A 144,179-nucleotide genomic window follows, 5' to 3' on the forward strand; every position below is an offset into this window, starting at 1 on the left:
CAGTGAATTATCTACTAAAATATGATAGTGAGCACAAAATGCAATGAATAGTTGGGTAAACATTTGTACTGAAGTCACAAAAGGTCTTTATAACAGTCTTATTTACCCTCTATTAGCCCTAGAAATTGTTTTTGAACTCAGCATTGACCCCAAGAGTATTCTAAATCAATAAATGTTATTTTATGAAGGTATACTTTTGTCATTAAATCTTTATTCATCATTGAGTGTGGAGTCAATCGTTTTTTTTTTTTTTTTACTTAATATGTAGTAAGTCACTGACTCTACATTTAATCCATCAGCACACACTTCAACCACAGGGACAGAAAAAAAACTGTTTGCCAGTGGCTGGCTTTGATAAGAGGACTCCATCCAATCCTTTACAGTGGGCATTCTCTCTCTCTCTCTGGCCCCTCTCCTCGGGATCTGCAGGAAACAGAGCCCAAAAAATGTGTTAGTTAAAAGAGTTGAGTTCCTAACAATACTGCTACCTCATCTCCTCTTATTGACATCAACTGCTGGTCTGTACTCTGTATCTGATGGAATTGGTGTGGTACATAAAAACACTTGCTTTACAACACAAATATACGTTGAACTGATAAAGTGGGTGGATTCATTCAATCGGTCAGTAATTTCAGATTTCAAAGAGGATAACTGCATGCTACAGGCTGCAGCTACTTGGTTACTGAGTAACCCTTTTTTAAAACCTAAAGATCATAGTGACCTTCCCCATCATCACCCAACACTAGCTGGGGATTACTTCAACTGAAATAAGAGATGGTGAGAGTAGTATGGTTAGAAAAGGGTGAGAAAAATGAGTGCCACGATCTGTCTAAGCATGAGCACATAAGATAGAGATATTTCAAATCCTTTGGGTCACTCAACACTTCGAAAGTGTAGACGTAACAGTAGGCCTACTTAGAAACAATGACCTGTGGAAAAAACTTATCAAACATATCTAATGCCAGAAAATGCCTATCAGCACTACCGAATCGATGTTATCCATGATGCTGTGGGCCGCTATGAGACCAGGCTGGATGAAAGAAAGGTGAAACCTAGTCAGTTGCACAACTCAATGCATTCAACTGAAATGTCTTCCGTAATTGAATCAAACCCCTCTGAATCAGAGAGGTGCGGGAGGCTACCTTAATCAACATCCATGTCATCGGTCGCCCGGAAACCAGTTGTTGTTGGGGTTAATTCCCTTGCTCAATGGCAGGACTGGATATTTGTCCACCTTCCTGGCTTGCAGATTCAAACCCGCAACCTTTAGGTTACTGGCCCAATAAACGTAACCGCTGGGCTACCTGTCGCGGAGGAGTATAGTTGATTTAGTGAGAAAAGTACATAAGTGCATCAGTGGCGACCCATCATTCTGCCCCACCTGTTTTGAGCCGCACTTGTTTAGCTACAAAAACAAATTTAAAAAAATATTTGCCAGTAGATTGTCGACTTGATTCATGATGACTGCTAGCTTGCTAAGATTTTGAAAGTATGGTGTCAGTCCAATCAAAGCTACTGTATATATAACGGGATTTGACTCAATTTTATCTGTGGCCAATGCCCTTGACCCTTCTTGAATGGGCACTTCTAATGTAACTCCATGGCAGCAGCCAAGGGGCTTGAATTTTCGAGCTCTCCTCGTCGATTTTAGCCTGTTTTGCATGTTATTTTGGCATCAAAACAATGTAAAAAAAAGTTTTATCATTGAGTTAATAAAGCTGCATATAAACATGGTCTCGTTTGGCTTTCTTCAGTAAGGCAGCTCCAAAATGCAAGTGTTTCAGCCTAGCTCAGTGCTTTCTGTGGTGGTGGGGCAGCCAGCGGAAAATACGCAGCATTGGGGTTGGTAATGTTCTCTAGTTGCGCTGTGATTGGCTCAGTGTTCTGTCACTCATGGGGACACTACGTCACAGCAAAATCTACGGGGAGAGCTCGAAAATTCAAGCCCCTTTTTGAACGGTCATGCAACTCAGAATTCCAAGTCAGGAATTCTGTCTAGAGCTCCGACCTGAAGATCACTAACGCCATGATTCAACCTTGTTTTTTTCTGAATTTCTGAGAAATTTGCCCATGAAGGACTGCCGTGCCACTGTTCAAGTGAGCATAGCACAAGAAGATGAGTCCAAAAATGTATTGTATGCTGCTGCAGAAATGATGTCATATGCCAGGGAGATATGTTTACTGTAGCTAAGAAAGTAATACTAAGTGTATGTTGCCTAGTAAGCTGTTAGTAGCCCATGTGCCTCACCCAAATAATTTGGTCCCTTTTCCCCTCATAATTTAGCATACTGTTCTGATTTGGTGGTGCACATGTAGCCTATAGGCTGTTTTAGAGAAATGTCATCATCAAATATTGTAAGTGCTTTCATTGTCTGCTTAAAGCCCCCTTTTATTTGTGCTATGGTTCTGACTTGGTGTACAGGGAGAATACTGTAAGAAAGGCCCATGTTCTGAATTATGTAGCTGTACATTTCAAAAGTGCTGAACAAATAGTTATTTATATTGACTATGTCCGTCCTAGCTCGGTCATTAATGCCTTAATCGAAATTATGGATTGCCTCTTATCCGCTCGTCGTCCCCTTATGCCATAGTTTGTACATCTCAATTGTCAAGAGAAACCACATTCGTTTAAGCAAGTCAGCCATATCAGCTATGTTTTTTTTTATGGCAGTAAATGAGGTTGAATGAACTGTTTGCTGGTAGCAAGGTGTAGCAGTGGTAAGGTGTTGGGGCAGCTTTATGTACAGTTTGTGGCTACCGTTTGTCACCGTTATAGTCCAATTAATGTATTGTTTAGTGTTGTGTTGTGGCTTTGCTGGCATTCATCTAAAACATGTTTGGGAGTTTGCCCCACCAAGATGTACATGCTAAAAATCGCCACTGAAGTGCACGGAGATTCCAATACCAATTAACGGCTCATTCAACACTCCATGTGTACAATCTGTCCAATGTTTAAATATTGCAAAAGGGCTACTGCGTCGATTTCTCATAGCCTAGTCTATAGGTGCATTTCAATCCTCAGGTTACTAATCTATGCATTCAAGTGACGTCGGCCACTTCTGTGAGAACCCTAAAAACGACATTGTGTCACACGCGGCCAAGGCTCCTCCTTTGGGAGGAGCGCAAAGAGGGTAAGCTATTTAGGTGCATTTCAATTCTCAGGTTACTAAAGTTTTCAGACCCGCGGAGATAACCTGCATCACTGCGTTACCACGATGTCTACTTTTTACGAGGTCGAAGTGAGTTTACCATTTCAGTCATTATTTAAAATTATAGTAATTGTATCTATAGCTTTAATACAGACATTGTTCTATATAACAAACGAGGCTATGTTTCTCAAATTACTATTCTGTATACTTTCGCCGCAATTTTGGTATGCATTTTATTTTCTCGAAGTAATTTATCAATGTTTCTCAAATAACACAAATATAACCTTATAATAGGCCTAAACTATTCCGTCATAACTAACTTAGTTTTAAGTATGTTCACAAATAGCCAATTATTATTTTTAATAGACTTATTGTAAACGATTATAATCTTATAATTATTATAATTATTTTTTGCAGCACATATTTTTTGACAACACCAGCTATGAAGAATCAGGGGATTTTGACTTGGAGTTTGGTTTCGAAGAGCCGTGCAACAGAGTCGGAGGTGATGATTTTCAAAGGATCTTCTTACCGACAGTTTATGGAATAATCTTTCTGCTTGGAATCGTCGGAAATGGACTGGTAGTGACAGTGATGGGCTACCAGAAAAAGGTCAAAACGATGACTGATAAATACAGGCTCCATCTTTCTGTGGCTGACCTCCTACTCGTCTTCACGCTACCTTTCTGGGCAGTGGATGCAGCCAGCAGTTGGTACTTTGGTGGCTTCCTCTGTACCACTGTGCATGTGATCTACACCATCAACCTGTATAGCAGTGTTCTGATTCTGGCTTTCATCAGCGTGGACAGGTACCTGGCAGTGGTGCATGCCACCAACAGCCAAACCACCAGGAAGAGGAAGCTGCTTGCAGAGAGATGGATCTATGTGGCAGTATGGCTACCTGCTGCTGTTCTCACTGTGCCTGACATAGTGTTTGCCACAGCTCTGGATGGAGGCTCCAGAACCATCTGCCAGCGCATCTACCCCCAGAAGACTAGCTTCTACTGGATGGCTGGGTTCCGTTTCCAGCACATTCTGGTGGGCTTTGTCCTGCCTGGTTTGGTCATCCTCACCTGCTACTGCATCATCATTGCCAAGCTGTCCCAGGGAGCCAAGGGTCAAGTGTTGAAGAGGAAGGCTCTCAAGACCACCGTAATCCTCATCCTGTGCTTCTTCAGCTGCTGGCTGCCGTACTGTGTGGGGATCTTTCTGGACACCCTAATGTTGCTCAATGTGATCTCCCATAGCTGTGCCCTGGAGCAGAGTCTGCAGACCTGGCTCTTAATCACAGAGGCTCTGGCATACTTTCATTGCTGTCTCAACCCCATCCTTTATGCTTTCCTGGGCGTTAAGTTCAAGAAATCTGCCCGAGATGCACTGACTGTCAGCAGTAGGTCAAGTCATAAAGTACTGACTAAAAAAAGAGGAGCCATTTCATCTGTATCCACTGAATCTGAGTCTTCAAGTGTCTTGTGCAGTTAAAAGTCACCATCCTTTGACTTTTAAATCTCAGGTTGAAACTAAGCTTTCTTTTTCAGGGACAAACTACATTTTGTACAGTTTTGACACCAAAACAAAAAAGACGCTCTTTCTATTTGTAGTTGCCACTTACATTTATTTTTTTTGTTCTTGTCAAGAAAATCATTTTATGTACAAAGGAGATTTAATCTACAGGCAGAGCCTGATGTCCATTGACTGGTCAACTGTATATATCAATCCTGCTACAGATGCAATTCCTTGCGGACTGTCATAGAAGATACATTGTTCTAATACGGGACATGTCATATTTCATCATGTCTGCTTAGGGATACTATTTGTTCGTTTAAAATATTTGTAGATAGTTGTTTGCCTTTTTTCCGTTCGCACTTAACTTGTGTGATTAGAAGTTATATTATTTATTGCTGTCGCTCACACTGAATGTTTTGTATCATTATTTCACTATTTTGTTATAAGTGTTTGTATCATTTCAATGTCAATGCTATTTTGTTCAAGTGTTCTAAAATAAAATGTGGATAAATTACATGTAACGGCCATGGTGTTCATTGCTTTCTCAACCTTTTCTCTCTAAATGAGTGACTAATGTCCCCCCGGGGGCCTTATCTGACTGAAGAGGAGGACTGACCAGAGAGTCTTGTAATTGCAAGAACATCTGTGCACTTTTATATCTTAAGCAGCCGCGGCACTACAAAAGCTCTTGAGGTCGAGTCAGAAGGACGAGCACCCATATGGCTGGTTCTGGAGTAAGAAAATAATGTATGTTTAGTTTAGGTAGACAAACTGCACCCCTCCCCCAATAATGTAGTGGCTTTGTAATGATCCAGTGTGTTTCAACTTAATTACAACATTTTAAAGCAATCTATCTGCACGAATACACAAATAGAGATGCTGACTGACCGATGTCTTCGTTCCAATCCAACATTGGTGGTGATAATACAATAGGGAACACATGATTTCCATTTCATGGACTTAAAAAAAAAAGATGTACAGCAGGGGTGATCAACTGTTATTTAAGAAGGCCCGGTCACACATTCCCTAGGTGGCAAAAGGTCCGGATGAATATTGTCATTTATCGGCGTAGTAACAAACACCCACCTCACAATGCATTTATCCCGAAACTGTTAACCCCCCTCTTGTAGGCGGAGATAGCATTTTGCAGTTTTAAAGCTAATTTCCTGCAATTCTACACATTTGTCTTGGGGCAGAGAAAATTGTGCCATTTTATAAGCTAATTTACTGCAATTTCACACATTTAGCAAATTCTTGTGTGTGTTCATATGATACCTGAGTGACTCCACAAAAATCAATGGGTTCCCCCTATGGGGTCAAGGCCCCAGGGCATGTCATCTGGTCTGATAACTACAAGATTTAGATAGCTGGCTAGACTAATTTACCTAGCTAGCTAACATGGGCTAGTTTATCAACAGGACATTTCTGACAGGTTATAAATATCTCTCTAAGGTCTGTCAGTGAATGAGATGACAAATGGAAAACTACTCATGCACTACCAAATGTTGACATTGCATCTCTACTATTACAAATCAAATAGTGTATAACATTTATTTTTTTTGAGACCCGGGGCTGTATTGACACCGTTCTGGGTCCGGATCCAGTCCGTGGTCCACTTGTTGAGTATGGCTCATGTACAGTATGTAGGCCTATGGATAGTGAAACAGAACAAATAAGCAGACACTCATTAATTGATAGTAAGCCATTGGTAAATGTGAACAGTGAATGTATCCATTTGAAATGATGAAAGGCTGATGATCAAGTTGGAGACTGGAGGAAGCCAACAACAATGGATGCCGTAGTAAATTAAGATGTAGAATGGGCTTCACTGCATTGTTGTGGTTACAGTCATTGCACCAGAGTCCAACTAGGAGGCATTACCATGACTTTACCTTTAAAAAAGGTGTAAATCACCCCCATAAGTTTATGGTTATTTTTTAGTCTAGGTTCTCACAGTTGACTCACAATAAAACAGGATGAAATAAGAAGTGCTTTTCCTGCTGGACTTGTATTGGAATGGTCCACCTATTAGCATAAGAGCTAATTGTCCTATTAGCATAAGAGCTAATTGTCCCACTCAGCTGAGGGAGAACTGGGCCATTCACACTCCATTGAGTTCAGCTGGGCTCACTACTTCTGCTTCTTAACTGCCACTTGGAAACCTCTATGAGATTATATACAACTGATCAAATACTAATGTTTATACTCCATCTGAAAGTCAATGTCTTTGATATTGCATCAGAGATGTATTATATTGAAATAATGCGGAAAATATTTGTTTAGTGTGACCGAAGCACAATTCAGTTGAATGCAATCATCATAATCATCATTATCCTCTAATTTAGACTGAATCATTTAGGTCTGTCTTGATTATCACACAAACCAATGGTTTCAAACTCAAAACTCATGTGTTTTCAGGAAGAAAATGGTCAACACATTTTGAGTCAAAAATGTTCCGTGGTGATTCACTGGTTTGGATAGGATGTTTTTTTCATTTCGAGAGGTTAAAGGCTAAAGCTGTTGACATGCACAGGAAATTGTTTCTAACCTGGGTTCATTAGCAATGTGCATTCAACTGTTTGGAGGTTCCGATCGAGGGAGATATAAAGATTACTTCTACTACAAGATTTGACTCAGCTAACTGAGCTAAGATTAGATTTATGGGAGATGAACGTATAGGGTAATAGGGATCTCCTTCATATTAACCTGATGGAAGTGTTATTAGTTGGAGGCTCAAGTAAAATAAACAGACAAGGTTCCTCTGGTACAGTAACCTATTATTAACGGTTACATTGTTTTGGTTGGGAAGTGACCAGCAGGAAGACTGTTTCCTGCATCAGGAGCTTCTGTGGCCAACAGCCTGTGAAAATACTTAGGCCCCCCCGACTCTATTCAACTCTCCCAATGGACCACTAGATGCATTTAAGAGCAGGGTGCCAAAGCCATTTCGTCGCAAAGGCCATTCATGTAAAATAAAATGTCAGCGGGGCAACACACTGGGGATTTAGTTTGACTGATACAAGGCAACAAATGGAATAGTCCCAAAAGTGCAAACGCCTCCAAAAATCGACCGCACTTCAAAAGCTTACATGGTTTTGAAAACATTTTGACATTACCTGTAAATTCAGGTATTTTCTGTGTATTATTATTTCCTCAATTTACTGTTTGGAAGTTGAACCACCTAAAAGTAGTTATAAAGTAGTTAGGCCCTCAATGAAGTCCTTGATATTATATAGCTTTATACAGTTGAAGTCTGAAGTTTACATACACCTTAGCCAAATACATTTAAACTCAGTTTTTCACAATTCCTGACATTTATTCACAGTAAAAATTCCCTGTCTTAAATCCGTTAGGATCACCACTTTATTTTAAGAATGTGAAATGTCAGATCAATAGCAGAGAGAATGATTTATTTAAGCTTTTATTTCTTTCATCACATTCCCAGTGGGGCAGAAGCTTACATACACTCAATTAGTATTTGGTAGCATTGCCTTTAAATTGTTTCACTTGGGTCAAACGTTTCCGGTAGCCTTCCACAAGCTTCCCATAATAATTTGGGTGAATTTTGGCCCATTCCTCCTGACAGAGCTGGTGTAACTGGGTCAGATTTGTAGGCCTCCTTGCTCACACACGATTTTTCAGTTTTGCCCACACATTTTCCATATAATTGAGATCAGGGCTTTGTGATGGCCACTCCAATACCTTGACTTTGTTGTCCTTAAGCCATTTTGCCACAACTTTGGAAGTATGCTTGGGGTCATTGTCCATTTGGAAGACCCATTTGCGACCAAGCTTTAACTTCCTGACTGATGTCTTCAGATGCTGCTTCAATATATCCACATAATTTCCCACCTCATGATGCCATCTATGTTGTGAAGTGCACCAGTCCCTCCTGCAGCAAAGCACCCCCACAACATGATGTTGATTTTCCAACAGACTTGAAGGAGTTCCCTCATATGTTGAGCACATGTTGGCTGCTTTTCCTTCACTCTGAGGTCCAACTCATCCCAAACCATTTCAATTGGGTTGAGGTCGGATAATTGTGGAGGCCAGGTCATCTGATGCAGCACTCCATCACTCTCCTTCTTGGTCAAATAGCCCTTACACAGCCTTGAGGTGTGTTGGGCCATTGTCCTGTTGAAAAACAAATGACAGTCCCACTAAGCGCAAACCAAATGAGATGGTGTATCGCTGCAGAATGCTGTGGTAGCCATGCTGGTTAAGTGTGCCTTGAATCATAAAAAAACCTCAGACAGTGTAAACAGCAAATCACCCCGACACCATCACATCTCCTCCTCCATGCTTCACGGTGGGAACCTCACATGTGGAGATCATCCGTTTACCTACTCTGTGTCTCACAAAGACACAGCGGTTGGAACCAAAAATCTCAAATTTGGACTCATCAGACCAAAGGACAGATTTCCACCGGTCTAATGTCCATTGCTGGTGTTTCTTGGGCCAAGCAAGTCTCTTCTTATTTGTGTCCTTTAGTAGTGGTTTCTTTGCAGCAATTCGACCATGACGGCCTGATTCACGCTGTCTCTGTTACTTGAACTCTGTGAAGCATTTATTTGGGCTGCAATTTCTGAGGCTGGTAACTCTAATTAACTTATCCTCTGCAGCAGAGGTAACTCTGGGTCTTCCTTTCCTGTGGCGGACCTCATGAGAGCCAGTTTCATCATAGCGCTTGATGGTTTTTGCAACTGCACTTTAAGAAACTTTCAATGTTCTTGCCATTTTCAAGATTGACTGACCTTCATGTCTTAAAGTAATGATGGACTGTCATTTCTCTTTGCTTATTTGAGCTGTTCTTGCCATAATATGGACTTGGTATTTTACCAACTAGGGCTATCTTCTGTATACCACCCCTACCTCGTCACAACACAACTGATTGGCTCAAATGCATGAAGAAGGAAATCAATTCTACACATTTACTTGTAACAAGGCACACCTGTTAATTGAAAAGCATTCTAGGTGACCATGAAGCTGGTTGAGAGAATGCCAATAGTCGTCATAGTCGTCATCAAGGCAAATGGTGGCTACTTTGAATAATCTACTCTTTTAAACACTTTTTTGGGTACTACATGATTCCATATGTGTTATTTCATAGTTTGGATGTTTTCACTATTATTCTGCAATGTAGAAAATAATAATAAAGAAAAACCCTTGAATGAGTAGGTGTGTCCAAACTTTTGACTGGTACTGTATATTTTTTACCTTTATTTAACCACACAGGTTAGTTAAGAGCAAATTCTTATTTACAATGACAGCCTAGGAACAGTGGGTTAACTGCCTTATTCAGGGGCAGAACGACAGATTTTTACCTTGTCAGCTCTAGGATTCGATCTAGCAACCTTTCGGTTACTGGCCCAACCACTAGGCTACCTGCTGCCCCAAATATATTATATATACAGTATATATAATTATAAACTGGGTGGTTTGCTCCGTAAATGCTGATTGGCTGACAGCCGTGGTATATCAGACCGTATATCACGGGTATGGCAAAACATTTATTTTTACTGCTCTAATTACGTTGGTAACAAGTTTATAATAGCAATAAGGCAACTCAGAGGTTTGTAGTATATGGCCAATATACCATGGCTAAGGGCTGTATCCAGGCACTCCAGTTTGCGTCGTGCCTTAGAACAGCCCCTAGCCATGGTATGTTGGCCATATACCACACTCCCGCATGCCTTATTGCTAAGAGTGTAAGCAAAACGTCCATATCTTGCATGATCTTACACACACAGAGACGCGTACAAAGCTCTCCCTCGCCCTCCATTTGGCAAATCTGACCATAATTCTATTCTCCTGATTCCTGCTTACAAGCTAAACAAAAGCAGGAAGTACCCGTGACTCGCTCAATGCGGAAGTGGTCAGATGACGCAGATGCTAAGCTACAGGACTATTTTGCTAGCACAGAATGGAATATGTTCCGGGATTCATCCGATGGCATTGAGGAGTATACCACATCAATCACCGGCTTCATCAATAAGTGCATTGATGACATCATCCACACAGTGACTGTACATACATATCCCAACCAGAAGCCATGAATTACAGGCAACATCTGCACTGAGCTAAAGGCTAGAGCTGCCGCTTTCAAGGAGCTGGACACACGTATAAGAAATCACGCTATGGCCTCCGACGAACCATCAAACAGGCAGAGTGCCAATACAGGACTAAGATTTAATCCTACTACACCGGCTTTGACGCTCTTTGGATGTGGCAGGGCTTACAAACTATTACGGATTACAAAGGGAAGCCCAGCTGCGAGCTGCCCAGTGACACAAGCCTACCAGATGAGCTTTGAGGCAAGCAACACTGAAGCATGCATGAGAGCACCAGCAGTTTCAGACGACTGTGTGATCCCACTCTCCATAGTCGATGTAAGTAAGAACTTTAAACAGGTCAACATTCAGAAAACCGCAGGACCAGACGGATTACCAGGGCGTGTACTCAGAGCATGCGCTGACCAACTGGCAAGAGTCTACATTGACAATTTCAACTTCTCCTTGACTGAGTCTGTAATACCTACATGTTTCAAGCAGACCACCATAGTCTCTGTGTCCAAGAACGCCATGGAAACCTGCCTAAATGACTACCGACCCGTAGCACACCTCATCTGTAGCCATGAAGTGCTTTAAAAGGCTGGTCATGGATCACATCAACACCATCATCCCATTAACACTAGACCCACTCCAATTTGCATACCGCTCCAATCGATCCACCGATGACGCAATCTCTATTGCACTCCACACTGTTCTTTCCCACCTGGATAAAAGGAACACCTACGTGAGAACACTTCCCTCTGCAACTGGATCCTGGAATTCCTGACGGCCCACCCGCAGGTGGTAAGGGTAGTCAACAACACATCTACCACGCTGATCTTCAACACAGGAGCCCCTCCTATAATCCCTGTTCACCCACAACCGCATGACCAAGCACGGCCTCAACACCATTATTAAGTTTGCCGACTACATAATGTTGGTAGGCCTGCTACCGACAACAATGAGACAGCCTATAGGGAGGTCAGAGACTGGCAGTGTGGTGCCAGGAAAAACAACCTCTCCCTCAATGTGAACAAGACAAAGGAGCTGTTCGTGGACTACAGGAAAAGGAGGAACGAGCACACACTCATTCACATTGACCGGGCTGTAGTGGAGCGGGTCGAGAGCTTCAAGTTACTTGGTGTTCACATTACCAACAAATTATCATGGTCTAAACACACCAAGACAGTTGTGAAGAGGGCACGACAACACTTATTTCCCCTCAAGAGACTGAAAAGATTTGGCATGGGTCCTCAGATTCTCAAAAAGTTCTACAGCTGCACCATTGAGAGCATCCTGACTGGTTGCATCACCGCCTGGTATTGCAACTGGTCGGCATCCGATCGCAAAGCGCTACAGAGGGTAGTGCGTATGGCCCAGTACATCACTGGGGCCAAGCTTCCTGCCATCTAGAACCTCTATACCAGGCAGTGTCAGAGGAAGGCCCTAAAAATGGTCAAAGACTCCAGCCACCCAAGTTACAGACTGTACTCTCTGCTACTGCATGGCAAGCGGTACCAGAGCACCAAGTCTAGGTCCAAAAGGCTCCTTAACAGCTTCTACCCCCAAGCCATAAAGAACAGTTAATCAAATGGCTACCTGGACTATTTGCATTGACCCCCTTTTTTACGCTGCTGCTACTCAATGTTTATTATCTATGCATAGTCACTTTACCCCTACCTACATGTACATAGTACCTCAATTACCTCGACTAACCCCTACCCCCACATTGACTCAGTACCTCCTGTATATAGCCTCCTTACTGTTATTTTATAGTGTTACTTTTTTTTACTTGGATTTAGCCTCGTTAATGTTATTTTATTTTTAGCTCATATTTTCTTACTCTGCATTGTTGGTTAAGGGCTTGTAAGTAAGCTCTTGATTTGAAATATGACAGGATGAGATTTCCACAGCTCTTGCGGAACTATTGTTCTTTGACCTAGTTTCAGCCCGGATTGAGAAACTATTTTTCTGTGCATCAGGGAAATAGGCCCGTCTTCTACCACCTATGAATGCTCTCTGTACAGCTGATTGTCTCAGAAGTAACTGTCAAGAAACTACCATCTCAAAAGAATAACTGTCATGACTAAAGATGGAGTCCAAGGGTAAGAGAAATGCTTTCTCGTGTCTCAGAATGTTTTAAACGCTAACGTTAGATACTGTAACGTTAGCTGGCTAGCTAAAGCCGGTTGTATTTTCAGATGATTGCATCAGCAATTTAATGTATCAGTTTTCCATCAAGATAGCAAACTAGTTTGCTAGCTAGCTAGTTTAAAACAGAAAATGTCACGAATAGCAGCTACAGCCGTGAAGTTCACGTTTCTTTCTGCTGGCTTCTACAGCTAAAGTTTGACAGCTAGCTAACTTGCTAGTATCTTAACAGTAGCAAGCTAAGCACCATTACATGCCAATGCTCTCTGACCGTGCCATCATGCTCAATAATACATGCCACTTAATTTAGCTGGCTAACAGCTGCTTTTCATGCGTGCTGAACCTAGTAGTTAGTTTGGTAGCTAGCTTGCTAGTTAAAACAAAGCCTTGATTTAGTGGTTGAACTTTCATTTTGCAATTTGCATGTCTCCGTACTCAAAATAAATGATGTACATAGCTAACTACCGGTATATCGTATAAAACCTATTTGTGAGAAAGGTAGCATGAAATGTGCCATTCATTATTGAGTGTGGTTGTAAAGGCTCTGCAAAAGGGAACTTGTCATAACCTGTCCATCCATACACATTCCCCCAGTTGTTGGACCAGTGGCCGTTTTCTGCTCGGGTCAGAGTGCACAACCATGTCATAAAGTGCAGTGTTTTCCTTAAAACAGCTAGGCAAATGTAGGGGAAGCATTTACAATTGATTTTGGGACAGAAATAAACGGACAAGTCTAGATCACTGTTTGACAGCCAGTGTTGGACATTGTATAGCATACATTAACGCTTGTCCCCTTGCCGAGGCAAGTTAAACAAATTGTCAGTCGAGAAGATTATAGATTTAAGTTGCCCGACTGGACAAGTAAAAAAAAAAAATCTGATTGAAGTTACCTCTGGATGCGGTGTGTTGTGCACTGGCCCCCCAATCTCTGCAGAGCGCGTCACAGTATAATTATTTTAGGCCTGCGAAGACAGACACGAGTGGTCTTTCAATCATGCAGTCGCAAGATGCGTTTTTGAGATCTGAGCCACCGTAGCCGCGTGCGCATATTTGTTGATATTCATTGCTAGAGAGTTATTTCCTCAGTTATAGCTGTAAAAGGTCATGGTGTTTGCATCACCTGCATGCATGCCAGTGCGAGTGGGCTTTTGCCAGAGGCGAGAGAGACGTTGTAGCAGCAGATAGTCTATTGTATATCATTATTTTAACTAGATAACCAGCCAAACTACACAATGTGTTTTGAATTGGCTATCTCGCTAGTTAACTATTTACGTATTAGCATGTATTAATGTCATGTCCAATGTCCTAAATAACTTTCCCACCCGGCACTCGTGTACAACCGCAAATATGGATGCACAGTTTGAAACCAATGCTGAGTACTCCGGCACACTGAATTATGTTGAAATAATTCTGACACCGTTGGAAAGCTGGGATTCTCCTCTATTCAATACTGGCCATATAATTCTAAAAACATTGAAAAAAATGATTAAAATAGCCTAATTGACAAGAAACAGAGAGAAACGTGTCTTAGTTAGCTACCTTGCTTTGAAGTCGCCCACCTTAGCCATTTGATCCCTGGTAATTGAATGAGGGAATTATTTTATAAAGACAAAAAAAACAGCTGCTCAGCAGTCCCTTGATAAGCTGACTGTGTTTGAGCAGGGTTGGATCAAAAGCCTACACGCCCAGTAGCTCTCCAGATAGAGAGTTGACCACATGTTTTATACAGTAGCCTATCAGTGCAGTATTTTACTTTGGGAGAGGGGGGTTAGTGCCTTTCTCAAGGCAACAAAGGCAGGAGATATAATGCATGGGATCAGAGACCAGCAGCCTTCCATTGTCAATACTAGTGATAATAATGCTTTTTATCTTTTGAAGTGGTTCCTTGCATGATGCAACACAATTTTCAAGCACTGTTTTGGCCCATGGTGTTACAGATGTTTCTTCACTTGTAAGTGACTTGAAGTTTTGGACAAGTAAAAATAATCTGTCCTATTTGTCCTATGGACAAGTGACAATTATTATTATTTTTTTTAACTGTCAAGCCCTGCTGTGTTCACAGCAGGTGAAGCCCAAGACTGATTTTACATGAGGGCAGGGGGATGTTCAGCAAGACGCAACGTTTTGGAATGTTCAGATAGAAATATGCTACAGTATAACAAACATGCCTGTAGAATAAGGAATCATGTCTGCTCTATTTAGGGGCTCCCGAGTGGCGCAGCAGTCTAAGGCACTGCATCTCAGTGCTAGAGGCGTCACGACAGACCCTGGTTCGATTCCACGCTGTATCACAACCAGCCGGGATTGTGAGTCCCATAGGGCGGTGCATAATTGTCCCAGTGTCGTCCGGTTTAGGTTTTGGCCAGGGTAGGCAGTCATTGTAAATATGAATTTGACTTGCCTAGTTAAATAAAAGGTTAAAAAAAAAGAGAGAGAGAAATTACATGAATATATCTGCAAGGTTTTTGTAACTGAACATGGCCGAGGTGTCCCAAAAAGTGTAGACAAAAATGTTAAAATAGGCCTATATATGATGAAAATCTGAAATGAGTAGGGTGCATAATCAGTCATCAAATTTCTTCCTTTGTTTTCTGTAAAATAACCCATAGTCTATGCATGATGGCACATGTTGAAGTAGTCACACTGACTCTGAGTCTTTCATTTGGAGGAATATGGGCTTATTCTCACTGAATCGAGTTGTCGGGAAGACATTTTTATTTACTTAATATACACTTAGAAAGTTCGGTTGACTTTCTTGCTTAGCAACTCAAGTACCGTAAATGTCACAATAGCCAGCCACTAGCCAGGAGGCTATGCATGGGAATAGGGTTGCACATTTTGGGGAATATTCAGAGGTGGAAACTTTCCGTGGGAATATATGGGAATTAATGGAAATATATGCAAATTAATATGAATACCATTTAAATGTAGATGTTTTTTGCATTGGATATATTTACCATATCATATGGAGACAGAAACATAAACATTTTACCTTATCATAAGGAGACGTATTTGCAAATGATTAAATCCTTCCAATAGAAAGAAATAATAAAAAAAACTTTTGTTACGAAATTAACTTTAATTAAATGAGTTGACTCTTCACATGGGATGATTTCACTGAACAACAAAAGAAAGGGAATATTGAATGATCCATTGCATCTCCCAAAAATGGTTTCAACATACATCTGTAAAATGATAGTCTATAAACCAAAGCTTTGGTTGTCTTCCTCTTAGCCGTCCATGTCTTCTCCCTGGACCTCTTCAATGTCCACCTCTTGAACGTCAGACTCTGAGGCCTCATCTTCACTGTCACTTTCCAACCTGGTTGAGGATGGTTCGTTGTCAGGCTCAAAAAGCCTCACATTTTCCTTGTATTGGTCAGCCTGTTGCGTGCTTTGGTGTGTGTGTGTGTGTGTTCCCAAACAAGGACCAGTTGCTCTCTGAGGCGGCTGATGTTGGGGTGATTTGGAGGATGATGGAGGCAACAGGGGAAAGAGCCTCAGATCCACAAAGTCCCTTCCACCAGGTGGCTAATGAGATATGTTGGCATGTCTGCCATATTGCATCTCCATCCCAAAGCCCTTGCTTGGACGTGTACTTCGCCGGACTGCCAAGAACCTTGCCCTCATCCAGGCCAAGATGGCGAGGCACAGTAGTGATGACACCATAGGCCTTGTTGATCTCTGCACCAGACAGGATGCTCTTGCCAGCATACTTGGAGTCCAACATGTACGCTGGGGCGGATATGGGCTTCAGGCAGATGTCTTCACGTTTTTAGATGTATTTCAGAACTGCAGTTTCCTCTGCTTGGAGCAACAGTGAAGTGGTTAGGGCAGTATGGATTTCTTCTATTACATCTGCAAGCAGAGTCTGAACATCAGACAGGATAGCATTGTCTCCCTCAATCCATGCAATGGCTACTGTTATAGGTTTCAGGCTGCTTACCACTCCCTCCCAAAATACATCATCCAGGAGTATCCTTTTGATGGGTCTGTCCATATCGGCAGACTGTGATATGGCCATTTCTTGGAGAGACTCCTTCCCCTCCAGGAGACTGTCAAATATGATGACAACACCACCACCCCAACTGGTGTTGCTGGTCAGCTTCAATGTGGTGCTCTTATTCTTCTCACTCTGCTTGGTGAGGTAGATTGCTGCTAGATGACCCCAACTTAGTAAACATTTAAAAAATGGTTAGGTATGTGAAATACCTAACCATTTAAAAAAAAATATACTAGGCAAGTCGGTTAAGAACAAATTATTTTCAATGACTGCCTAGGAACAGTGGGTTAACTGCGTTGTTCAGGGGCAGAGAACAACCTTCTTTTTTTTACCTTGTCAGCTCGGGGGTTTGATCTTGCACACAAATATTTGACCACCCATCAGAAATCATTGCAATACAGTCTGCTTTCTCTATGATTTGCTTGACCTTCACTTGAACTCTGAACTCTGCATCCAGCAAATGAGTAGATAAAGCATGTCTGGTTGGAGGGGTGAATGCTGGACGAAGAACATTCAGAAATCTCTTTCAATACACATTGCCTGTGAGCATCAGAGGGGAACCAGTTGCATACACAGCTCGAGCAAGACATTAATCAGCATTTCTCTGACTATGTTCCTCGATCAAATCAGTCGAATGAAGCACAGCAACTGGACGCAAACCATAGTTTGCAGTGCATCAGTACCACTGTCATGGAGGACGTAAACTCAAGCACCGAAGTAACAACTGTGGTGGAACCAACAACAGTAGTGGAACTCACCGAGCCTCCCAGAACTGCAGACGAGAGGAGACTACCAGGGCACAGACCATATGTGAAGTGGCCCGGCGCCAGTGACAAGAAGTTGTGGGAAACAGTGAATACTGACCTTACCTTGACCCTCGAGACACTTCGAGGCACAGTGGAGAAGAAGTTGGAGAGGATGGGGGACATTATCTATGAGTACGGGACAGAAAGATTTGGAGTGGAAGAGGCAAAAGGCGGGAGAAAGGTTCCAACCCCACCAGTTTCCAGGAGGCAACAAGAAATCAAGCGCCTCGTTCAAGAAAGGCGACAGCTTAAGAAACAGTGGAAGAAGGCCTCGGAAGTGGAGAAGGAGGGCATAGAGGCACTTCAGGCTGATATCAAAACCCGGTTGGCATCCCTCCGTAGAGCAGAGAACCTACGGAAACGCAGAAGGAAGAAAGAACAAACTAGAACTCGATTCTATAAAGATCCCTTCAAGTTCCTTAAAAGTCTCTTCACGAAGGAAAAAAGTGGAGCTCTAAAAACAACAAAGAAAGACCTAGAGGAGCACCTGAGAACAACAAACTTTGACTCAAAGCGACATGAACATCTGGCCATCCCATCAGATATCCCACCCATTGAACCCCCGGAACATCATATTGAGACCAGCCCTCCGACATGGAAAGAGGTGGAAAACACAGTTCGACGGGCAAGAACAGCATCAGCCCCGGGGCCAAATGGAGTCCCGTACAAAGTGTATAAGAACGCACCAGACGTCCTGAGGTTCCTCTGGAGGCTTATGAGAACAGCTTGGAAAAATAAGATAATACCCAAAGTGTGGCGTAGGGCAGGCGGGGTCCTGATCCCTAAGGAGAAGGATGCAGTGAACATCAGCCAATTCCGCCCAATCTCCTTACTGAATGTCGAGGGTAAAATCTTCTTTAGGGTCATTGCCCAGAGGATGGCCGAGTACCTGCAAAGGAATGCGTACGTCGATACATCTGTACAGAAGGCAGGAATATCAGGGTTCTCTGGCTGCTTGGAACATTCCAGCATGATCTGGCACCAGATCCAAATGGCCAAGGTGGAGAAAAGGGACCTCCATGTAGTCTTTCTCGACCTCGCCAATGCATTTGGCTCTGTGCCCCATGAACTCCTGTGGTCTGCCTTCAGATTTTTCCACATACCGGACACCATCACAACCCTGGTGAAGTCGTACTTCCAGGATCTGCAGTTCTGCTTCACCACCTCATGGCAGTGCCTGAATGTAGGTATAATGGCAGGATGTACCATTTCTCCGTTGGCATTCATAATGGCAATGGAGGTTATCATCAGATCCTCAAAATGGGTTGCTGGTGGACAGCGAGTCGACTCTGGTTTCCGCCTCCCTCCACTCAGAGCCTACATGGACGACATTACAACATTGACTACCACTGTCCCATGCACCAGGAGACTGCTCAGAAAACTCGAGGAGAACATCAGCTGGGCCCGTATGAAGATTAAACCATCCAAGTCACGCAGCATCTCGATTGTGAAGGGAGTACTCTCTGACCTGAAATTCTTCATCGGAGATGACCAAATCCCAACAGTGTCTGAGCAGCCGGTAAAAAGCCTTGGAAGGTGGTATGATGCAAGCCTGAAGGACAAAGACCAGGTGCAACAGCTGCGTAAAGACATCAGTAGTAGCCTACAGTCCATCGACAACACCCAGCTACCTGGAAAGTTAAAGGCCTGGTGTCTGCAGTTTGGTCTCCTACCCCGGGTGTTGTGGCCCTTAGCAGTGTATGAGGTTCCAATCTCAACAGTGGAGAAGATGGAAAGAGGAGTCACAGGCTACTTAAAGAAGTGGCTCGGAGTTCCACGATGCCTTACCACCATCGGCCTCTATGGAGATGGTGTCCTCAAGCTGCCCCTCACCAGTCTAACAGAGGAATTCAAGTGTTCAAAAACCAGGCTCCAGATGACACTGAATGAATCTCGAGACCCAGTGGTGAGCAACAACGCGCCGACCTTGGCAACTGGGCGCAAATGGAGGCCAGGAAAAGCAGTCCAGGAGGCAACAGCAGCCCTCAGACATGCTGACATTGTGGGTCATGTTCAGCAAGGGAGAGGAGGCCTTGGGCTAACTAGCCGTGCTGCTTGGAGTAAGGCCACTGCACCAGAGCGGCGGAAGATGGTAGTGCAGGAAGTACGCCATCAGGAGGAGGCTGCAAGGTGGGCCAAGGCAGTCTCTCTTTCCAAACAGGGACAGTGGACTCGATGGGACAGTGTGGAGAAGAGGAAGATCAGCTGGAAGGATCTGTGGGCCATGGAAGCGAGGCGGTTGAGCTTTTCCATCAGAGCAACATATGACGTCCTTCCAACTCCAGTTAATCTTCACCAATGGTATGGTGAAGATCCGGACTGTGCCCTCTGTTCCATGCCAGCCAACCTCAGGCACATTCTCACGGGGTGTAAAACAAGCCCCACCCAAGGACGCTACACTTGGCGTCACAACCAAGTCCTTAAAAACCTTGCGTCCGCCCTGGAGGACAAGCGAGCTGCCACCAACTCCCTACCACCCCCAGCAGCATCACACCCCTTACGGACAAACTTTGTCCGCGAAGGGGCTAAACCACCGAAGCGCGGCTCGACACCATTAGAGCGAGACCAGCTGCGCTTGGCCCGCGACTGGAAAATGCTAGCTGACATTGGCCGGCAACTTGTGTTTCCTCCGGAGATTGCAACCACCACCCTAAGACCTGACATGGTGCTCTGGTCCCGTTCGCTCAAGAAGGTCTTCATCATTGAGCTCACAGTACCCTGGGAGGACTCAGTAGATGAGGCTTATGAGCGAAAACATCTGCGCTATGCCGATCTAGCTGCCGAAGCACGGCATCATGGCTGGAACACAGAAGTCCGACCAGTGGAGGTGGGCTGCAGAGGTTTTGTGGCAACATCTACAACCAGACTGCTTAGAGACCTTGGAATTAAGGGCCAGAGCCAACGTTCGGCAATCAAAGCTGTATCGGAGGCGGCAGAAGGCAGCAGTCAGTGGCTCTGGATGAAGAGGAAAGACCCCAGCTGGGCCCCGAAGTGAGAGGGCCAGGAGGTATGCGGTCAACAATGCTTGACTCAGGGAGGAGGACGCCCCTGCCATGCATAGTCCCATGGGATGTTGGCTATCATCAACAAGGCAACTCCTATGACTAATTGGGAATGGGACGCAAGCGTAGGATTGATCACCCTGTCGCTGGCCGCCGTTGGGGAGGGTGTATAGTGTGAAAGGCCGAAACACCCTAGGAACCGAAGGTACACTACTGATGATGCGCTCCCCAAATTTCACCAGGCTCACTGTTCATTAACTCTTGTAAGTGCTTGCACAAAGGATAGTAACATCTCATCCTGTGTTCTTGGAATCCTCCATTGAGTCAAAACAACTTCGGATTTCAGGAGGACCATGAGCTGTTGCTATCGATAAGGTGTCTGATTCATCATTTTCACCTGGAATAGAAGTAGAGGGACTTTTGTCAGAGGTTGCTTGTTGTGAGCCCTGAGGGAAGTTTATGCACTTGGCCAGATGATTTTACATCTTTGTTGCATTCGTCACATATGATTTGGCACAGTATTTGCAAATGTACACAGCTTTTCCTTCTACATTAGCTGCAGTGAATTGTCTCCACACATCAGATAGTGCCCTTTCCTGTAAAGATTAGAAGAAAAAGAGTAAAAAAATAAACAATTCCATGTACAGATAAATAGTTAAGCAGTTAAATTAAACAACTCCTTTGTAAGATCAATGTTTTAAAATGAAACGTATGGAAACAGTTAAATTAACACTCAGTTAGCAGGCTCAAGCAAGCTAAAACCCACATGGCAGAAATGAACAAGTTGGAAATGTTTTAAATACACTTTGCTGTAGGCTACTATTTACTAGTTAGCAAAACATGTCATATAAATTATATTCACCTTACAACTATCCCCAAGTTAATGGAATTGCAAGCCTCTGCATGCATAGTGCATTCTTCCATCACATGTATAGCTGATTCTCAAGATCTTGAGCCCACACTACTACACTGACTGAGCCAAGGACTACGTGCTTTCTGATAACAATACAACAATACATTACAATATTGTTATCAGAAAACATTTTAGAAAAAGGCTGTAACATATCAAAATGTGGAAAAAGTCAACGGGTCTGAATACTTTTTGAATGCACTGTACACGGAAACCCATTCTCGCCACCCAAAAAGAAAATGCATATAGGTCGTACAGGTTGTTTCTTAATTGGCATGATTGTGTGGCGATTTCCATCTATCCACGTTGCAGGGATCAGCACAGCAGGGCCGCCGGCAAACGTGTGGCAAGCTGCCATTTGCTCCGGCAATTTTGATTTGGTTTAATAAAAAATATTTCCAGAAAACCATTGAAAAGAAGGACAAATTGCTGTTTTTTTTAGACTGATTCGCCTCATGATTTGTTTGACAGGATTTTAATGTTTTCATCCTCCCTAGGGCCAGGAGTTTTTCCATATGTTAGAATTTTTTTCTCTCCATAATACCTAATTATTAAAAAAAATCGAGGCCCATCATAGTTTATATAAAACAATTTTTGGGTTGTTGCATCTGCTGAATTATTACTATGTTATAGCTGGAGTTTTACCTGGTTAGGTTAGACTACCAGATCAGGGGAAACTCTGGTCCTCAGGAAAACAATGTCCCCCCCAGCACTCTGGTTGGTACCTGTGGTGCCAACTCTGAAATCACAAATGACTTGCTTATGTCAACATTTTAAGATCGTATCAACATGTTTTTAAAGAAATGGTGGCGGAAATGGTTTTCTAGAGTTTTCCGTGGCTCAGTGCAGCTGGCAGGCGGCAGCTATTGTGCCAATTTCATAATGTAACAGACTGTTAGTGTAATTTCAGGTAAAACCTCAATTAAACAAGTCTCAAATATAAGGAAAATGGCTATACATTTCAGCTGTTTCAAAAACATGGCCCAATGTGACATCTGTTCTAGCACTTGCAATGTGATCAAGTTTACACAAACAGTATTGTCTCTCCAGCATCAATGCCTTTCGAGAACCTCTCAAATGTCCCTTTTTCTATCTTCATTGTGAAAAACGGCCTATGTTATCAGTAATGCTAGATGCCATTAAATCAGTTGCAGCCTGGTCAGGGGTCCTACCACCATTTCCTCCTCTCCTCATTGTGTGTTAATGCCACTGGATATGTATATAGGTGTGAATGTGCTTAATTGCCCTCACTCATCCTGACTCTGTTGACATACTCATATGGTTCCCAGGGGTTGCTTTTATAGTATTACAGGAGATAAGGATGGTATTTTTTGAAAATGTTCAAGATTCAACATTCAACATCATCAGTTTTGGTGAAGAATTGCCTTTGCCTAATGCCTATTATGATTTCCTTTGTGACAGGAAACAAGTGGAAGGGAAAACATTGTAAAAACACTGGCAGGTCCTTCTTTTGAAGTCATTGCTTAACGCCATCTGTTGCTGTTGTGATTGTTGTTTATATTGCTATTTATGTCACCGTTCTCCTTTTGATCAGTGTTATTTCCTGTAGACGCTTACTGTCAGGGAGTACAATGACACAACCCGGCACGATCACAGGTTGTGGATGAGAAAAATACCTCCTGGTGTGGATGTGCAACATGCGCAGTAATATTATTGAGGAGGTGCAAAGTTCTTATTTTTCATGGAATCTTTGATCTCAGTCTGGAGACAAATCGCCTATGCCTACCGCTCCTTGGTGCTTCCTGTAGTCATAACAAAGTCTAGACACCCTTGTAGTCCGTATGAATCATATTGACCTAGAATTTTAAGTGATCCATTTTCCCCCAGTAGCTGTGTTTATTGTTAGCCTGGACAGAAACATGGCTCATCAACCTGTGCCATTAGCCACATTCAGAAATGGTGGTGATGGCTGGAATACATTTTCCCAGCGGTCAAAAACTTCCTACAGGAAGCCCCCCAAAATGTAGGTAGCTAGTTGACTAATGTTTTGCATTGGTCTGGACTTCCTGTTGCAGGGTCGTGGAGGAGGCGGACCAGGCCCCGTCGAAGAAAGGCCTGAAGAAACAGCAGAAGGAAGCGGAGAAAGCTGCTAAGAAGGCTGAGAAGCAGGCCAAACTGGTCAGTGGGTTTTGTATGCCTCTCTGCCCCTCAGTGCTATTGACTTGACACAATCGGGGGGGGTCCATTGTTTTGCAATTCCTGTCGTTAGTTTGTTTTTGTCCACTCAAACAAAGAGCCATTTTCTTAAGTCTGGTATCAGTGTTGCATCGTAAGCAAGTGAGAGAAAGTTAAACTGTTTTTATGTTGTTTTTATTTACCCCTTTTTCTACCCAAGTTAGTGGTAGGTATCCAATTGGTAGTTACAATCTTGTCCCATCGCTGCAACTCCCATACGGATTCGGGAGAGGCGAAGGTTGAGAGCCGTGCGTCCTCCGAAACACGACCCAGCCAAGCCGCACTGCTTCCTTGACACAATGCCCGCTTACCCAGGAAGCCAGCCACGCCAATGTGTCGGAGGAAATACCGTACCTCTGGCGACCGTGTCAGCGTGCATGTGCCTGGGCCTGCCACAGGAGTCGCTAGAGCATGATGGGATAAGGACATCCCTGCCCTAACCCAGTTGACAGGGTCATTCTCTCATTAGGGACAATCTCAGTTCAGATGCTTTCATGAAGTAGCAGTGTTTCCCCTAAATTAATTTAGCAGCTGTGCCCCGCCGCTGCTAAATCTTTGCCGCCAGTTTGGACACACCTACTCATTCAAGGGTTTTCTTTGTTACTATTTTCTGCATTGTAGAATAAAAGTGAAGACATCAAAACAATGAAATAACACATGGAGTCATCTAGTAACCAAAAAGGTGTTACACATAGCAAAATATATTTTAGATCCTTCAAAGTAGCCACCCTTTGCCTTGATGAGTTTTACACACTCTTGGCATTCTCTCAAACAGCTTCACCTGGAATGCTTTTCCAATAGTCCTGAAGGAATTTCCACATATGCCGAGCACTTGTAGGCTGCTTTTCCTTCACTCTGCAGTTCAACACATCCCAAACCATCTCACTTGGGTTGAGATGATTGTGGATGCCAGTTCATCTGATGCAGCACTCCATTACTCTCCTTGGTTAAATAGCTCTTACACAACCTGGAGGTGTGTTGTGTCATTGTCCTGTTGAAAAACAAATTATAGTCCCACTAAGCGCAAACCAGATGGGAGGGTGTATTTCTGCAGAATGCTGTTGTAGCCATGCCGGTTAAGTGTTTCATGAATTCTAAATAAACCACTGACCGTGTCACCATAACACCCCCACACCATCCCATCTCCTCCATGCTTAACAGTGGGAACCACACATTGCTAAGATCATCCGTTCACCGACTCTGCGTCTCACAAAGACCGGGCGGTTGGAACCAAAAATCTCAAATTTGGACTCATCAGACCAGTGGAAATCATACCTTTGGTCTAACGCCCATTGCTTGTGTTTTTTGGCCCGAGCAAGTCTCTTCTTATTATTGGTGTCCTTTTAGTAAGGGTGTCTTCGCAGCAAGTCGACCATGAAGGCCTGATTCACCCAGTCTCCTCTGAACAGTTGATGTTGAGATGTCTTACTTGTACTCTGTGAAGCATTTACTTGGACTGCAATCTGAGGTGCAGTTAACTCTAATGAATTCATCCTCTGCAGATGAGAACTCTGCGTCTTCCTTTCCTGTGGCGGTCCTCATGAGAGCGAGTTTCATCATAGCGCTTGATGGTTTTTGCAACCGCTCTTTAAGAAACTTTCAAAGTTCTTGCCATTTTCCGGATTGACTGACCTTCATGTCTTAACGTAATGATGGACTGTCGTTTCTCTTCGCTTTTTGAGCTGTTCTTGCCATGATATGGACTTGGTCTTTTACCAAATAGGGCTATCTTCTGTATACCACCACTACCTTGTCACAACACAACTGACTGGCTCAAATGCATTCAGAAGGAAATAAATTCCACAAATTAACTTGTTAATTGCAATGCATTCCAGGTGACTACCTTATGAAGATGGTTGAGCGAAGGCCAAGAGTGTGCAAAGCTGTCAAGGCAAATGGTGGCTACTTTGAAGAATCTAAAATTATATTTAGATTTTTTTTGTTGGTAGCTACATGATTCCATGTGTGTTATTTCATAGTTTTCATTTCTTCACTATTATTCTACAATGTAGAAAATAGTACAAATAAAGATAACCCCTGGAATAAGTTGGTGTCCGAACTTTTGACTGGTTGTGTGTGCCAAATGAGAACTTTATTTGCCACATGCGCTGAATACAAGTGTAGTCTTTACCGTGAAATGCTTTACATACAAGCCCTTTACCAACAGTGCAGTCAATGTAAATTGTCCGGTGTGTGTGTATGCATGTATGTATGTGTATATATCTATACATCTCAGGGAAAAAAAGACACGTCCTCTCACTGTCAACAGCGTTTATTTTCAGCAAACTTAATTTGCATAAACATAACAAGATTCAACAACTGAGACATAAACTGAACAAGTTCCACAGACATGTGACTAACAGAAATGGAATAATGTGTCCCTGAACAAAGGGGGGTCAAAATCAAAAGTAACAGTCAGCAACTGGTGTGGCCACCAGCTGCATTAATTTAGCAGTGCATCGCCTCCTCATGGACTGCACCAGATTTGCCAGTTCTTGCTGTGAGATGTTACCCCACTGTTCCACCAAGGCACCTGCAAGTTCCCGGACATTTCTGGGGGGATTGGCCCTAGCCCTCACCCTCCAATCCAACAGGTCCCAGACGTGCTCAATGGGATTGAGATCTGGGCTCTTCGCTGGCCATGGCAGAACACTGGCATTCCTGTCTTGCTGGAAATCACGCACAGAACGAGCAGTATGGCTGGTGCCATTGTCATGTTGGAGGGTCATTTCAGGCTAATCCTGCAGGAAGGGTACCACATGAGGGAGGAGGATGTCTTCCCTGTAACGCACAGCGTTGAGATTGCCTGCAATGACAACAAGCTCAGTCCGATGATGCTGTGACACACCGTCCTAGACCATGAGGAACCCTCCACCTCCAAATTGATTTGAGGTACAGGCCTCAGTGTAACACTCATTCCTTCTACGATAAACGCAGATCCGACCATCACCCCTGGTGAGACAAAACCATGACTCGTCAGTGAAGAGCACTTTTTGCCAGTCCTCTCTGGTCCAGCGACGGTGGGTTTGTGCCCGTTGTTGCCGGTGATGTCTGGCGAGGACCTGCCTTAAAACAGGCCAACAAGTCCTCAGTCCAGCCTCTCTCAGCCTATTGCAGACAGTCTGAGCACTGATGGAGGGATTGTACGTTTTCGGCATGTCCTCTGTGAAGTAGGCTATTTTCCCACCTTGGCTTAGTGCTAGCGTGCCATCTGACGGACATCTGGAATCTATTTGTGATTTCCCTGACTCTCCATCAGGCCTGTGAACCGCCTGCCTGGCTTTGGTAGTTAACTCAGCCTGTGTAACCGATGTGAAATGGCTAGCAAGTTAGCGGTGGTGCGCGCTAATAGCGTTTCAATCGGTGACGTCACTCGCTTTGTGACCTTGAAGTAGTGGTTCCCCTTGCTCTGCAAGGGCCGTGGCTTTTGTGGCGTGATGGGTAACGATACTTCGTGAGTGACTGTGGTTGATGTGTGCAGAGGGTCCCTGGTTCGAGCCCAGGTTGGGGCGAGGAGAGGTACGGAAGCTATACTGTTACACCTGCACACTTAAACATTTTTTGTTGTGTTAGCGGTGTCCAGTAATTGGGCTCTAGCATTCCGACTAATCGTGAGGCTTGGCTGGCTAGGCTAATAGCTAGTTGGCAAAATAGATAATGTTAGTAGGCTGGCTAGCTTGCTGGCTAAGACAACTACATATAGCTAATATTCTTTGATAACTGGTTAGATGATTTAATGTATTTGGTTTGTAAGTGTCTGTAAGATATCATTTGATAGCACTACATGAGTCAGCAAGTTGCTAACGTAATGTAAGCAGCCTGGTAGTGCCAACATTAGCAGGCTAGTAGGGCTGACGTTAGCAGGCTAGTTGGCTAGCAACCTTGCAAGTTGATTTGTAACAACAAATTTAATAAGGTATTTGCTTGTAAGTTGTCTGAAAATAAAATTTAATAGACTAGTCGTGAGTGCAAATTATTTCTGTTGGAGTTTACATTATAGGGAATAGGTTGGCTTACCGGGGCCATATTACATCACCTCCCCCGGAACTGCATTTTTTTTGGCATTTCTTCTGAATTTGGATCGTTTTTATGTGTATTAACTAAAAAATGTTTTTTTTTTATGTAAAAGTGAGGTGTAACTTTGCATTGTGACTTTTGATGCGTATACGAATGCAAATCCGTATGTTATGTGATTACGTTTATGCTACCTACCCTTTTAAGATCATAGTAACAAGTTACAACTTATATTAGTTGCAAACAGGGTGAGCAGTTGCGCAGAAGACCCATGAGTGCACAGCCACCGCTTGCTCCTCATCTCCCTACAGTGCAGTGGCACGCATCAGTTATTTCAGATGGTGTCAGCCGCCGCTGCTGAAAAATATCTTAGGGGAAACACTTAAAGTAACCTATATTTCAGATGGAATACGTTCTCCCTTGAATCTTAGAAACTGCGAAAGCATCCATCCACTTACATGGCCATTCCACTCATTCTCCCTCTATTCCACCAGTCAATACCGTAGACATATCAACTTGCATGGGAAATGAAACCGTTAATGCTAACTTTCATAGTATGGAGATTTTGCATGAAGGTCGCCAAGAAGTTGTTGCACAGATAATCAGTCCACTTGCTGTTCCTAATGAAGGCAGTTTACTATTATTGAAATGCAATGTTAGGCCTATGTCCCACTATATTGATTTGCCTTTTCTTTTCAGTCTGCTGACCAACAAAGCACAGATGACGATGTAAGTATCCTTGAGGATCAATTCTTCCATGTTTCAGATATGAAGTATTTATTTACACCTTTTTCTATATGGCGCAATACCAAATTAAAATCAAAACGTATGCACCTCTAGTGATGTTTCCTATAAAGCTACTTAGCAGATGAACTCTTCTCTTATTCATCAGGATTTTGCCAAGGATCGGTACGGTGTCCCTCCGATGGTACAGTCCCAGCAGAAACTGGGTCAGTAGTACAGTCAACAACTAACTCCTCTCTTCTTTGTTCCAACATATTATTTACAGAGGATATCCCCATTTTCAACAGCCCCTACTGTTAGGTAATACAGATAACGTGATTATATCGGAGTGACTCAGTGACATGGCGCCAGTAGTGGCAGTAGTAAAGACGGCGTAGATATCAAAGATGATTGTGGCGTGCCATAACTCCCAGATAAATGTGACAGATGGGTTGTCTGCCTGCTCTTTCAGCTCCAATGGCATACAACAAAGTTGCTTTCCCACCTGCATGCTTGTCCACGGGGATGAGGAAAGATGGCGCGAGACAGCCTGCCTTACATGTGGGTGGAATCAGGTTCAACCAAATGGGTGGCTCACTGCCATCGGGGTGCATGTAACGTTAAGCATGCATCAGTGAAACAGGGCAAAGTGGAGTTCATTTGTCATAAGACAGAGAATGGGGCGACTTCTACGCAGGGCCGCAGAGTGTTTCATATTTGTGACTTCTGCTCTCCTTGTAATATGAGTGTCTTTCCATGAATAGGGTGCCTTTGATATTTTAAGGAGAAATTGCACACCGATATTGCATTTTAAAAGCCTGTTATATTAAATTAGGTGCCCTTTTAATATAGACCACATGGATAGTTTAATCGACCAATTTTTTTCTATGAATAAAGGCTTGCTAAAGTAATCCCTTAATCCCAAAATGTCTTCAAGTTTCACCATCATTGTAAAGCCCTTGTTAGTTTGTTGCTTTGACACTCATTTTAAAGATGATTATTTTATTTACTGTGATTCGTTTACATCTGTCCCTCATTTTAAGGTCACCCTGTTACGTGAACTGAACTCTCGTTTTAATATGGTGAAACTATTCCTTTTTCAAATGTTTTTCAAAAGGAACATTGAACATCTAATAGTCAAATCATAGTGTAAAACCAGGTGCGCTGGTTCTACTCTTTTTTTTCCTTTTTTTTCTCCTTTCTTTCAGTTTTGTGGTGGAAAACTACATTCAATTACTGCTCCTTGTAGCACACAAGTTTCCATTCCCCCTGTCAAGAGGGGATTTATGGCCGTTACTTTATTTGGCACTTAGGCCTACTATAGTAATTTTTTTATTTAACCACTTGAGATGGAAAAACTCGTTTTTTGGGAAGTTGAATATGTGCTTTTTATGACTGACTTTAAAAAACAACAACTAAGTTACACTTCTCAAAAGGCACTGAATTGGTGGAACAACCCATGAGCTTCTTTGTGTGAATGTGTGTGTGGGCAGAAGGGGGAAGGAGGTATATGGTCTTTGAAGTTTTCTTGAAAGGCACACTTTTCTTCCCCTGTGAGCCAGACAGAGGGTTGGTGCGTGTCCATGAGCTGACACCTGAGAAGGCAGGCCAGCTGATCTGGGTGCGTGCCCGGATTCACACCAGCAGAGCTAAAGGTGAGATTCTCCATCTTTGTCCAGCTCCCAATCACTCATATTTTCCCTTTAGTCCTCAGGACACAGACAGCCTTCTAATCTAAATGGCGCCGTAACTGAACCTTGGGGTTTACCAAAAAGATTACCAACTGTCCTTGGGCCAAATAGTCACTATTCAGAGAAGAGCTTTGTTTTTTTCAGTCAACTCTCCTCAGGTTGGCAAATATGGAAGGTCAAAAAGCTAAAAGAATTGTGCACAATCTTGGAAAATCACAGTATGGCACCAGACTTGAAGTTTTTACCTTATTTGCTGGTGATGTGGGACATAGGGGATGGGGGTTGTGGAGTGCAATGTTTTTGCTATTATAGATTCATTATACAAGCACATGCAAGTCTCTTTTTTTGAAAAGTTTGAAAACTCTAACCAAACCTCAGTTATTTAAATGGAACCTCAAATGTGGGTTAATTTGTTATTTTCCAAACTTGTCAGAGCTTGAGGCTATAATACAATGAACTCATTGAGCCTTGGCTAACTGTCGGATTCCATCCAAAATTATTTGAAACTTCCAGCACGTACACAACTGTGCTAACAATATGCTAATAAATAAACCATCGTGTTATGATGATATCGTTACGGCTTCCTTCCAGGACAACTTCCGTGTCAAAATCCATTTTCCTCAACCTTCATTCAGCTCCACAGTGAAGGATGTCCTTAAGAGCAGAATAACATCCTGATTTACACTGGGATGAAGTGACTGCTTTTTGGGGATTACAGCCCCCCCCCCCCCCCCCCCCCCCCCCAGTCAATGAACAGAGGACACCACATCAAAGCACTTGGGTGGTGTCTGATGGTTGACAAACCTGGTTTACACAGTCTCAAGGTGTTTGGTTGGGAATAAGCTCTCAGCCTCCTTCCATACACCTTTCTTCAAAGGGTCGCCCATTCACGGTTCTGACAGTTACCTGGAAATGCTGTGAAAAGCGTTTTAATGGGTGAGAGGTGGAATCTGGAACAGGTATGACGTGTTGGCCTGAGAGAGTGACATGGCCTTGTATAAACCCACCGTGGCACCTGTTTTGACAAGTGAGTTAGGAGTTGCTAGCCCAAATGAGAGGGCCCCTGCTGATGCCTATTGTATTGTTGTCATCGTTTTAGGGAAGCAGTGCTTCTTGGTCCTGCGTCAGCAGCAGTTTAACGTGCAGGCCCTGGTCGCCGTGGGGGAGCGTGCCAGCAAGCAGATGGTCAAGTTTGCCGCCAAGTGAGTACAAGACTGAATATCCTGTAGGCCCCCGACAAACAATGGTGGGAAAAGCTGGCTCCTAATGGGCCCAATCCATTTTCACACATTCTGAAGGAATCAATCATTTTTCACCTCATGACAAAAGCGGCCACTTTCAGATGGGATACAGCAGTGTTTAATGGAGCCATTCCTGCCCAGATAAGAGTAATTACAGTAGATCAGATGGGAAGAGCCTGAGCATCATTAATCACTCTTGGGTCCTCCAATTTGGAGTTTTTGGGGGAGCAGAAACACAGAATTACATGTAGAATCCCCATTAATATAATAGGATATCTATGGGTCTGAAAGTTTGTTTACCATTTTTAAAAGTATTAACTTTTAATGTGCCATTAACGTAACCACTCATGCTGTTTTCATCTGAATGCCATACCATCACTGCAAACTAACAAAACACCCAAAAGTTTATTGAATGACAATTGCCTATCACTTGAAACCTGAATTAAAGCGTCCACTGTCGGCGCGTCTCAGCCTCAGCCACTCATCTCTGCCTTTGAAAAATGTCACCGTTATCGTCGAACCACACCGCATTCTGAGAGTATTCCACATGATTTCAAGTCCCTTCGCACATGTTTCATGCGGGTGACTTGCGGTAATGATAACTGTAGGCTCTAAGTCTATTTTTCTTGACATCTTTATTTTAATTATTGTGACATATTCAACCTGGTACAGTGTAGCCTTACTATTTTATTATTTACCCTTCTGGCTTACATGCTGACCAAACCGGACACGATCAGGACAAGCAGGTTGAAATTTCAAAACAAACTTTGAACCAATTATATTAATTGGGGGACAGGTCGAAAAGCATTAAACATGTATGGCAATTTAGCTAGCTAGCTTGCTGTTGCTTGTTATTTTGTCCTGGGATATAAACATTTGGTTGTTATTATGCCTGAAATACACAAGGTCTTCTACTCAGACAATTAATCCACAGATAAAATGGTAAACCATATTCCTTTCTCGTCATCTCTCCTCCTTCCTCAGGCTTCTTTTTTATTTCTTTGGACTTTATATGGCGGTTGGAAACCAACTTTACGATGCATTACTACAGTTGTGGCCAAAAGTTTTGACACAAATATTAATTTTCACGAAGTCTGCTGCAAATTGATGGCAATTTGCATATACTCCAGAATATTATGAAGAGTGATCAGTAGAATTGCAATTAATTGCAAAATGCCTATTTGCCATGCAAACGAACTGAATCCCCCCAAAAACATTTCCACTGCATTTCAGCCCTGCCACAAAAGGACCAGCTGACATATCAGTGATTCTCTCGTTAACACAGGTGCGAGTGTTTACAAGGACAAGGCTGGAGATCACTCTGTCATGCTGATTGAGTTCGAATAACAGACTGGAAGCTTCAAAAGGAGGGTGGTTCTCGGAATCATTGTTCTTCCTCTGTCAACCATTGTTACCTGCAAGGAAACACGTGCCATCATCATTGCTTTGCACAAAAAGGGCTTCACAGGCAAGGATATTGCTGCCAGTAAGATTACCTATATCAACCATTTATCGGATCATCAAGAACTTCAAGGAGAGGGGTTCAATTGTTGTGAAGAAGGCTTCAGGGCAGCCAAGAAAGTCCAGCAAGCGCCAGGACCATCTCCTAAAGTTGATTCAGCTGTGGGACCCAGGGATTGGACTGCTGAGGACTGGGGTAAAGTCATTTTCTCTGAATTACCTTTCTGATTGTTTGGGGCATCCGGAAAAAAGCTTGTCCAGTGAAGACCGGGTGAGCGCTATCAGTCGTGTGTCATGCCAACAGTAAAGCATCCTGAGAGAGCAACTTCTCCCAACCATCCAGGAACAGTTTGGTGACGAACAATGCCTTTTCCAGCATGATGGAGCACCTTGCCATAAGGCAAAAGTGGTAACGAATTGGCTCGGGGAACAAAACATCGATATTTTGGGTCCATGGCCAGGAAACTCCCCAGACCTTAATCCCACTGAGAACTTGTGGACAAACCCACAAATTATGACAAACTCCAATCATTGATTATGCAAGAATGGCCTGCCATCAGTCAGGATGTGGCCCAGAAGTTAATTGACAGCATGCCAGGGCGGATTGCAGAGGTCTTGAACAAGAAGGGTCAACACTGCAAATATTGACTCTTTGCATCAACTTCATGTAATTGTCAATAAAAGCCTTTTAAACTTATGAAATGCTTGTAATTATACTTCAGTGTTCCATAGTAACATCTGACAAAAATATCTAAAGACACTGAAGCAGCAAACTTTGTGGAAATTAATATTTGTGTCATTCTCAACTTGTGGCCAAGACTGTACAACTGACTGGAGTGTGGACACCAGTTCATCTTTCAATCACCCAAGTGGGTATATGCTCTTAAAAACCAATGAGGAGATGGGAGAGGTCGGACTTGCGCGTCACAAATTGAGCGTCACAAATAGGACCTATTTCTATTTTAGAGCCTGGCCACGCATAATGATTGAATAACATGTATGCATCAATTTCTTTTGCAACGCTCTGCGCACGTGACACAAGCGGTGGGGTCAGCGTGTTGCTTTCACCGATGGGTCAGACTCAACTTAGTCTGCTACTGGAGGCCTTTATGAAAAGCATAACAGCATGAGGATACTGCACTTTTCCAAGCCAGGTTTGTCAAACACGTTCTAATCTCTAAGTTGACATGATTACACTTACTGAATGCCTCTTAAACCCTTCAATGAAAAACGCTGAATGAAGTATAAACGGAAGGACTATATAGGCCCAACGCCACTTCTTGTATGATCAGTAGGTCAGTCCAATATGCTTGGAAGGTGGAAATGTCACAAACGTCAAAAAGTTAACATTACTGGAGACGTTTTGGAGACTAATTAACAGTAAATTAGTGAATTGTTCCGCCCCACAGTTAAAATTGATTACAGTTAGTTAGCAATTGCTCCTACACTTTATTGCTAGCTACAGTAGTGCTTCCGTGCCAATAACATGTCTCTAAAAATGACAGTGTCTCCAGTAGTAAAGGCCACACATGTTATCTAGGCCAAGGTCACATGGTCAAAACATTCACCTCATTGACAGGACCCTCTGACCTTGTAAGTTGTGTCAGTGGTTTGACCGCTCACTGTTTCCTCTCAATCCCCGTGTCTGTGATACAATCAGGAGGTTGCTTCAGAGCTGGTGTGCGCTGTAGCAAAACGTTTTGCAACTGTTTTTGTTTTCAATCATTTGTTATTAGACAAATTCAGGTAGGCCCCTCATAGTTTCTGCCCGTTTAGTTCCTATTACATTTTTTTCTTTCTAGTTTAAGGACAATAATGGTCCCTTTTTGTGCTCTACATCGCTACCACTCATTCACCTGTACCTTCAAACACCCTTCCTCACACTTTGGCTAGATTGAGACTATCAGATCATGTATTTTTTTTTTAATCCTGTGGCTCGATTGCTCCAAAATATTTTTTGTTTTTACTTTGCTTGTGTAAATAGGTGTTTTGATTCAGCACTTTATTGTATTGCAGTTATTGCACACAACCGCCAAATCCATGATGAAACGTCTGTCATGAACCAGCTTACATCAAAACACACTCAAGACAAATGTATAGTCGGGTTGTGTCCCAAATGTCACCCTATTCCCTATAAAGTGCACTACTTTTGACCAGAGCCCAAAGGGAATAGGGTGCCATTTGAGATACAGATCGGGTTGAGGCCTGCAGCTTCCGCAGAGATCTACACACCCTGCTCCCCAATCTTTTCAATCCACACAATGCATATTGTACTTTTCCCAACTATTAATTTTTTTTTAATAATCACAACTATTGGCCTTAAACGGTTAATGAACTCTAGCTGTTGGACATGTTCTATGTTGATTGAATTCTGGGGAAGCTGAGTAAGCTTCTGGGTCACATGGGTCCTTTCGTAATCATCAAGAGGTTAAGCCAGGCCAGTGGTGACCTATAGGGAAGAGCGTGTAATGCTTGTGTCACGTATAGTATTTCCACTTCCTCGTGCCGAGTTAAATTAGGGTTAGGGTATCCTCTGCACCAAAGTATCTTGTTTAACTTTCTCTTACTAGAACATAATATTACACAATCGATTTCGCATATTTCTTTACAAGACACAGCCTAGTCAGTTGCCTTGTCTGAGCCAGAACAGACCATAGGATCTCCTGTGGTGTGAGTCATCTTGATGTACAAGTACACCCCATGGACATGACACTAGTCTAGTTAATCAAAATACTTACTTGTATGACTTAGTCATATTAGTTGATGGGCAGTGTTCATTGTCCCTGGGCAGGCTGGCCAGGTGTTAGAGGGAGGAGCTTATTAATGTGGGCTTTTTATTTTTCTAGCTGATTTCCCCCCCCCCCCCCCCATAGTGTGAAATGTCTGACAGAGGCAGCTGCAGTGGACTGACTGGGTTCACCATTCACAACGCTCCTGTCTCTCATTACTGCTTTTTAATGAGAAGAGGTGAAGGATCACACCGGGCTTGCTCCATCTGGCCCCGTGCTATGTGACAGTTGGTATTGACAGTTCTTCATATTTCTATGAGGCTCTCCTGGGGGTTCCTGGGGACAGTGGGATAGGATAGCAGTGGCCTGCTCTGGTAGTCACTCAGCATGTCTTTCAGAGGGTTGTTTAACCTCGGTCTTATTGTTGTGTGGCCACTGGTGTTTTACTGTAGTTCATAGCTCTGATGTTTGGTGTTTGCACGTTGTCGCAATCGGATGATTAAATGAAAAGAGAATAAGAATGTCTGACACCATGGTAACCGTGGATCAAAACAACATTATCCTGTGACATTTTGCCTCCAGGAAGAGTAGCATCAGGTTAATTTATGTAGCCATCATTTTTGTATTTCGTTTCTTTATATCGTGTTTACCAACTGCTCTGACTCCCACTCGTTTGACTTCAATTGATCTGTGTAGACTGATAAGGGCTGTGCCTCTTTACCCCCCGTCCCCCGTCCCGTCCCCCCCCCGTCTGCAGCATCAACAAGGAGAGCATTGTGGACGTGGAGGCGGTGGTGAAGAAGGTGGAGCAGACGATCGAGAGCTGCTCTCAGCAGGATGTGGAGTTGCACATTGAGAGGGTAGGTCTGTCTTCTGCTCTGTCTGACCACACCACAGACAAACAGACCGACAGACATGCACACGGAGGGAGGACAGCCGTGAATCAGAGAAGCTACTGGTTCAAAGATATCAGTCTATGACTTCTCTTGACTGCTTTCTCTTTTTGGATTTGTGGTACTTTCTGTTTCGCCTAGCAGTTGAACCTGGAAAGTACTGTGAGTTTAGAGCAACTTTCTAACTGTGAACCTGGAAAGTACTGTGAGTTTAGAGCAACTTTCTAACTGTGAATCTAGTTGAACCAATGTCTCCCTTCTAAAGAAAAATCTCACCTTCTTTTCCTGTTTTCAGATTTTTGTCGTCAGCCAGGCCGAGCCTCGTCTGCCCCTGCAACTGGAGGATTGCGTGAGGCCGGAAGGAGAGGGGGATGAGGTGAGGATGAGGGCCAGGGCTCTTGGGCCTCGTGCAGGCAGCTCTTCTTAGCTGATCAAAGGTCAAACTAATTTCATCCAGAGAACTTCCTCCGTCCTGATGCTTGGTGAAAAATACGTACACACCCTCAAGGCCTTCCGCTGTTGTTTTTGAATAGTATTGGTTCTATACTGGCATTTATTTGATTGAACCTTTATTTAATTAGGCAAGTCAGTTAAGAACAAATTTTTATTTTGATAATGACGGCCTACCCCGTTCAAACCCTTACCCGGATGACGCTGGGCCAATTGTGCGCTACTCTATGGGACTCCCAATCACGTGCGGTTGTGATACAGCGTGGAATCGAACCAAGGTCTGTAGTGACGCCTCTAGCACTGAGAGTCAGTGCTATAGACCGCTGCGCCACTCGGGAGCCATGTTGTCAGTCCGTATCTGTATTAAGGGTCTACTCTCCAGTGTAATTCAGAGACAGCTGAAGTGTGTCAGTGTTTATGCAGTAAGCCAACCCCAACAGCGGTTGTCTCTTAAGGTTTTGTCTTTGGGGAAGTCTCTCTGTCTGTCAGTTACAGGAACTACCGTTGGGGAGGAGGCTCTGGACTGGGCTCGGTCTGTGTCTCCGAGCTTCGGTGCTCTTTTACTGCTTTATTGGATTGTAAATTGGTTGTATTAGTTTATAAAAAATAAAAAATTAACTGGTTAATAAGGTTTAAAAATACAACAGGATAGTAATTCATTTCCAGGGGGGGAAATAAACAAACATTAGAACACATAGATCATGTCGCACATTATATTTCAATGTCCTACTGTGTTTTCACACATGTCCAATAGTTTGTTCCCATATACTTCAGATGTGTTTAATACTTTTAAATGTTTTGTAATGTGGTCAAATGATGTTGGCGTTGTGCGTTTACTCAGGATGGAAGAGCGACGGTCAACCAGGACACCAGACTGGACAACCGAGTCATTGATCTCAGGGTAAGTTCTACTACACTATCACACTTCAACCAGTGTTACATTCTTTCCAAAGACATATAATGAGTTATTCTAGATTCAAATTGGGTTTGAAGATGCTACATTTGTATCAACAAAATATTGTGATGATGAGATGTAAAATGACCGCATCGTGATATGTATCCCACTTTGCAGGCCCGTGAGTTAGCCTGCTGGTAGAGTGGAGTATAGAACTGTGCAATGGGTTCAGAGGTTTTCGGAGAGGGGTGCTAAACCAGACTCTGCTAGAGGCCTCATTGTTCTGTTCTGAGGCGTACCCACACTAGTGATGTGGCAGCAGGAAAACAGCCCTACCGCTTGACTCACCCTGGCTTTGTCACAACACCTGTTTCTACAAAATGTCTCTTTGAGCTTGAGGACTTGGGCCTGTTATCACAACCACACTTAAATGAAGGGTAAACCCATAAACAGGGTTTCACACAGACCGACTCCTATCCCTAACCCCAGTCAACAATAAAGGACAACCATAATGAAAAGGCACCTACCAACCAAGAACCGTTTCAGTGAAAATAAAAGGTTTATTTCACAAATAACTTCCCTTTTTTTCCACAGTGTACAGGCCAGCCATTTTGTTGAAAATAAGTGGTTGATGCTCTAGGGAAATACGGTACTATCTGTTAGGCACCATATGAGTGGCGGTGGTGGCGTGTGACCAAAACCACAAGCCATGGGCTGTTAGGCACGATTGTTTTGAGAGCTTGCATGTCAACGAGAGTGACGCACTGAGTTATTTCGCTCTCACTCTCTTTTATACCTCCCGCCCTGGTGTGAGGACATAGAAAGAGAACGGACCCCTCCTCCCAACTCACAATAGAGAGAAATGTTTATTTTGTACAGGAATTATGTAACTTATTTGTATAAGTCCTTATCTAACCAGGCTTTCATGTCAGTTTGGTTTGCTCACTAGGTATCTGCTTAGCAGTTTTATCTAGTGTTATCCAGAAGTGGCAGTTATTCATCAGAGCAGGAGTTATTTTCCAACCACAGTCAACTATAGGCTACATATCAATTTACCATTTCAACCGGGGCCAGACTGGACCAGAGTCATTGTCTGCAGATTCATTCTCTGACAATGAGAGAGTCCGAAAACTCCCGTTCAAGCATTTGGGAATGTTTAGAAGATAGAAATGTGAGCCTTCAGCTTTCAGTGTTCAATCAGGACGCTCAGAGCTTTTTGTATTAAACTCTTTGTGTAGATGACTAAAACCAGAGATGAAACCAGATAGAACTGTTTGAATAAATCCTCAGTAATAACACCAGTCATATTAGGAAATTAGTAATCTGATCAACTGAGAACTAAGTGAGAAGAACACTCCTATTGGCTCTTAGTAGCCTTACAGTCAAAGGGTTTGGGGATTTTGGCTGTTCCTCTGCTCGTTCCCAGACGTTATGTGTAATACCCAGCTTATTGACGTGCCTCATCACGAGTCATTTTGATGACTGGGTTATTTTCTACGCCACTAAGTTGACCTCTGTATACAACTAGAATGAATTGCCAATGTTAGGTTTTGAAAATATGACAAAGAGCTCTATCTCATCTATCTCATCTATTTCTAAAGGCTTAGATTCATGTGAATTGCACCCTGTCTCCACTCCCTCTTATGAAATGAAAGGTGTCGAGACAGTACAAGGCAAGATGTGACGCAAGCAGTGTTGTCTGTTCACTTTTTTTTTTTTGGCATCGTGTAATATCTCTGTGTGTGGGTCATTATCTACTCCACACGTTTTTTTCAGAGGAACCTTTTCTATATGCTGTACGTCAGTCTTCATATCATAGAAGCTGCAACGACTGCATCCCACTTTGAAACTTCAAAGTTTAAAACCAGTGTTCCATTGATTTGCAACCTTTTGAAAAATGGTGTGTGTGTGTGTGTGGAGAATCTTCTAGTTTTGTGCCAAGATCAAATTGCTCAGTTTTTCTTTATTGTATTTATGTACATTACCGTTTAAACATTTGGGGTCACTTAGAAATGTCCTTGTTTTTGAAAGAGAAGCTTTTTTTTTTTTAAGAACATAAAATTGATCAGAAATACAGTGTAGACATTGTTAATGTTGGAAATGACTATTGTAGCTGGAAACTTATTTAAAAAAAATGTAATCTCTACATAGTTGTACAGAGGCCAATTATCAGCATCCATCACTCCTGTGTTCCAATGGCACGTTGTGTTAGCTAATCCAAGTTGATCATTTTAGAAGGCTAATTGATCATTAGAAAACCCTTTCGCAATTATGTTAGCACAGATAAACTGTTGTTCTAATTAAAGCAGCAATAAAACTGGCCTTCTTTAGACTAGTTGAGTATCTGGAGCATCAGCATTTTGGGGTTTGATTACAGGCTCAAAATGGCTAGAAACAAGTAACTTTCTCCTGAAACTCATCAGATTCTTGTTCTGAGAAATGAAGGCTATTCCAAATCTCGTACAACGCTGTGTACTACTCCCTTCACAGAACAGCGCAAACTGGCTCAAACCAGAATATAAAGAGTGGGTGGCCCCGGTGCACAACTGAGGCAAGAGGACAAGTACATTCAAGTGTCTAGTTTGAGAAACAGACTCCTCACAAGTCCTCAACTGGCAGCTTCATTAAATAGTACCTGCAAAACACCAGTCTCAACGTCAACAGTGAAGAGGCGACTCCGGGATGCTGGCCTTCTAGGCAGATTTGCAAAGAAAAAGCCATATCAGACTGGCCAATAAAAATAAAAGATTAAGTTGGGCAAAAGAACACAGACACTGGACAGAGGAACTTTGCCTAGAAGGCCAGCATCCTGGAGTCGCCTCTTCACTGTTAATGTTGAGACTGGTGTTGGTTAGGACATATACTTTTCTAGACACAAGTAATTTGTCCAACAATTGTTTACAGACAGATTTATTTAACTTATTCACTGTATCACAATTCCAGTGGGTCAGACGTTTACTAACACTAACACGGAACCCAAACTGGCTGTGCGCAATTGTGCATAACGGTATATTGTCCCCCTACACCAAACGCGATCACGACACGCAGGTTAAAATATCAAGTCAAACTCTGAACCAATGACATTAATTTGGGGACAGGTCGAAAAACATTAAACATGTATGTTAGTTTGCACTTGCTATCTAATTTGTCCAATTTAGCTAGCTTGCGGTTGCTAGCTAATTTGTCCTGGGATATAAACATTGAGTTGTTATTTTACCTGAAATGCACAAGGTCCTCTACTCCGACAATTAATCCACACATAAAATGGTCAACCGAATCATTTCTAGTCATCTCTCCTCCTTCCAGGCTTTTTCATCTTTGAACTTATATGGTGATTGGCATCTACACTTTCATAGTATTACCACGACAACTGGCAAAACAGTTTGTCTTTCAATCACCCACATGGGTATAACCAATGAGGAGATGGCATGTGGGTACCTGCTTCTATAAACCAATGAGGAGATGAAAGAGGCAGGACTTGCGGAGTGATATGCATCAGAAATAGGAATGACTACTGTTTTAGCAATTGGCAACGCAGTGCCTCTTTGCTTGACATCATGGGAAAATCAAAAGAATTCAGCCAAGACCTCAGAAAATAAATTGTAGACCTCCACAAGTCTGGGTCATCCTTGGAAGCAATTTCCAAATGCCTGAAGGTACCACATTCATCTGTACAAACAATAGTACGCAAGTATAAACACCATGAGACCACGCAGCCGCCATACCACTCAGGAAGGAGATGCGTTCTATCTCCTAGAGATGAACGTACTTTGGTGCGAAAAGTGCAAATCAAATCAAAGTCAAGGTATTGGAGTGGGCATCACAAAGCCCTGACCTCAATCCTATAGAAAATGTGTGAACGAGCAAGGAGGCCTACAAACCTGACTCAGTTACACCAGCTCTGTCAGGAGGGATTGGCCAAATTCACCCAACTTATTGTGGGATGCTTGTGGAAGGCTACCCGAAACGTTTGACCCAAGTTAAACAATTTAAAGGCAATACCACCAAATTCTAAGTGTATGTAAACTTCTGACCCACTGGGAATGTGATTAAAGAAATAAAAGCTGAAATCAATCATTCTCTCTGATATTGATCTGACATTTCACATTCTTAAGATAAAGTGTTGATCCTAACTGACCTAAGACGGGGAGTTTTTACTAGGATTAAATGTCAGGAATTGTGAAAAACTGAGTTTAAATTGTATTTGGCTAAGCTGTATGTAATCATCCGACTTCAACTGTATATACAGGTTTGAACACACCTACTCATTCCAGGGGTTTTCTTTATTTTTACTGTTTTCTACATTGTAGAATAATAGTGTAGACATAACTATGAAATAACACGTATGAAATAATGTGGTAACCAAAAAAGTGTTAAACAAATCAAATATTTTTTTGATTCTTTAAAGTAGCCACCCTTTGTTTCCACACTCTTGACATTTTCTCAACCAGCTTCATGAGGTAGTCACCTGGAATGCATTTCAATTAACAGGTGTGCCTTAAGTTAATTTTTGAAATTTCTTTCAATTTGAACCAACCATGCATTTGAACCAACCATTTGGGTTTGTGACAAGGTAGGGGTGGTATACAGAAGATAGCCCTATTTGGTAAAAGACCAAGGCCATATTATGGCAAGAACAGCTCAAATAAGCAAAGAGAAACGACAGGTCATCATTACTTTAAGACATGTCAGTCAATCTGGAAAAAAAGTGCAGTCGCAAAAACCATCAAGCACTATGATGAAACTGTCTCTCATGAGTACCGCCACAGGAAAGGAAGACCCAGAGTTACCTCTGCTGCAGAGGTTAAGGTCATTAGTCACCAGCCTCAGAAATTGCAGCCCAAATAAATGCTTCAGAGTTCAAGTAACAGACACATCTCAACATCAACTGTTCAGAGGAGACTGCGTGAATCAGGCCTTCATGGTCGAATTGCACATGGAAAACACTACTAAAGGACAACAATAAGAAGAAGAGACTTGTTTGGGCCAAGACACACGAGCAATGGACATTAGACCAGTGAAAATCTTTCCTTTAGTCTGATGAGACCAAATTTGAGATTTTTGGTTCCAACCGCTGTATCTTTGTGAGACGCAGAGTAGGTGAACGGATTATCTCTCCATGTGTGGTTCCAACCGTGAAGCATGGAGGAAGAGGTGTGATTGTGTGGGCGTGCTTTGCTGGTGACACGGTCTGTGATTTATTTAGAAATCAAGGCCCACTTAACCAGCATGGCTACCACAGCATTCTGCAGCGATACGCCATTCCATCTGTTTTGCGCTTAGTGGGACGATCATTTGTTTTAAACAGGACAATGACCCAAAACACAACTCCAGGCTGTGTAAGGGCTATTTGACCAAGAAGGAGAGGAATGGAGTGCTGCATCAGATAACTTGGCCTCCACAATCACCCAACCTCAACCCAATTGAGATGGTTTGGGATGAGTTAGACCGCAGAGTGAAGGAAAAGCAGCCAAGTGCTCAGCATATGTGGGCTTTACTTGAAAAAGCATTCCAGGTGAAGCTGGTTGAGAGAATGCCAAGAGTGTGCAAAGCTGTCATCAATGCAAATGGTGGCTACTTTGAAGAATCTCAAATATATTTAGATTTGTTTAACACCCTTTTGGTTACATTCCATATGTGTTATTTCATAGTTTTGATGTCTTCACTTTTATTCTACAATGTAAAAAAATAAGAAAAACCCTTGAATGAGTAGGTGTGTCCAAACAACGTTTGACTGGTACTGTATATTTATATCTCCTGCGATTGCATAGAATGCTTCCAGTCCTTTATACTGTACATGTTTTATGTTATGTGTCTTGTGTAGCAATCCGTCACCACACATGAAGTTCCCTCTCAGGAAATACAAATTGATTTTAATTGACTGTACTTTTGTTTTTGTGTGTGTGTGTGTGTGTGTTTCTGCTTGTTTCTCCTCTGGTAGACAACGACCAGCCAGGCCATCTTCCGCCTGCAATCCAGAGTGTGCCAGCTCTTTAGAGACACCCTGACCAACAAGGGCTTTGTGGAGATCCAGACCCCCAAAATCATATCAGGTACCAGCACTGAGCTCATAAAGCAGTGCAGGCTCAACTCTTGACTATCTGGTCATTTGTGCTCTTTGATGAGCTGACTCTCAATTGCACTTCACAAGCGTGAGCACGTAGACAATGTGTGACCATGTGTCACGTTTTGTAGCCATAGAAATGTGTAACACAACAGTGTTGTTTACTACAGTACTTGCTACCACAACCCCAAATGTGCTAGTTTTTTTTATTTTTTAACTGAGCTGTGGTGAAACAAGTGTTGCTTTCACTTCCTCATCTTCGGTAGGAGCCAATGGCATTCAACACAGCCTGGCATTGACGCATTTAAAATTGCCGCCTTTTCGGTGAGAGCAGCTGCGGATCAACAATGTGCGCTAATCTAAAAACCGCATTCACCTCTGCCAACACCCATCACACGTACCCTGTACAAAATGTTCTATGTGACCACCCTTCTGTTAATGAAAACACATCAGACAATCTACTATATGACAGGAACGTCTAACAAGTGCGTAAATAAGCGAATGGCGCTGTTAGGAAATGGTGTCATCACATAGACGACTTGAAAAAAGGCCCTTCACTACAGACAGATGATTTTTGTGCCATGTGTTGCTTCTCTCCTGGGACAGTTGACTAAAAGGTGTCTTTCTCCTCTCTAGCTGCCAGTGAGGGCGGGGCGAACGTCTTCACTGTGTCCTACTTCAAAACCAGCGCCTACCTGGCCCAGTCTCCCCAGCTCTACAAGCAGATGTGTATCTGTGCTGACTTTGACAAGGTGTTCTGTGTGGGACCAGGTAAGGCAGCACCTTGTGAAGAACCAATGGTCTAGCGGGAATGCTACAAGTCAGGCACGTGTACGCTACTCACCACCGGAGACCGGGGTTCAATCCCTGTGTCCACCCTTACTTATGTGTTCCCTCTGGTCTGTCTCACCCTTTGTTTTCCAACTGTCTGGATAAAGTTTAAAAAAATAATAATAATATTAATCTATATATAATACCACATCTCTTAGCCGTTCACCTATCTCCCCTGTATCCAATAATGGGAATTAATTTGGACTATTGGGTTGAATACATCAGTCACTCTAGTTATGTAGTCAACAAACAAACAGTGGCTTACACAATATTAAACCTGGGCAGATAACTGCAAACACAACGCATTTCTACACATAGACGGTGTTGTGATAGGGCTCACGTTGAGCAATAGGAAACATAATGTATCTGACTGACTTGTGCTTGGTCACACAATGTCTCTTTGTGAGGTAGGTCAACACGGCTAGCACCTGGCCGGATCCACATGTAACCAGAGGAGTATCGACCCCCCCCCCTGCAGTCTCACATGTCTATTCTGTGTCCCAAATGGTGCCCTATTCCCTGGTCAAATGTAGTGCACTATAAAGGGAATAGGGTGCCTCTAGTTTATCTCTGGGTTGATGGATCTAATCTTCACACTGAAATACGATGTCGCTGATACTAACTGAAGATGTTCTCCGTTCCAGTGTTCAGAGCAGAAGACTCCAACACCCACCGTCATCTGACAGAGTTTGTGGGCCTGGATATTGAGTTGGCGTTCAACTACCACTACCACGAAGTGATCGAGTCCATCACTGACACCATGGTTCAGATCTTTAAAGGACTCCGAGACAAGTAAGCTGGGATTCACTTTGAACCCATGTTTGCGAATAAAGTTAGTTATTCTGGTTTAAACTTTCGAGGGCCTATTTCAGGGCTGTAACTGAGCAAGTGGATGAGCCCCATATTGAGTAAATGTGTGCCTCCACCGCCATCTCCTGGTATGAAAGGGCATTGCATCTGTGATGAGGGAGCAGATGGTATTTGGGTAATATCTCATGGACATACTACTTAAACATAAATGGTGCCGTAGATCTGTCATGATACAACGGGATGCGTGAGATAACGAGCAGCTTTCATTCTGGCGCTTTAGGCAAATCTCGATTTCGCAGGTGTTAGCATCTTTTGAATTTCGGAAGGGGAGGGGACATTTGGCTCATAGACTTGCCAGTAATTTACAAAGAGAGAGGGTGGAGTGCTTCGTTCCAGTTCCAATCCTCATTCGATCTCGTCTCTTAACACGTATGGACCCAGAACTTAATCCAGTATCCGACCAATTATGCAAGACTTTAGTTCTTGGTTAACCAAGATTAGTATTTGAGTGACACAGTTGTGTGTGCCTGTGTGTTTTAAGGGAAGGATTTCCTTTTAACAATCGAGGCACTTATCAACTTCTACTGTCCTCCAAGAGTTGCTGAATGACCTTTTTTGTATGTGGTGTGTGTGTGTGTTGGCCAGGTTCCAGACAGAGATCCAGACGGTGGGGAAGCAGTACCCCAGCGAGCCATTCAAGTTCCTGGAGCCCACTCTTAGGCTGGAGTACTCGGAAGGCGTGGCCATGCTCCGGGAAGCCGGGGTGGAGATGGGAGACGAGGAGGACCTCAGGTCAGTAGCAGGTCCAACATAAGACATTAAAATGGGTCGGCAAGTAGCACAGCGGCTAAGAGCATTGGGCCAGTAACTGAATGGTTGCTGGTTTGAATCCCAGAGCCGACCAGGTGAAAAATCTGACAATGTGCCTGCCCTTAAACAAGGCACTTAACCGTAATTGCTCCTGTAAGTCGCTCTGGATAAGAGCATCTGCTTCATGACTAAAATGTAAAGAGCAAATAAAGACTGTTTTTCTACTGAAAATAACAATTTTTTCAAACCATTTTTTTTCATAGCACTCCCAATGAGAAGTTGCTTGGTCGTCTGGTGAAAGAAAAAGTATGTTACATTCAGTTTCTTTGGGATGTCAACAGATTTTATGTTACTCTAGATGGTACGTGCTGAGCATTTTAGGCTTCCAAAGCAGACTAACGCACCTCTTTATCGCCTTTCTGTTAGTATGACACTGACTTCTACGTGCTGGACAAGTACCCCCTGGCAGTGAGGCCCTTCTACACCATGCCTGACCCCAACGACAAAGTATGCAAGTCACTAAACACAGACATACACACACCACACTTCAACAGGTTGATCATGACACCATTGTGACAGGACATTGGCAGTGTTATACCAGAGGTGTAACTGACTTGACTGATGTTTCTTCCCAGAAATACTCCAACTCCTACGACATGTTCATGAGAGGAGAGGAGATCCTCTCTGGAGCCCAGAGGATCCACGATGCCCAGCTGCTCACTGAGAGGGCCATGCACCACAACATTGGTAATGAAACAACTCTTCCTTGTTATTCAGGGCAGCCATATTGGTCAATCAGTAACTCAAGCTTCTTTTCTTCTCTTAAGCGATTGCTAGAGAATCTGCATATTATTACTATGTTACGAATACACTGGTGCTAATATGTAAAGTGGTGATGCTAGTATCAAATATTACAATGATTTGTGTTGCTGCAGACCTGGAGAAGATCAAGTCCTATATTGACTCCTTCCGATACGGAGCTCCCCCACATGGAGGTGGTGGCATTGGTAAGAAATAAAATACTGACTCTAAACCTAGGCCCATACCCTCTCCATAAGAAATCCATTGTACATATATTCTAAATATACTCATTGTAAGTATACTCTGCATGAAAGCTGTTGTCAAGGTACTCAAAATATACCCATTGTAAGTATACTCAGCATGAAAGATATGGTCATGGTACTCTAAATCTATTCATTGTAAGTGCACTGTAATGCTGATATGTGAGTTGTTTCCCTCAGGACTTGAGAGAGTCTGCATGCTCTACCTGGGTCTTCATAATGTCCGCCAGACCTCCATGTTCCCCCGTGATCCCAAACGCCTGACCCCCTGAGCGGCCATCGATCACAGATGCAGGACATGGGGAACTACAATTTAATCTCCATCACACCAGACAGAGGAGACATGAGTGGCGCAACACTGAAGTGCCACTGTGATTAACAAGAGAATAATAGATAACCAAGCCAGGCTACTACGGTTACCAGTATTCAGAAATAGAACCATAATATAAGGGATAAATAATTTGAAGACATTATAGAAGTGGAATATGATTTAGAGATGTAATAACTTCGGCTTAGCTCGAGTGCCTGTCTGTTTCTGCCGTCTTGCCATGTTTGGCTTGACAATGATAATTGAGTAGGCAAACGTACAAACAGTTTCCAGGCTTCCCTAGGCTCACCAATGGGGATAATAAACCTGTGTTTTATGTCTAATACTTTATCAACTTTGATACCAGTCTTTGTCAGAGTACAGAGGTATGACTAATAAATAGTCTGGTGACATAATTTTTAATTATTGCAGCTGTTTTTAAAGTAATTGGAGGAAAACATAATTAAAAGTTCTTCCAAAAGCTGGTTTCACTTTCCATCTTTGCTCTCTTATTTCAAAAAGACAATCCTTAGTTTCGGGGTGCATACAATCTGTATTGGGTTACTGGAGCCCCTCGGATATATGATATCTCGATTGCTCAAGGAGGAGCCACTAACCAAGTCATTGAAAACAATGGGGGGGAAACAACCCCTATCATATTCTACACGTTCTTTGCTATGTGCTAAGGAGCTTGCCTTGTTCATCACTATAAGCCCTGTCACTTGAGAAACATTCACGTAGATGTCTTTTGATTACCTTTCAGGAGGAATGCTGTCATGTTTGTTACATTTTGAAATTGGTGGACATGAAGTGCTTTTTGTAAGGAAAAGAACCATAGTGAACTGGCACCTGAAAGGAATAGTGTATGAAATCAACTCTTAATTGGAAAAGTTCACACACTAATAATCTGTATAAGAGAAGATGCCTTTTTCATGACTTCCCATCTCTATGCCATCCAGATTCAATTGGGTTGAAAAAGTCCCCATGCAATAATTGCTTTCTCACAGAAAAACTGCATGACAAACAGAACCTTCTGAGATATTGTCTTTAATTATTGGTTCTGATAATCAGAAATGTATATCAAGAAAAGTAAACTTTTCTATAGTTATCACATATACAATTGAGGAAAATGGAAGCGATGTTATAATAAACTGGGTGGTTCGAGTGCTGATTGGCTAACAGACATATGCTATGGGTGTGCCAAAACACATTTTTACTGCTCTAATTACATCGGTAACAAGTTTATAATAGAAGTAAGGCCCCTTGGTGGTTTATGATATGGCCAACATACCACGGCTAAGGGCTCTGTCCAGGCACTCTGCGTTGGGTCACGCTAAGAACTGCCCTTAGCCGTGGTATATTGGCCATATACCACACCCCCTCTGGCCTTGTTGCTAACTGTAACACGAACCAATGGATGCATACAGAGACAGTTTGAGCCATTTTAACAATGAATTAATTATGTTTACATTTTTACGGTTTAAGGAAAAAGGCAACATGAGGACAAGAAATGTATTTAAAAAAAATATGTAGGTCAAATCAAATGTGATTCAGACAATCATGTATGCATATTGCGTTCATAACTTACCAAATCATCACATAACCAACATCCATTCTGGGAATAAGTAAATATACCACGATCTTAATTGAAAGTTTGCAGCACTCTCATTGGGTTATGTTAATGGAATTACAAGAAGAAAAAATAATTTACAGTCCTGTATGAGCAGCAACAGTTTGAGGTGAAAAAATACAATACAAGTAGGATCCAACCACACTAGGTCGTATGTCATCCTCCTGCCTTTAATCTGTGGAAGCCCCAACTAGTTGCAGGAGGAAAATGAAGATCTGGACAATGTCAACATAAAGTGAAAGTGCTCCAAAAACATACTCCTCTGGGCTGATGGAAAGCTTGCGGTTTCCGATGAGAAGCTGGGTGTTGTATGCCAAAAACTACAAAATAAAAATGGTTAATTTCATTCATACAGGTTGGTTCAAGAGAAATTAATAAAGTCACCATTCTATTCCCTTTGATATACTGAGCCTTTTCAAGAAAGAAAAAGAAAACTCACCAGGGTGTAAATGACAGCTCCAATTGCAGCATAGAGCATATGAAGCCATGGGACCTGTGAGTGGAAGAAAACACAGGACATTTTGTATGTATAGGCCTTAATTTCTCAGATTTGTGCAAATAGAGACAAAGTGCATTAAAATGTGAAAAAAATGCATTAAAGCAGTTCAACTTTTGACCAAAACTGAGGCACTTACATATTTAAAGGATAGTACGATGGCTGTAATGATCCCAGTAACCAAGACTACGATGGCAAGAATACTGAAAAGTCCCCCACAAGATGTAAAATCCACCTGTCATAAGCATAGACATACAATTGAAGTCGGAAGTTTACATACACCTTAGCCAAATACATTTAAACTCAGTTTCACAATTCCTGACATTCAATCCACCACTTCATTTTAAGAATGGGAAATGTCAGAATAATAGTAGAGTGATTTATTTCAGCTTTTATTTCTTTCATCACATTCCCAGTGGGTCAGAAATTGACATGCACTCAATTAGTATTTGGTAGCATTGCCTTTGTTTAACTTGGGTCAAATGTTTCGGGTAGCCTTCCACAAGCTTCTCACAATAAGTTGGGTGAATTTTGGTCCATTCCTCCTGACAGAGCTGGTGTAACTGAATCAGGTTTGTAGGCCTCCTTGCTCACACACACTTTTTCATTTCTGCCCACACGTTTTCTATAGGATTGAGGTCAGGGTTTTGTGATGGCCACTCCAATACCTTGACTTTGTTGTCCTTAAGCCATTTTGCCACAACTTTGGAAGTATGCTTGGGTCATTGTACATTTGGAAGACCCATTTGCAAGCAAGCTTTAACTTCCTGATGTCTTGAGATGTTGCTTCAATATATCCACATGATTTTCCTCATGATGCCATCTATTTTGTGAAGTGCACCAGTCCCTCTTGCAGCAAAGCACCCCCTCGACATGATGCTGCTACCCCCCGTGCTTCACGGTTGAGATGGTGTTCTTTGGCTTGCAAGCCTCCCCCTTTTTCCTCCAAACATAACAATGGTCATTATGGAAAACATTCTATTTTTGTTTCATCAGACCAGAGGATATTTCTCCAAAAAGTACAATATTTGATCCCCATGTGCAGTTGCAAACCGTAGTCTGGATTTTTAATGGCGGTTTTGGAGCAGTGGCTTCTTCCTTTCGGAGCAGCCTTTCAAATGATGTCTATATAGGACTCATTTTACTGTGGATATCGATTCTTTTGCACCCGTTTCCTCCAGCATTTTCACAAGGTCTTTTGCTGTTGTTCTGGGATTGATTTGCACTTTTTGCACCAAAGTACGTTCATCTCTAGGAGACAGAACGCGTCTCCTTCCTGAGCGGTATGACGGCTGTGTTGTCCCATGGTGTTTATACTTGCATACTATTGTATATACAGATAAACGTGGTACCTTCAGGCATTTGCAAATTGCTCCCAAGGATGAAACAGACTTGTGGAGGTCTACAATTCTTTTTTCTGAGGTCTTGGCTGATTTCTTTTGAATTTCCCATGATGTCAAGCAAAGAGGCACTGAGTTGGAAGGTAGGCCTTGAAATATATCCACATGTACACCTCCAATTGACTCAAATTATGTCAATTAGCCTATCAGAAGCTTCTAAAGCCATGACATCATTTTCTGGAATCCAAGCTGCTTAAAGGCACAGTCAACTTCGTGTTTGTAAACTTCTGACCCACTGGAATTGTGATACAGTGACTTATAAGTTAATTAATCTGTCTGTAAACAATCGTGGGAAAAATTACTTGTGTCATGCACAAAGAAGATGTCCTAACCGACTTGCCAAAACTAGTTTGTGGAGTGGTTGAAAAACAATTTTTAATGACTCCAACTTAAGTGTATGTAAACTTCTGACTTCAACTGTACATGTTCTTCACAACATTGGTCAAACGACAATCATTAAGGTACACAAATGACTCAATAGTTGGAATGTTTCATAGGATGTCACATGAATGGGCATTTAAAAAAAATTGTATTTAATCTTTATTTAACTAGGCAAGTCAGTTAAGAACAAATTCTTATTTACAATGATGGCCTACCAGGGAACAGTGGGTTAACTGACAGATTTTTACCTTGTCATCTTGGGGATTTTTACCTTGTCAGCTTGGGGCCAGTAACCTTTCGCTCTAACCAACGCTCTAACCTCTAACCACTAGGCTACCTGCCGCCCAAATAACTTCATATGAAAGGTCTACAAAAATGAACAACCATGGAATGTGCACAATAAACCCAGGGAATCAATGTATGCTATTTATTTAGACAATCGATTACATAAGGAGGAATTGCACAAGATCTTACCCAAAATGTCATGAATATTTAAAAGACAGTCGCCCATTGTAATCCTAGACAAAAGAGTCATTTGATACTGACAACAAAGACACTCTCACAAGCTACAGGCTGTAGGTTCTAAAGAGGCAGTTTTTTATACACGTACCTTAGTTTGAAAGCAGAAGATGGTGACAATTATGCACACTATTGCTGTTATTCCTATGGTCAGTAACACTGCTTTTGTGTCATAGTAACTGCAAGAAATGCAAAGTAGATTGAGTCACAAAACAAACATTACTACTTCACCTTACATTAGTATTTGTAGTAGAATTATGTAAAAGAAAAGAAAAAAATATATGAAAATTCTATAGCAAACCTTGATATTGTTCCTGTCATGTAGGACATGGCCAGTGTCTAGAATATGACATATAAAACAATACAATCATAACATATCTATATTGTAGATGTAAAGTCAGCAAAAAAAGAAACGTCCTTTCACTGTCAACTGCATTTATTTTCAGCAAACTGAACATGTGCAAATATCTGTATGAACAAAAGATTCAACAGCTGAGACAAACGGAACAAGTTCCAAGACATGTGACTAACAGAAATGGAATAATGTATCAAAATCAAAAGTAACAGTCAGTATCTGGTGTGGCCACCAGCTGCATTAAGTACTGCAGTGCATCTCCTCCTCATGGACTGCACCAGATTTGCCAGTTCTTGCTGTGAGATGTTACCCCACTCTTCCACCAAGGCACCTGCAAGTTCCCGGCCATTCTGGGGGGAATGGCCCTAGCTCTCACCCTCCGATCCAACAGGTCCCAGAAGTGCTCAATGGGATTGAGATCTGGGCTCTTCGCTGGCCATGGCAGAACGCTGACATTCCTGTCTTGAAGGAAATCAGCCATATTGCTCGTTCTGTGCGTGGTGGCATTGTCATGCTGGAGGGCCATGTCAGGATGAGCCTGCAGGAAGGGTACCACATGAGGGAGGAGGATGTCTTCCTTGTAACACACAGCGTTGAGATTGCCTGCAATGACAACAAGCTCAGTCCGATGATGCTGTGACACATGACGGACCCTCCATGACGGACCCTCCACCTCCAAATCGATCCCGCTCCAGAGAACAGTTCTCGGTGTAACGCTCATTCCTTCGATGATAAACACGAATCCAACCATCAACCCTGGTGAGACAAAACCATGACTCGTCAGTGAAGTGCACTTTTTGCCAGTCCTGTCTGGTCCAGCAACGGTGGGTTTGTGCCCATAGGCGACGTTGTTGCCTGTGATGTCTGGTGAGGACCTGCCTTAAAACGGGCCTATAAGCCCTCAGTCCAGCCTCTCTCAGACTTTTGCGGACAGTCTGAGCACAGATGGAGGGATTGTGCGTTCCCGGTGTAACTCTGGCAGTTTTTGTTGCCATGCTGTACCTGTCCTGCAGGTGTGATGTTCGGATGTTCCGATCCTGTGTAGGTGTTGCTGTGGTCTGCCACTGCGAGGACGATCAGCTGTCCGTCCTGTCTCCCTGTAGTGCTGTCTTACGTCTCACAGTACGGACATTGCAATTTATTGCCCTGGCCACATCTGCAGTCCTCATGCCTAAGGCATGTTCACGCAGATGAGCATTGACCCTGGGCATCTTTCTTTTGGTGTTTTTCAGAGTCAGTAGAAAGGTCTCTTTAGTATCCTAGGTTTTCATAACTGTGACCTTAATTGCCTACCGTCTCTAAGCTGTTAGTGTCTTAACGACCGTTCCACAGGTGCAAGTTCATTGGTTGTTTATGGTTCATTGAACAAGCATGGGAAACCGTGTTTAAACCCTTTACAATGAAGATCTGTGAAGTTATTTGGATTTCTAAGAATTGTCTGTGAAAGACGGGGGTCCTGAAAAAGGGGCGTTTCTTTTTTTGTTGCTGAGTTTAGTTCCGTTATGTGTTAAGGCATGATATAGAGATGATTTTTTTGCAAGCGTTACTTACAAAAATGGCCAGCAGCACAAAGTTCCAAGGAAAGCGTCTCCTAAACAAAGATGATTAAGATCAAAAGATAAATGTTATTATCTGTTGTTTAACAGTGTACTGTTGTTTGCAGAGTATAAAGAGGGCATGGATAATCTTACCTTGGCCCTTCGCAGCAGACAAGAATGCAATAAGTGACTAAATAAACAGCGCTGGAAAACAAAGATGCCATTAGTATGATAGGTCAAAAATATTGCTCGTGTTTTATTATAATATCTAATTCAGAAATAATGAATGAGTAATACATGTAGTAAGGAACCTTAATGGAATATGAAGTACTTACAATGATGTCCAATACACGGCTGGGTTCCTAATGACAAACGCACGTACTTCCTCACTGTAATATAGATAAAATGCTAAAAACGCTAGCATTGCACAAACAGAAAACTAAAACAGAAAAGAGCTCACATTGATATTGCATGGTATGACAGAGATAATACAATGTCACACTGTTGACACTTACACAAATGTAAACACAGCCACAATTGATACAGTGACGATGAGCTGAGCAGCCAATATTAGGTACACCTGTCCCAACACAAAAAAAGGGTGAATTCTGTCATGATCACAGCCAGTAGAAGTGGACTGAGTGATTAGGAAGTCGGTGTGTAAAAGGTATAAGATCCCATACTTTTCGGATGAACGCATGTCGAATAGAAATGCTTTCCCATGCTGTAGAATATGGAAATTCATCGTCTTCCACTGCATTAAAGAAAGACACAAAGTCAATAATGACCAAGTAAAACTATTTTGACAAACTTCGGATATTAACAGTATATCTTTTTTAACATGTAATATATTATACTGTACAGTAAAATAGCTTCAGAACCTGGGTTGGAGGTGGGCATTCCTAGAGGAATGGAATAAGGCATCCCAGAAGGAGGGTAGCCCAGAGGGTACCCTGCTTGCCCTGGGTATTGAGCTGAGGACTGAGCAGGGTATGGTCCATATGCTGGTGGGGGCTGTGGGTAGTTCCCATGCCGGGGTCTGGGGCCATGTAGTGCATCTTCATAGGCTGGAGGGAAATCCGACTTTGACATTATGACATGCGATATGGGCACCTTATAAGACAGAGGGGGTAAGAGGGAAACATTATGCCGCGTTCAAACAAACTGCGAACTACCTCCGAATTCAGTGCGTTCAAAACAACTGCGAACTAGCTCCGAATTTAGTGCGTTCAAAACAACAGCGAACTACCTCAGAATTCAGTGCGTTCAAGACAACTGGGGTGGGGAAGAGCTCAGACTGGGAAAAATCGTTTTGAACGGTGATCCAACTCAGAAAGATTTGACCTTGTCCCCCCCCCCCAGAGTTCTCAGTTGTCTTGAAAGCAACAATAGGCCATGCCAATGACATCACATATTTTCGTCCCACAACGCTATATATCCATTTTCAGAAATGTTAATGTTTAATGGTAAATTATCTTTCGTTGTTTAAATAAATCATGAAAGAGATGTGTGTTTTCTCATTATCTAATCATGTGTGCTGTATTTGTTAAGAATCTATCACCTGATGGGTTCATTTCTCAGAGACCAATAATCATGTTTTTTTGCTAAATGCTATATGTCCGTCTCACTCAGAGAAATAGGTAGTAGCCTCCTGCTAGATTTTGCACAGTCCAATGTAACAAATAACAAAAAACAATGTATAAAGAACTGTACAGATGATACATTTGTGACATCAATATTAAAAAATTGAAAAAATGTTTTCAATATTGTATATAGGAATATCTGTATGCAAAACATTTACATTTTAGTCATTTAGCAGATGCTCTCCCAGGGCGAATTACAGTAAGTGCATTCATCTTAAGATAGCTAGGTAAGACAACCACACATCACAGTCAAATGTACAGGATAAGAACATTTAATTCCAGCTAAACTATGGATAGGCCTCTATTGTGCAAAGAAACACAGGCTCATACACATCTCAAATCTATGAATGAAAAATCTGAGAACAGTAATATTTTACATACACATGAAGGTACCCATAAGCAATCATTTCTGAAGAAAAAACCGCAAATGTACATTTATTTGGGGGAGGGGGGGGGGGGTATTGCGTTTTGGAAATACACTATGACTAGCAGGGTATTTAAGGCTTAACATATACAGTCTCAGTAACTTCAGATAGGGACTCCTGCATGATTCAGATGACATGTTTGATGTTAATGATGACATCACATTTACCACAAATACCCCGCAGACCACACTGTCTAGCATGACAAGCCTTCTAGCATGAACTGTATAGAGGCGTATAACACCATAATAATCGTACAAAATGTGAGTACAAAATAGCCATCCAGATTGTTATAACAAAGTCTGAATTAAATTTAATAACGTAGTTTCGACTAAAACTTAGCAAAAACATAAAGACGCATGTATACTCACCAAGTGGATTCTGATGAGATATCGATCTGCGATGTTAAACACCTAACGGTTAAATGGTTTGATCATTTAGCTTGGTCAAGTCTGGGACACTGTTCCTGTGTCGCCTACATTTCACGGAGTTGTAATGAGATCCTTACCCAACATGCCCCCCCGGCTGATGCATACATTTGTAAGAAAAAAATTGTGGTTATTTTTGTTTTGTTCCAAATGAACAATTGTTTACATTTTAAGGCGTGTCATTAAAACCATTATTTATTCACCTTTATTAAGACAATATTTTGAGACCATTTGCTGGAGAAATTATTTTAAGACCGATCCGAATAACGCAGGATACATTCCAATAGGCACGACCAAATAGCAACATTTCCGCTGAAGTTGTAACACTGTAACAATGTGTCAACGATGTTTCATAGTTCGATATTAGTTCACCTGTCATACTTAGTAGGCGTCACTAGGCATCGCTGTTTGGAAACAAAGTGCGACACAGGCCCAATTCCTACTCTCATGTTGGCATATTTGAAAGGAAAACAACGTACACATTATGGCCTAAGTTCCACTGTGTTCTATTAACTGGTAGTCTTGTAAACATCACAATATGTATTGCATCCACATCGGTTCAGATACTTACTGCAGAAGTGGACATAACAATTAGGCGATAGTGACCGAAAAGTGACTGGGCCCATAATCACCCAACACCACTAGTCTCAAAAACCAGACCCGAAGCATTTGAAAATTGTGGGAACGCGGATGTCTAGACTCGAGACCTTTGGATTTAGTTGTCACTTTCTTTACTTGTTTGTAGGCTCTTGACTTGTCGGGTGTAAACTGTATGTGTTATCAATATTCAATTAATATTACTGACTAGAAACTACATTCAGACTTGGCTATATGGTTCGCAATGACATGGACAACACATGAAAACGCCTTTTAGGACACGCCTGACGCCCAACCCGATATTTCAGAATGTATAGGTTAGGGTTATGTTTAAGGGTTTGGTTTTAGTTTTCGCTACTCGGTTTAAGCGCCAGCTGTGTCCTAATGGTGCTTTCAAGGCAACTGGGAAAAACGGGGTCAAATCATGACGTCAGTGATTTTCAGTTCGGAGCTCTAGTAAGAGGACTTGAATTCAGAGTTTGATGACCGTTCAAAAGATTTTCCCAGTCGGAGCACGTTTTTTTCCGAGTTCTCAGTTGTCTTGAACGCACTGAATTTGGAAGTCAGAGATTTCTCAGTTCCGAGCTCCCAGTTGTTTTGAACGCGGCAATAGTATCTCCCGCAACACCCTGGAGGAGGAGGAGGAGGAGAAACATAGGCTACACGTGTGTCGTGAACAACATTAGCGTGAGAAACAATGGTGGAATCGGCGGTTCGCCTTCAAAATAAAAGTCCCAAATTAAAACCACCTCAAACGGATACAAATAGTGAAAACATCCCACAATTTGACTAGATAGTGCTGAACACGTTTTGAATGGTGTTACATACATTAAACAAAATATATTTATTAGTTAATTTGACCCCCCCAAAAAAATTCAAACTGTATTTAAATATTGTATCCCTAATCGAATTTTCTTACATTTTTCTTAAAATGTTTGTTTGACATTCACTTGCATTGTTAGAAGCTAGTGACATAAGCATTTCGCTGCACCGCTATAATACCTGCTAAACTGTGTACGTGACCAATAAACTTTTATTCAATTTTGATTTGTGGATATATTTTAATTCAGAATTGCATTGGGGGCATACTTATATGCACTGTACAGCCTATCCTATGAATTATGCACAGTGCTTGACTTGGACAGAAATACACTGAGTTTACAAAACACCTGCTCTTTCCATGACATAGATAGACTGACCAGGTGAATCCAGATAACAGCTATGATCCTTTGTTGATGTCACTTGTCAAATCCACTTCAAATCAGTGTAGATGAAGGAGCGGAGACGGGTTAAAGGAGGATTTTTAAGCCTTGAGACATTGAGCCATGGATTGTGTGCCATTCAGAGAGTGAATGGGCAAGACAAAAGATTTAAGTGCCCTTGAACTGAGTATGGTAATAGGTAGCAGTAGAACATTTGAAGTGCTGGTACTCAGCTCACCATCAAGCATTGATTGTGCAACTGTGAAATTAGGTATCAGCCTACTCAGTGACACCCACAGAACACAACTATGTAGAGTTTATACAATTATTAGCGTCTACATAGCTACATAGTTGTGTTCTGTGGGTGTCACTGATACCCCCATTTCATAGGTGCATAATCCATATGTTAGGCTGTACAGTGCAATATGAATGTCCAAAACACACAATAGACTGACTGTTGCATGTTTTCAACAGTTTTAGTTTCAATGGGATACTTTTATTTTGAAGGAGAGTCGAAGATTCCACTAGTGTTGCTCACGCTAATGTTGGTCACAACACACTGGTGAAAACACTTCCGCGAAATGTGACGAAAATTGGGTCATACGTTGCACCGCCCACGCAATATGGCGCCTCCTGACTGGTCGGTAACCCTCATTGCAACTGCATCATTTTGCAGCGTGTTATGTTTATGTCTTCGTTTTAGGCGCACAGGACGTACCATTTGGAAAAGCTTTTTTGGTCAAATAATGGCACGCACTGAGAAACCCCTGTTTCGGATAGCGTAAGTTGGTTGAAGCTTCAGTATTTTCCGAATCAAAATGTATTTTTCCCCATTCTCACTTCTTACAAAATGAAGCGATGCTTCTGTTAGCTAGCGAACTACTTACATCTGTCATTATTTTGCCTGCAAATAATGTAACTATGAAAATAACTGAAATAACACAGGCTGTTACATTTTAGGTATACATTGTACACAAGAACCAAACTTGGTTACATGTACTACAAGAGGCAGATGAGGAAGGCACGCGAGCAGTTCCCCACTGGACATTCCAGAGCACAGCCCATGGAATTAAATGGTAACGTTAGCTGTGGTTCCAACAGGCTACTCATGTTTAGTCAGTTAATAATGTGAGCTAGCATAAAGATCAGTGCATCACTTACACGTCTCCTGTCACTCATCTATCTACAGGTATTAAAATCATGCCCATTTCAGTGCTGTCTGATAACTACAGCTACCTTGTCATTGACATGGCCTCGAGCGTTGCAGTGGTGGTAGACCCTGCAGACCCACAGACAGTTCAGGTGGGTGACGGGTCATGGTTATGCCTTCTTTGTAGATCTACTTTCTGACCATTTTAATACTCTCTCTTGAAATAGTTGGGGCACTATGAAGACTATGTCGTGTAAACGTAACAAAGCATCTGGTGAGCTTGGCATTTCATCGGCCTATGCTACAGTGGACATTCAGTATATAAGTCAGCGTTCACAAGATCATTTGGGACACAGTGATTGCAACACAGAACAATACACTATTAAATGTAAATATGGAGGAGCCTCTGAAAGGGCTGACTGTCATAATGCCTCATCTCATCTGTGGCACTTCCTCTTGGCCCCAATAAGACCCTCTTTGATTGGATGTAGCTGACTCTGGTGCCAGTCTGGCCTCTGTCCCATACACATACAATGATTGCTCAGTCTGGAGTAGGCCACACTGTGGTTTATGGTGTCCTCGATATATCCACAGGATGTTTCATATAAAAGTGCATGTCTCATGTAACATTTTCACCCCAATGACTTCAAACGTGTTATATTATCTCTAGTTAATATATATATAATACAAACAGCACTTTTCAGTTCCAGTCTGTGTTTCGCCTCCATCTAGTGTAGCCTATATCTAGTGCTTTAAAGTGGTGGGTTTTTAGCCACGGTCGTGATAGGAATGTTTATACGATAATTGATGCCCCTGTCTGTAATCGTTTTAGGCAGTCCTCGAGGAAGAAGGGGTGATGTTAGAAGCGATCCTCTGCACACACAAACACTGGTGAGAACCGAGAGCGTCATTACTTTGAATGCCAAAATTACTTGTAGATGGAGGATTAGATGAACTGGGTTGTAGGTGTCGTACATATCAATGGGCCTGTTCAATATTTTGTCGTTGATGCGACATCCAAATGTTATAGGTCGCATTGCAGTGTGATATTAAGTTGACATGTTCTGTGTTGTTCATCTACACACTTTTTATAATGTGATATATAGTAGCTGCTTTAAAAATAAATAAAAAATGTAATAGACATATTTTGGTTTTTATCCCTAGGGACCACAGTGGGGGTAACAAAGGACTTAAAAAGCTGTACAGCTCATGTCGTGTTTATGGAAATGCAACTGATAACATTCCTGGCCTCACACAGTAAGTCAAGGCTACAGCTGCTTAGTAAGTCACGGTCCTATCTTTGACAGCTTTTCCGTTGTGTTTGGAATTTCAGCCCTCATCTTTCGTCATTATGTTCTCGTGAAAATTGTAGTTATGGCAAACATTATAGGGGAAATTGCATGTTATTTGCCCAATTCTGTGATTCAAAGTCATAGAGGAGATTGGTATGTATCATTGAAGATATTGATCTAGAGGGCAAACATGCATTTCACTTGCTAAACAGAATGTCACCAGTAGTTCCCATGGCACTGTCCGTTGATTTGTCTACTATGGATTTGTGGAGAATTATCTCCTCAGTCTCAGATTACATAAAATCAGAAAAGGTCAAATGATTCACTGTGACATCACAGCTTCTCACTATTATTGGCTTGTATTTAGCATGTTAATTAATAATTCATATATTCATATATCGTCAGTGCTAGACTTGGGATGGAAGAAGTACTGGAGGTGTCTTTTTCCTTTTTCAGATCTCTGGTTAGTCTCTTAACAGTTCTTACACATTTTCCACGACTTCTCCATGACTTTGAACCAAATTTTCACGCCGATTATTATGGCCTACATGAAAAAGTAAACATTATTGACACTGGAAAGCTACTGTGTCTGATCCCATGTAGACCTACCACCTCCTGCCGTTGTGCCCTTGATCAAGGCACTTATTCCCCCCATATAGAATTGCACTGTTAGTCGCAAGTGGTCAACCCTCCATCTGGAGAGCTCCTGGGTGTGCAGGCCTGTCTTTTTCAACATTACAACCAAATACTTTTGTCTTTATAAAATGATTCCCTCATTCAATAAATCAGGGATCAAATGGATAAGGTAGGCTACTGCGAAGCAAGGTATCTAACTAGACATGCTTATATAAACTCATCAAAAAAAGAAACCTCCCTTTCTCAGGACCCTGTCCTTCAAAGATAATTCGTAAAGATCCACATAACTTCACAGATCTTCATTGTAAAGGGTTTAAACACTGTTTCCCATGCTTGTTCAATGAACCATGAACAATTAATGAACATGCACCTGTGGAACGGTCGTTAAGACAATAACAGCTTACAGACTGTAGCCAATTAAAGTCACAGTTATGAAAACTTAGGACCCTAAAGAGGCCTTTCTACTGACTCTGAAAAACATCAAAAGAAAGATGCCCAGGATTCCTGCTCATCTTCGTGAACGTGCCTTAGGCATGCTGCAAAGAGGCATGAGGACTGCAGATGTGGCCAGAGCAATAAATTGAGGACTGCAGGGCAAGCCAGGGCAATAAATTGCAATGTCTGTACTGTGAGACGCCTAAGACAGAGCTACAGGGAGACGGGACGGACAGCTGATCGTCCTCGCAGTGGCAGACCACGTGTAACGACACCTACACAGGATCGGTACATCCGAACATCACACCTGCAGGACAGGTACAGCATGGCAACAACAACTGCCCGAGTTACACCAGGAACGCACAATCCCTCCTTCAGTGCTCAGACTGTCCGCAATAGACTGAGAGAGGCTGGACTGAGGGCTTATAGGCCTGTTGTAAGGCAGGTCCTCACCAGATCATAGAAGGAATGAGTGTAACACTGAGGCCTGTACTCTGGAGCGGGATCGAGGTGGAGGGTCCGTCATGGTCTGGGACAGTGTGTAACAGCATCATCGGACTGTGCTTGTTGTCATTGCAGGCAATCTCAACGCTGTGCGTTACAGGGAAGACATCCTCCTCCCTCATGTGGTACCCTTCCTGCAGACTCATCCTGACATGACCCTCCAGCATGACAATGGCACCAGCCATACTTCTCGTTCTGTGCATGATTTCCTGCAAGACAGGAATGTCGGTGTTCTGCCATGGCCAGTGAAGAGCCCAGATCTCAATCCCATTGAGCATGTCTGGGACCTGTTGGATTGGAGGGTGAGGGCTAGGGCCATTCCCCCCCCAGAAATGTCTGGGAACTTGCAGGTGCCTTGGTGGAAGAGTGGGGTAACATCTCACAGCAAGAACTGGCAAATCTGGTGCAATCCATGAGGAGGAGATGCACTGCAGTACTTAATGCAGCTGGTGGCCACACCAGATACTGACTGTTACTTTTGATTTTGAACCCCCCCCCCCCCTTTTGTTCAGGGACACATTATTCAATTTCCGTTAGTCACATGTCTGTGGAACTTGTTCAGTTTATTTCTCAGTTGTTGAACCTTATGTTCATACAAATATTTACATGTTACGTTTGCTGAAAATAAACGCAGTTGACAGTGAGAGGACGTTTCTTTTTTTGCATAGTTTTATAAGGCAAAAATATTCCTCTTTCAGGGAAGATCTATGCACAGCAAGTTATTTGTCAATTAGGCTATTTTTGGGGGAATATTTTTAACATTGCAATTACATGGCTACTGTTTAATAGAGGGGAATTCCAGCTTTCCAACTGTGCAGATTTACTTAGGCTACACTGTGCCGGTGGAAAGGCAACAACAACGTGAATGCTTAGTTAGCTATAGTTAATGTGTAGCAGTTATCTCGCTAGTTGTGTTTGTGAATTGGTGATCTATTTACTCTCTCATTATTTTACACCTGCTGCTGAAGTGTCACGCTCTCCCTCCTCGGGCAACGGCCCGCTCGCACTGGCACTCGCAGCACCACAGACGCCCACTGAAAGGTCAATCCGATAATGGCTGATATGTCCTTTTCTTAATTGATTGATCATATTTAAGTGTGATTTCCTGAATTACATGAACAACAATTAGGAAACTCATTTCCATGACTTTTCATGACCTTACAAACCCTCATTTGACAACTTGAAACAGCGCGTCATGCCATACAGGCTGGCACATGTTCAATCTGTCTCAATCTTGGAACACTCTCAGATTCACAGACTAGCGGCAAATAAGCTTCTTCAACAAAGCGGAATCGCGAAATGAATGCCCAATCTCCATTGCTAATCAATGAAGATCCCGCCTTCATTCCGCCTTGGTCAAACTTTTTTGCCTCTGTGTGTGAATATGGGCCAGCGTCCTGTCCAGGGAATGTACTTGTGCATCCAGCTGACTCACGCTACAGAAACAGAAGACGTGCTCCTGTAAGCCGTTCCAATTCACACAAACCAAGGCTTGTGCAAGGCGACTTATTTGTACTTTGAAGCATCTCACTGTTATCTGAGTGGTGTGAAGAGGTAAGCAGTGGTGTGTGACTCTTAATATGCACATCAACTGTCCAGGTGGTCACATGAACATATCTGATGACCGCATGCATGAAGCCTATTGTCTTTTGCTTGGTTTTCCAGCCCACTGACAGACAAAGACTCCATAGACGTGGGCCGTATGCACTTCAAGGCACTGTTCACACCTGGACACACAGTGGGTCATATGATCTACCTCCTGGATGGTCGTACCATAGGAGCCCCCTCCAGCCTGTTCTCAGGTGACCTGGTGTTCCTCTCTGGATGCGGTAAGTCCAGCTCCAAAATCAGCTCTGTAGTTAGTTATTTTTTGATGCACTTAGTGAGCAATGGGCACGTATTGAAAAGCAGGTTCACAGTTGTTCGGCTTCTGTAGCTGTAATGCACTATGTTTGCTTTGAGTGTCATCCACTGCGTCGCGCACGTGTATATAACTCGGTAATTGCGGTAGATCATCTTTTTTGTCTGCAGGGAGGATGTTTGAAGGCAGTGCCTTAACAATGCTGTCGTCACTAGACACGGTCGGGTCCTTGAGTGATGAAACCCTCTTATGGCCTGGTAGGGAAATTACCTCCTCCTTGTCTGTTTGCATTAAGTGCAACTGTATGCATTAGAATGACAAACAAAATATTTCAGCGCCAGTCCCTTCTGTAAGACTTGTATTGATGTCTGTGTTCCGTGTGCACGGACTTGTATTTCCCAGGCCATGAGTATGCAGAGGACAACCTGATGTTTGCTGCCGAGGTGGAGCCCCACAACGCTGCCAGGGAAAACAAATACCAGTGGGTCCTACAACAGAGAGGTCAAAAGCTGTGTACGGTACGGAGAATAATCCATCCTCGTTGTTATTCCGTACTGGCATCAAATCCCAAAGGTAGTCACTATCCCGGGCTGTGTGGAAGAGAGGCTTGTCAGGGGGGCCCACGGGACCGTCTTCGTCGGAATGCCTTTGCACTCTCTCCTCTCACTGAATGCTCCCGTCTTCGGCGGTACATCAGTCAGTGTATCTACTGTATCTATGCCGAACGTGTTAAAAACAGCGTGAATCAATTCTCATAACCTCATGTCTATGAAACTTTTATGTATATGTAGGAGACTAGAAATAGCCCTACCATCAGTGATCGCATCCTCCTAGTGTCTTTTTGACGTTAGTGGATGCAGATTCCAACGGTGGAATGCATGCCAGACTAGAGCTGTGGGTGGGATTTTAATTTGGTCAGGAGGATAATACCCGGTCTTTGCTGTGGATTTGACTAATCTGAGCTGCTGGGATCAGGGTGTGGGTCGGATGCCTCTGCCCTGAGGAGATGCTTTACTAACAAGCAGGGTGTCTGTCTGTTATGAAAATATGGCAGCGAACATTTTGACTGGCAGCATTTTATTCGACCGGACGTTTTGAGAAATGTACCGGATCCGTATGCATTGGGGGGCGTAACCTAATTAGGGCATCCACTAACGGTGCTCAGAATGCTAGAAATCGCATTTAGATTATGGTAGTTAAAACAGAACATGCAAGTTGAGAATGCAATGGCGTGTCCTTACCGCGCACTTTGAAGATGTTAGGGCAACGGTCCACATCCTCAGCCAACAAGACGAGTAAAGAACCGCCAAATCACTAGTCTATGGATGGACGGTGCGTGAGTTTCAAGTTTGGGGAAGCGCATAAAAATGCACCTTTTATAATAAAGCATTCGATGCATCATTGTATTTGCCGATTTATGCGATGAGTAGACTGGATAGTCATCATTTAGGCTAATAATATAACTCGATCACTGTTCGCAAAAAAAAAAAGGCTGTTCAATGCATGGCTGAGCGTGTATAGCGGAGAGGTAAGTTTCTTTCTTTGCGCGGGAAAAACACTTTTTAATGCAATTCTACAGCACTTTATATGACAGGAGACATTAGCAGAATCTTTTTTTTGATACGACAAATTCCAGGTTAGCCTACTCTGCTGACACTGACAAGCAGATCAATCAAAATGACGTTGTCCATATAATAGGCCTATGAGAAGGGGAGACGCATATAATATGACGTCTTGTCTAAACTGGAGGAGGAAATCATTGTCCCCCCCAAAAAAAAAAAAGTTTTAAGTGGCATTGAGCCAAGAGTGATAAAGAGTGAATATGTGTAGTGCGCACTCACCTGGTGATATGACCGATGCTCCTCGCTAGTGCCAATAAGGTAGGCTATAGGCCTACTGTTGTTCGGGTCAATTAAATTGAGACTTTTGATAACTAAAAGACAGATTGGTCTTTTCAATGTCTTCTCTTTACAGCAATAGCCATTTGCTTCACGGACAATTGAATTTTGACGTACTGCGATATGCCTGGCTGGGCCTCATTACTCAACAATCATGTATTTGGTATTTGCTGGGCGCACTGCATAAATTGCGCTCTGCCTTTCCTTCCAACTGTTAAATAAAGGTTAAATAAATAAAATTAAAAACTGTAGGCAATACGATTTTAAAACAATCCACAACTTTTTTTTTGTAAGGGTGAGCTAATGATCCTCTGTTGCCAGGTCATACTTTAGTGGCCTATTTTGAATGACTTTATTTATTTCTGTACAGACAGGAGTAGGCTAATTAGGCTATATCAGTCTGGCAATTTAATTCAATGTACGTAGGCTCATAGGTGGTGTGTTCATAAGGCTATGTCAATCTGCTATCCCCCATAGTAGAAAAGTTGACCTGTTCTATTGGTCAGCTTTTCGAGAAAGAAATAGCCCAAACAACAGACTCTGGGACAGTTGTGGGACGATAGATCCCAAATTCACAAAACCAGTAGGTTTAGGCTACATAAAAAAACATTAAGAAGCAAATCAAATTGGTCACATGCAGATGTTAATGCGAGTGTAGCGAAATGCTTGTTCTTCTAGTTCCGACAATGCAGTAATATCTAACAAGTCATCTAACAATTTCACAACCACTACCTTATACACCCAAGTGTAAAGGAATGAATAAGAATATGTACATATAAATATATGGATGAGCGATGGCCGAGCAGCATAGGCAAGATACAGTAGATGGTATAGAGTACAGTATATACATATGAGATGAGTAATGTAGGGTATGTAAACATTATCTAAAGTGGTATTGTTTTAAAGTAACTAGTGATACATTTATTGCATCCAATTTTTAATTATTAAAGTGGCTAGAGATTTGAGTCAGTATGTTGGCAACAGCCACTCAATGTTAGTGATGGCTGTTTAACAGTCTGATGGCCTTGAGATAGAAGCTGTTTTTCAGTCTCGGTCCCAGCTATGATGCACCTGTACTGACCTCGCCTGCTGGGTGATGGATGGGGTGAACAGGCAGTGGCTTGGGTGGTTGGTGTCCTTGGTGATCTTTTTGGCCTTCCTGTGACATCGGGTGGTGTAGGTATCTTGGAGGGCAGGTAGTTTGCTCCCGGTGATGCGTTGTGCAGACCTCACTACCCTCTGGAGAGCCTTGTGGTTGTGGGCGGAGCAGTTGCCATACCAGGCGGTGATACAGGCTGACAGGATGCGGGTTTTTGGTGACAAGCCAAATTTCTTCAGCCTCTTGAGGTTGAAGAGGCGTGTGGGTGGACGATTTCAGTTTGTCCATGATGTGTACGCCGAGGAACTTAAAACTTTCCACCTTCTCCACTACTGTCCCGTCGATGTGGATAGGGGGGTTCTCCCTCTGCTGTTTCCTGAAGTCCACAATCATCTCCTTTGTTTTGTTGACGTTGAGTGTGAGGTTGTTTTCCTGACACCACACTCCGAGGGCCATCACCTCCTCCCTGTCGGCCGTCTCGTCGTTGTTGGTAATCAAGCCTACCACTGTAGTGTCATCTGCAAACTTGATGATTGAGTTGGAGGCGTGCATGGCCACGTAGTCATGGGTGAACAGGGAGTACAGGAGAGGGCTTAGAACGCACCCTTGTGGGGCCCCAGTGTTGAGGATCAGCGAGGTGGAGATGTTGTTATCTACCCTCACCACCTGGGGGCGGCCCGTCAGAAAGTCCAGGACCCAGTTGCACAGGGCGGGGTCGAGACCCAGGGTCTCGAGCTTAATAATGAGTTTGGAGGGTACTATGGTGTTAAATGCTGAGCTGTAGTCGATGAACAGCATTCTTACGTAGGTATTCCTCTGGTCCAGATGGGTTAGGGCAGTGTGCAGTATGATATGATCCTTGGCTAGTCTCTCAAAGCACTTCATGATGACGGAAGTGAGTGCTATGGGGCGATAATCGTTTAGCTCATTTACCTTCGCTTTCTTGGGAACAGGAACAATGGGATAGGGAGAGATTGAATATGTCCGTAAACACACCAGCCAGCTGGTCTGCGCATGCTCTGAGGACACGGCTAGGGATGCTGTTTGGGCCGGCAGCCTTGCGAGGGTTAACACGTTTAAATGTTTTACTCATGTTGGCTGCGGTGAAGGAGAGACCGCAGGTTTTGGTAGCGGGTTTAGTTTGTCTGGGAGCAAAACAACGAATCTGGTGTAAGATCACAATGTTTAGCCTAAAATGTTGCTAAACTATTATTTCTTAACATTATTAGCGCAGCAATTCGCACAAGGCAGTAGGCTATGGGCAAATGTGCATTTGGTTACCGGACAATGAAAGAAAGGTGGGAACACGAGAAGTAGGCTACTAGTTTGAATAGTTTATGGAAGTCTTTATAGAATAAATGCCTCCACGGATATGGTCGGATTTTGCCAAGGCTACTCAGAAGCAAGGTCAAACTTGCCTCATTGTATGAAGTAAAATATTCAGGTTTCAAACAATTAAGTAGCTATGTTTTCAAAATGCATACTGCCTCCAGCTCATTGCAAAGTGTTGGTGACTCTCTTTAATTACCAGTTGAGAAATAAAACTAGTAGCTCTTTTTAATTGTGGCCCAACAACTATTTTTAACACACAGTTGCATTTAGAATGGTTGCGCCATGATTGGGCTTATAAAATCACTGTTTGACAGATTTTCCGTTCAAAGGCTCTGTGTCTGTATGCTGTGCTCGGGTGATAGATGAGATGCATAACGAATATACACAAGTGGCAATTTAATTCCACAAAAATATGCACATTTACGGCACGATGGCGCAAATGTATTTCCATCAATGAACAGGCTAAAAAGCGTTATTTCACAATGGGATTATTTTGGCAGATATTTTGTTGCCCTGTTCCAATTTTATTGGCTTTTCTATTTTTTTTGACGGCCAAAAGCCAGCTAACAAGTTACCCCCCAGGTAGAAACTTATTGTGACTACCAGCTAGTGTAAAGGACGTCATGCTGCTTGCTTAGCCATTATCGCTTCCTCCTGATTCGGCTCACACTGAGGCTCAAACCCAGGACCTCTGCCTTGCCAGCACACGTGGCCACCCTCCTGAAGCGTCTTACCAATCGGGCCAGGCGTAAAGCTAGCTATCCGCTACCGCAAGTGGTGACCCTTCAGGCTGAGGAGTAAGTTTTCCACATTCCCATGTGCTTACACGAGCATACCCCTCTGTCTTTACATACAGCACATGCAGATCATTTCTATCAAACCATTAACTGAAGAAACCTTTCAGACCTCTACTTGGAAAAGCTAAGGCAAAAACTACCTATAGTATGTTGAGTTGAGATAATTACTATTGCTCTTTTGTTCTTCATACATTGTTTCCATAATCATGTGGTTTCAGAGTCCCTCCACCATTGGAGAGGAAAAGGAGTACAACCCATTCCTGCGCATCCACTCCTCTGAGCTGCACCAGGCTTTGGGCCTCCAGCAGGACCAGGATGAGGACTGGACACTGTTCCGGGCTCGGGTCTTGGAGGAGCTGCGAAGGCGCAAGGATATTTACAAGGGCAGATAGCGATGAGAATACATTTGAACAAAATGCCTTGAGGTGAATTAAGCCAATTGGGAACTCTATATTGATGTAATGTGAGGTTCAAAATAAATACAGGCAGATGTCTTTTTTTTTTCTTATTCTTTTTTAAGAATGCCGTGTTCCGTTCCATTCCATGTTGGTTGTTCTGACCTTCCAGCTCTAATATTGCAGGTGACAAATATGAAACCCATTGCTTGAAATATGCGCACAGAAAATCTTAGTTCAGGACACTAGTTGTAGTATCTCACTGTAAAGTTGACCTTGTGTGTGTGATTCTAAAAGTTGACATGGTCAACAAATGTATTACTGTAATGCAGCAGTCTTTTCAAACAATTGTACCATTTCTGGTACTCAAACTAGACAAGGTGTCTAAAAGACTTGTTTGCACATTCATGTTATTTGTTGTCAGATTTCATTCATATTGAACAATAAAGATCAAGGGATAGGTACTGTTAGTTAGCTGCTATTATAGGTTTGTTTTCTATTTGACACGCGGTGTAATAGGAGTGAACAGATTGATATTGGAGAACCTGCATTATATTTTTTACGGTTAAATGACAAACTTCCGGCAGGTACATGGGTGTTAACTCAGTTTTACTGGACCATATTGATACCACTTCAGTCAATGGGCACATGTTTCTATCTTGTATTTTGGCTGAATTGATACTGTATCTCCACATTGTGATGCTGTGATAAAATGATTAAGAATTGTTGCCATTTTATGATTTTTTTTTCTCAAATGGCTGTAGATTAAGTTATTGTTATGTGCAGAAATGAATTAAAGAAACCCTCTAGTTTATAGGTGACTGCTGACTTCTGAAAAGTGTAATTTATTTTTTTATAAACACTTTTCTTGAACGTGTTACTTAACAAGTTAGATATCCTTTATACTGCACTGAAGGAGATGATTACAAGTCATCAGTAAGTTTGATATTTGGTAGAAGATTGAGAGCACTGATTATTTGATGAAAATGAATTGGATTTTATTGCAATAAAGATTTTCAAATCAAATCCAAGTTTATTTGTCACATGCGCCGAATACAACCGGTGTAGACCTTACAGTGAAATGCTTACTTACAGGCTTTAACCAATAGAGGTGTTAGGTGAACAATAGGTAAGTAAAGAAAGGCTGTATAGTGACGCTATAAAAGTAGCGAGGCTACATACAGACACCGGTTAGTCAGGCTGATTAAGGTAGTGTGTACATGTAGATATGGTTAAAGTGACTATACATATATGATGAACAGAGAGTAACAGTAGTGTAAAAGAGGGGGTGGCGGGACACAATGCAGATAGCCCGGTTAGCCAATGTGCGGGGGCACTGGTTGGTCGGGCTAATTGAGGTAGTATGTACATGAACGTATAGTTAGTGACTGCATATATAATGAACAGTGTAGCAGTAGTGTAAAATAGGGGGTGGGGGGTACACAATGCAAATAGTCCAGGTAGCCATTTGATTACCTGTTCAGGAGTCTTATGCCTTGGGGGTAAAAACTGTTGAGAAGACTTTTTGTCCTAGACTTGGCACTGCGGTACCGCTTTCCATGCGGTAGTAGAGAGAACAGTCTATGACTGGGGTGGCTGGGGTCTTTAACAATTTTTATGGCCTTCCTCTGACACCGCCTGGTGTAGAGGTCCTGGATGGCAGGCATCTTAGCCCCAGTGATGTACTGGGCCGTACGCACTACCCTCTGTAGTGCCTTGCGGTCAGAGGCCGAGCAATTGCCGTACCAGGCAGTGATGCAACCAGTCAGGATGCTCTCGATGTTGCAGCTGTAGAACCTTTTGAGGATCTCAGGACCCATGCCAAATCCTTTTAGTTTCCTGAGGGGGAATAGGCTTTGTCGTGCCCTCTTCACGACTGTTTTGGTGCGTTTGGACCACTCTAGTTTGTTGTTGATGTGGACACCAAGGAACTTGAAGCTCTCAACCTGCTCCACTACAGCCCCGTCGATGAGAATGGGGGCATGCTCGGTCCTCCTTTTCCTGTAGTCCACAATCATCTCCTTCGTCGATGGAAAGGTTGTCATTCTGGCACCACCCCGGCCAGGTCTCTGACCTGTGTGTGTATTTGCAAACCGTAATGCAAAAACATACAAAAACTTTCAGGCCCTTTCAATTTGATAGTTTACGGCCTCAATCTCACTCACTCTCCCCAAGATTATAGTCCCAGGAAACATTTCAAAGAGAGACAATGACACCCCCATTTTCCCAGAAAAAACACAAAACACTTCGTTAGCATTCATTATACTACACTGATTCAGAAACTCAAAAGTGAACTATAAACAAAACCTAATAATAATGATAATTCCACTGTACCTCAAATCATTAATCACAAATTTTAATCAACATAAATGTATATGTATGCTTAATTGATTTAATCACTTAGATACAATTATCCTGGTGCCTTTACTATCTAAATGTAATTATTTTTTCCTCTGTCGCAAATGTAGTACATTTCTCAGCGTAAGGAATCAGTGATATTTAATCCCAGGCATTTAATAAAAATGTAGACGTGTTCTCCCATGTCTCCTTTAACATACATAGTTTAGATAACTTCCATCTGTCCCGGAAGAAAGAATCCTACTCAAACACACACAGATAATACAATGTTTAATTAAGTAAAATCAACACCTAAAATAAACAGTAAACAAATAAACAAATCCATAACCCCTTTAATCAACAATCTAATCATTTCAACCTGTTGATATGTTTAGTAAAAACTATCCTGATTTTGAACAAATCTAAAATCTTTCAAAAGTTGGTGCTGTCTCATCAGCGTAAAAATCAAAACGAACTTTTTTCCACTCATATCTACAAGGTTTGCATTCCCCAAAGGTCAATACTGTTCAGCTCGTACATTAATGATCTTCCTTCTGTCTGTACAGGGTCTGAAGTTCCAATGTATGCAGATGATACAGTGATAAATGCATGCAAATAACAAACAACAAGCTACACAAGAACTCACTACTGTAATGGTTCAGATGACAAAATTGCTGAGAGACTCATGTCTGCATCTCAATTAAAAAAACAAACACAGTCTGCATGTTCCTCACAAAGAAAACAACTGATGCCCCTGAGACAGATGTCTATGTATCAGGGGAAAAGCTCCAGGTGGTATCTGATTTTACGTACCACGGCATCATACTTGATTCCATCCTCTCTTTTAAAAAGAAAATTTTTAAAATAACTCAAATAACCAAATTCAACCTAGCTAATTTTCCAAAACATATGAAATTGTTTTGACTACAGAGGTAACCAAACTATAATTAAAATCTATGATACTCCCCCACTTAACATACTACCTTACTAGTTTGGCCCAAGCTTGCTATACAACATTAAAACCCATTCAGTCTGTCTGCAAATAGGCTCTCAAAGTACTTGACAGGAAACCCAATAGCTATAGAAAGCATAAGCTCCTGAGGTGGAAAAAATCGTATGCAATACACTGACGCCTATCTTGTATTCAAGATTCTAAATGTCCAGGCTCCCCCTCTACTCAGTACTTTTGTTAAGCAGAAAACCCAAACCTTATGGCAGCAGATCCACAAGATCCGCCATGAGAGATGACTGTATAGTTCCCTTAAAGAAAAGTACCTTCAGTCAATCTGCTTTCAGTGTGAGAGCTTCCCATGTCTGGAATACCCTGCCATTAGACACACACAACTGTGATTAATGTGCATTGTCCCTGTAAAAATAAAAATGACTCAAACTGCAATCAACTTTAATGACCTGACATTGTTCCATGTAATGGAAACAGATTACAATGTTGTAATACATTTCTTCCTGCTCAAATTCACTGGTGTTACCTAAACAATCAAACCAAGAATCAATAACCATCAGAATACATTATCACAATGTTTCCTTATTCACACCTGAATCACTTTCAGCTTAACATATCCTATATTTTTTTTCTTTCCAGTGGGCAAAATTATAACCCCTCTCCTCTCAACGTTCTGCCCTACCTCTATCGTAAGATTAAAACCAAACTCGGGCCTCCCGGGTGGCGCAGTGGTTAAGGGCAAAACGTTGAGAGGAGAGGGGTTATATTTCTGCCCACTGGAAAAAAATAAAAAATAGCTGTGCCACCAGAGACTCTGGATTCGCGCCCAGGCTCTGTCGCAACCGGCCGTGACCGGGAGGTCTGTGGGGCGACGCACATTTGGCCTAGTGTCGTCCGGGTTAGGGAGGGTTTGGCCGGTAGGGATATCCTTGTCTCATCGCCCCGAGCTGACAAGGTACAAATCTGTCGTTCTGCCCCTGAACAGGCAGTTAACCCACTGTTCCTAGGCCGTCATTGAAAATAAGAATTTGTTCTTAACTGACTTGCCTAGTTAAATAAAGGTAAAATAAAATAAATAAATAAAATCGCGCAGTAGCGACTCCTGTGGCGGGCCAGGCCGGGCACGGTGTTTCCTCCGACACATTGGTGCGGTTGGCTTCCAGGTTGGATGCGCTCTGTGTTAAGAAGCAGTGTGGCTTGGTTGGGTTGTGTTTCGGGGGACGCATGGCTTTCGACCTTCGTCTCTCCCGAGCCCGTACGGGAGTTGTAGCGATGAGACAAGATAGTAGCTACTAACAATTGGATACCACAAAATTGGGGGTAAAAAAAAACAATTTAAAGAAAAAAAAAGATTAAAACCAAACTTTACAACTTTCTTTTCTCTTTCCTCACAAGACTTTTCTAACATTTCTAACAAGAAATTTCTAACATATGTCAGTCAATTCATAAGAATGAAAAACATTTCGGTGGGCACCACTCTATCGCCATTATCTCTCCACTATTATTTAGAATTTCTTTAATTTAGGTTACTGTCTCCTCTAATTTAAATACGACTCCATTCTCAATACGTTATTCCAGCAGATCATTTAGGCAACAGACACCGTCTTGCATCAAAATTCGCTTCGCTATTATTTTGAAACAATCTATTAAAAAGTTCAATTCATCCCTTCTTTCAATTTGAACCAAACAAGCTATTAAAACTTTCAGTTTATATCTTATACAAACACTAGCAACCGTATCTTTCCAGGAAAAACATACCAATAGTTGAATTACAATCAAAAAACTCAGATTTTAGTCAGTGCATTGGCTGGGAACCGAACTCAGGTCCCCAGCTTGGAAGGCAGCTATGCTCATTACTATACCACCAACGCTACTTGAATGAGTCAGACTCCCTGCAAATAAACAAACTTTACAATTGTCTGTAGTCGTAAAATAGCCCTAATTTAAAGGTCCAAGCGTTACTCCGGCGATGATTCTCACATGCCAAATGAATAGATTAGCAGTTAAAGAGTCAAATCGACATTCATAGACTAGGAAACAGATCTTGTGCCTTTTAATAAAAGTAGATTATGTTTTCTCATGCAACGTATTTCAATTACTTTACTACATCACATTAATCACACAATGATAATTTGTTTGATGGATACCTTAGGCTTTGTACGACATTATAAATTACGTTGAGAATCTTCTTAATTCGCTCTAACTTTATGGAAAACGGTTTATTCAATAAATCCCGCAACTCCTCTCATACCGGGAAGAAAAATAAAACATTTTCAGACCTTAAGGGCAGTTTTATTTCAAATGTTTTACCCAGACGGAGATAATCCAATAAGCATTTATAGTTACATCGTTAGGGTAAAATAACCAAAAGTGGACACACTCTAATCAGTTTCTAGAGCTCAATTTCCCAGATTTTGTAGACTAGTTTAATAGTGCTTAAAACTGAATCTTTATCAAATTATCCATCAAAGATACCAACTCAAGACCTACGTACGTCTACGAATGGGTGGTTTAAATTGTATCTAATTATATTCTCAGCATTACTTTATCAAATCTCTAGTAATCGATTATACACACATACAATTGATCATGTTTTCCTATATTCACAGAATCCATATAAAACGTAAGAAATTCTTAGGTACTCAGACAGAACTTTAAGGATCACCCACACAGGATTGGTCCGATGTTCACACAGAACTGGTCAGATGTTCACACAGAACATCAGAATATAATTAAAAGGTTACCCACACAGAGTCAACCTACCCCGCTCACACAGAACACTCCTACAAAGATTACCTAGTGATCCCATAACAAAATACTCACACAGAGTAACCCTGGGCATACCTGGCTAGAACATTTAAAATAATTGGAATTCACCACCTCTGAGGGTCACTTAGACAGTCACACAGACACTTTCAGAATGAGGTCCTTCTTCCAATAGGGCTTCACCAAGTACCGTGTTTCACACAGAACACATAGTCACCCTGGCCCCTGACCCCCACAGACCGCACCAATCCCCACTGTGATCAATTCAGTGTCAGAACGGCTCTAGGTCACCCGCAACCGACCAATAGCAGAGTATTTTTGAGTCTGCAAACTCTCAGATGACTCTCCTCTGACTCGGCCCTGTTTACGCCTCCAAGGTGTCCTCCTCACAAAATAATACACACTCAGAGGCTACGTAACAGAGGCTTTTCTAAAAACTCGACTTCAAGTGTGTGTGGTTCGCTCACCTCTTTCTTAAAAAAAACAAGTTTGAGATGTGGTATCCACTCGGCTCGCTGCCTCTCAGATCAAAGGTGGGTCCATCTGCTTCGTTCCCGAAGTGTGGTTTCCCTGAGATCCCAAGTTTAAGGGATCCCTCGTGCACGATTTACCTAGGTCGTCAGGAGCGGTCGCCGAGTGAAGATTCACATCCCATCTGTGTCACCAAATGTTGTGGCAATTTCCTGTATTACCAAATGAGGAGAGTTACAAACCACACACCAGTCAGAGTTATACTTAAACTTCACCTTTAATAATAATTAAGATTTTGCAATAGCATTTGACTCTCAACAATTTACAATTCACTAGCCTCAACATAATGGCAACTGAGATCTTTTATAGCAAAGATACACCCCTCTCAACTTACATGACGAACCACAGATCTTAGGAAACTTCACAAAGGGCCTTTTACTTGAGAAAGGAGTATCCCATAGCCAGATAGCATTAGCTATAAATTATCGTTCAGTTTGGTCTCTAAGACGAGGTTCTAATTTCGTTCCTGGTACTTCATAGTACAAAAACGTTACCTCACTATCTGGAATGCTCTTTAGGCTTTATTGGCAAAAGACATCGTAAATCTCCTCTGTCAGTGCTATCTCATAGAGGCCCATCCTCAGTGGAACACTGAACACACAATAGTCGACAGATTCGACAATAGTCGACAGAATAAAACAACCATTCTAATGCAATACAAAGATTATAATATAATCTTACAAGCACTATAACATAATCTCACAATTTTCCACGACACCTGCAAATACGATGATAGATTCATGCAATGCTTTTACTTATAAAGGAGATCTTTCCACCCCTACTCTTGTCCATGGTGGTGGGCAAACCCACAACCTTCTGGGCTGCAGCCATGTGCGCTATCGAAGTTCCTGCGTTGCCATGCAATGTTTACAGTACAGTGTCTAAAACTGCATATCTAAGGCTCTGGTCTGTCCAATAAGTGAAGGTAAATGGTAGACAGGTTCTCTGCTATCCACTTTATGTTTTAATTATTATTTTGGGTATAGGGGAGGATCACTTGTTTTTTTTTTCAAGCGTTCAGGGAGGGTTAAGGTCAAATATATTTAGCAGAAGTGACTTTTTCGTAGCAGGCAGGGTTCCAAGGTCTAGCTAAAATGTCTAGTCCAGTGACCTCTGAAAACCCACCTACAAGGCCTGAAAACTAGCCCAAAGAATGTTTTGTGCAGCAAGACAGGAGTTGCCACATTAACCAATTAAGCCTTTTCTATAACATCATCGAGAGAATTAAGAAGGAATAGCGACGTCATTTTTAACGACGTAGGCTACGATGCAAAATTAAGTTTTCCATCAAAATAACAATTCTTGCGAGTTTAAGAATATGTTGCAAGCAAAAATATAAATCGCCCTTATTAAACTCTCCAGATCATTTTCATCAATGTATGTCAATTTCACTTGTTTTGACTGCTATGATTAAGCAATAAGGCCCGAGGAGGTGTGGTGTATGTCCAATATACCACGGCTAAGGGCTGTTCTTAGGGCATAGCCCTTAGCCGTGGTATATTGGACATATACCACAAAGAACTTGCCTTAGCTGTGGTATATTGGACATATACTACAAACCCCTGAGGTGCCTTATCGCTATTATAAACTGGTTATCAATGTAATTAGAACAGTAAAAAGTATGTTTTTGTCATTCCCGTGGTACACGTCTGATATACCATGGCTTTCAACCAATCAGCATTCAGGGTTCACACCGCCAAGTTTCTAATTGTTTAAAAAAGCCTGTTTGCACATTTTCATAACTATAGATAAATCCGACAGGAGAATTTGAGTGATACAAGTTGGACAGAGGATCGCTAAATCTCTGTGCAAGGAACACTTGGAAGAATATAAAAAATGAACGTGAATTTGTTGGTTAATTGTGCCGTTATTATGTGCCATATACAGCTCTGGAAAAATCTGCTTGACTCCAGCCATGCTGAAGCACCCCCAGATCATCACCGGTCCTCGACCAAATTTTACAGTGGGTGCGAGACCTGGAGAGGCCTACAAGCCTGCACTGTGAAATTTGGTGGAGGATCGGTGATGATCTGGGGGTGCTTCAGCAAGGCTGGAATCGGGGAGATTTGTCTTTGTGAAGGACACATGAATCAAGCCACGTACAAGGTTGTCCTGGAAGAAAACTTGCTTCCTTCTGCTCTGACAATGTTTCTCAACTTTGAGGATTGTTTTTTTCCAGCAGGACAATGCTCCAAGCCACACAGCCAGGTCAATCAAGGTGTGGATGGAGGACCACCAGATCAATATCCTGTCATGGCCAGCCCAATCTCCAGACCTGAACCCCATTGAAAACCTCTGGAATGTGATCAAGAGGAAGATGGATGGTCACAAGCCATCAAACAAAGCCGAGCTGCTTGAATTTATGCGCCAGGAGTGGCATAAAGTCACCCAACATCCATGTGAAAGACTGGTGGGGAGCATGCCAAGAAGCATGAAAGCTGTGACTGGAAATCAGGGTTATTCCACCAAATATTGATTTCTGAACTCTTCCAAAGTAAAAACATTAGTATTGTGTTGTTTAAAAATGAGATAATTTTTATTTGGAATTTGGGAGAAATGTTGTCAGTAGTTTATAGAAGCAGAAATTGTCATTTTACCCAAACACATACCTATAAATAGTAAAACCAGAGAAACTGATCATTTGCAGTGGTCTCTTAACTTTTTCCAGAGCTATAAATATACAGTACCAGTCAAAGGTTTGGACACACCTACTCATTCAAGGGTTTTTCTATATTTTGACTATTTTCTACATTGTAGAATAATAGTTTAGACAACAAAACTATGAAATAACACATTTGGTTACCAGAAAAGCTTTAAACAAATCAAAAATATGATGACAGCTTTGCACACTCTTGGCATTCTCTCAACCAGCTTCATGAGGTAGTCACCTGGAATGCATTTCAATAAACAGGTGTGCCTTGTTAAAAGTTAATTTGTGGAATTTCTTTCCTTCTTAATCAAATCAAATCAAATCAAATTTATTTATATAGCCCTTCGTACATCAGCTGATATCTCAAAGTGCTGTACAGAAACCCAGCCTAAAACCCCAAACAGCAAGCAATGCAGGTGTAGAAGCACGGTGGCTAGGAAAAACTCCCTAGAAAGGCCAATACCTAGGAAGAAACCTAGAGAGGAACCAGGCTATGTGGGGTGGCCAGTCCTCTTCTGGCTGTGCCGGGTAGAGATTATAACAGAACATGGCCAAGATGTTCAAATGTTCATAAATGACCAGCATGGTCGAATAATAATAAGGCAGAACAGTTGAAACTGGAGCAGCAGCACAGTCAGGTGGAAGTTGAAACTGGAGCAGCAGCATGGCCAGGTGGACTGGGGACAGCAAGGAGTCATCATGTCAGGTAGTCCTGGGGCATGGTCCTAGGGCTCAGGTCAGTTGAAACTGGAACAGCAGCATGGCCAGGTGGACTGGGGACAGCAAGGAGTCATCATGTCAGGTAGTCCTGGGGCATGGTCCTAGGGCTCAGGTCCTCCGAGAGAGAGAAAGAAAGAGAGAAGGAGAGAATTAGAGAACGCACACTTAGATTCACACAGGACACCGAATAGGACAGGAGAAGTACTCCAGATATAACAAACTGACCCCAGCCCCCCGACACATAAACTACTGCAGCATAAATACTGGAGGCTGAGACAGGAGGGGTCAGGAGACACTGTGGCCCCATCCGAGGACACCCCCGGACAGGGCCAAACAGGAAGGATATAACCCCACCCACTTTGCCAAAGCACAGCCCCCACACCACTAGAGGGATATCTTCAACCACCAACTTACCATCCTGAGACAAGGCTGAGTATAGCCCACAAAGATCTCCGCCACGGCACAACCCAAGGGGGGGGGGGGCGCCAACCCAGACAGGATGACCACAACAGTGAATCAACCCACTCAGGTGACGCACCCCTTCCAGGGACGGCATGAGAGAGCCCCAGCAAGCCAGTGACTCAGCCCCTGTAATAGGGTTAGAGGCAGAGAATCCCAGTGGAAAGAGGGGAACCGGCCAGGCAGAGACAGCAAGGGCGGTTCGTTGCTCCAGAGCCTTTCCGTTCACCTTCCCACTCCTGGGCCAGACTACACTCAATCATATGACCCACTGAAGAGATGAGTCTTCAGTAAAGACTTAAAGGTTGAGACCGAGTTTGCGTCTCTGACATGGGTAGGCAGACCGTTCCATAAAAATGGAGCTCTATAGGAGAAAGCCCTGCCTCCAGCTGTTTGCTTAGAAATTCTAGGGACAATTAGGAGGCCTGCGTCTTGTGACCGTAGCGTACGTGTAGGTATGTACGGCAGGACCAAATCAGAGAGATAGGTAGGAGCAAGCCCATGTAATGCTTTGTAGGTTAGCAGTAAAACCTTGAAATCAGCCCTTGCTTTGACAGGAAGCCAGTGTAGAGAGGCTAGCACTGGAGTAATATGATCACATTTTTTGGTTCTAGTCAGGATTCTAGCAGCCGTATTTAGCACTAACTGAAGTTTATTTAGTGCTTTATCCGGGTAGCCGGAAAATAGAGCATTGCAGTAGTCTAACCTAGAAGTGACAAAAGCATGGATTAATTTTTCTGCATCATTTTTGGACAGAAAGTTTCTGATTTTTGCAATGTTACGTAGATGGAAAAAAGCTGTCCTCGAAATGGTCTTGATATGTTCTTCAAAAGAGAGATCAGGGTCCAGAGTAACGCCGAGGTCCTTCACAGTTTTATTTGAGACGACTGTACAACCATTAAGATTAATTGTCAGATTCAACAGAAGATCTCTTTGTTTCTTGGGACCTAGAACAAGCATCTCTGTTTTGTCCGAGTTTAATAGTAGAAAGTTTGCAGCCATCCACTTCCTTATGTCTGAAACACATGCTTCTAGCGAGGGCAATTTTGGGGCTTCACCATGTTTCATTGAAATGTACAGCTGTGTGTCATCCGCATAGCAGTGAAAGTTTACATTATGTTTTCGAATAACATCCCCAAGAGGTAAAATATATAGTGAAAACAATAGTGGTCCTAAAACGGAACCTTGAGGAACACCGAAATTTACAGTTGATTTGTCAGAGGACAAACCATTCACAGAGACAAACTGATATCTTTCCGACAGATAAGATCTAAACCAGGCCAGAACATGTCCGTGTAGACCAATTTGGGTTTCCAATCTCTCCAAAAGAATGTGGTGATCGATGGTATCAAAAGCAGCACTAAGGTCTAGGAGCACGAGGACATGTGTTTGAGCCAATCAGTTGTGTTGTGAGAAGGTAGGGTGGTATACAGAAGATAGCCCTATTTGGTAAAAGGCCAAGTCCATATTATGGCAAGAACAGCTCAAATAAGCAAAGATAAAGGACAGTCCATTACTTTAAGGTGGGGAAAATTTTGAGAACTTTGAAACTTTCTTCAAGTGCAGTCGCAAAAATCATCAAGCGCTATGATGAAACTGTCTCTCATTAGGAACGCCACAGGAGAGGAAGACCCAGAGTTACCTCTGCTTTAGAGGATAAGTTCATTAGAGTTACCAGCCTCAGAAATTGCAGCCAAAATAAATGCTTCACAGAATTCATTGTAACAGACACATCTCAACATCAACTGTTCAGAGGAGACTTTGCAACAATTCATGGTCACACTTCTGCAAAGAAACCACTACTAAAGAACACCAATAATAAGAAGAGACTTAGCTATAATGGCTACCACGGCATTCTGCAGCGATACGCCATCCCATCTGGTTTGCGCTCAGTGGGACAATCATTTGTTTTTCAACAGGATAATGACCCAACACACCTCCAGGCTATGTAAGGGCTATTCGACCAAAAAGGATAATGATGGAGTGCTGCATCAGATGACCTGGCCTCCACAATCACCCGACCTCAACCCAATTGAGATGGTTTGGGATGAGTTGGACCACAGAGTGAAGGAAAAGGAGCTCAGCATATGTGGGAACTCCTTCAAGAATGGTGGAAAAGTGTCCCTCATGAAGCTGGTTGAGAGAATGCCAAGAGTGTGCAAAGTTGTCATCAAGGCTGGCTACTTTGAAGAACCTAAATATATATTTGTTTAACACTTTTTTGGTTACTACATGATTCCATATGTGTTATTTCATAGTTTTGATGTCTTTACTGTTATCCTACAATGTAGAAAATAGTAAAAAAAATAAAGAAAAACCTTTGAATGAGTAGGTGTGTCCAAACTTTTGGACACACCTACTCTTGTTTATTTTTTTATAGAAATGTCATGGCCGCTGCGGTGCAATTTAGAAGTATCCCAAAAACCCACCACCTGTGACCAATACATTTTCACTAGCACATTGTTTCCAAAGTAGAACAATTTGTCAGGAAAACCGTGGACATGGTTGTCTTACGCAGCAAACTAGAATAAATAACGTAGCAGTTTAGAATAATTAGGCTAAGGTTAGTAAAAGGGTTAAGGTTACCTAAAATGTTCTGTTAACCTGCTACGAAAAGTCACTTCCGGTCGTAGCTGTACTCTATCTAGTCACAACCCATTCATTCTGATTCATTCACGCCACTGTGGCAAATATTTTTTATAACTAATGTAAGATAGAGCAGCATCGTCATTTTGAATAGTAGCAAATGACAGTGGGCAGAACAAACAAGGAGGCGGGCAGAGCCAAGCAGAAGCTAGGGAGAACCAATGGGCTCGTTCTAGCAATTATTTGCATATTTCCGTTAGGGAATAAATACCTGCTCTTTGAAGTGCTCGTGTGCAATAACTCAATTCATCTATGTACTCCTGAACAACAACATTTTTGGAAACTTTAACAAAGGGTAAAGTGTACAAAAACGCATTCCTCTCTGTTTGTTGTAGGTATGGAGATCAAAAGCTTCATGGTTAGAAGATCAACAGAATTTCGGGCAAAATCCATCCCTCTCCACCTTCTCCCACTGCCGGCAACTGGGCTTCCTCTCATCACCATATTTGGTAGGAAGTTGAAACGACTACCGGATGCTTCACATTTATACATCCGTTGAAATCTCTTGCTCATTGTTCTATGACTGAGGTTTAAGATTCTCTTTCTGACCCACAAAATAACTCACATTCCCATAACCCTCAGTTTTACGCGGTGACGTACTGAGCATAACAAACAACTCAGGAAGAGCATATTTGATTCAGGTTAGACAGCTACCTACACACTCAAAATGCTGAAGGCTGTGATTCTCATTGGAGGCCCGCAGAAAGGTAAGTGTTAAATAAATCACTATTTTACAAATGCCTACATGTTCATTCTCCAGTACTGCTATATATAGCCATGTATCTTGCTAACGTTAGCTAGCTAGCCTTGCTCTAAAGGGCTAGCTAACTAGTTGATAGCTAGCTAACGTTAGTTGTAATGAATGACGTGGAGTGATCATGGAAACCCTCCGGTGCAGTTTGCATATCTAAACATTTTTAGCAATAAGCATTTGGTCGAAAAAGCAAGCAAACAAACGATTGCATGGGCTGACAGTTTACCATCAAGGTAGTTGATAGCCTGGCATAAACTTTCTGTGCTAGCTACCAGTACTTGCATTGGCATTAATTGAACGAGTTGGTTGCGTTCAACTCCTTTAGAATATAATAGGTTAGAGTGCTTTTTACTACATCAGAATCTAGAATGGAATAATTCGTTTTTACTTTTCCTAAGGTAACGTCTGAAAATGTTATGTGATCAACTGAGCAGGTGACTTTCATTGTCATACAGGGACACGGTTTCGACCGTTGTCATTTGAGGTCCCAAAACCCTTGTTTCCAGTTGCTGGTGTGCCCATGCTACAGCATCACATTGAAGCATGTGCCAAGGTCGGTTAGCACTGATAAAAATTATAAATTTCTACATCTTCATTGGTAGAAAGAAACATGGTTTTAATTTTCCCCATAGGTGCCAAATATGAAGGAGATTTTGCTTGTTGGCTTTTACCAGCCAAATGAAGAACTTACCAGATTCATTTGTAGCGCACAGCAGGAATTCAAAATCTTAATCAGGTAAACAAAAGGATCTTACAGAAATGTCATAAAACAAACATAGAACACATGAAATCAAATTTATTTGTCACATACACATGGTTAGCAGATGTTAATGCGAGTGTGCTTCTAGTTCCGACAATGCAGTAATAACCAACAAGTAATCTAACCTAACAATTACAAAACTACTACCTTATACACACACAAGTGTAAAGGGATAAAGAATATGTACATAAAGATATATGAATGAGTGATGGTACAGAACAGCATAGGCAAGATGCAGTAGATGGTATCGAGTACAGTATATACATATGAGATGGATCATTGAAAAACTTGTTGAACCTCTGTAGGTATTTGCAGGAGTATGCTGCTTTGGGCACTGGGGGTGGAATCTACCACTTCAGAGATCAGATTCTATCTGGTGGCCCAGAGGCATTCTTCATCATGAATGCTGACGTGTGCTCTGAGTTTCCTCTACCAGAGATGCTCAACTTCCAGAAAGAACACGGAGAGCCAAGCAGTTTCGTCATCATGGGGACAACTGTGAGGAGACATCCACAATTTCTATGGCTATGACCAAGATCAATACAGGGAAAAGTTAACAATTCATTGTTGGGAGTATGTTTGATGGGGACATTGGGGTATTATTCCTTTGACTTTCATTATTTATTTATTTTTCTTTGTTTTGCAGGCAAACAGAAAGCAGTCCATGAATTATGGCTGTATTGTGGAAAACCAGCAAACAAATGAGGTGATGATGCAGCACATTTTTAGTCATGGGCAATTCCACAGTAACAGAATTTGCGCTGATACTCAATCTTTCACTTTATGTATGCCAAACAAAAACCATTGATTTCAAAGTTTAACAAACCATACAACTCTATGCACAAGGGCTACTTTTAACAATTTACACTGAACATTTTGCAGATGCAAAGTTAGGAAACGGAATTTCTATAAAATCTCCATGTCTTCAAAACTGTAATATCTGCTCCAAATTTAGATTCAACAATGTCTGCATAAAGAATGGGGTGTCAGCTATGACATGACACATTGACTTTGAAAAAATCTATTTTGTTATTGAACTACAGTAAGTGAAGTGGATTTACACCCGGTAACAGAATTTTATCATGGGTCCTTGATCTTTACTACACAGAAATGCATAATTAAGGATATGAACGTCATTCTCTTCATGGTGATGTATCCTAAATAGGTACACAAAGGTTTAAATATGCAATATCCCCTTAACATATTTGGGTATTATTCAACACACTGGTTATTATTTTAATGAGCTCTGCCTCCAAACTGGCCAAACCTGAACCAATTATAGACATTTATGTTTCACAAGTTTGGACATCACAGTAGAGCTCAGTACAGTTCAGTAAAATATACACTGATGTACAAAATGTTAGTAACATTCGACTGACCGCGTGAAAGCTATGATCCCTTATTGATGTCACTTGTTAAATACACTTCAATAAGTGTAGATGAAGGGGAGAAGACATGTTGAAGAAGGATTTTTAAGCCTTGAGACAATTGATTGTGTATGTGTGCCATTCAGAGGGTAAATGGGCAAGACAAAAGATTAAGTGCCTTTGAACGGGGTATGGTAGTAGGTGCCAGGCGCGTCGCTTTGTGTGTCAAGAACTGCAACGCTGCTAGGTTTTTCACGCTCAACAGTTACCTGTGTGTATCAAGAATGGTCCACCACCCAAAAGACATCCAGCCAACTTGACACAACCGTGGGAAGCATTAGAGTTAACATGAGCCAGCATCCCTGTTGAACACTTTCGACACCTTGTAGAGTCCATGCCCTGATGACTTGAGGCTGTTCTGAGGGCAAACGGGGGTGCAACTCAATATTAGGAGGGTGTTCCGAATGTTTTGTACACTGTAGTTCAGTAGAGTACTTTAATATGCAGTACATTAGTGTACTCAATTCTAGTGTGCTCTACTGTGTATTGTACTGAACTCCACTATAGTTTTCTTTACTGTACTGTGTTGTCCCAACTTGTGAGCCCAACTGGTCTGTGACTACTATGATTTCCCACTGTAGCCAATTCATTTGCAGAAATTCTGTTACTGATTATTTTTATTTACACACACACACACACACACACTATTTACATTCAAATGTTGTCACATAGAAATGTCCTTGTTTTTGAAAAACAATAGTCCATTAAAATAACATGAAATTGATCAGAAATACAGTGTAGACATTGTTAATATTGTAAATGACTATTGTAGCTGGAAACGGCTGATGTTTAAAAAAAAAAAAAAAATGAATGGAATATCTACATAGGCTTGCAGAGGCCCATTATCAGCAATCATCACTCCTGTGTTCCAATGGCACGTTGTGTTAGCTAATCCAGGTTTATCATTTTAAAAGAAAACCCTTTTGCAATTATGTTAGCACAGCTGAAAACTGTTCTGATTAAAGAAGCAATAAAACTGGCCACCTTTAGACTAGTTGAGCATCAGCATTTGTGGGTTTGATTACAGGCTCAATAGCCAGAAACAAAATAACTTTCTCCTGAAACTGGTCAGTCTATTCTTGTTCTGAGAAAATGAAGGCTATTCCATGTGAGAAAATTCCAAGAAACTGAAGATCTCGTACTACTCCCTTCACAGAACAGCACAGCCCTAACCAGAATAGAAAGAGTGGGAGGCCCCAGTGTACAATTGAGCAAGAGGACAAGTACATTAGAGTGTCTAGTTTGAGAAACAGACGCCTCACAAGTCCTCAATTGGCAGCTCCATTAAATAGTACCCGCAAAACACCAGTCTCAACGTCAACAGTGAAGAGGCGACTCCGGGATGCTGGACTTCTAGACAGAGTTGCAAAGAAAAAGCCATATCTCAGACTGGCCAATAAAAATAAATGATTGGCAAAAGAACACAGACAGAGGAACTCTGCCTAGAAGTCCAGCATCCCGGAGTCGCCTCTTCACTGTTGACGTTGAGACTAGTGTTTTGTGGGTACTATTTAATGAAGCTGCTAGTTGAGGACTTGTGAGGCGCCTGTTTCTTAAACTAGACACTCTAATGTACTTGTCCTCTTGCTCTCTCCAGAAATTCCATTAACCGATTTGGTAATGGAATTGAGTTAATCACATAGTTCATAAACAAAATTGATGTCATTACTAACTAATGGTCTACCTTCTGTGAACTTTCATTATTAGGGAGAGAAATGTGAAAATATCTTAATGATATGGGTTTTTGGTAATGGAATTTCAAGGCAATGTTTTTTAAACCTACAGAAGGCAGAACAAATTCTCAAACTAAATATGTGTTGATATTAGTTGGCAGGGGTCTTTACCTCATGATTGTGTTTTGATGTAAATACCATAAGACTTTTTCTCCTAGATGTATTCTATGACCTCTTATCCATCTGTTTGACCTAAAATCAAAGCCTTTGCTTATTTGTAATTTTTAGGATGGAAAATGGTTGAAAAATGTCTCTCCTATTTTTTTCTAAAGTAGACTTACCTTTCATTTGACCTGCTCCTATGAACTTTACATTGACATTTTAGTCATTTAGCAGACATGCTTATCCAGAACAATTAGTGTTAAGTGCCTTTCTCAAGGGCACATGGACAGATTTTTCATCTAGTTGGCTCAGGGATTTCAACCAGCAACCCTTTGGTTACTGGCCCAACGCTCTTAACTGCTAGATTACTTGCCATCCACTTCATGTTGGTGCTTTTCTATGAACATTGGACAGTTCTTACTTGATTCAGAACGTAATCTCCTGCTCTTATTTCAGGTTTTACATTATGTGGAGAAGCCTAGCACTTTTGTTAGTGACATCATCAACTGTGGAATATACCTGTTTACCCCGGAGATCTTCCAACACATTGGGGCAGTCTTCCAGAAGAACCAGCAGGACATGCTGTTGTAAGTGGGAGGAATCCCTCGGGGACCCTATCGTGGGAGCATAGAGATCCTATAAAGATCCTAGGATTTCTGTGCGTGGGAGTGGTGCATGTGCATTTTTATCAATTCCTATCCTTGGTTGTCCTTCATGTCTTTTTTTTCCTTTCCCCTTTCCTGCCATCATTCCGTTTCCCATCACCAGATATCCATATGAGGGGTAAGTCGGTACAGCTAGGCTGCACAGTGTGGTTGTAGAGCTGGGCATTAGTAAAATACGTCACACAAAAAGATGTTTCTTCATGGAGTCAATACCAGCACGTGGGGTGATGACAGTAGATCATTCTTAAAGCTGCAATGTAGCACTTTTTGGGTGACCTGCCAATTCACAGAATTGTGAGTTATAGATCTTTCATTCTCATGGAAAGCAAGTCTAAGAAGCGGTAATGTTCTATGTGCACTATTTCTATGCCGCCTGTGCTTAAGTGTTTTGCACACCAGCTTCAAACAGCTGAAAATACAATATTTTTGGTTATTGAAAATATATTTCACAGTGGTTTAGATTGTACAATGATTATCTATACATTGCTTGTTTTGTCAAACTTTCCACACACTGCACATCCTCATCACTTTTCAATATAAGTTGGCATACAGATCTATACAATTGGTTATTAATCACATGTACAATCATTTCAATAACATTGACACATTCAAAAGGGGTTGTGATATTTGTATATTAAGATTCTTTGAGTATGTGTAACATTACTCAAGTCAACCATGTTGCCTCTTCTTCTGTCAAATAAATGTTCCTGTCACAATTCATTTTAATTCTACTGAGCTTGTCAACTTAACACTCCATGTATCCTTAAGCACTTGTGAATCCTCTACTCACTTTTGTTTACAGCCGTTAACTGTCTTGTTGCCTTTCAAAATTCAATCAGAAATAGTTGTGATCTACCTTTGGTAAACACTTTTTTACTACAGAATAGTCTCATACATTGATCTCTTCCTCAGAGATGAGCAGACCAATGGCAACGGCTGGCATCGGGCTGAGGCCATTCGGTTAGAACAGGACATTTTCACAGCCCTGGCTGGGCAGGGCAAGCTCTACGTCTACAAAACACCTGCCTTCTGGAGCCAGATCAAATCTGCAGGGTGAGTAAGTAGTCTCCATCTGTGAAACCTGAAGACGCCGGCATAGTGTACTGTCATGAATCGGCTTTGTCTCATTTTTGTTAACAGGTCTGCAATATACGCCAGTCGGTTGTACCTTAACCAGTACCATAAAACACATCCTGAAAGACTGGCTACAACTGAGGATGGAGGGCCTAGAATAAGTGGTAAACTAATCCAGTACTCTTAGCTTTGCAGTTTCTAGTTTGTTCACACCAGTGATTTGGTTTTGTTGTGTCCCAGGAAATGTTTACATTCACCCAACAGCCAATATTGACCCTACTGCGGTGGTAAGTGCTTCTTCTCCTCAGTATTACTACTTACACATACAGCACAAGACAAACATATTCCTAATGTTTTTCTATAGTTGGGTCCCAACGTCTCAATAGGCACAGGAGTGACCATCGGGGCTGGGGTGCGTGTGAGAGAGTCCATCATCCTCCACGGGGCTACCCTACAGGCAAGCAGTTGCCAGTGGCAAATGTCATTGTTTAAATTTGCCAGTTCCCCAGGCGAAAAATGCTGAAATGGCTCTTCCCTTGATAGCTCATATTTTTATGATCATGTCTGTGTTTTAAAGTAGGATTGATAATCGAGTGACCCAATTCCATTGTCATATGGTTCTTTTAGGATCACAGTTGTGTGTTGAACTGTATAGTGGGGTGGGACAGCACTATTGGCAAGTGGGCCAGAGTTGAAGGAACTCCCAGTGACCCAAATCCAAATGACCCCTATGCAAAAATAGACAGTGAAACACTCTTCAGAGATGGAAAACTCACACCATCAATCACCATTCTTGGTAAGTTTCGTATACACCAGTCCTTTCCAGCATGGTTTCAGAAACTACAATAGAGTTAGCACAGTCTGACGTTAGTGTGAAAAAGATGTTGGATACATGTTTAGATCATGTGAAATAATTGTATACAAAAGTTAAACTACATACATCACCTGCCCAGACCCACTTGCCCCCACTCATCACATTCTGCCACATGGCCTCAAACTGCATCATTCTGTTTCTCGCCGTCGTCCCCGCTTTTTCAATATTTAGTGTGAACGACAGGATTGGCAATGTTTTAATATGCTCTTCCCCCCCCAGGTTGTAATGTGACTATCCCATCGGAGGTGATCATACTCAACTCGATTGTTCTGCCACACAAAGACCTCAACAGGAGTTTCAAAAACCAAATTATACTGTAGTTAATTTGCTGCGTTCTGTGTTCATTTAGTGTCAAACTAATTAAGGATTGTAGCTTGAAGAACAATGTCACTGCCTCTGGGTTATTGTATAGAAGATGACACTAGGTGTATGGAAAGATTGTAGGTTTTAGCCTTTATAAATTAAAAGGATGTAATGAGATGGTTTGGAGGATGATAGTGGGTTGGTTAGATTACCTCGACATGAATGTCATTCCGTAACTTTGAGCGGCCGCCCGCCTGTGTTTTGGTAAAAAGCCGAGGAATGAGCCTGGAGAAATGTAAACCACTGAAATTCAGAGCTATGGATGCAACCATGTTGAGGCTAGACAGTGTTTAAACATTGGTGTAAAACAAGCTTATTTTGGATTCTGATGGGGTATGACAGTTGAGCTAATCTTCAAGAATCAAAAGGGTGTGTGCACACAATTAAGTCAAATGGATGTAGCAACGAAGGATTCTAATTTGACATTTCTGCACTATCCCTATGATTAGCTCTGGATTCACTACCATGCAAGGGAAATTAAAACAATGTTTATTTTGGCATAGGGTTTGGTAGCAGTACTTACCATTCATTGGTGCTAGCCTAGTTACTGAAATGTCATCTTGGAAAAAAGTGAAAGTCTGCAGCTGATTTAGTAAGATTGCAAAATGAAAGGAATTGGTTTGCTGTTTAATTTTGAGGGGTAATTTGTGGGCCTTTTTACATGTGCTTTGATTAAAACATGACCATTAATTGCAAGCGTTTACATTCTCTGAAAGAAATGACTGCCTCATGTTTTTGGTTAAATGGGTAAGCAGTAGTTCGAAATAAAGTGGCAACCTTGCCTGTTTTGGTAAATAACTGAGGGATGGGGCTGTTGAACTGTACCACTTCAAATTCATAGACAGCGCTAGGGATGCAAGGACTGACCAACCATGAGATGAAGTTTAACCTTGAGGCTAGTGTTTGTCCAAAAATGAATGTACCAATTGCAATCGAAAAATGTTTGCTTTCAATTTGAACATGGCAGGTAACTTCGATTCGGGGCTGTAGGAGAGATTTACTTTAATGAGTAGCCATTGATTCTGTACATGTGACAATCAAATGGGAGATTGTTACCCAGTATAAAATTGTTGCTGCATGCCTAATTTGCTTCAAATCAAGCGCTCCTTGTTTAAAAAAAAAAACGTTTGTAACTAAATTGCAAATGGTCTGTGCGCCAAGTATAGGAGAAAAGGTGTCAATTCCCACGTTCATGCAGAAATGTTTCATTTCACAGATCTCTCCATTTAGAAACAGTATAACAATTTCATAATGTAGTTTATTTAAAGTTTTTCATGCATTAGTGTGGTTCCTAAAAATGTACACCATTCTAACCCTTATACTCCATGTTATGATACAAAACAACATTTAACACTGAAAAGATAGCCAAATGTGAAGTGCTTTAGTTAGTCATGAATATGATATCAGTTGGGGGATGTGAAGAACTTATTTTTGCCCGGGTCAGTCTTTGCCCTGTTACTGCAACAACAACAAAAACATAAGTGACAATGAAGAGCTAGCACATCATTGTCATACCATCTACAATAGTTAAGCAAATTACAAAAATGTTTTAATTTAAGAAAAAAAAAAAGTGGTCTTACGTATTGTTGAAGGCATTCTTCATTCTGCCCTTAAGAGAACCACTGGTAGGAGTCTTGGGGTATTTACTCAGCTCAGGGGAAGTCAGCGGTTTAAACAGACGATCTGAAGAGGTGGTACATGCATGTTAGAGGCACCATGATGATTTAGCATTTGTCATAGTCCAGCATCATGTACACAAGTAACGCCGGTGACATTTGGGTGAGGGCTGTTGAGTCCCCATTGATGGGGGAAAATGTAATAGCACAGCAGCTTAGTGTTGCTGGCAAGTTGTGCGTTTACCTCTGTCTGTACTGTGGCTCTCGCTATTGATGTTGGCGTCGACAACTGATGATATAACTTGGTCCCTCGCCACCATGATGAGGCGTTTCCAGTACTCAGCAGGGAACGACAGCATTCTGCCTATGACCTTAGAGATTAAATCAACAAACTAGTTTCACAAATACAGAGGCATCACGCCAAATTCAAATTGTATTACCATCTCTATGGGTGACATTGACAGTGAAAGTGTTTCAGCACCGAATCACTGTGGCACTTAACTTTTTTTTTTTACCTTCAGGAACCCTGCTAAATACTGGAATAGTGATATAAATTGCATTACATTCATGCACAAGACAGTGCCCACCATTGGCTGAATGTTTGTGTCCCTCATAATGGTCATTGGGGAGGGCTCTGCCATTCCATGTCCAACAATGGTTGGTCCAAACACTCTGGACAAATTGTTCTTGTCCATCTGACAGAGGGGGCTCTGCATGACTCTACAGTGAGAGGGAAGGCAGTGTGCAGTTTTTTATTAAGACAAACCTCTTATTGAATATAGACTTCCTGTTTACTCATGCAATAAACTGCAGCCGAGTGGTCCAATTTTGCTTAACTACAATTATCTTGACGACTTATGGAACTCAACATTTATGGAACTGCAAGTTGAGAAAAATGGGTCAACGTCACAAATCAGTGCCCGATCATGGAGAGAAACCCAATAAAATCACTAAAGCCAGAGGTATCCCATCACCCGTAGGTGTTACCTCTGCAGATGAAGCATGAGGAAAGCCAGTGTCTCTCTGTTGGGCTTAGGCAGATCCCCTATGGCCCGGTACATTATTGCTGCGCTGTCGTCATCATCTGGAATCTCTGTAATTGATACACATCCCATCAGCGAGGCCCGTGGGACACCGTAAGATAAAGGTAACAATGCCGAGAGATACAGTACACCTCAAATCTATAACCCCTCGGCGGATTGTAATCTTTCAGCTGATTCGCTCACTTCATTATGACTGAGAAGGCCTCGAGAGTGTGGAAATTAGAGTTCTCTGTAGCATATATCTATTATTGGCTGCCAAGGAAATTAGACAAAAGCAACCCTGAGCTCCCTCAGACGTCAACGCAATTGACAAAAGAGAGGTGCCATGTCCTAAAGTCAAATCGGCTTTTCTAAGAGGCAGCGAGAAAGACTGATTTAGATTGGATAATTCCCGGCACGGTGCAAATTACCACTTACCCTTCACTCAAGATCATATACAAGATTGAAGCGAATATGCTGAAAGTAGACAAACTGGGCTGGGAGAAATATTGAGCGTTGATTGTTTTACAGTCATCAGGGTAGTTGGTCAGGAATCACAACGAAATAACCATCTGCCCTAAATGGATGAACTTAAGGAAACCCATTCCATCTCTCCAGCACTTTATACCTAAAGCTTTCCAAGGCGATATTGAGATCATTAAAAGTCCAGTTACTGCCAAATGCATTCTATCAAGCATTCCATTTATGTAGATTACATAGAGCAGATACTCTAGCGCGGCTTAAAACCAGAGGCCAAATCGCAAAGTCTGAGTTCAACACTCAGATCCTGCTTTTAAGTTCTGGGTCCACGCGTTCAGAGAACTTCTCTTTTCAAGTTACGGGGAAGTCTATGGGCCAAAATGTCACTTCTGAAATTTGAAAGATGCCAACACCTGCAAAAAAATCAAGATTTATAAAAAGCACCGGAACTAATGCATCCCGTTGTGTCACGACAGCTCTACGGTACCATTTATGTAGTCTGAAATCTATTGCAGACAGACTACTATTGTATTGGTTCTGCACAGTGGTTATAACCTAGTGCTCTTCGGTGTTAATAATCCAATACAATTGTAATCACAGCTGCTCAACAGGCAATTAAGACCACCTCAAAAGGATGACTATTGTATACCCTCCACTTGAGAAACTATGGCTGCATTTAGACAGGCAAACCACTTCTGATCTTTTTTTCCACTAACTGGTCATTTGACCAATCATGTCAGCTCTTCACATCAACTCTTTCAGAGCTCATCCCGATTGGTTAAAATGTGTGAGGTAAAAAAAAAATCTGAATTTGTCTGTCTGTAGACGCAGCCCAAGTGTCCCTTCCATTTGGTGGTGTGACATCTTCGTGACAGTGGAGGAGTCCCAAATGGCACCCTATATAGTGCACTGCTGTACTACTGTTGACCAGGGAACACATACCACAGGCCTCCATGAAGGTTCTATGCAGCCTGAAGGTGATGAGAGGCTCCTTCAGTTTCCTCAGGAAGTCCTTGAGAAGTCCACAGACAACGTGGATCTCATCCACTCTACTGAGCATGAGTGGCCTTTTCCCATTAATGTATCTCTCCCTCAGCGCCTTCACCATACGCTCACCCCCAGGAACACGGTAGATGCCTTTCTAAAACAGAGGGAGGAGGAAGTCAAACTTCTAGATGTTGATAACTAGGCAAATATAAAAATGTCTGAATGGAAAGTATTCCAGATTGAGAATAACATACCTCCTCCAATCCTCTTTTCTCAATTTCATTCACACACTGAACAATAATCTGAGGGATCCTAGGCTGGGTAGGTGGGGCAAAGCTCTCTAATGTGTCCTGCAAGTGAATGTATATAAATAAATATATTCATACATCTCTCCCTCTCAAACAGAACAAAGCAAGGTTGGAACCTTAGGGAATATTGAGTTGTGGTACCTCAGCTCCATGAGCTCCACATGAGGCAGGGCAGCTTTCTAGGCACTTCGGTTTACATTCGGGATGAGCTACCACACGGCAGTCCCTGCACTTCACAGCCATCTTCCCAAACCGGATCCTCTTCCCACATGGAACACACATTTCTGGACGAATCACCTGAAAAGGGCCCACCCAGATGGCTAGAATTTGCATTCACATTCTAAATAGTACTAACAATTCCTATTCAAGAGTCCATATGTTGTTTAACATGAGACGGGAATCCATGAAACAGTTCTTACCGTTTTAGACAGGAAGTAGTGTCTCAAAGTTTTGCTAACAGTGGGAGTGAACACCTGGTTAAATCTAGGCTCTGTGGTGGACTCCATTTCTGTCATGGTGTCCGGCTCCACGGTAGTATCATGATCAACAGCGGTTTCTTCATTGGGAGTCCACACGGACGTTTGCTCTGAAGAACAGAAATGTTGACAATTTATTTGAATGGGAATTGGGAAACGTCGCTTGAGCCACAGCAACCGTGGAGTACATCTCCCTTACCGCCAACAGATGAAATCTGGTGCTCCTTCCGGTAAGTCCTGGGTAGTTTCTCAGGTGTTTCCTGGGTGATGTCGATCACCATGTGAATTTGACCTCCGCTCTCTGGGGTTGTGACGGACGCGGTCACAATCGTAGTCTCAACTTCCTGAATAAGAGTGCGAAACACTTGCCATTGTCACAATTCATATTTCATTAACTAATCTGATCATGCCATTCTAACGGAGTTAGTCAGTGCTGAATTGTCTTTGTTCACAGAGTGAAGTGGTCTCTAAAGCGCATGTGGGAGGATAAGGAATGTGACCGAGGTAGACAAAGACTACATCCCAAATGTCACTATTATATACTGAAGTAGTTCCCATTGAAAATAGGGTGACATTTCCACCTGTGCACTGAAAGGATGACACCGAGCAGAGGGCCCGGAGACTGACGAATGAGCCACCTAATAGCAAGTGACAACCCACTGGGCACAGACGTCAGTCCAACACCTAGTTGACCGAGTTGTCAACTAGTGCGAATGCAACAAACAAAATGTCACCATGTCATTGGATTTAAGTAAAAAATATGAAATTCCCTTGCGGTGACCAATTCAAATCCAATCAGTTTTCCATGTGAATTCAGTCACAGATATCTGGTTGAAATGACATGGAAACAACGTTGATTCAAAGAGTTCTTGCCGAGTGGGTAGGTCCAGGGACCCAATGGCCAGGAACACAGATGATTCCACAGATTAAACGTCTAACCAGGAACGGCTAATGTCTTAACTGTATTCTAAACCATCATGGGTGCAAATGAACAATTCTCTGTTAATCCAGCAAGGTTCTTTCTATCCCACAAAATGTTCAATGATTTATTTTCAAAAGGACACAAGCTCTAATGACCTGCTGATAAAATGAATGTATACGTTTGGGGAAAAAAATGAAAAAGAAAAAATCATATTTTTGTGCTTAGGGCTTAAGATAGACTGGCTGAACCAAGTCACTGTCTCCCCGGTGAAAAGGCCTTAGTTCCACTCCAGCTGATTCAAATAACTTCCAGAAAAACTAGACTGCCATTGCATTGTGAAGCCAAATACATTTTAGCAGATGATTGTGTAAAACCAGAGGGCTTCCACTTTTAAAGAAAGGAATAAGCATCAATTTGCAACATGAACAATTCAGAGTCCATTTTGTGTGGTTGAAACTGAAACCCCAGTGAATTTCTCTTATTGAAGAGAACAAATCCATGGACCTCCACGTTGCAGCCTTAGGTTGATGAAAAGAATGTTTGGTCAAAAATCACTCGTATTTAGCCTTTGCTTACCTTTTCCATTGGTCTTCTTTCAAGGAGATCGTCTGAACGGCCACCTACTCTTCCCCTCTTCCCTGCGTGCGCACCGACAGTCGGTCCCATGGAGGAGCGCTGGTAATGCCCAAAAGTGCAGAACATAGGTCAAACCACCATCGTAATCACAGCTTCAACCTCAAAGAGGTCCGCACTTACCCTTTTTTCCCTTGCTCTCGACTTAAGTGGTTTCACGGCTGTCACATCCAGGTCCTGTTCATATTGAAAACAAAATATTCACGGCAAAAGGTGACACATGGACAAGCCACATCCAGCTTTGACATTTAATTACATGGATGTTCAGTCATAAATACCCCCAAAAAACGTTTAAAAAAAAAACTAAACACCTACCATGTCATCATCAGTTCTATCGTAACTAATATCAGAGTGAGACAGGAATGAAGACTCATCGATGACAGATAATCTAATGAGAGAGCAGAAGAAACAAAATAAAAACAAAAAAAACTACGGAAATGTGAAGTCATCTAAAAAGTAACGGCTGTACGTGTGATACCGTTTGCTCTTGTGCTGGGTGACGTTGGCTCCCCTGTGGTTGAAGTTGGCCAGCAGAGATCTCTGCTCGTCATTCAGACACGCATTGGACTTGCTGTCGTGGACCAGTATGTCACACATCAGTTGCATCTGCCGCTGCTGCGTAGGAATACAATATGACAGTTAAAAAGGGAGGACATGTCCGGCCTTCATTACATACGTTACAAATCAAGCCATGCGTTCATTTATGAATGTTGAAGTGCATCACTGATAAGTTCACAAGTTTTACGCAAAATATAACGGCGCTACTACATTTGCCATGAATAGGACACCGACCATGACATTGTGAAAGTCAAGGACTTTCGAACAGTGTAAATCACAAGTTCCAATAGGGCAGTGCAACAAGGTTAAAAGGAGCCATACCAGGTACTGAAAGTCTGCCTCAGCCTTGTAACGCTTCTTGATCTCTACATCGACCTGGTTGCGACAGTGTTTTAGTTTGACCTCCAGGGCAGCCTGGGCTATGTCGGACTTCAACAGTAGCGCCTTGTGCCTCTTCAGCTCCAGCTCTGCATGTAACCATTTCTTCCTTGTGGCATCATAGTTATTTACTACCTCAATAAACTCTGGCAGAAAGAGAAGACGAAAGCGGCGAGGCTTAGGTCAGATACCAATTTGAACGCCATGGGCAGCAATAATAGCCTGTTCCGTGTGTATATAAAATGCCAGAACAAAAAGGATACACCAGAACAATAAATGAGTACATGCAAAGTTTGGCCATGACATCTCACTACAAAAATCACACATGAACATGTCTTTTAGTGGAATACACCTTGAAAAGGTTCTCAAGTCACATGTCTGAGACTATACTGTAGTGTACCATTCAACATTGTCCGTTCACATTTTAGGAGCCGTAACACTTCCTGAATGGAAAAAAAAGCTAAATAACATGTACACACAAAAAAAATTGATTTGACTGGACATTCACTTATATAAGTCCCAGGTAAACCCATGGAATGTAAACATCTGAAAAGGAATATGGTATTGCAGAATGGACTTCTAATTCTGTGAAACAGACACTCTGGCCAAAACCAAAATGTATAGTGTAGAGCCAGAAAGAAAACTTGCATTCTCACCAAGTTCAGTGTTGTTCATTGCATTTTCCTCCACAGCAATCCGTTGAAGGCACAGAGAGAGAAGCTCCCTGATAAAGGCTTCGCCCATTTCACTGGTGGATAGAATAGTTTGCATCGAAATACATTGAGACTAAATTCAGAGACGCATAGCGCAATGGCCTAAAAGTCAAAAACGATCAATAGGCCTACACTACAGCTCCTCCTTACCTTTCAGGTAGGACGCAGGGTGTCAAATGAACATGCTTTCGGGGAGCCAAATAAAAGGCCATACCTATCACTGGGATAATCCAAACTGCACCGAAACAGGTAGGCTATTTCACGGATTTAAATTAATAAATCAATCAATAATCAATACGTATCACTAGTTTCAAAATCAATATAATATAATAATATATTATATATATATAATAATAATATAATATCACATTAACATTTGAGGACTAAAATAGGAATACACACCTAAACATAGAACATTCTAATTACAAAGCGCGCGCACCTGCTGCTGGATATGTGGACATGACCACCCAGCGCGATCCCGTTGTCTGTCAAACAAACAGCTGTGGTGTTTAGTAGACCGGGCCTACCAGTCGGCAATATAATGTAACTTCTTAACAATGTTATTTGCTGTTAACATTTTAGCCTACATGCTAGTAACATCACAAACATTTACAAGAACTGTCGGCGCTGAACTAGTAGGTCTATCTGGGCATAGGAGGCGACGATGAATGACGAGTCTCCTGTCTAGCCCAGTTAGCTACCATTCATTTCCCCATTAGACTGTAGTGATGTCAAGGGCATAACTTTGTTTTGGATATTGGGGGGGTATGGGTCAATGTGTTCCAGTGTCAAAAGGCAAAATACATCCAAAAATGTCCTGATAATTTGGTCAATATACCCCAATCACCATTTATTTTATTACCATCCCAAAGTGCAATTTTAACCTTCCCAAAATAGGACCTACAGTAGGTCATTCACAGTGATTTTAAAGGCTAATAAGAGTATTACTGAAATAGATAAACGGGGCTGTCAACTAAGCCAGAAATTCACCTCTAAAAAGGCCAACATTGTAATAATATTCAAGTCTATTTTGCATAAATGTACAGGTAACTGACAAAATAAAGGGAACACTTGTGTAAATGAGGTATACAAAGTATATTGAAAGCAGGTACTTCCACACAGGTGTGGTTCCTGAGTTAATTAAGCAATTAACATCCCATAATGCTTAGGGTTTTGTACATGTAGGATATAAAAATGGCAGGTTGCCCATTATTTTGTCTACCATGGCAAAAGAAGAGAGCTCAGTGGTCTCAAAGGAGCATAGGGGGGTTTAAAGGGTGTGCATGCGTGCATCTCAGTCACCAGATCTCAACCCAATTGAACACTTATGGGAGATTCTGGAGCAGGGCCTGAGACAACCACCATCAACAAAACACCAAATTATGGAATTTCTCCAATAGAGTTCCGGACACAAATTGAAGCTGTTCTGGTGGCTCACTGAAGCTGTTCTGGTGGCTCAATGCCCTATTATGACACTATGTTGGTGTTCCCTTTATTTTGTCAGTTAGGCCTACGTGTACATAAATAATTTGCCTACATTTCAAAGAGTAGCCTAGGATATATGTACACATTGATGCTGATATGAGGGAGGCACCAGAAAATGTAGCCAAACTTTTAATTACATACATTTAGGCTAAACGCCAGTCATGTTTGACAAATATAATGTAGGATTATATTAACATTAACATCTAAAAAGCTGATTTTGTTGACATACTCGAGGAACAGTTCGTTCAGATCAAATGGTCACAAGAGTGGAGAGAAAGGCCAGCACACATCACCCACCTTGCAATCTGAGCAGAAGCCCTCAGCATTTTGAAACTATTTAATCATAAACCTAATTGTTTAAATCCTGGAGGTGTTATGCCATTTTATGAGGCATGTCTTAACTTGTTTTAAAGTAGCCTATGCAAAATCAGACCTAGTTGAGGGAATTATTTTATAAACACTTCTTTTTGCCATTGAAACTAACATTTCTCTCATGTCTGTTGGATTTCAAATGAACTTTTTTTCATTGTCCAGCAGCCAAAGACACAATCCTAGTTATATTATCAACCCATGCTTGTTTTACTTTCTTTTTTTTTACCCTTATTTTACCAGGTAAGTTGACTGAGAACACATTCTCATTTACAGCAACAACCGTGGGAATAGTTACAGGGGAGAGATGAATAAGCCAATTGGAAGCTGGGGATGATTAGGTGGCCATGATGGTATTTAGTCAGGACACCTTTTACAATAAGTACCATAGGATCTTTAGTAACCACAAAGAGTCACCGGTTTAATGTCTAATCCGAAAGACAGTACCTTACACAGGGCAATGTCCCCAGTCACTGCCCTGGGATATATATTTTTTGACCAGAGGAAAGAGTTCCACCTACCGGCCCTCCAACAACACTTCCAGCAGCTTCTGATCTCCCATCCAGGGACAGACCAGGACCAACCCTGCTTAGCTTCAAAGACAAGCCATCAGTGGGATGCAGGGTGGTATGTTGCATCTTTGGATCTCCCCTCTTTCTACATTTTAAACTGATATTTTCCTCTCTGTCACATGAAACCGCCTGAATGTGCAGTGCGCTTTTTAGAACAGCGTGTTACCGCTAATTGCATTTTGGAACATGTGTACGACGCCTATTGGCCTACTGCCATGTGCACGTTGCTGCGCAACTTAAAGCATATTTGTCTGTGGGGGGATACAATCATAAAATGAGGAACTGAATCACTGCAGTGCGATGCCACATAATGCCAGTAGCTTCCTGGCACTTTACAGTGGGGATTTTTTCTCTCTCCAATCAATCAAACTAATCATGGTAGGATGTTAAAGGGGGGGTCAAATTGACCTGTTTCTAATATTGGGGGGGTCATGACCCCCATCCCCCCTGCAAGTTACGTGCCTTGATGATGTGCAGTTTGCGAACGATGTGTTCTTTTTGAACAACTCTTTTTACTTACTTGAGAGTCATGATCTGTTTTTCAGAGTGACTCATTCATTTTAGTCATTCATTTGACTTGCAGTAATGATTTATACAGGAGGATTAATACATGCTCCTCCGGCTCAGCAGCTCCACCTGTCTATCATGTGCACGCAGAAAATGTGATCATGCATGCAGGCAGCATAGAGAAGAAAAGGGCATGTTTAGTACTGATAAATGATTGCATGGTGCAATAATGAATGCAATTAATTGATTATTGAATGTTATCGATGGACACAGCTTTGTAGAACCAAAACATACACAGCCTGCTTCTGCTTAGCACTCAAACTGGAGAACTAATCATTTTGGGGGGGCTAATGCAGTTCGCGAACGATATTGTGCTCATCTCCCTTGCGGCTGCCAAGCAATTGCATTCCTCTAAGAGTCTTTCACAATCTAGTCCAGTTGCGGTCGCAAGTAGACCTCGTTTCAAAGGTACTCATAAATAATCATATTTTCAGGTCTCTCCAGAGTTGCTTGATCGGGTTCAAGTCCGGGCTCTGGCTGGGCCACTCAAGGACATTCCGAGACTTGTTCCGAAGCCACTCCAACATTGTCTTGGCTGTGCTTAGGGTCATTGTCCAGTTGGAAGGTGAACGTTTGACCCCATCTGAGGTCCTGAGTGCTCTGGAGCAGGTTTTCATCAAAGATCTCGTTGTGCTTTGCTCCGTTCATCTTTCCCTCTATCATGACTAGTCTCTCAGTCCCTGCTGCTGAAAAACATCCCCACAAAATGATGCTGCCACCACTATGTTTCACTGTCGGGATGGTGCCAGGTTTCCTCCAGATGTGACACTTGGCATTCAGGCCAAAAAGTTCAATCTTGGTTTCATCAGACCAGAGAATCTTGTTTCTCATGGTCTGAGAGTCCTTTATGTGCCTTTTACTGAGGAGTGTCTTCCACCAGGCCAATCTACCATAAAGGCCTGATTGGTGGAGTGCTGCAGAGATGGTTGTCCTTCTGGAAGGTTCTCCCATCTCCACAGTGGAACTCTGGAGCTCTGTCAGAGTGACCATCGGGTTCTTGGGCACCTCCCTGACCAAGGCCCTTCTCCCCCGATTGCTCAGTTTGGCCGGGCAGCCAGCCCTAGGAAGAGTCTTGGTGGTTCCAAACTTCTTCCATTTAAGAAATGATGGAGGCCACTGTGTTCTTGGGGACCTTCAATGTTGCAGAAACCTTTTGGTAAACCTTCCCAGATCTGTGCCTCGACACAATCCTGTCTCGGAGCTCTACGGACAATTCCTTTGACCTCATGGCTTGGTTTTTTCTCTGACATACACTGTCAACTGTGGGACCTTATATAGACAGGTGTGTGCCTTTCCAAATCATGTCCAATCAATTGAATTTACCACAGGTGGACTCCAATCAGGTGGTAGAAAAATCTCAAGGATGATAAATGGAAACAGGATGCACCTGAGCTCAATTTCGAGTCTCATAGCAAAGGGTCTGAATACTTATGTAAACATGAATACTTATGTACTTATGTTTTTTTTATTTTATACATTTGTAAACATTTCTAAAAAACTGATTTTGATTTGTCATTATGGGATATTGTGTATAGATTGAAGAGGGTAAACAAAAACTTTTATACATTTTAGAATAAGGATGTAACATAACAAAAGGTGGTCGAGGGGTCTGAATACTTTCTGAAAATTACACTAGTTCCTCAATGTACACGGAACATAAATATAAAACGCAACATGCAAGAATTTCAAAGATTTTACTGAGTTATAGTTCATATAAGGAAATCAGTCAATTGATACACATTCATTAGACCCCAATCTATGGATTTCACATGACTGGGAATACAGATATGCATCTGTTGGTCACAAATACCTTAACAAATGTAAGGGCATGAATCAGAAGAGCAGTCAGTATCTGGTGTGACCAACATTTGCCTCATGGAGCGAGACACATGTCCTTCGCATAGAGTTGATCAGGCTGTTAGCTGTGGCCTGTGGAATGTTGTCCCACTCCGCTTCAATGGCTGTGCAAAGTTTCTGTATAGTCGCGGGAACTGGAACACGCTGTTGTACACTTAAATCCAGAGCATCCCAAACATGCTCAATGGGTGACATGTCTTTTGAGTATGTAGGCCATGAAAGAACTGGGACATTTTCAGCTTCCAGGAATTGTGTACAGATCCTTGCAACATGGGGCTGTGCATTATCATGCTGAAACGTGAAGTAATGGCGGCGGATGAATGGCACAACAATGAGCCTCAGGATCTCGTCACGGTATCTCTGTGCATTCAAATTGCCATCGATAAAATGCCATTGTGTTCGTTGTCCGTAGCTTATGCCTGCCCATACCATAACTCCACCGCCATTATGGGGCACTCTGTTCACAACATTAACATCAGCAAACCTCTCGCCCACACAACACCATACACGGTGTCTGCCATCTCCCGGTACAGTTGAAACCGGGATTTATCTGTGAAGTGCACACTTCTCCAGCATGCCAGTGGTCATCGAAGGAGAGCCGTTGCCCACTGAAGTCAGTTATGACACTAAACTGCATTCAGGTCAAGACCCTGGTGTGGACGACAAGGATGCAGATGAGTTTCCCTGAGACAGTTTCTGACAGTTTGTGCAGAAGTTATTTGGTTGTGCAAACCCACAGATTCTTCGGCTGTCCGTGTGGCTGGTCTCAGACAATCCTGCAGGTGAAGAAGCTGAATGTGGAAGTCCTGGGCTGGCAAGGTTACACGTGGTCTGCGGTTGTGAGGCCATTGCGGTTGTGAGGCCAAATTCTCTAGAACGACGTTGGAGGCGGTTTATGGTAGAAAAATGAACATTCTATTCTCTGGCAACAGCTCTGGTGGAAATTCCTGCAGTCAGCATGCCAATTGGACACACCCTCAAATCTTGAGACATCTGTGGCATTGTGTTGTGTGACAAAACTGCACATTTTAGTGGGGCCTTTTATTGTCTCCTTTGATAATCCGTCCACCTGATAGGTGTGGCATATTAAGAAGCTGATTAAACAGCATGATCATTACACAGGTGCTCATGAAACAAGGGACCAACACATGTTGCATTTATATTTTTGTTCAGTGTATTTATCAAATCTTTACAGCTCTCTCCCTTTCGATAATCAAAGAGCCTGTGCGTTTATAAGCCTATCTCTGCATTCTGTGCTAAGTTCTTTAGCTGCCATTTGCTCACGGTGTAGGCTATCATACAATGTGTCCATTTGGCAGAGGGAGGCTCTCTTGCATTAGATCCATTTTCAGTTTTAGAGTTGTATCTTTTTCATTTATATTTAGGGAATTTAGATTACCAACATGACAATGATTTTGAGATATAAATAAATTATTATAATTGAAATGAACTGTTCAATGAAAATGTGCACATGACATTCATAACGAGCATGCAGATCAGTAGAAAGATAGTAAGATTAGTTGTAAATTGTCACTCCACATGAAAAAGGTATACGACCTCTGGTTCTAGCCTATTACCGACAACTTCAGGAGTGTGCCGGCAAAGGGAGAATCTGTGCAGGGGGAGCAGGGTGAGTCACTTACAAATGTCCTTGTTTTCCATGAAAACATACATAAAATGTGTTGCAAAATGAATAGGAAATATAGTCAAGATGTTGACATGGTTATAAATAATGATTTTTAATTGAAATAATAATTGTGTCCTTCAAACTTTGCTTATGTCAAATAATTCTCAATTTGCAGCAATTACAGCCTTGCAGACCTTTGGCATTCTAGTTGTCAATTTGTTGAGGTAATCTGAAGAGATTTCAGCCTATGCTTCCTGAAACACCTCCCACAAATTGGATTGGCTTGATGGGCACTTCTTATGTACCATACGGTCAAGCTTATCCCATAACAGCTCAATAGGGTTGAGATCCGGTGACTGTGCCTGCCCTTCCATTATAGACAGGATACCAGCTGACTGCTTCTTCACTAAATAGTTCTCGTTGTGTTTTGGGTCATTGTCCTGCTGTAGGAGGGAATTGGCTCCAATTAAGAGCCGTCCACAGGGTATGGCATGGCAGTGCAAAATGGAGTGAAAGCCTTCCATCTTCAAGATCCCTTTTACCCTGTACAAATCTCCCACTTTACCAACACTAAAGCACCCCCAGACCATCACATTGCCTCCACCATGCTTGACAGAGGGCGTCAAGCACTCCTCCAGCATCTTTTAATTTTTATGTGTTTCATGAATGTTCTTCTTTGTCATTTGAACACCTCAAACTTATATTTGTCTGTCAATAATATCTTTGTCCAATCTTCCTCTGTCCAGTGTCTGTGTTCTTTTGCCCATCTTAAACTTGTACTTTTATTGGCCAGTCTGATATATGGCTTTTTCTTTGCATAGAAGGCCAACATCCCGGAGGCACCTCTTCACTGTTGACTGGTGTTTTGTGAGTACTATTTAATGAATCTGCCAGTTGAGGACTTGTGAGGCATCTGTTTCTCAAAGTTGACACTCTAATGTACATGTCCTCTTGCTCAGTTGTGCACAGGGGCCTCCCACTCCTCTTTTTATTCTGGTTAGAGACAGTTTGTGCTGATCTGTAAAGGGATTAGTACACAGCGTTGAACATGAGCTTCAGTTTGTTGGAAATTTCTTGCATGGAATAGCCTTCATTTCTCAGAACAAGAATAGTCTGACAAGTCTCAGAAGAAAGTTATTTGTTTCTAGCCATTTTGAGCCTGAATCGAACCCACAAATGCTGATGCTCCAGATACTCAACGAGTCTAAGGACGAATAGTTTCCAGCTGTGCTAACATAATTGCAAAAGTGTTTTCTAATGATCAATTAGCCCTTTTAAAATGATCCATTTGGATTAACTAACACCATGTTTTTTGAACACAGGAGTGATGGTTGCTGATAATGGGCCTCTATGCACCTATGTAGATATTCCATTAAAATCCAGCCGTTTCCACCTACAATAGCCATTTATAACATTAACAATGTCTACACTGTATTTCTGATCAATTTGATGATTTTTTAATGGACAATTTGTTTTTGCTTTTCTTTGAAAAACAAGGACATTTCTATGTGACCCCAAACTTTTGAACGGTAGTGTATATATATTTATATACAGTACCAGTCAAAAGTTCGGACACACCTGCACATTCAGATTTCCACTGGTCTAATGTCCGTTGTTCGTGTTTCTTGGACAAAGGAAGTCTCTTCTTATTGGTGTCCTTTAGTAGTGGTTTCTTTGCAGCAATTCGACCATGAAAGCCTGATTCATGCAGTCTCCTCTGAGTTGATGTTGAGATGTGTCTGTTACTTAAAGTTTGAGGTGCAAATAATTGCCGATTACTGAGGTTGGTAACTTTAATGAACTTATCCTCTGCAGCAGAGGTAACTCTGTGTTTTCCTGTCCTGTGGCAGTCCTAATGAGAGTCAGTTTCATCATTGCACATGATGGTTTTTGCGACTGCACTTCATGTCTTAAAGTAATGATGGACTGTAATTTCTCTTTGCTTATTTGAGCTGTTCTTGCCATAATATGGACTTGGTCTTTTACCAAATAGGGCTATCTTCTGTATACCACCTCTACCTTGTGACAACATAACTGATTGCTCAAATGCATTAAGAAAGTAAAGAAATTCCACATATGAACTTTTAACAAGGCACACCTGTTAATTGAAATGCATTCCAGTTGACTACCTCATGAAGCTGGTTGAGAGAATGCCAAGAGTGTGCAAAGCTGTCATCAAGGCAAATGGTGGCTACTTTGAAGAATCTCAAAGATAAAATATATTTAGATTTGTTTCACACTTTTTTGGTTACTACATGTTTCCATGTGTTATTTCATAGTTTTCATTTCTTCACTATTATTCTACAATGTAGAAGTTAGTAAAAATAAAGAAAAACCCTTGAAAGAGTAGGTGTGTCCAAACTTTTGACTGGCACTGTAGATGGTACAAGATCAAATTTCTGGACTGCAGCATTGTAGATATTTTTCCATAAATTGTTTACAGACACATTATTTCACTTATAACTCACTGTTTCACAATTCCAGTGGGTCAGAAGTTTACATACACTAAGTTGACTGTGCCTTTAAACAGCTTGGAAAATTCCAGAAAATGACGGCATGGCTTTAGAAGCTTCTGATAGGCTAATAGACATCATTTCAGTCAATTGTAGGTGTACCTGTGGATCTATTTCATGGATCCTTCAAACTCAGTGCTTCTTAGCTTGACATCATGGGAAAATCAAAAGAAATCAGCCAAGACCTCAGAAAAAAATTGTAGACCTCCACAAGTCTGGTTCATCCTTGGGAGAAATTTCCAAATGCCTGAAGGTACCACGTTCATATGTACAAACAATAGTACGCAAGTATAAACACCATGGGACCACGCAGCCAACATTCCGCTCAGGAAGGAGACGCTTTCTGCCTCCTAGAGATGAACGTACTTTACTTTGGTGCGAAAAGTGCAAATCAATCACAGAACAACAGCAAAGGACCTTGTGAAGATGCTGGAGGAAACAGGTACAAAAGTATCTATATCCACAGTAAAACAAGTTCTATAGCGACATAACCTGAAAGTGCCACTCAGGAAGGAAGAAGCCACTGCTCCAAAACTGCCAATAAAAAGCCAGACTATGGTTTGCAACTGCACATGGGGACAAATATTGTACTTTTTGGAGAAATGTCCTCTGGTCTGATGGAACAAAAATAGAACTGTTTGTCCATAATGACCATCGTTATGTTTGGACGAAAAAAGGTGGAGGCTTGCAAGCCAAAGAACAGCATCCCAACTGTGAAACATGGCAGTATCATGTTGTGGGGGTGCTTTGCTGCAGGAGAGACTGGTGCACTTCACAAAATAGATGGCATCATGAGGAAATAAAGCTGAAATAAGTCATTCTCTCTACTATTATTCTGACATTTCACATTGTTAAAATAAAGTGGGGATCCTAACTGACCTAATGCAGGGAATTTTTACTAGGATTAAATGTCAGGAATAAAAACTGAGTTTAAATGTATTTGGCTATGGTGTATGTAAACTTCCGACTTCAACTGTATATGCATGAAACATAGTGGGGAGAACAAGTATTTGATACACTGCCGATTTTGCAGGATTTTAATCCATGACCGCATAGTGTGTTACTAATGGTTTTCTTTGAGACTGTGGTCCCAGCTCTCTTCAGGTCATTGACCAGGTCCTGCCGTGTAGTTCTGGGCTGATCCCTCACCTTCCTCATGATCATTGATATCCCACGAGGTGAGATCTTGCATGGAGCCCCAGACCGAGGGTGATTGACTGTCATCTTGAACTTCTTCCATTTTCTAATAATTGCGCCAACTGCCTATTGTCCTGTTGCCCATCCCAGCCTTGTGCAGGTCTACAATTTAATCCCTGATGTCCTTACACAGCTCTCTGGTCTTGGCCATTATGGAGAGGTTGGAGTCTGTTTGATTGAGTGTGTGGACAGGTGTCTGTTATACAGGTAACGAGTTCAAACAGGTGCAGTTAATACAGGTAATGAGTGGAGAACAGGAGGGCTTCTTAAAGAAAAACAGGTCTGTGAGAGCCGGAATACTTACTGGTTGGTAGGTGATCAAATACTTATATGTCATGCAATAAAATGCAAATGAATTACTTAAAAATCATACAATGTGATTTTCTGGATTTTTGTTTTAGATTCCGTCTCTCACAGTTGAAGTGTAGCTATGATACAAATTACAGACCTCTACATGCTTTGTAAGTAGGGAAACCTGCAAAATCGGCAGTGTATCAAATACTTGTTCTCCCCACTGTACATTATGGAAAACATCCCTCACACTCAGTCAAAGTTAGTAGTAGAATAATGGATTGGCAAGAATTTGGGGCCATGAACTTTTAAAAGGTTAGTCGGAAAGTTCTACCCTGACTTTGAAAAATAAATTTAGAAATCTATGTTATTCAATTATTGCACCCACACTGCTCGTGCTCAAGGAGCGTCTGCGTTGCCAAGGGCTAAAATAGAAGTCCTTTCTATTTCTGACGCAGATCGCGCTGCAAGTCCTGCCTCTCCCATCTCCTTATTGGTTTATAGAAGCAGGTACCCACGTGCCATCTCCTCATTGGTTATACCCAGGTGGGTGATTGAAAGACATACTGTGTTGCCGGTCGTCGTGGTAATGCTATAAAAGTTTAGATGGCAATCACCATATAAGTTCAAAGATGAAAAAGCCTGGAAGGAGGAGAGTTGATTAGAAACAATTTGGATGACCGTTTTATGTGTGGATTAATTGTCAGAGTACCTTGTGCATTTCAGGTAAAATAACAACTGGGGTGGCAGGTAGCCTAGTGGTTAGAGTGTTCGACTAGTAACCGAAAAGTTTCAAGATCAAATCCCCGAGCTGACAAGGCAGTTAACCCAGTGTTCCTAGGCCGTCATTGAAAATAAGCATTTGTTCTTAACTGACTTGCCTAGTTAAAAAAAAAGTTTATATCACAGGACAAATTAGCTAGCAACAGCAATCTAGCTAAATAGGACAAATTAGCTAACAAGCTAACTAGCCATAAATGTTTAATGCTTTTTTACCTGTCCCAAAATTAATGTAATTGGTTCAGAGTTTGTTTTGATATTTTAACCTGCGTGTCGTGATCACGTTTGGTGTATGGGGACAAAAGACATTTATGCACGATGGCGCACGCGCGTAGCCAGTGTGGGTTCCGTGTTAGCCTAATCATTTAAACCACCTAAATATATTCACATTCCCTGAACATTTAGTATTTGAAACTCAAACATTCCCCAACTGCTTTTTCTAAAATCCTAGAAGATCTTTATCATTCTCCCTACCTTATATTCCAATGCATTCAACATTGTGCATGTCCACCATGGTATTGGGCAGCTGCGGACTCATCTGGTATAGAAATCAAACTCTGGTCATTTTATCGCAGAGCACATTGTATACAGTTTGCCCAGCCTTTTTTAAACACTGTATTGCAATATGTGTAGGATATGCCATGTTGGATAATATGCATTTGCAGCTGTAACGTTGGTTTTTAAACCTCAATTTTTAGCATACATGACACACCACATGTCTTTCCATTTACAGTACATGCTTTTAATTGTGTTTCTATGCAAATTATATGATTGAATGTTTATTTAAGCCTGCAGCGAGTTAATTGAAATTAGACATGTAACCATGCCAACACATTATTAAAAAATGTAATTCACAGACAGAGTGCTAGCTAATGAAACACTAGCTTCTTGATCAGGAAAATTGACATTTACAATAGCTAGGCTAGTCAAACTTTAACATTGGCTAAGTGGTCAACAGAGTTACCTCTTCATATGATCAAGACAATTTGCATTGCATGCTGTATATTTCAAGTGCACTCAAACAGATATTTATGTTACTTCAATCATAACACACAGAGAGCAGCCAGAGTTTTCATGTGAGGCTGTGTTTCAATGACTATCTGTCTGTGTTTACATCTTAAATAGAAGCCGGCCATTGGCTGCCTTCATCACGAGGCGTATTACGGGAGTTCTGATTGGTTCCAAGTTTAGCACTTTGGCAAATTTGCCTGAGAAACAGTGTTGAAATATACTTTTATGAGAAAATGTGCAAGAATTTCCAATACATTTTTTGGTAAAAAAATCTGCTCCTCCCTAGACAGGAATCGTTTTTTGGTTTCGGCCCACCACCTAGAAGTCATAATTATGAGATAGTAGGTCACAGTGTATACTGTGTTTGTCTACAATTACATCGTTTACAAACAATGGAGTTAAACAAGCTGAATCAATCAATCTGATGTCAACCAGATCATCAACAACTCAGCTCAACAAATCTCTCCAATCCATTAACAATATCACCACAAACAATCTCTCTCGAACACACACACACACACACACACACACGCACACACACACACACACACACACACACACACACACACACACACACACACACACACACACACACACACACACACACACACACACACACACACACAGTGTGTAATTGACTATAGGATATACACCTCATACCGTCATGACCTACTGACTTACAATCTCAAAATAACGACATGCTATCTCATAATTAGGACTTACTATCTCATAATAATGATGAACTATCTCATAATTATGACTTACTATCTAATAATAATGATTAACTATCTCATAATTATGACTTACTATCTCATAATAAGGATTTACTATCTCATAATAAGGATTTACTATCTCATAACTAAAAGTTTTTTTGGGGTGGGTGGGAACAAGCTTCCATAGCAAACATTTATTGCATAGCCTAGTTGGGATTGAAAATTATCGAACCTTTCCCCTCGCAAACACCTTGCTACTCTTCTGCCAACAAATCAGGTGAGGTTGAATTGAAATATGCAAAACAATATGTCTAGGCTACATTGTTTTTGTTTACTAGGCCTACATGAATAATGTAATGTGCATTATTGCAGTGCAAGAAAATATAGGGTTGGATTATGTAGGTTGGCTGTGAAAACCTCTGTAGGCCTATGAGTAGGCCTAGTCTAAGGTTGATTTTATTGTGAGGTTTTAGTCCCTTCCATATCCATAGCACAAATTGAGGAAGTGGCAGAAACCAAACTACTATGAGTGCAGCTCGACAACTGCTTATCATGGTCAAATCAAATCAAATCAAATTTATTTATATAGCCCTTCGTACATCAGCTGATATCTCAAAGTGCTGTACAGAAACCCAGCCTAAAACCCCAAACAGCAAGCAATGCAGGTGTAGAAGCACGTCAGCTCAAATAACTAATCTATGTAAAAAAAATATTAAAAACTGTATGCATGATCAGAAGGATAGCTAAATATTTACCTGGAAAGATTCTTAATCGGGAGTCAGGTGAACTGTCATTCTGTGGTCAAGTGAAATTAGGAGGCTGGAGATTGCACAGAACAAAGCAGCAATGATTGTTTTAAGGTGGAGATATGGTTCTTCTCTTTTAGTCATGCCATTGGTTGGCATGCTTATTTTATATATTTTATCTATGCGCACCATTTAAAATGGTCAAATTCTATTCACAACAGTATTAAGTTGGTAAGAGACAGACGTTCTGTAAATACTAGGAATAGATTTCCCAGCTTCTATGTGTTACCCTGACAGAAAAGAGAAATAGGCAAAAGAACATTTCGATTTAGAGCGGTAAAGAAATTGAATGATTTATCTGAGAAAACCAGAAACCTTTCAATATATAAAATTCAAACAATACTTTAAAACCATTTAACTACAATAAATTGTAAGGTTGTGTGGGACTACGGTAGATGAAGGAATCAATCTATCTTTTCAGACCGACACATTGACTATCTGGTCAATATGTCAGTGTATTATGTCTGTTTGTAACAGTGAAAATGTGATCGGATTAGAAATTGCATTTGAATGTTTAAGGACTCTTGGAATATTAAGATCCTAATCAAATCAAATCAAATCAAGCACTGGCAGTTTCCAGAAAGCAGAGGGTGGATGTTCTCATAAGCATTGTGATGTTAATGAATGCTGCTCCAATGCATTCACACATTATTCTGAAGAAGGTACATCATTCATTTGATTGGAGAAAGTAATGCTGTCACTTATTTACAGGAGATGCCCATGTGGTTATTTTCATTATTTCCATAAAATCATTATATTCGCACATTCGGTACATTTAAGATGAAAGTGTATCAGGGACTTGGCATTCCGGGGGATGTCTTTTACGGCTTTGCTTGCAGCAGCTGTCAGACAGCCCCTGCATGATAATACGTGTTACATTGATGTGTTGTCAAACTGTAGTTATGTTCACTAACAAATCTCTGCTGACTGAGTACAAGGGGTGCGTTCAAAATCAAACAGTTGTGAACGTTTTTATCAATAAGCAACGCGTTTCAGGTTTTACTGTAAATCATGGAGTCTGGATAACATATTCAGCAATGTGCCCATTACATTTTTACTGTTCGTAGGCCTACCTCATCTACAGAAGAAGAAGAAATGTTTGCAAAAATATGTTGCATAAGCCTGGTTAGACAGACAAACTGGTGAGGCTAATTGTTTTAAGAGCCATTTGAAATAGTTGCAAATAGTATATATTTTTTTAACAAACCATAATGTACTATTTTGATAAATGTGTGCCCGGCTAGTCTGACGTTGACTCAGTTACTTATAGCCTTTTTATTGACTCCGGACCAAACCAACCACTCTAATGATTGCATGGGATAGCCTTGGGTGATGACATAATGGCCATTGACGGTGCATTTTACAGGCCAAAAAGGCCTTTTCTGCATTGTTGGTTGATTCTCTACATTGGCGTATAGAAAACCAAATCAAACCCATCTGCTGTTTTAATCGCTGTAAGGTCTAGAAGGCCACAGCAGAGTTTATTGTTTGACTAATAATACAGACTTACTTGTGGTATTTTTATTTAATCAATGGCCTCAGATGGTGTTTGCATAGCTCCATACATAACACTTGCGTACTGCTCCTGTAGTGTCAAGGTGATATGGGATATTGTTTTCTTCCCCCAGTAGAGGGCACTGTGGATGTTCATTGAAGGATGGCCAGTAGCCAGTACCTCGTTTAAGTGTGTGGTTGTGTGGCCTCAGTGATTAGGACCATGTTTGAGCAAAGCTTTGTTGTGTTTGGTTGGCTTTACTCTCCTCACAAGAAAAAAATAAGCTCCCTGCTGATATCAAAGGTGTTAGTCCTTTTTTTCTCAGTGTTGAAATGACTCTATTACACAAACAGTAGTTCTAGCTGGCTAGGAATCACTTGAATTCGAGACCCATATTTTGACGTGAAATGAGGCCCTTGAGTCTAACGTGAGATCACAAGCAACACTGCTTGGTTAGCTCCAAGTTTGAGACACAGGTGTGAAACTGTGATTTTACTCTTTGCCTTGAGCGTTTATTCATTCTGAGGTAAGCTCTTAATGAGTTTGAACACAATTAGCTTCCTACTCATACTGATTTTTGATTATTGACTGAAAGTCAATATCACTATTATTAGACAGATTGGAAAGTAATTGAAAGTTAAATTACAGTGGATCTATCTCTTCATGTGACACTGGTAGAGATTTTACCTTTGAATTTAAGCTTTCCGTTGTTACACAAGAATGTGTATGGCCTGTTAGTTGTAACACAAACATTCCAAAAAATTAAAATAAGGAAAGTACACTGGCTACAACTCATGTAATAAGCACTTCATATTATGGCTAGCGCTTAGCAGAAGTGCATGTGTAAATGTTTTTGAATACTAAACACAAGTCTGAGTGCAGAGCAAATCTGAATTTGCCATGTTTTTAAGAACATTTTTTAGAAAGGGTGCAGTATTAGATCTACATTTTGACTCTCTGTGATGCAAATATGGTACACTACATCTAGTTGAAAGATAATATGTAATATTGCAGGTGAGCCATCACTCCCACACCCTTACCCGATTTTAGTTGCAGTATGTCTTTTTGAACGAGAATAGACTAGAGGTATTTTAATGAATCCTTTGTATGAAGCAATTTCTATTAAACTTTCTCTTTCACCACCTCTCTATCTTCGTTCCCTCTTTCTCACACACTTTTATTCTTTCTGTGCCCCCCCTCTCTTCACCCCAGGCATATAATTCCAGTGTGATTTTAGAAATTGAGTTTTGGTCTCTAAATTAAATGCTCTCCCAGTGCCATGTTGATAAAAATGTAATTCTGATAGGGAGTGTTGCGTTGAATGCAAAATCTGTTATTCTCAGGAGTATATTCCTATTTGCATTGTTTAGAAAACCCTAAAAATAATCAATTGGTGATAATAAGACATTTGATTCATGAAAGCCTTCATTTGTGGGGGAAATTGACATTGCAAATGATTTTCCTTGGATTAACACACATTACTGCTGTTAATGTTTGTAGAGAGAAAATTGTTTTTTTTGCGTCATCAGAAGCGTACCATTTAAAGCTTAGTTTTCTATTGTGGTATGAGTTTCACTATTGTTGATTGGTTTCTGCCAAATGTATACATTGGACATCAGGGATGCTATGTCAATGTAAATGTACTATATAACAAACTATACACAGATGAAACTTAGTTGAAATTACCACGTGTTTAGCTTCCATTTTTACTCTACTCTGTAGCCTTGGTACGGCCACTAGCTGGTTATTGCACCTGTACACAGCCCATCTGTAAATAGCCCACCCAACTACCTCATCCCCATATTGTTATTTCTTTTTTTGCTCCTTTGCACCCCAGTATCTCTACTTGCACATTCATCTTCTGCACATCTATCACTCCAGTGTTTAATTGCTAAATTGTAATTATTTCACCACAATGGCCTATTTATGTGGCCTAAGTGGTTAAATAAAGGCGAAAAATATAATAAAATAAAAGATGTCACTTGCGCATTTTAAAGATGATTTTTGTAATGAGAGTCCATTTGGGCAGCTTCTGTTTCTCGCCTCAGTGATTCTACAGTCTTGACCTCCTCTGTCTCACTCAGAGTCCTCATAATTCATTTAAACTGGTTTCACATCTAGTCCAAAGCACAACGAGTCTAAATAAAAGGAAGAATATGTCCCTAAGAGAATCTCGTATGATGAAGCGTTAAGGCTAGACATGAACACAATCTCAACCATCTGTAAGGAAATTATACCTTTTATATATCAATTTGTGCTATATTGTTTGTCTTCTTAGCCAGTAGCTATCAGTGGCAATGCACTTACAATAGGCAGTTTTGTTAGCACAAAATAGAATTTTGTTCAAATTCACGGTTAGCCAAGACGACTGACGCAAGTTGAGTAGTATTAGGTTGAGGTCTTATGTCTTAAGTAAGGTTGTTATGCAAGCATCATTGAGTCGAAGACCATTGGTTCTTGTCCATTGTCACGGGTAGGCTATGTACTGTAAATGTTTTTGTTTTTTTACAATCAGAATAAGTATCACTGTTTGATACTGAAGCCTGCAGCTGACGGGCCTGCTTGTGTCAATCTGGAACGGTGGTCACCCCAGAGTCTACGTCAAATCTCTTCAACTGGAATGACGCCATCTACACCGAGAGCCGCCACTCTGCTACGGACAGAACATTCACTTAGTGGCGTACTTTGCTTAAACACTGCCGGGGCCTGCTGCTGAAACATAGATTTTTAGTGTGTAGCATTTTTGTCTGTGGTGCTGTTATGAAGGTCAAGGTGTGTACTAAATAAGGGATCCTCTGGGATCCATTATCAGCAATCGCTGATGCAGGGAATAGATTCAATGTTGAAAATAATACCTTTGAATAATTAATTTGTTTTAAATGGGCCACTAACAGACTGCACCCAGGGGAGGTCGGAGCAGGTAAGTTTACAAGTGCTGTTTTAAAAAAAAAAGCTGCGGGAGACGTTGGGACTGTCGATAAGAAGACAAAGGAGAGCGATTGAAGCAGTTCTTTAGTGTAGAAAGCATTCAAGACATTGGATCGTTGACATTGGAATCCGATGAAAACGAGAGTGGGGTTTTGAGTATGCTCAGTTTACAAGCATGTCAGTCAGCTGCAGTGGTCAGAGAGTCGAGTGGACATTCGGAATTGACAATCTGGCGGCCCATGTCTCAGGAGGACATGGGTTTAAATACTATTTCAAATACTTATCTGTGGTTGATTGAGCTTGCCTGGCTTAATAGAACCAATATGAGGCAGACTTGGGGAGGCTAAGTATTTTAAAGATTTCAAGTAGTATTTAAACCTGGGTCTTTTTTTTTTTTAGCTAGTTGTCAGAATAAGACCCCAAATACTTTGTGGCATACTGATAGCTTCAAACAGTTGTTGAGGTGTGTTTCTGTCTCAGTTAAGCCAATGAAAGGTGACTATTCACTGGACTGTGGCAAAGCAATGCATAAATGAATTCATGGGTTTTGTATAGATGCATATTATTGGAATGTTTGTCAACAGAGGAGGTTTTCTGTCATGTTTTAATGTATTCTAAGGAAGCTTGAAAGATAACATACAATGGGGGGCGAAATGTCAACTTTGAACACGCAAATCTTGTTCCGTCTCGTACGCAGCCCTTTTAAAATGGTTTTCTCCATTGGCTATTTCCAGTGAGTAGGAGATGTTCAGTACAAATGTCACTATTTGACCTTTTGGTTGCCATTCCATTTAACTAAAGGACGCTAGCATAGGCTTCCCATAAGCCTTCCCGAGATGTTTGGTATTAGCGAAATGAAGTGTCCCAATTAGATTTTTTGTCATGTTTTATGTGACTTCAAACCACACTATACGCCCTGACATGTTAGTTGAATCAGCAAGCATGTTGAACTACTGACAAGCTTTTAATAGAACACTTGGCAGCTGAGCACTTCATTTGTTGATGTTGTGGAAATGTCACAGTTTCCCAAATCTTCTATTTGAACATCACATCCCGCTGCAGCTGTTCACTTAGTAAAGACTGTCAAATTACTTTTAAGGTTGAGAGGCATCCCTCAGCTCCCATCGGACATGTTCGTTTCATTTATTACAAGTTATTTTCTTCATTCATGATGTTTCTCCCGAGAGCAACCATCATTTTTCATGCAAAAACACACACACACACAATTAGTGTGAAAACAGGGCCCATATGAATTCAGAGTGAATCGGGAGGGAGAGAGTGGTACAAGAGGAAACAGTGAATTCAGGAATGGACTGAAAGTAAACCAGACGTAATGAAGGAATCTCTGTTCTACAATCGCAGGAAGCCCGTTTATTCTTTATTCATGTTGCGTTGATTCAAATGCATCTTTGTTTGGTTGTCGAATGAATGAAGACACAAGTGGAATTGTGTCATAATGACTTCTGAGGATAGTCTCCCAGCTGGGCGGCTGCTTGTAGGCCCAGCAGTTGTTTGTTGTTTGCATTATATGTATTATGTAGTGTTTTCTGTTTGCTCTGAATCAGATAAGAAGTATACACATGCATCTGAATACTATATCTTACACAAGACTGGTATTCATGCACATTTCCTATGAGAGAGGTGATGATGCCACAAATATACTGTTCTGTTATGTCAACGTATTATACTCCCATGTAAATTGTGTTGTGGTCTCTATTTAGTGATAACGGGTCACTTGAAGTTCAATGCTCATGCTTATGATTAGAGCCTAGTCTGGACATGGCACTACATTAACTCTAGGATGTAGTTGTTTATTTTAGTTTTAGGCATCTTTCCAAATACAATGAGCTCCTGGAAATGTTTGTTCTCTCCTGGTTGAGCCCTTAAGACCACTTGCATTAGACTGCATAAATTAGACTGCTATCAGCCCAAGAGGTTGGGTATTTTTTTCCTGATATTTCATAAATAATGGCACAATTCCAGGTGGCTGAAAGCCCTCAAAGTCATTTTGTTCAGAGTTGGAGCTCCAAGGACTGTGTTTATTGGTGCCTTGGCTGATAAGGTAAGAAGGGACAATTCATTACATGCCAGAGGCCAATGTTGCTAGAATTCGCTTCATTGTTCAAAATGTCTCTCAAATACTTTTTTTGAATGACCAAATATAGGCTTATTACCCCCCCCCCCCATATATTGTTTCCATGCTAACCTGTGTTTACTGTTTACACACTAACCCTCAAAGTAATGAGCCTTTATCTTCATGTATGGTCAAGATATTAAGTTAACACCCCTTTTTCAGTGTGCACATTCTCGATTGGTGGAAGGACAATTATTTGCATAGTAGTACTGATGCAACCTTTTACAATAGTTTCTGAGAGGGTTGAGTTTAATCATCATGTTGAACACTAAATAAGCCCTTAGGAAGCGTTAAACTTCTAGACTTATTACACAGCCTATTATTTACATTTGTCTGCAATCAGTTAAACGCAGAAGAGAATTTCAGTGTGAGAAAAAAAGTCAGCTCATAATTTTGTTACCCTAGCCAGACATGGAAATATTAATTAGTTGGGATTCATCATTTATGGAAGCTAATTACACAAAGTACATGGTTTTTAGGCATATCTGGGAGGATAAGGAGTAGGAAATCGTGATATTTCTGCTCAGCCTGCTTGGGGTAATTTTGATTATTATGAGGGAACTTTAGCAAATTGAGTCGGATTAAAAAATCATTATCAGTCTCTAATGAACATGCAGTTTGGCCTGTGATTTAATTGTGAGCCCAATTCTAAACAAACAGGAGAAAGAGATTACAGCAAACAATCACAATGTATTCTATATATTTCTGTGTCAAACGTCACAGCACAATTTAATCAGGGAATGTCACACAAATCACTGCAGGTCTTATAGAAAGGCATCAGGTTAACCTGTCCATGTCTCTTCTGCTTGAGGCAGATATGATATGTTTTAATTCAATGTCCTTGTCCCTGTTGGACCGCGTGTATTATCATTTCCATTTATTCACATTATTCTTTATTTCATGGGCTACACTTCCTCTCTGGAAAGTCAAATGATATCTGGCCAGAGGTGTCTTCTTCCGTTTCTTTTCACATTATGTGCGTTTTATTTTTGTTCCAATCGTCTGTGATGCGGAATGATACATTTAGAACTCACTTGAGTGAATACGTTCCAGAGTCCATTACTGTGATGGTAAAAAGTCCTCAAAGAATGAAAGTGGTGAGCCGGTCCAGCAATTAGAATGTCTTTAATTCGCTATGGGACAGCAGGATGAAAATCGACAGTTTTGCACTGTCATTCCTCATAGGCTTGCTAATGAACTGCTCACTTGTACATACATCACGTGTCCTGCTGGCTGCTGGTTCAGACTAATGCAGTTTGTTCTAACAAATGGGAGACAGCGTCAAGTTGGCTGCTTCCCCCGCCCCCATGTATTTGTTCATTTAAACTGCACAGTTTAGCCAAATCTAATAATGGAGAGGTACTGAGGAGAGTATGGGGAACAATCACAACTCTCTTAGAAAGTATTTGTGTTTAGTAACTTGCCTAAACAGAACAATGGTCAGTGTCTAACAGAGTCTAGATATTCTGGATGTATAAAGTTCTCTGTGCCCAAGTTTACAGCAATTTACGGCAATATAAAGATGGACTATGATGTCTGCAACAGATACTCAGACATCAATCTTCTTCCCACAGATAATATGATCCAGCGCAGTATAGGGGCTATCCAAGCTTGAGCACAACTTCTATTAAATTGTTGCCTCTCCTGGACATTTCCATGACCCTGTACCCACAGCAGCCATAGAAATACTACGCTGAGAGGTAGAGCTGGGACTTGGAGCCGCAGGAGAGAGAAATGAAAGGCATTGGAGTTAATTGGAAGCTAGCTAGGCCAATGCCAGATCAATTTTATTTGAGCAGGTTTAAGAGCCTAGGTTCTACAGGCGGCATGTTGCTGTCCTCTCACAGACTCATGCATTACAAAAGGGGATATGACAGAGGTTATGGGGGAGATGATATATTGAACAGTTTATTTTTTTTATAGGAATCTATGATTTAACATTCTACAGGACATGTTTTTCCCGGGAGCTTGGACGTTTTTCTCCAAACACTGTACCACAAATCTTTTGACCCAGCTTGAGGTATGTTTGGTTAATTGCAATAGTTTCCGCCCCTTTAACTACTAAATGATTTAACATATGAACTTTATGTAAACCATGCAAATTGTAGTGACCTTCAGAGTGAAGAATTGATGAGGTTCCAAGCATCATCCTGTTTTCGGAGAGTTTCTTAGATGTATTATTGGATGAAGTTGGAGCATCACCGAGGGAGATGATTGTAATCCTTTGTCAGGCAATACAGTACAATATCTAGCCTGAGAGTATTACCTGGGTACTGGAAGGCTGGCTAAGAGGGTGTTAATCTTGTAGAGATGGCAGGCAGAGAGGGCATGCTGTGTCTTGGCTGCACTCTGATCAGTGTCTGCAGGACATCACACTCCCTATAGTGAGATGTCTCACTGGGTTGGGGGTTGTTTGGGAGGAAGCCAGAGCCCACTTCTCTGTTTAACAGCAAATCATTGTCTGGCCATGAGTGGAAGGATGGCAAACACTCGAAAATATCTATGTTGATATAACCATAATGTTGAACAATCTATCTACAAGGACTTTTGTAGTCAATATTTAGCTTGAGTATTTTTCATTGAAGATATTTTACTGAGTAATGCTCAAATGGAACATGAACCACAAAAACTGTAGGCCTAAAACATATTTTCTCAAGGTTGCTCAACATTGCTTTCAAACAAATATTATGTTTTTGGATGCTTTCACGCAAATCTGTTCTAATGTTGAAAAAGCATGTCCCATTTTGCTGATCAATAAGCCCTTACCATGCCTGCTATCTGAACCAGAGGGAACAAAGACCATTAGAACAGCTTCCTGCACTCATTCAACCAAAAGAGAAAGCTTTTTATATGGCCATTTTTACTTCTATTCTACTTTGTTTTTAATTTATGATCTAGATATTTGAGTGCATTTTTCCTGTTGTGAGGAGTTTTGTTGATGATAAAAGGTTTGTTGATGGAAAGGGTAATGTGGTTGACTTTCCTACTTGTGGTTTCTTTCCCTGGGTGTAATCCTCCGATGGTAATTTTGAAACAGTGGAGTGGCTGTGTCTCTCTGATGCCAGAGATACACACTTAGTAGCCCGTTTATTAGGTTCACCCATCTAGTACTGGGTCGGACCCACCGTTGCCTCCATAACAGCCTGAATTCTTTGGGCACGGAAACATTGGTCAAAGGGACCTAACAGGTGCCAAGAAAACATTCTCCACACCATTACACCACCGCCACCAGCCTGTACCGTTGACACTAGGCAGGACGGGCCATGGACTCATGTTGCTTACGCCAAATCCTGACTCTGCCATCAGCATGACGCAACAGGAACTGGGATTCGTCGGACCAGGCAATGTTTTTCCACGTCTCAATTATCCAGTGTTGGAGATTGCGTGCCCATTGGAGCCACTTCTTAAGTTTTTAGCTGATAGGAGTGGAACCCGGCGTGGTTGTCTGCTGCAATAGCCCATCCGTGACAAGGAATGACAAGTTGTGCATTTCGAGATGTCTTTCTGCACACAACTGTTGTACTGCTCCATTATTTGCCTGTTTGTGGCCCGCCTGTTAGCTTGCATGGTTCTTGACATTCTCCTCCGACCTCTCATTAAAGAGCTGTTTTCACCCACAGGGCTGCCGCCTACCAGATGGTTTTTGTTTGTCCCACCATTCTCAGTAAACCTTAGACAAGTGTTGTGCATGAAAAGCCCAGGAGGCCGGCCATTTCTGAGATACTGGAACTGCCATCGACGATCATACCACGCTCAAAGTCGCTTCAGTCACTTGTTTTGTCCAATCTAACATGCAACCGAACAGTAATTTAATGCCCCAATGACTGTCTGCTGTCTGTCGGAGCGAAACATTTTTGTAAATTGGGGGGTGTACTGAATAAACTGGCTGCTGTGTATAAAAGGTCATTAAATCCACTTCAGTTAGTTGTTAGTTGGCTATGAGGTATCAAATGTTAACAACACATTTGGGTGGATGGTATGAAAGTTTCCCCAGAGTCCAACTCCTGTCCTATCCATACTCGCCCCGAGGAGCTGAACATGCCAGAAGATTTGCAGCGGTTTTCCAGCAGAACGTCTCTCCATGGTCTACTACATTCAGTCAGCCGCGGTTCCTCCAGCATCGGGCTTTGCCTTTCTGGCTCTCTCCGGGTCACTCTGCTACTTCTTCTACCACCGCATCGGTGCTTTCATCTACTACTTCTAGTTCCATCATATCACCAAACTTGATGAGAGGAGACCAACAAACAGAGATACTTCCCTGCCGAAACCTTCTGCAGTGTCAATACGGTTCGACTGTCTACGCTGACTGCCCACGATGTGGAGCATGTTGGGGAGATGTGGGCTCCTTCCGCTGAACACAAAGCGAACCTGACCAGCCATGTGGATCAGTGGACCGACCTGTACGAACGTCGTGTTGCTTGCATGAAGCCCGCTGCGCGGTCGACGACTGAGTCAGTGAGTCATTTTTGTTGTTGTTGTCGTCGTGCCTTTGATCTTAATCATTTTAGTGGAGGTTTTGCCCGACGCCTGCAGGGTGTATGGAATATGTCAATGAACCAAGAAATATGCACACAGGCCTCCTTCTATTCACGAATCAGAGATGTTCCAACTGACCAATAAACTGTTGTAAAAAAAAAAGAAAAGTGATTTCATAGTCAAAGAACAATGTATGGCTACTTTGGGGTATTGAGAAGCAAGACTTCTATTACCTTTTTGACTAAGCTCTCTGCAAACTCTTGCTTTTTTTTTGGCCCATAAAGGCACTAACTACACATCAAAGCTTGAAATATATTCTGTTTGAAGTCCCCCTTTTTCTACTTCGGTATTTCCAAAGCAGTTCATATCATTTTTAGACCACCAGTCTTACACTCCTGAGTGCACATGAATCCTGAAATAAGGGGCTAAAGGAGGCTGTTGGTAAGACTGTTGCAGACGGAGTAGTCTGTCATGCTCAGCTTCCCTATCTGATACGAGTTGTACTCAGAATAAGCCTTTTCCACATACCATACTGTGCTAATACACTTCATACGCCACCGTATTAGCCCACAGTCAGTAAATAAAGTAATTCATTGCACTGCTACAGTGGGGCAAAAAAGTATTTAGTCAGCCACCAATTGTGCAAGTTCTCCCACTTAAAAAGATGAGAGAGGCCTGTAATTTTCATCATAGGTACACTTCAACTATGACAGACAAAATGAGGGGAAAAAAAATCCAGAAAATCACATTGTAGGATTTGTAATGAATTTATTTGCAAATTACGGTGGAAAATAAGTATGACGTAGACGCATGTTCTGAGCTACCTGTTTCTCACTAGATGTACTCATATTTGCGAAGGAACTTTTTGCCCTTACCTGGCATCTCAGTGTATTGGTAGGGTGGGTTACTCTGCAATAATATTTACAATCTTTCTCTATGTGATTAGAGATCTAAGATCATCAAAGCAGATGAACTCTCCCCTTGGTGTAAATAACTTCCCCGCTTTCTCTTCACCTCCACGGCAGCGACTGACAAGGCATTAAAGTCGTGAAGACTTTATCCTCCGTTCTAGTGCTTGGGGTTTAATTAAAACTCTGTTCACTCAGGGGAGTGTGTCACCACACAGAGAGACGTCTCCCGAAAAGATGAGGTTCCAGCCATATCTTGTCAATCTGACTGTCGTAACCCTCCAGTTAATATATCGGTATATTGTGTCGGTGAGTCGTCTCAATGAAAGCCGCACAGTACCGTAGACATACTGCACTGGATGGAATATGAACAACTTGAGAAACACCACCATTAACTTACCAAGAGAGGATAAAACACAAACATCGGAATAAAGCTTTGATGGATTTCGTACCTTACAAATACAATGTTCATTTGGCATGTTAGCTGAACGAGAAATGTACAAACGCTTTAGTTGAACTCGTCCTTGGATACGATGATATTGCGGGTACATTTTTTTTGTGCCATGAACTACAGCATTTGTACGGTTTGCCCATTTGTACAATGTCCAGTAGCAGATGGTCAACACTTGATCATTTGACTATTTCTCACAATGCTACTCCACTTGACCCCTGGGATGAATACAGAGAAAAAACAAGGGTATAGTAAGTCGGCTAGTTAGTTTCCTTCTCTTGATTAATCGGTATCTGAGGTTCCTGTAGGACGTGTCGTTTATGCCGGCACATCTCATGTTCCAGTGCCTGTGGGGGGAACTGTTTTTCTCTGCAGCCCTGTGGCCTGTAGACAAGTAATTGGTCTCTAGATTATTCATGTTGATTGTCATGGAGTGTTCATCAAGCAAGTCTAATTGACACATGGAAATCCTTCTCTCTCACCCGTGTAAACAGCACACCCCCAGAAATGCCTCGGCACAGACATTCATGATTTGTCATTTACTAGTGTACATGATTAGACTTGCAGACCTTTTATCCCAATAGTTACTGACATTATGTAAACAGAGTCCCTTGCAGTTGGTATTGACCGATTCGGACTTGATTGATTGGGCGTGTTAGGTAAGTTGTATTGTCTATCCATTTACATTTGTACATTTCAGTCATTTATAGCAGATGCTCTTATCCAGAGCGACTTACGGGAGCAATTAGGGTTATGTGTCTTGCACATTGGCACATTGACAGATTTTTCCCCATAGTTGGCCTCGGGGATTTGAAGCAGTGTAATTTAGGCCCAATGCTCTTCACCGCTAGGCTATCTGTCGCCCTCTATATGGAGAAAAGGCTTAGATTAGGCTTGTTTTAGAGGTTTGATGTGTCGATTTGTCGGGCTACTACGAATGATCAGATCAATGCAGCTGTACAATGGAAAACAAACCAGAGGGTGCCTCAGCACTGAGATTGGCTGCTCGATATTGGCATCTCGTCACATTGCACCAGGGTTATCATTTATTTTTAGAGATCAGAAATGCAAGCTTATGTACCAGTATGGAGGTCAATCAACATTAATAATAATAAAATAAAAAATACAATTGTTGCCCTTTTGCTTTAAGCATAAATCACAAAATATGAACTTTCCTGTCAAGAAAGAATGATGCTTAAATCTCCCAGACACGCACAAGCTGAAATATATTTACAATGTTGGTATATCTAATGAATTAAATGCAAAGCTAGTGTCTTTATACCTGACTGGCAGTGTCTTTAAGTTGTTGCGTGCTTGGCTTTAGCAGTGGTAAATAGGAGTGTAATGAACCAATCCAAGATGTTGTCATGCAGGGGAACATTCCCATTTCCAGCTCAGCGGGTATCCATGGCAACCCTAATTCTGCAGGTACAGCCAGATCGCTGGTGGTAATTGCTTCAAACGGATGCATACTTTTACCAAATTGACCTTTATCAAAACCTTGAGTCGTATTAATCTTCTGTTTAGTCGCCATTAGTCGGACTCGGCAAAGTCATCCTGATTTATTGCAGTGTCTGGAGGCAGGCTCCAGACACCAGGTTTTGAAACAGGCCTGTGAATGTCATCATTTCATCCCGTCTATCAGAAAGAAAGAAAACAACTGACGGTCACTGAACCTTTGCCGTTGGTTTAGTGGTTATGAAGGGCCTGTCGGCCATTTAGTTCACTTTTGATTGGATCATCTTCCATTTCCAATAGAAAAGACAGTAAATCACTGAAAGTGGATAAAACATTTGCAGTGATATCAAGTTGGAAGCGGATCGACATGGACATAAACGAATGTGCCAGACCTGATTTTATAACTAGCCTAGAAGTTTATTATTGCAACATTGTTGTCTTGTATTTCTTACAACATTCCCACAACGCTTTCAGAATATTGCATGAAACTCAAACGTATAGTGAATTGGCATATTGATGATAGTTATTTAATTCAACAAAATGTACAAACTTTTGTTCACAGTCCGACGCGTGTGGAGTTTTTGGTTCAGAACATTCTATTTTAGAACCACATGCGTCTTTGGGCCAGACTGGTTGAGAACACTTGCATAAGACCCATTACTAATAGAAGATTAATCTTTGAGAAGCTTCTACCATCCTCTGACTAGTAGAAAATTGTCTTGTCAGGGTTTTGGGCTGGTAGCTTAGAGTGTTAGGGAAAGATGCCTCCTACCCTGCTTCTACCTCCCTATGCATCAGAAATCCGTAGTGTTTATCATCAGAGATTCAGAATCCTCAGATTATCTATGTGTTCCGGCAGCATGAGGGAAAAGGCATCAGCTTCCAATTTTCTAGTATCAAAAACAGCATTTTGTCAAAGTTTGATGTGCAATTACTTTCCCCCCAGCTCACAGTTCATGATCCCCCCCGTCTTTGGGAAATGCACTGGCCTTAAATGCTTTTCGCTAAGGTCTTACTACTGTTCTATAAAGATGTCGCCTATTGGATTAAAAGCATTTTGTGCATTTATCACATTTAAACCACAATCTCAAAAGGAAGTTAACATGGTGGCACACTGAGAATCAATAAACTATATGTTTTCATTCTACAGAGGACACTTGCCTGTCCATGTCCCTCACATGATAGTGACAAAACGTTTCATGACTTTATTTGATATGTTTCTCTCTCAGTAGGTGTTTGTGATGTTATTTGAGGGCATGCTTTCACTCTGGCCACATGGATATGATATATCCTCAACCAACCCATTGGTTTGCTCTTGGCATATCATTAGAGTCAAAGACTGGTCTGTGATCATTAACAACATGATATTTCTGTAAGTCCCACAAGCGGCGTTACGGTGAGTGACCTAGAGTAGCTTCATTTGTCCTGCTTTTCCCCCCCATCTTTAGCTATGACCCTAAAGCTGTTTGCTAACCAGAGGAGTCGAGAGGGGACTCAATTTGCTTAAATGACTCGCTAATAGCGTTTAATGAGCTGTGTTTTGGCATGATGATGTCTTCCGGAGCTTGTTTGCAGAGCGAGGCGATCTGACACCACCCGTCTGCAACCCAACCCGGAGCGTGTGTGAGGTGGCGTGTGTGTGTGTGAAGCAGTTTGTGTGAGGCGATGTGTGTGTTGGGTGCTGTTCACAGAGAGCCAGCCTCACAGGCTTAATGGAGCCTGATGTACTGTACCAAGGGACTCCCTAAGGCCTTGCAGCTCTCAGGCCTGCCTCTGGAAAGCCGCAGTCCAGAGAGACCCTGGCTATTTTAAATCCACTACAGGGAAAATCAGTTAATGTGTTTCTAGGAAGCCATGCAGTCATGAATTGAACCAAGTGATTACGCTGGAAGTTGAGAGAAGAACCTCCCACACAGCAAGTCAACAGGACCAGGGTGTATCATTCTCAGGACCAGACAACTGGCTGGATCAACAACTGGCTGGATCATCAACTGGCCAGGAACCCAAAGACCTGGACATCCTTAGCACTATGGGTATGCTAGGGTCTCAACTTCTAGTACCCTGAAGGATGTTTCTTAAAATAAAGATTCAGCCACCCTGATTTCTCCCCAAATGAGCTCCACATGGATTTGTTGTCTCCATGGTCTGTTACATCATTAGCACCTATGACCTGATTTTTTAAACCTGGTTGCATCTGTCTTTTACTCTTTTAAGTACTATAAATAACCTATCTTGGATGTGTTATTATCTGGTACAAAATGAGCATGCCTTTTATTATTTAACCCATCTTATCACGTTAGTTATGTGTTTGATCTTTGCATGAGACGAATTAATGAACTTCAGTCCGGCCCTTGACTCCCTGCTGCTTTGGAGGATTTCTCTATTAAGATTCTATTGGAATCTCGTTTGGATTCTTTTGGAATCTCTTTTGGATTCTTTTGGAATCTCTTTTGGATTCTTTTGGAATCTCTTTTGGATTCTAATTAGAATCTCTTTTGGAATCTCTTTTGGAATCTCTTTTGGATTCTTTTGGAATCTCTTTTGGATAATATTGGAATCTCTTTTGGATTCTATTGGAATCTCTCTGTTAATAGACATGTCTGGTATTTTTGGTAATTACAGTCATCTGTTAATATTTGACATACGTAAAGCAGGAGTCTAAAATATAGCTGAGATAATGTCGATATTCATTTGCAGGTTTAGCCTATAGGTGGCGCTACCGTCTTCGATGATGCCTGGATCTAATGGTACTATATCAGTAATTGTTTAGTTATACAAGTGTGCTAATTTTCACATGTCTATACCACAGCGGTACGATTTTATTTGAGCTTATCTGCTGTACTAACTGTGTCTGTTTGTCATGCAATTAGGGGGGTGGCAAATCTAAATGTTACAGGAATGCTTGCGCTCCGGTTGAAATTAATTTTCCGGACCACGGTGAATAAGCCATTATCAAGTAATCTGTATTATGGTTAAATGCAATAACTACTGAACACACACATTTACAAAAGGAAAGCCTAATGATGTTTGCATGACTTATAGTCTGTCTTGCAGTCTGTTTCATTCATATCCATGAAAATTGATTTGTAAAAATATTATTAAAGCTACTGAACCATCATTTGACTAATAATCATAGAGCAACCTCAACATTTATATTACCCTCCCAAGTCCTTTTTATTCTGCACCCAAAAACCTTTGAGCCTCCCCGTCATCTCTGGGTAGCTGCATGCCTGGAATGTTAAACTCATTAAGAATAGTCTATTTCTCCTGCTTTCTCTCCCTCCCCTGTGTTAGTAAGGGGAAATCCCCATATACACAGCTTTGTTGATATATTATATATACAAACGTATGTGGACACCCCTTCAAATTAGTGGATTCGACTCTTTCAGCCCCACCCGTTGCTGACAGGTATAGAAAATCGAGCACACAGCCATGCAGTCTCCATAGACAAACATTGGCAGTAGAATGGCCTTACTGAAGAGCTCAGTGACTTTCAAAGTTGGCACTGTCATGGGATGCCACCTTTCCAACAAGTCAGTTCGTCAAATTTCTGCCCTGCTAAAGCTTCCCTGGTCAACTGTAAGTGCTGTTATTGTGAAGTAGGATCATCTAGGAGCAACAACGACTCAGCTGCGAAGTGGTAGGCTACACAAGCTCGCAGAACGGGATTACCAAGTGCTGAAGTGCGTAGTGTGTAAAAACTGTCTGTCCTCGTTTGCAGCACTCACTACCGAGTTCCAAACTGTCTCTGGAAGCAACGTCAGCACAAGAACTGTTCGTTGGAAGCTCCAAGAAATGGGTTTCCATGGCCGAGCAGTTGCACACAAGCCTAAGATCACCATGTGCAATGCCAAGCGTTGGCTGGAGTGGTGTAACGCTCGCTCCCGTTGGACTCTGGAGCAGTGGAAACTGTTTTCTGGCAGTTCAATGGACTAATCTGGGTTTGGTGGATGCCAGGAGAATGGTACCTGCCCCTAATGCATTGTGCCAATTGTAAAGCTTGGTGGAGGAGGAATAATGATCTGGGGCTGTCTTTCATGGTTCGGGCTAGGCCTCTTAGTTCCAGTGAAGGTAAATCTTAACGATACAGCGTACAATGACATTCTAGACTATTCTGTGCTTCCAACTTTGTGGCAACAGTTTAGGGAAGGCTCTTTCCTGTTTCAGCATGTCAATGCCCTCGTGCACAAAGCGAGTCCCATACAAAAATGGTTTGTTGAGATCAGTGTGGAAGAACTTGACTGGCCTGCACAGAGCCTGACCTCAACCCCATCGAACACCTTTTGGATGAATTGGAACGCCGACTTCGAGCCTGGCCTAATTGCCCATCATCAGTGTCCGACCTCACTAATGCTCTTGTGGCTGTATCGCATGTCCCCGCAGCAATGTTCCAACATCTAGTGGAAAGCCTTCCCAGAAGAGTCAAGGCAGTTATAGCCGCAAGGGGTGGACCAACTCCATATTAATGCCCATGATTTTGGAATGAGATGTTCGACGAGCAGGTGCCCACATACTTTTGGTCATGTAGTGTATTTCAGATTGAAGTGTGTGTGCAAAGAGGAATGATGCCTTTACAGCTACTCACCCAGACCATTCTGTTCCCCCCCCCCCCCGCCCTCTCTTCATGCAAAACAAACATGAGTTTGAAATACGCCTCGTGGTAGTTGGAATATGCAGTATTAACTTTTAAACAGCCATTTTTGTCTAGAACTATACGATTTTTTTGTTTGTTGTACAATTCCATGTCAATTCATAATGCGGATATTGTCCTGCTCATAACCAGTAAGGGGGCTATTTAGTTCCATCTACGCGGTCAGGGCTACCAGATGACGCTCACCTTCCTGCTGTCCTCAACCCACTCGGCAATAATGGTAGTTAATGCCGTTTTTAGGTTCTGTGCTGTGTGCCATTCCTCCATGTTCTCAGTGGTCTGTACATGGGACTTCATGTCCCACCTGTCATCAATATTATGGCTCGATGCAGTGATGTATGACAGCATGTTCATAGAGGTCCAATCATCTGTAACCACGTATGGGGTGTTTGAGAGCTTGTGCTTTGTACATGCAGAGGAATCATTGTACAATTTCTCCATCCGGGCCGTCGCGGTTTTTAGACCTGGCATCCTGTAGTCTGGTTCTAGATATGCCATCAGAGCATTGAAGCCGACATCCATTAACAATGGCTGCATATCAATTGTAATCACCCCTGCTGAAAATAAACTGCGTAGACCAGCATACATTTTAAGCTGGTCCATGCTGGTCTAAGCTGGTCAGTGCTGGTTGGATGCTGGTCAAGCTGGTCTGACCAGCATGGTCTAACAGGTTCTGCTGGCTGACCAGCATGGTCTAGCTGGTTATGCTGGCAGACCGGCCTTCGTTGTATTTCGTCGTGACCAGCCTTCTTTGTGTTTTTTATTTCTGGTGACCAACCTTTGCTGTGTTTTGGACACTGGTGACCAGCATCAGCTAAAGCCAAACCAGCATCAAGTCACATGATGCTGGTTTACAATGTTGTTCAATTCCTATTGGATTCCAGCCAGAGTAGATTCCCACAATCTGCATACAGAATGACTACCGGGGTTAGAAAGATAACTTAATGAGACTACCTAAACCATCTAAACTGGAACAACCATTTCAATAACAGATGCAATAAATCCAACTAACATATTGGATTAGTTTATAAAAGTGTATGTTATGTATCTTTGTTTATTGATTGATTAATGCACTTGCAAAAACATAGATATTGCAACAAACATTCAAAAAAATCTAACTGCAATAAAGCATGCTGGTAAATATTATAATGATGGGTGTGGTTTTGCAAACCAGCAAAATTCGGGTTAGTTGGGAGTCAACCTCACTTGGGATATGAACCTCTCGGTGTGAGCAGCCTTCATTTTCTGCTACGTCACTGGATCTGTTGGTATAATAAAGATTGTAAAAGCATACAACCAATGGACATTCTGTCATTTGTCTCTATGGGGGAACTCTTTTGGGTGCCACATAGAACTCTTTGATTAGTCTAAAATGGCTTGGTCTAAAATGGTGCATTTGTGCCAACCGTTAGTGGAAGTGTTGTACCAGTTTAAGTTGTTTAATCGTTATGTTGATGAAAGTTGAGCATCTCATTTGTCCACATTGAGTTTTACAATCTTTGTCAAATCGGGTGGCAATCAAGAGCTGCACTCTTAATTAAGAGGCTGCTGTGCATTTTCCAGTATCTTATTAAAGGAAAGCTTCACCCATTTTGAGTGTTATATTGTTTTTGTGTATTAATGAGCAAAGTTCTATTGATTTCCGGGGTCATTTCATGTTTTGTGTATCTGAGCTATTGCTGTTCAAGCAGGCCAAAATGTGTCTGGTATGATGTATTATTGTGATTAAGTTGCTCTCACTAAACTGGAAGTTAATATGAATACGACTTTTAGATTGCAAAAATGTCTATCATACATGTCACATTTCAGTACTGGCCAATGTCATAACATGGGAGGTTGTCTACTCTCGAATGAGCCATAGATCATATTTTTTAGATCTTCCTATCGCAAAATAATATGTGTAATTTAACAGAGGGTCCACCACATATCTCCTATTTGTCTGCCTCTTCATTCTATGGTGCATTGCATTGCTGTTGCGAATGTCAAACTGCGAGACACATCTATCTGCAGGTTGAACATGGTGATAGTGCTGTTTGTTTAGGCGATTTTACTGCTAACTAGCTACTTCACATGCTTTGGTATTATTGTGTGTAGCTACATTTGCTAACTAGCTAGCCAGCCAGCCCATAGAGAAAGCATTGCATTGTGGGTTTTGTAGTCTACTTGAACTTGAACATGACTTGAACTTGAACAGACTTTTACAACAATTTTCACATTGCTACCAACCTTATTATGACGGATTAAAAAAAATATTTGTTCAGCAAAAATATTGCTCTCACATATTAGTGTTATTTAACACTGTAAATGATAGGAATTTGTGGTTTTGGGTGGATTTTTCCTTTATTGGCAGTTGTTCATTGGGAAATTCATTCAACTTTCAACTTACTGTCAGCTTGCTGCAAGTAGTTATTGTAAAATTCACAGTAACTTACTGTGGCTGATTTCTGTCATGCTCACTGACCTGAGGGTGTGGCAGGAAGGTCACTTTGCTGTCAACCCGAGAGGTTGAGGCCTGGTGAGTCTCGTGTGTGCTCACCACAAAGAATTCTTAGTAGTTTTCACCTAATGTTATAAGCTTTCTTGTAATAAGAAAAGTTAAGTGAAGGTACAGTGAGTTACTGTGCCTTACAGTGCCTTAGACCGCTTCGCCACTCGGGAGGCCCTTACTGTGCATTTCACAATAACTTATTGACATCTTGTTGCCAGTTAGGTTGCCAGTTTTACCAGTGAGTTACTAGTAGTTACTGGCTATTACGTTACTGTGAATTTTACAATAACTTACTGACAGCTGGTTGCCATTTAGGTAATGTACAATTCAGAGCAACTTCCACACTGTAAAAAAGTAATGTTGTTTTTACGGTAACTTACTGACAGCCATTTACCTGTAAGTTACTGTAAAAATGGTACAGTATGGTACTGTAAATTCCAAATAAACTTTGCTTTAACAGTACATTACTGTAAACTTTGGTAACTTATTGTAAACTTTGGTAACTTGCCAAAGTTTGCATTACTGAACTTTGGCAAGTTCAAGTTTAAATCCCCTAAGAATGTATGCACGTTTAAATCCCCTAAGAATGTATGCACGTTTTACATCAAGGGTGCCTGAGCACTTGACTTGATTCTGGGCAACTTTTAGCAAAGTGTAGAAATGTATTCTTGCCGTTAAATGTGTGGCCAATCTCTGTCATGCCCACAGACCTGGTGGTGTAGAAGGAAATTCAGGTTATTAGCAGCCAAGAGGTTGTAAGCTCAAAAAATTAAGCAGCATACTGTCCATTTACAGCAATAACACCTTCATTCAGCTGTCAAAATGCAGTAACTTGATGTTTACCTTACTTTCACTGCAACTAGTGGCCTGTAGTGTACTGTCAAATTACAGGAACCTTTTAACAGTTAGGCATAAAATGGCATAAAAGGAAAACGTGGTGCAGAGTTAAAGAACAGGAGGGTTCTTCACAACCATCACAGCACTAAAGAGCCCTTCCTGGTATGTAAAAAAAATGGTTACATATCCCCCTCACCCCTGACAAAGAACCCCTCAATAACCTTTTGTTTCTGTGTGTATGCTGGTCTAGCGTTGTCTGGTCAAGCTGGTCTGCAAAACCACACCCATCATTATTAGATTTGCCAGCATGCTTTATTGCAGTTTTAAAAAAAAGAAAGGTTTGTTTCAGTATCTATGTTTTTGCATGTATGTAGGCTGGTTAGCAGCAAAAACACAGCGAAGGCTTGTCACCAGCCTATGCTGGTCTACGCTGGGTTGCTGTTTTTTTGTTGTTGTAATCAGCATTGTGATTTTATCACTCCGTCCCTCATCACACTTCTTTTGTGTGAAGAGCCTGTCTAATGTCTGTTGTTGGAGGCCTGCACTGCTGCCAGCAACGGTTTGGGTCTCACTGTGCCTCCCTTGCATATAGCTGAGCATTGCACCTGCATTGCCACAGTTACTCAATTCCACCTCGCAAAGTTTGCATTTCACCGACACCTCATTTAACTCCTCAAAATATTGTCATATGGAACTTAACTGCTGTTGCTTCCCTGTCTCACTCTCTGACATTTTTCCAACTGTGAAATGACGATGACGTGCAGAGGGCTTTGTATCCGTGGTAAATCATTTGAAAGATGCATATCTCCTACTAACGTCACAGCAATTTAGTATTTTCCTCATTATGATGATAGTTGGGACCTGTTAGTGGTAGTTTTGTGATAACTGCACTGTGATTTTTATGTAAAAAAAATATTTTAAAATTTTATTTGGTTAGAGATTGTTTTTTAATTAAGGATCCGACCCCTTAAAAAAATGATTTAGTCTAAAATGACATACCCTAATCTAACTGCTTGTAGCTCAGGCCCTGAAGCAAGGATATGCATATTCTTGATACCATTTGAAAGGAAACACTTTGAAGTTTGTGGAAATTTGAATGAATGTAGGAGAATATAAGAGAGGCCATAATGTATTATTCCAGCCCATTTGCAATTTAGACTGTGGCCACTAGATGGCAGCAGTGTATGTGCAATGTTTTAGACTGATCCAATGAATTGCATTTCTGTTCCAAATGTTGTATAAAGACTGCCCAAATGTGCCTAATTGGTTTATTAATAACTTTCCAAGTTCAAAACTGTGCACTATTATCAAACAATAGCATGGCATTCTTTCACTGTAATAGCTACTGTAAATTGGACAGTGCAGTTAGATTAACAAGAATTTAAGCTTTCTGGCAATATCAGATAGAGTATGTCTATGTCCTGTTACTTGCAACCTCATGCTAATCGCATTAGCCTACGTTAGCTCAACCGTCCCATGGACGGGACAAAAATTCTGAAGAAGTTCGTTCCTAACGTTTTTTCCTAATGTGTCAAAGCTAATAGCGACACGTGTTGATGCCTGCCAAAATTCACTTGTGTTAATATTTTACGTTCTGTGGTAAAGTCCGCCCTCAACAAACAAGATGTGCTTCATCACTCTGCCATATGTTTTTCCACTAGTGCTCCATTCCAAGCCCATCACTGTGACTTATAGTATATTCATCCATTAACTGACCATCCCGACATGTACAACGTCAAACCCACTGGCTCACATTCATATACAAATCCCTCCTCAGCAAGACCCCTCTTTATCTCAGCTCACTACGAAGACTCCCCACCACCATCAGCAACCTGAGATCCAGCAATTACTGTACATAAACCTGGCAATCTCCAAGACATGCAGTATCTTTGGTGGAAATGCTTTTCAATTATCCGCTTCTAGAGACCGGACCATCCATAAAACACACCGAAACTAAGCTATTTTGTGTCCATTGCTGCTTTTAAAAACAAACTGTCTGAGATTTGAAAAGATAACTGCATTTGTTTCCCCTGCCTCTTAAATACTGCCTATTACTAAATGTCTTACTGCCTGTTTTACTGACTGTGCATTGTGTATTTTTCTATTAAAGATTAGGACAAAGTTGGAGAGACATGGATGGGTTTCATCCCTGCATTGTCTGTGTTGGTTTGTATCAGCACGTCCACATGAATGTAGAGAATTGCTGTAATGAAAATAGAAGGCACAGGGATAAAGGAGGCACATGCATGTCCAGCTGTAGAAGCATTCCAGGTCTGAGTAGATGACATTAGATTCCCTGACCAGCTCGATGGGCCTAATCTCTGTCTTGTTTCAGGAGAAACACACACCAGGCTGCCATGCTGATAATTACAGATATGGCTTTGAGGTTTTGCCCTGTAATTCTACGTGATGGACACTAATGACATTGAAAGACTCCATCAGTGTTATCTCACTGTTATCGGGATGGATTCCCGTCCGCATGTGTGCTGCCATTATCGCAGCCACTGCTGTCATCATTTCCACCGCCGCCATGGAGACCGAGACAAGGTCTCATCCATTCCAAACCCATCAGCCACTGGGAATTATTCAACCCTGGACTGGCCTTCTGTCCTCCTCTGGACATGCCAGACCCACTGGCCCAGAGTTCATACCAGTGAGAGGGGGCGGGCGCGACATCATCCTGCATTATACACTAGTTTAGAAAATCGATGGATCTGCCGGGCAGTGAGAACACAGGGCAGTGGAAGAGGCAGGAGAGAGGGAGGAAGGGGGAGGCAGGGGCTTCCTGTGTGTGTCCAGCAGACCAGAAAGCAGCCTCATGTTTATGGAGAAGTTTTGAAGGATGCAGGCAATGGCAAGGCAGGGAGGCAGGAAGGCCACTGAGATTGTCTAGGTTCCCCCAGCAGGACTCTGGTGCACTGAGATTAGCTGTGCTGAGGGTCAGCGTCACATTGGGCTTCATGGTTCATCAGGTAACCCCCGATGGAAGTGGGTTTGAATGTGTGTGACATGCTGGGATCAACCTGAACTCTGTCGCTCTCACCAAAGGAAGAAGCTTTAAAGCCTGCGGTGTGACTAAAAACACCTGCCTCTCCACTTCCAGTCTCAAACCGGTAAGATGAAGTGCCGTCATTTCATTACTATAGGATGAGTTGAAAGGCATGGTACAGCCAACACACATCTGAAATGGTGCACAGTCACTTGAAAAAAAAACAATTCAGACGGGAAGTCATTCTAGAAGAAAATCTGAAATTGGTACTGTTTCAGGGCATTTGCTTGTGGAGGTTGGAAGAAGTGCATATGATTATATTGACTATACAGTATACTCAGTGGAGGCCGCTGAGGGGAGGACGGCTCATAATAATGGCTGGAATGGAGTCATTGGAATGGCATCAACCCCAACCATTTGTTTGATACCATTCCATTGACTCCCTTCTAGCCATTATTATGAGCCGTTATCCCCTCAGCAGCCTCCACTGAGTATACTGTCTAATACTCTATATGAAAAGGATCTAAGAATGTCCTATTGGTGTCGTCTGGGATTGACATGAAACGTTTCCGATAGTTTTGCTGAGCGGTGTTATTTTCGACTGAAAAATAAGACGGACTGAGCAAAAGCTTATCAAAGTGTATCCTTCTCCACCGATAGTCTGTTCATTCAGTTTACTGTGACACACCGTGGCATCCTTCATCTGATCTCAACAGAGGGCCCCGTACAGCTGGAAGACTGGATGGATGCTATGTGTATCTCTGGGGTTGACGGATCTCATCCACTATGATCCCACTCCTTCGCTTTCATTCACTTTCACTATGATCCCACTCCTTCACTTTCATTCACTTTCACTATGATCCCACTCCTTCACTTTCATTCACTTTCACTATGATCCCACTCCTTCACTTTCATTCACTTTCACTATGATCCCACTCCTTCACTTTCACTATGATCCCACTCCTTCACTTTCACTATGATCCCACTCCTTCACTTTCACTATGATCCCACTCCTTCACTTTCACTATGATCCCACTCCTTCACTTTCATTCACTTTCTCTGTGATCCCACTCATTCAACGATAGGCCAGCGTATTATGGACTAATTGACAACTCAAAAACCCTGAACTCTTATCCAAAACTCCCCCTGGAATCTACAGGGGGCCATGCCGGCTCTGAGACTCACAGGCTGACAGATGGACAGGACAGGGTTCCAGCTACATTTGGATTAAGGACTTGTTTTAAATATTGAAGTAGCCTTTCATTAGGATTTGTTATCCATGTTGCATATGCTGTACTAAATTGAAGCACATCGTGCTTCCTGCATCCAGATTAATAATGAATATTCAGTTATCTGTGATTCATTTTCTACGATTTACTGAACTGTGTTTTCATATTTACTGGCTATTCTGGTTATACATACCCATACATTTTTGTTGTTGTTGGACAGAGTTTGGCACTATGAAAGATTGTTTGACAAGGTCCGACATTGACAAGGACCTCATTGTCCCTGTGGAGAAAATGTGCGCAGTATTATGCGCACGTTTAAAATGGCGTTAAGAAAAAGCAAATGTACCATAGACAACAAACAAACTCACGACAGTTATATACAGTATATACCGATGAAAGAACACCAGCCTGATATCAACATTAACTCAAGCTTTTTAGGAGGGATATCACACATGGCACAAACAATTGTCTAGATCTGTCTTTCCTGCACGGAGGTGCCCCCATATCTGCGCCCAGAGGGGAATAGTTCAAGGTCCAGGGGAGAATCTCAATTGCCTACTCCTCGCATCCTCTCTCCTAGCCTCCTTCTTAAAACCCATTGGAGGAGAAGATCAAAAGGGAGGGACCTCTGCTTTCAACATGGGTTTTGATAAGGAGACAAGTAGAGAGGACACAAGGAGTATGCAATTGAGATCTTCTCCAGGTACAGGGGGTGGCTTGGGTCTATAAGGATTCCGTGACCCTTGCTTAAAGATCCAACCCAAGCCTGTCTGTCTGACTCCAAGTACGTCGCTCGCTGTAGTGATAATCCGTCTCAGCATGTTTTTCCTGACTGACAGTGGCATTACCAAACACACAAACAAAGCAGAAAGTTGTGAGTTATTACATTTTTTTTAATGTATCCAATGAGACTTCCCCCGGGCCGGAGAGGATGTGCACCTTAATTCTTACACATATACTATACCAGTGTTTTCCAAATTAAGTACTGGGGACCTCAAGCAGTGCACATTTTGGTTTTTGCCCTAGCACTACACAGCCAATTCAAATAATCAACTCATCATCAATCTTTGATCATTTAATCTGCTATGTAGTGCCAGGGCAAAAAAAATAAAAAAATAAGTGCACCCCTTGGGGTCGCCCAATGACAGAGTTTGGGAAACGCTAAGCCTAAGCCTTGTCCGAGCCAGAACAGGCCATAGGACAGGACAGCATCTCCTGTTTCCGTAACGTGAGGCAGCTTGATGTACAAGTACCCACCCTGGACAGGACTCTTGAGGGGAGGTCGAAATACACGTGGGTCCTCTTTCCTTGCGTGCCTACAGTAAAATGAGTATTTACTACAGTGCTTCTATTTTAACCATTGCCCTGACGTACTGGGATTGACTGTGTAAACAACACAACATTCCTCCACTTGGCGTCTTCCAGTAGCACCGTCAGATATTACATTGGACATTTATTCTCCAGTTCTACATTCTCAAATGGCTAGTAATGATCAGTGGTTTAGTTTATTATGTTACTGTCCAGGGGTTCTGAAGATACATTTTGAACTCTATACCTTATCTTAAAGATAAGTTAAACACAATCATAATGGTATTTAGCAATCGCCATAGTGGATAATATGAAAGAAGTCATTTTGTGACTAATTTGCATAAAAACATGTCTGGGCTGCTGTGCCTTCAGTCATGAAGTTCAGGCGCACTCAAGTAAGCAGCCTCTGGGCTTGTAGCATGAACATATTGGAGCAGGGAGTACCACAATAGCTTGGGTATGCTAAAATGGAGGCAATTGAGTATACTGACGTTCAGCTACTTTGCTTAGAAGATCTATAGAACAGAAGTAGGTAAAGGAAATTGGTAGGCCTAGATTTAGTATACTAGTAAAATTTGTGTTGTAAAAAATATTCAACTTCGATGTGATAGTTTGAACTGTTGAGTTGAACTACATACATTCCCCTTGTTAGGCTTTGAATAGATAAAGGTTTTGTTGACTAACCAACAGACAGCTCTTTTAAACCGAATCTAATTTGCTAAGTTGATTGATGCTCCGGGAAGCCTGAGCAATCTACAAAACCATTGCTCAGTAAAAGAGTGTGTGAACGCATCACTGGCCCAAATATCACCAGGCTGGCTAACATTTCTAATCTGTTTTCCATCACACACGTAGCAGTTATTTTGGAGATATTTCTTCCACAAGGGACTTGCACTTGGTTGCCATCTGTATCATGTTGATTTAGAGACGCTGCTTGTGCATAGTGTGATCGACTGCAATCAAGTCATCTCCATGTGAAGTAGCAACTGAATTTGATGAATCTTTTGGCGTTGATCGAGTCTGCATTACCTTTTGTAATTTGAATATGTTGTCCGTCAAGAACCCTTTTTTAAAAGCCTAGAGATTTAAACGCCTGCCCACTTCGGCCCCCACCCCACCCCACTCTAACCTTCCCCTCCCACAGCTTCAGCAGTGTGGTCACCATGATGACAGAGAGCATCTTGGTTTCTGCGTCAGGTTCTAATAAAGGTCCAGCAGTGTGCCCTGACCCCAGTCACCTTGACACGTGTTTACTTAGCTCAAGTGTGGAGGATTGGAGGGTCCTGCCCCCGCTTTGCCCCTGTTGGCCTCTGCCTGTCACTGGCCTCCTGTAATCATTCACTTATTTGCAGTCGTCTCCCATCCCGCAGCCTCTGATTGATGGCAGGCTTCTCATTAACGCCAGGCCAAGGCCGTCACACCAGCCAGAGCCATGTCCAGAGCCATACAGCCCAACCCAGCCGGCAGCCCAACCCCTCAGCTCACCTTTAAGCCAAGCCTCCCTACTTCAATTAAACAAACCCCTGAAAGTAAACTGAGAGGAGATGGAAACAGCACTAACCCTAGTATAGTATAGGGGTATAATAAAGGGAGTGAGAGGATGTGAGAGTGTTGAGGGGGGAGGTGAGTGGATGTGAATGATTTATAAGTGTAGCTGGACACTTAATAATTACTTAAAACACACACATAGATCACCTTTACAGTATTTCTGTCACGCAGTGGTGCAGGAATGGAAATGACACGTGATTGATGCCAGGAAGCACAGGCCCGGCCCAGGGGGAACGCGGTGCAAGGTCTTACTTATAAAATCATCAATCAGAGAGCATGCCCTCCCTGTGAAACGGGGCTGTTTAAACACCAGCGGTACCCCTCGCCTCACACCGCACTGCACTGTGCACCATGGAGCACTGCCTACCTGCCTGCCTCCGAGGGAAGGGGCTTCCTTCTGTTGATTAATGAAGACAATACCCATTCTAGCGTACTACATACTTAAAAGTATTTATACGCCTCGACTTATTCCACATGTTGTGTTACAGCCTGAATTCAGAATGGATTAAATATAAAACGTTCTCACCCATCGAAACATAATACCCCATAATGACAAAGTGAAAATGTGTTTTAGATTTCTTTTCTAACTTAATGAAAATTTAACAAAAATATCTAATTTACACCTTTTGGCTGCTGTGAATATTTCTGGGTAAGTTTCTAATAGTTTTCCACACCTGGATTGTGCAACATTTGGCCATTATTCTTTTCAAAATGCTTCAAGCTCTGTCAAATTTGCTATACTAGACAACCATTTTCAGATCTTGCCATAGATTTTCAAGTAGATTTAAATCAAACTGTAACTTGGCCACTCAGGAACATTCACCGTCTTCTTGGTAAGCAGCTCCAGTGTAGATTTGGCCTTGTGTCTTAGGTTATTGTCCTGCTGAAAGGTAAATTAATCTCCCAGTGTCTGCTAGAAAGCAGGTTGTCCTGAAACAGTTTGTCCTCTAGGATTCTCTAGGATTCTGCCTGTGCTTAACTCCATTCCGTTTATTTTTTATCCTGAAAATCTCCCCAATCCTTAACGATTACAAGCATACCCATAACGTGATGCAGCCACCACTATGCTTGAAAATAGAAATGGAGTTATAGGCCTACTCTGGCTGGTTATAGGCAGACTATCACATTCAACATATACCTTAGTAGACCATATAGCCCATCTAAAACTTTTCAAATGTTCAAATCAAAAGGGTATCACATAGAAAAACGTGGACAGTTGGGTGCATGGCAAATGCAGAACCCCTGGACAGTAACATAATAAACTAAACCACTGATCATTGGGAATGAGATCAGAATGACTGCCAAGGCTTGATCCAGAAATGTAATAACTGAACTTAAACAATACATATTTTGAAATCAAACGGCGTGATTAACATGGCATCAATAACACAGCCACATCCCGAGTCCCCAGGTGCCGACAGGCAGAAATCAAAAGATGGTTTAGCATTTAGTTTAAAATACTTTCCTGTGAGAAAACAGAAATCCACTTAAAAAAATTTAAAACAAGACTTATTTTTTCAAAGATGTAGCCTACGCGTCGTGATCATTTTAAGGAGAACATTTGAACTCCACCGCAGAAGCTTTGGGCATTATCACAATTAAGTAGCCTAGTTTTGTTGTGAAAAAGTGTGCATCGAATTCTACTAGATGAAGAGCCGAAATGAGTATAACATCCTGGAACTTAACTTTACATTGAATTTTTTTTTTTTGCATACTATGAAACATTCTATTTTTGCATATTGAGAATGCGTCATGTGTGATTGCGTTGTTTCCCGCTATTTGTTGATTTCGGTAGCACATCCCCATATCTAATTGATCAGCTGTTTTCAAAGCCGAAATGAGTATGACATCCGGTAATACTAGATTTTCGAAATGTCACATACTATTAATATATATATATTTTTTACCTTTATTTTACTAGGCAAGTCAAGAACAAATTCTTATATACAATGACGGCCTATGAACAGTGGGTTAACTGCCTGTTCAGGGGCAGAACGACAGATTTGTACCTTGTCAGCTCGGGGGTTTGAACTTGCAACCTTCCGGTTACTAGTCCAACGCTCTAACCACTAGGCTACGCTGCCGCCCCAAGTATGGGTATTCAGACAATTCCATTGACACCACATGTGTCTACAGTACAGTATACTACACTACTGTACATAGGCTACAGCACAAACACATAGGCTACAGCACAAACAAATCTAAATATTCTATCCAATATAGCTGGCCTGGTTTGTAGGGGTCCTATTGATGTGAAGTTGGATAGGAGGAGCAATTAGGTACAGTGCATTCAGAAAGTATTCAGACCCCTTGACTTTTTCCAAATTTGGACACTTTCCAGCCTTACTCTAAAATGGATTAAATCATTGTTTTTCCTCGTCAATCTACAAACAATACCCGATAATGTCAAAGCAAAATGTAGATTTTTTTTGTGCAAATTTATAAAAAATTTAAAACAGGAATACCTTATGTACAGCGCATTCAGAAAGTATTCAGACCCTTTCCCTTTTCCCACATTTTGTTACGTTACAGTCTTATTCTAAAATGGATTCAATGAGTAAATGTCCTCATCAATCGACACACAATACCCCATAATGACAAAGCGAAAACAGGTTTGTAGAAACTTTTGCACATTTATTAAACATAAAAAACAGATACCTTATTTACATATAAGTATTCAGACCCTTTGCTATGAGACTCGAAATTGATCTTAGGGGCATCCTGTTTCCGTTGATCATCCTTGAAGTGTTTCTACAACTTGATTGGAGTCCACCTGTATTACATTCAATTGATTGGACTTGATTTGGAAAGGCA

The 144,179-nt window shown here is 41.8% G+C and overlaps 6 protein-coding genes across 8 annotated transcripts; 4 read left to right on the forward strand and 2 right to left on the reverse strand.

Moving 5' to 3' along the window:
- Positions 1–3,110: 3,110 nt before the first annotated feature.
- Positions 3,111–5,176, forward strand: LOC109865795 (C-X-C chemokine receptor type 4-like). The gene is made up of 2 exons (XM_020454243.2): positions 3,111–3,239; positions 3,567–5,176. Exons 1-2 carry the CDS (start codon positions 3,216–3,218, stop codon positions 4,629–4,631), a joined length of 1,089 nt encoding a protein of 362 aa, XP_020309832.1. The 5' UTR covers positions 3,111–3,215; the 3' UTR covers positions 4,632–5,176.
- Positions 5,177–12,619: 7,443 nt separating this feature from the next.
- dars1 (aspartyl-tRNA synthetase 1) lies at positions 12,620–48,250 on the forward strand. Its single transcript, XM_020454232.2, has 18 exons — positions 12,620–12,810; positions 23,613–23,715; positions 28,486–28,515; positions 28,679–28,736; positions 30,072–30,164; positions 31,300–31,402; positions 36,389–36,491; positions 36,820–36,900; positions 37,816–37,875; positions 43,811–43,922; positions 44,570–44,704; positions 45,409–45,556; positions 46,220–46,366; positions 46,648–46,690; positions 46,811–46,891; positions 47,020–47,131; positions 47,320–47,391; positions 47,626–48,250. The coding sequence occupies exons 1-18, from the start codon at positions 12,788–12,790 to the stop codon at positions 47,715–47,717; spliced, it is 1,596 nt and encodes a 531-aa protein (XP_020309821.1). The 5' UTR covers positions 12,620–12,787; the 3' UTR covers positions 47,718–48,250.
- Positions 48,251–48,783: 533 nt separating this feature from the next.
- Positions 48,784–57,709, reverse strand: LOC109865804 (protein lifeguard 3). Of its 2 annotated transcripts, none has more exons than XM_031794152.1 (12): positions 56,508–57,709; positions 54,953–55,138; positions 54,755–54,825; positions 54,587–54,651; positions 54,407–54,460; positions 54,225–54,275; positions 54,085–54,124; positions 52,480–52,517; positions 52,270–52,357; positions 50,018–50,113; positions 49,822–49,875; positions 48,784–49,702 (listed from the first exon to the last, which is right to left on the reverse strand). In XM_031794152.1, exons 2-12 carry the CDS (start codon positions 54,993–54,995, stop codon positions 49,553–49,555), a joined length of 750 nt encoding a protein of 249 aa, XP_031650012.1. In that variant the 5' UTR covers positions 54,996–55,138; positions 56,508–57,709; the 3' UTR covers positions 48,784–49,552. The 2 variants fall into 2 exon arrangements, with proteins under 2 accessions (XP_031650012.1, XP_020309843.1); XM_020454254.2 differs by having other exon boundaries at positions 54,953–55,184.
- A 1,245-nt stretch (positions 57,710–58,954) lies between these two features.
- On the forward strand, positions 58,955–70,788 carry pnkd (PNKD metallo-beta-lactamase domain containing). Its single transcript, XM_020454266.2, has 9 exons — positions 58,955–59,144; positions 59,324–59,439; positions 59,553–59,665; positions 60,346–60,404; positions 60,678–60,770; positions 64,046–64,209; positions 64,412–64,498; positions 64,644–64,759; positions 69,586–70,788. Exons 1-9 carry the CDS (start codon positions 58,987–58,989, stop codon positions 69,757–69,759), a joined length of 1,080 nt encoding a protein of 359 aa, XP_020309855.1. The 5' UTR covers positions 58,955–58,986; the 3' UTR covers positions 69,760–70,788.
- A 12,567-nt stretch (positions 70,789–83,355) lies between these two features.
- On the forward strand, positions 83,356–91,285 carry LOC109865829 (mannose-1-phosphate guanyltransferase alpha-A). 2 transcript variants are annotated; one of them, XM_020454311.2, is made up of 13 exons: positions 83,356–83,539; positions 84,042–84,139; positions 84,219–84,322; positions 84,652–84,844; positions 84,993–85,052; positions 88,065–88,195; positions 88,377–88,391; positions 89,186–89,326; positions 89,414–89,511; positions 89,588–89,634; positions 89,712–89,804; positions 89,975–90,143; positions 90,441–91,285. In XM_020454311.2, the coding sequence occupies exons 1-13, from the start codon at positions 83,500–83,502 to the stop codon at positions 90,539–90,541; spliced, it is 1,290 nt and encodes a 429-aa protein (XP_020309900.1). In that variant the 5' UTR covers positions 83,356–83,499; the 3' UTR covers positions 90,542–91,285. The 2 variants fall into 2 exon arrangements, with proteins under 2 accessions (XP_020309900.1, XP_020309907.1); XM_020454318.2 differs by lacking the exon at positions 88,377–88,391 and having other exon boundaries at positions 83,361–83,539.
- A 537-nt stretch (positions 91,286–91,822) lies between these two features.
- si:ch1073-416j23.1 (rac GTPase-activating protein 1) lies at positions 91,823–98,956 on the reverse strand. Its single transcript, XM_020454280.2, has 17 exons — positions 98,828–98,956; positions 98,621–98,712; positions 97,908–98,110; positions 97,507–97,643; positions 97,344–97,416; positions 97,152–97,205; positions 96,972–97,070; positions 95,673–95,817; positions 95,417–95,583; positions 95,139–95,294; positions 94,944–95,039; positions 94,645–94,843; positions 93,188–93,293; positions 92,788–92,920; positions 92,445–92,571; positions 92,165–92,267; positions 91,823–92,042 (listed from the first exon to the last, which is right to left on the reverse strand). Exons 1-17 carry the CDS (start codon positions 98,887–98,889, stop codon positions 91,988–91,990), a joined length of 2,007 nt encoding a protein of 668 aa, XP_020309869.1. The 5' UTR covers positions 98,890–98,956; the 3' UTR covers positions 91,823–91,987.
- Positions 98,957–144,179: the final 45,223 nt, after the last annotated feature.

This window comes from Oncorhynchus kisutch, linkage group LG2 (genome assembly GCF_002021735.2).
Source record: "Oncorhynchus kisutch isolate 150728-3 linkage group LG2, Okis_V2, whole genome shotgun sequence".
Lineage (NCBI taxonomy): Eukaryota > Metazoa > Chordata > Actinopteri > Salmoniformes > Salmonidae > Oncorhynchus > Oncorhynchus kisutch.

Coding starts and splice junctions, on each gene's coding strand:
- LOC109865795 (XM_020454243.2), top strand. CDS start 3,216: ATGTCTACTTTTTACGAGGTCGAA. Junction 3,240..3,566: donor CTACTTTTTACGAGGTCGAA/GTGAGTTTACCA, acceptor TATTTTTTGCAG/CACATATTTTTTGACAACAC.
- LOC109865804 (XM_020454254.2), bottom strand. CDS start 55,163: ATGTCAAAGTCGGATTTCCCTCCAGCCTATGAAGATGCACTACATGGC. Junction 54,652..54,754: donor GACATGCGTTCATCCGAAAA/GTATGGGATCTT, acceptor GTGTTGGGACAG/GTGTACCTAATATTGGCTGC. Junction 54,276..54,406: donor GCCGTGTATTGGACATCATT/GTAAGTACTTCA, acceptor TTTGTTTTCCAG/CGCTGTTTATTTAGTCACTT.
- dars1 (XM_020454232.2), top strand. CDS start 12,788: ATGACTAAAGATGGAGTCCAAGG. Junction 30,165..31,299: donor TCACACCAGCAGAGCTAAAG/GTGAGATTCTCC, acceptor TCATCGTTTTAG/GGAAGCAGTGCTTCTTGGTC. Junction 47,132..47,319: donor GGCCATGCACCACAACATTG/GTAATGAAACAA, acceptor GTGTTGCTGCAG/ACCTGGAGAAGATCAAGTCC.
- LOC109865829 (XM_020454311.2), top strand. CDS start 83,500: ATGCTGAAGGCTGTGATTCTCATTGGAGGCCCGCAGAAAG. Junction 84,323..84,651: donor GAATTCAAAATCTTAATCAG/GTAAACAAAAGG, acceptor GAACCTCTGTAG/GTATTTGCAGGAGTATGCTG. Junction 89,512..89,587: donor TGGAGGGCCTAGAATAAGTG/GTAAACTAATCC, acceptor GTTGTGTCCCAG/GAAATGTTTACATTCACCCA.
- si:ch1073-416j23.1 (XM_020454280.2), bottom strand. CDS start 98,889: ATGGCCTTTTATTTGGCTCCCCGAAAGCATGTTCATTTGACACCCTGC. Junction 97,206..97,343: donor ATAGAACTGATGATGACATG/GTAGGTGTTTAG, acceptor CAATATGAACAG/GACCTGGATGTGACAGCCGT. Junction 95,040..95,138: donor GTGGAGCTCATGGAGCTGAG/GTACCACAACTC, acceptor ATTCACTTGCAG/GACACATTAGAGAGCTTTGC.
- pnkd (XM_020454266.2), top strand. CDS start 58,987: ATGGCGCCTCCTGACTGGTCGGTAACCCTCATTGCAACTGCATCATTT. Junction 60,405..60,677: donor CTCTGCACACACAAACACTG/GTGAGAACCGAG, acceptor TTTTATCCCTAG/GGACCACAGTGGGGGTAACA. Junction 64,760..69,585: donor GAGGTCAAAAGCTGTGTACG/GTACGGAGAATA, acceptor ATGTGGTTTCAG/AGTCCCTCCACCATTGGAGA.